This window comes from Emydura macquarii, unplaced genomic scaffold, assembly GCF_026122565.2.
Source record: "Emydura macquarii macquarii isolate MOO-44397 ecotype Brisbane River unplaced genomic scaffold, CSIRO-AGI_Emac_v2 contig_1146, whole genome shotgun sequence".
Lineage (NCBI taxonomy): Eukaryota > Metazoa > Chordata > Testudines > Chelidae > Emydura > Emydura macquarii.
The window spans coordinates 12,245,796-12,389,974 of NW_027131283.1; the positions used below are offsets into that span (position 1 = coordinate 12,245,796).

A 144,179-nucleotide genomic window follows, 5' to 3' on the forward strand; every position below is an offset into this window, starting at 1 on the left:
TGTTCATACTGCTGTTCAATTTTGTAGTATTTGCGTTAAACACTATTGCTAGCAGCAATCACAAGAGGAAAACAAAAGATAATAGTAATAATGTTAGCACAGAAATAACTTCTTTACTGTAGAACAGGTTTGGAAAATGATCTCTATTGGGTCTATGTGTAAAAGATGCACTATCCTTTTTCCTTCATGATCATTTCTCATTTGGGTTTTTGTCTTACAAAAAAGATTGAAGTGAGACTTTTAAAATGCAAATTGATATGCAGGGTAAAATGCCTCTTCTTAACATGAAACTACTGCAAAAGTTTAATTGAAATCTTAAATGAGAATTTTTTCTTTCTCTTGGCATTATGGTTTTATGTAATGTATAAATCTAAAATGCCTATAGTGACTTTAAGCAGAATGATAGTGCATCTTTAAATCCAGATTGGAGGCCTGTTATTGTGTATCTGAACAAACCAATACGTGAACAGTATGCAATATTATGGAATGTTTCAATTCAGAATACTATACAAAAACTAATAAAAGCTATTTTACAGAGGTGAGTGTATTGCATTCATTAGTATTCTAAAATTAGTTCTAAGTCTTAGAAAATAGCAAATACATTAGTATAGAGATTGTATTTATAAGAGCCGTATTCAGTAAAAATTATGACTTGACTTCCATACTATAGAATAGTGTGTCATGCCAGAAAAATCAGCTTTGGGGAAGGAATGGACAGGGGTTAAACAAAATATTGCATGAAATGAGTTTTAAAACTAGCCTTGAAAATATCTCTATCATAAACACGTACATGCCTCTGATTATCACCATCTTTCATTCTTTCTTCACTTGCAAAATGTCATGGGAATTCCCAAGAGTTTTCAGAGGAAAAGTCTAGAGAGACTAAAATACTGCCTGTGTTTTAATTTGCAAAAGAACTAAGTAAACTTTAGCAAGACAAGGTGGGTGATGTAATATCTTTTTTTGGACCAACTTCTATTGGTGAGAGAGACAAGCTTTTGAAGTTGGTCTAATAAAAGATATTACTTCTCCCACCCTGTCTCCCTAATATCTGTGACTGACACTGCTACAACAACTCTGCATAAGTAAACTGTCAGTTCAGCACAGTCGAGTAAATAAGATTCAACAGAAATACTGTAGAGATGCTACTAATTTTTCCTACTACATAGAACTACAGAAATAAATTACGTAAGTAGAATCAATAAAACTACAAAAAAAAAAAAGTTACATACTCACTGGCTTCCTTAGTATTTAAATGTTTTGTGACTTGCACAACTTTTTTTTACCCTCCCTGCTTTAATATGTAACATTTCTCAAATGGTGGTTCTTGTCAGTAACATAATCTTGTGTCTATAGATCAATGTCCAAAATCAAATATAACAGGAAGAGATTTCAGGACAGGGTAGGTAGCGTGTGCTGTCTTTGTGGACAGTTACATATTATCAAATGAGGCAAAAAACAAACAACAGATAGAAACTCTTGAAACTCAAATTATTAGAACTTTCTGAAGATTTGAAGACCTTGGTCATATGCTCCAAGTACTGAAAATATCTCTGTAATGTAGAAAAAGACACCATATTCCTTTCTTTCCCAACATTTTTTTTTTTTTTTTTTTTGGTGAGTACAACATTGTTGGGCTCTAATGTGTTGATGCGTTACCATAGCAGTCTGCTAACTAGTTATCCAGTAGTTCTCAACCAGGGGTATGCATACCCCTTGGGGCACGCTGTGGTCTTCCAAGGGGGTATATCAACTCATCTAGATATTTGCCTAGTTTTACAACAGGCTACATAAAAAGCACTAGTGAAGTCAATGCAAACTAAAATTTCATACAGACAATGATTGGCTTATACTGCTCCAAATACTATACACTGAAATGAAAGTACAATATTTATATTCCAATTGATTTCCCATATAATTATATGGTGAAAGTGAGCAATTTTTCAGTAATAGTGCGCTGTGACACTTTTTTGTATTTTTATATCTAATTTTTGTAAGCAAGTAGTTTTTAAGTGAGGTAAAACTCAGGTATGCAAGACAAATCAAACTCCTGAAAGGAGTACAGTAGTCTGGAAAGGTTGAGAGCCACTGAGTTAGACAGTTGCTAATTGTGTCAAGTAACTGGTGTGGGTGTGTGTGTGTGTGTGTGTGTGTTTGCGTTTGCTTGTTTGCTCCTACTAGCAGATTCACCATTTTCAATAGAAATATTATTTAGTCTTAGACTCTGCCAATATTGCAGCCTCTTCACGCCACTTGGCTTTCTTTGCTAGGTTCCAGCTTGTTAGGGACTCATGGTGTTCAGTCTGCAAAAATAAAACATCAAATTGAGAGTAGTGTCCTGTGAATAACTAAATCACACTTTAGAAAAACCTTGCACCACAGTACTAGCTACTGTTTATCTCTGATGCTTTATGAATACAGGTTTGTGGAGGGAGAAGGGTTTGTTACCTGAAATACATACATTTGATTTAAATTTGAGTCAGTAGCAACAAGTTATATACATATATAAATATTTTTATATCTTAAAAAAAAAACTTGTAAATCTTGATGGACCTATCTCCTTGTTTTTAAAAAAACATGGCACTATACCCACCCTTCTAGCTGATGCAATCACAGCGAAGCAGGCAATAATTGTGAGTCCAATCATTATGTAACAGGTTTTTACTCGAGCTTTGTTTCTTGCAAAGTCCAGCATTTCTGGCCTACAATTAAAATTGCATTGAACCAAATTAGCATGAAACATCAGGAAGTTAGTTCAGCACACAATAGATATAACTTTTTTTTTTTTTTTTTAACAGAAATGAAATTCTCTAGAAGAATAAGCTTCCAGCTACTACGTGACTAGGGTGGGCTTCGCATGTATTACTTGGCATTACAAAATACATATTAGGACCTTACTCCTCTCTAGTGAAAACAATGCAAAGTGGATTTGAGATTCTTGATCTTATAGCTATTTGCAATGCTTGAGATAGGCAGGGCATAAACCGCATCTAAAGTTACTGGTCAGTAGTGATGTGGTGAATGTCAAATACTTCCCTTCTAATAGTCCTTTCATATAGGTGGAACTGACACTGCTTGATGTGAGGAGTTCTTTTGACTATTCGAAATAGATGTATTTATTAGTTGTAATACCTAAACAGCACTTCAAAACTGCTTAAAGTTTTGACTGTATACAGTCTATTGTAGATCTGAGTTCACATTAGGTTATGTTAATAAAACTGATCAGTTTTACACAATTATGGATTTTAGTCTTTATCACCTGTTTTATTTTTAAAAGGGTAATTCTGGTATTAAATTAGCACAAGCAATATTTCCATGCTTTCACATGGAACTGAAACTCAAGTATTGCATGCCTAAATAAGAGCAGAAACTGTTGGCCGTGACAGAGGGAGTGTGATTTGTTGAATCCTTAGAGCACAGATAAGTCTTTTCTTGAAAGCTGTTTGCCACACTTATATTCAAATACAGCTCTTTACTGACAAAACACCCCAACCCTCTTTGATCCTTCTCCTGGCTTTCAACAATCCCACCTCTTGCTTCCAGATCTCCCCTGTCCCTTGCTGGTTCTCTCCCTATTTTCTATGCATGCATTCCTGATATTTAGTTTTCTCTGCTTTTTAGTTCCTGAAATAATTGGACACCACTAGTGGGCCATGCACTAAAAACATGCTGGGAAGCAGAAAAATAGAACCTCTCCAAACCACACACAAAGGGTCTCCCAAAGCTTGATTTTACCCCTTGGTCTGCTGGATATGAGGCCTGGAAACAGTGTTCTAAAGACTATCGCCTGCATCTGCAGGATTGGAAACCCAGGGTTAGAAGGGACCACAAAGGTAATCTAGTCCAGTGTTTCTCAACCTTTTAAGTAGCACGTACCCGCTAACTTCTGAAAATTTTAATAAGTACCCCAACACTCAATTCTCCACGGGATTTTATATATTGGAAGAAGGACTGAGTATATAAGGCCGTGACATGACAGCTGTCAGATCTAGGCCTGGTCTACACTGGCGACTTACGTCGACTTAACGTCACTTAAGTCGACCTACTTACACCCGTGTCTACACTGGCACCACTGTTCGAATTAAGGTGCCTGGAAAATTGACTTAATAAGACCACCTCTGCAAGTGGCGTAGTGTCTAAATCGAATTTGTTAAATCGATTTATTGTCAGCGTAGACACAACGTCACTTAAATTGGATTAATTGACCTCTGGAATGTATCCACAATGCCCCGTTTCGACCGCCCTGGACAGTCGCTCTCTGCTGCTCAGTGGTCACTACCAGGAAAAGTCCCCTCCCCATAAGATCTCCCGGGAAGATTTGAATTTTCATTTCCTGTGCTGCCAGCGTGGAGAGAGCTTTGTCACTGGTCTCCACATGGCTACTTCAAAGCTTAAACACACTTCAGCATGTAGTCGATCAGAGGTTTTAGACCTCATCGGGTTGTGGGGTGAGGAGTCCATTCTGGCTCAGCTCAGAGACAGCGAAAGGAATCTGGATATTTATGGAAAGATATCCCAGGGTATGCTGGAGAAGGGACACCAGAGGGATGCTCAGCACTGCCGTGTGAAGATCAAGGAGCTGTGTGAGTCTTATCAGAAAGCCAGGGAAGCTAACAGCCGTTCTGGCTCCTCGCCCAAAACATGCCGCTTCTATGATGAGGTGTATGCAATTCTTGGTGGCGATCCCACCACGGTGTCTCCCCGCAGCATCGATACCTCTGCCAGGTCACAGTCCATGATCAACAATGAGGACTCTGTGGACAAGGAGGAGGCTGAGGAGAGCAGGCTGCAGGAGAGCTAAGTGTCCATTCTCCCTGAAAGTCAGGACATATTCCTGACCCTCAAGCAGTCTGTACTGGGGGGTTACCCAAGGATCAGTTGATTTATGTGATGAGAAATGCTACGTTTATCATCAGTTGATATATCACAGAAACTTTAATGTATGTAATCCTTCGCAAAACTTTTCAGGGGAGGTCTGCCTTGTTCCTCCCTCCATGGTAGGATACTTCGCTGCAATCAAGGGAGCCTGCATCATGGCAGAACACTGCTGGTACCCTGCTGCGTCCAGCAAATCTGTGTTTTAAGTATAGACGTCACCCCCACACCCCAATGCTCTCCGCAGTTCCTCTCTGTAAGGGTTTAAAAGACCTACAGTTTCCCCACCACCACCACGCTGTCCTGATCCTCTCTGTAATGGCACAGCGTGCAGACCCTTCTGGATTGTCAGGAGTGGAACGAGGCTCTGTGTTTGCCCGGTGCACTGCATTGCCATTATTGTCTATATTGTAGCAGGGGATCATTAACTACATTGTAGCAGAGGATCATTAACTACATTGTTTAGAGTTGTATCATTTTCTTCACTATTCTAACAGTGGCTACCTTGTTATTTTTCTTTCATTCTGTAGACACCACGGCATTGGACTGACCCTTAAGAAATGCTGCAGAAAGACTAGCTTAGATTAGAAAGGGGGAGGGAGGAGGGAAGAAGAGATGACATGTTTGGCGAGCTCATGAACGCCTCAGCTGCCGCAGGGACAGAGCACAGAACGTGGAGGCTGACCTTGTCCCAGATATTGGACATGGACAGCAAGAGTTGTGGAGAAATGATGGCGCATGATCGCAGTACCACACAGGAAATGCTGTGAATCATGTGGGACCAAGCAGAGATGCTCCGGCAGCTTGTGGAGCTTCAGGAGGAGCAGAGGCAGGACAGACTCCCGCTGCAGCCCCTCCATAATGCTCCTCAACCGAGGGCTTTGCCGCCCTCCCCCTCCCCCGCCTCCAAGAGGTCTCAGAGGAGATTGTCCAGGCTGAAGTATGTGTCTCCTCCACCCCGGTGGAGGTGAGAAGAAAGCAGTGGCGGTGAGCAGAAAGCAGTGGTGGCTACACTGATAGGGTGGTAGCTTGCTGGCCAGCTATCCCTTGAGACAGTGAATGGACACTCCCCTCTTTCCCCCATGACTTGAATGTTCAGAAATAAAGTTTTGCATAATTTCAACATGTTTCTTTATTAAATCATATCTTGTTCAGGAGGGATTTGCTGGGCACAGATATTGATGGCAAACAAAGGCAAACAACATACAGGAACAGAAATCAGTCCTGCATCTCATTGCAGAACCTGGTTTTCAAAGCTTCCCTAATGCAAAGCGCTCCGTGGTTAGCTCTCCACATAGCGCAGGCATCTGGCTGCTCATAATTGGCAGCTAGTCTTTTTGCATCCACAGTCCAACCCTGGGGGAACCTTTCTCCCTTCACTTCACACACATTATGAAGAACACAGCAAGCAGATATCACAGAAGGGAGGTACTTCTCATCCATGTCCAGCCTAGTGAGGAGACTCCTCCATCTCCCTTTAAATGCCCAAAGGCACATTCTACAACCACTCTGCACCTGCTTAACCTCTTATTAAAACACTCCTTGTCACTGTCAAGGTGGCCGGTGTAGGGCTTCATTAACCAAGGGAGCAAGAGGTAAGCAGGATCCCCCAGGATCACTATGGGCATTTCCACACCCCCGATGTGAATTTTTTGGTCTGGGAAGAAAGTTCCTGCCTGAATCTTAGAGAACAGTCCCAAGTTACGAAATACACGAGCATCATGCACCTTCCCAGACCACCCCACATAGATGTCTGTGAAACAACCCCTGTGATCCACAACCCCCAGCAGGACCATGGAAAAGTACCCCTTGCGGTTTATGTACTCGGTCACTAAGTGGGCAGGCACTAAGATAGGGATGTGTGTCCCTTCAATGGCCCCCCTGCAGTTTGGGAAACCCAACGTGGCAAACCCCTCCATTATGTCCTCCACATTTCCCAAAGTCACTAGCCTTCATAGCAGAAGTCTATTTATGGTACTGCACACTTGATTCACGGCAGCGTCCACTGTAGATTTATCGACTCCGAATTGATTTCCAACCGAGCGTTAATAGTCGGGGGTTGCCAGCTTCCAGAGAGCGATGGCAACTCTCTTCTCCACTGTCATAGCTTGTCTCAAGTGAGTAGTCATGTGCTTTACGGATGGGACCACCTCCGAGAACAGTTCGAGGAAAGTTGCCTTCACATACGAAAGTTTTGCAGCCACTGGTCATTATCCCACAGCTGCATAACAATGCAGTCCCACCCGTCTGTGCTTGTTTCCCTGCACCAGAACCGGCGCTCCACAGACTGCAGGTGACTCGTTACAGCCTGCAGCAATCGGGAATTGGTCTGCCTGATGGCTTGTAGCAAGGCAGCCTCAGTGGCATTGGTGTTGTCTGTGCTTTGGCTTCTTGCTCTATTTCTAAAATAATCGATGATAAGCCACGATGTATTTGTCACGCTCACAATAATAGTGCAGAGTTGAGCTGGCTCCCTGTCTCTGCAGCAATGGTGATCGCGGGGAGTAAAAAAATGGCGCAAAAATACTTTTCCTGTTTGTTTGGGGGTGGAGGAAGAGAAGCAGGAGGGAAGCAGTGTTGCATCATGGGACCATGACACTCGTCCCAACAGCCACCGTGGCTAGTTGCACTGTGGGATAGCTACCCACATTGCACGGCTTTGCAATTCGAATTAAGGCTGGTCAGTGTAAATGCAGGAGACCTGCGCAAACAGTGTAGTGTAGACACGCTGCTGCAATTTCTAAAAATCAGCTGCTGAAAGTCAACTTAAAGTAAGTCGACTTCCCTCGGCAGTGTAGACATAGCCCTAGTGTGGGTAGGGTTACCATCTTTACACCAGGGGTGCGCAACTCAAGTATGTACCTGGGCTAGAGTTGACATTGGCCAAAGCTAGGAGGCTTTGAGTGGCATGCCAATGCTGGGGAATGTAAAGCGCTGCACCAGATTTTTTGCCATAGATTTGAGAGGAGGAAGGGGTGAGAGAGAGACAGGGAAGGAGGGCGAGAGAGAGAGAGACAGGAAAAGAGGATAACTAGTAAAATCTGCAGCTGGTCAGCTAGAGCAGTGAAATTGACAAGTTTTCTGGGCACTGGGCTTTGAGTCAGGGAGGGGGGCTGCTGCCTGGCTGCCAACCTAGGAAGTGGATGACTGCCACCCAATCCGAGCTGGGGCAGAGGAGGCTTTCACGCCGGCTGGGACCCAGGGATGTGGGCAGGCGGCTGCTGCCCATCTTCAAGCCAGAGTGCTGGAGGCTGTACCCCAGCTCGTGAGACGCAGGAGGCTGCCACTCGCTTCCCCCAGAAGCTGGGGGCTGGGACCTGGCAGGAAGCGGAGGGGCTGCCGCCCGCCTCCCCGTTGGGAGCTGTGACTTGGCTGGAAGTGGGTTGCTGCTGCCACCCGCCTGGTAACAAGCACTGTCTAAATGTACCTTCACATAGAACATTTTAAAAAGGGGAAAGATATGGTGAAACTGGGGGGCCTGCAGTGCTTCCCTTAACACCACACAAAATGGCAAATCTTACAAGCAACTGAGCTAACCCGTGGTTACAGTAATGAGCGTTGAGGGTATGGAGTGTCTTCGCGGGGGCTGGCAGGGCTTGCAGGTTTGATCACAGTGGGCAGATAGCTGTATTTTATACTGCTAAACACATTAGGTATGAGAGCAAAACCAGACTAGCACATAAAACTATTCATCTAGGATCCATTCAGAGCAGCAGAAGCCAAAATATAAAAGCATTATCTGTCTGCCTTAATCACATTTCACAGTGCACTAATTGAAGCTGTTCTGAAGCACAATCCCAATTCCTACCTGCTTTCTGCCACTGTTTCAAGGAAACAAACCTAATTATGGTTTTCTGTAGCCTTTCATTAAGGACTGCATCCCTCAATCCTTACCCAAGTCAAACTCCTCTTGAAATCAATGGAGATTTGCTTAAGCAAATCTTTTCTCAGGCAAAGTTCCCACTGACGTTACAGAAGGAAATTAGGGTCCTTTTAGCCTCTCCCACAGGGAAAAGTCCTGGGAGGAAAAACATCACAGAGTTTCCTCTGAAATCTTCAGGGGGAAAAGGACACTGGTGCAAGTTTTGTCTGCAGTAGCAGGTAGGGGTTTTGGTGCTCAGACCATATGGATCTTCGAAAAATCTACTAGATACACAGAACCATCAGCATGGAGGCCCTGTGCCTTCACACTGGCTTAGAGACTATTGTCCCTGACCTAGCTTCCCGGCTGCTTGGCTTCTGAGGGGATAGCACCTCATTGTTTTGAATGGCCCTTTGTAACCCCCATTTTCGAATGTAAAGCAATCTAAAATGAATCTTCCGAAATCACATATAAAATTGCTTTCATATTTCTCTCTAAAAGATAACTCTCCTAGACTGACGACTGAGTGTAAATTCTTGGCCCTGTTAAAGTCATGCAAGTTTTCCCATTGACCTCAAGAAGTCGGGGTTTCTCATTAAGAGTGGAAATAATTCTGACAAAGAGTGAGATGAGTAGGGAACAGCCAGGGGATTAATATTAGACAAAAGTTGGGGCTATTGTTTATTGCAGAGATGCTCTTGCTTATTTTCTCAGCTGTGTTAGGAATGAAACTATTGGGAACAAAGGAAACATCCTGGAGTTTTTCTTGTAAATTACTGCCTCTTGATAAAGTTCAGTAGGTTGTGTATGGCCAAGTAGGGATAAAGGCTGGTGATTAAAAGTTCTGTGGATGGGAAACATTATGTATCAATGAGGCTAAGGAATAAACATTAGTTAATGTTACATGAACCTCACATTTATATTTAATTACTGCGGGGGTGGGGGAGAGAGAAGAATTTTCAGTGACATAAACTGAGTTGGTGATGGTTAGTTGGAGAGCAACGTAGCACCAAGACTTATCCTCAGGGTATTCAGTATTGTCCTAGAAATACCTCTTTTCAAGTATTTTTTTTAACAGGCAGTAAGTACATGCTTCTATCTTTCCCCTCATTGTCTCCCCTCCCCCACCCTCTTCTTTCTCAAATACTTCCTTGCCCTGTAATAAATTGTATGAAGTGGATGATCACTAAATGATGTTGTTTGACAATGTCAGACAAGTTAGAAGATACATTTTTTATGTCGTCCATAACAGAAAATATGGTTTACTGATACAATCTTCCTCTGATTACATATTTGATAAACCAAGCATATAAATAAGTCACTCTGTAAATACAACCAAAGCTCAAACCACTATCACATTTAGGCCCAAATACTACCTACCTTACTCAGGCGTGTAGTTGTTTACCTTGATGACGATGATGAGCACTCGGTCTTGGATCTTAAATTGTAAACTCTAAAATAATCTAAAAATGCTTGAAATCCTCAAGGGAAACAGGAGGAGGAGGGAAAGCCCTGGAAAAATGTTAGCCTCTGACTTATATTTTAGCATTTTGAGTTTTCCCAATTCCAGAGATGATATGTTGTTGAAAGCTTAACACCCTTCCCTCATGCTCCGATTGATTACATCTAGCCTTATGTTTGGATGTATTCACTGTTTTGACAGTGTGTGCTCGGCCCATAGGATTATCTTCTTTTGGAAATTCGGTCATAAACTGCTAATAAGATCCTGGCCACAAATAAGGGGCCGCTCAGTGAAGGGACTATCTCTGCCTCAGGAATCTACCACAATAGGGTGTGAGATTTGATACCTCAGCAACCACCCGACCCCCCAGCAAGTGAGAGTATAAAGGCAACCTGGCGCAGATGGAGCTGGGACCCAATAGCGAGTCATTGAGTGGGAAGGAGGAGGCGAAATGTGAGCAGAGGAAGAGGGGGCACAGCATCTCACGGTCCCTTATGTCTGTCTCCTAAATGTTCATCGATGTTGGAAAAGGTTGGCTGGTTCAAACTTTCGGGGTGATTTAAAAAGGAGGAATGCCCCTTTCTCCCCCAGCCTCTTTCCAGCCCAGTAAGCCTCTGTAGGAAAAGAATGATGCACTTACGAGATCCTGGAGGGAATCTCTTCTTCGGTCTTGAAGCGTCCTGTCCACATGAGGATTTTTTTGTCAAACTTGGAAGGTCTGTATTTGCCAGGTATTTTGTATATCTTCTCAGCTTAAAGATAAAGCAGAGAAAAGCACCTAATCACTTTGTGCACTAGAGGGGTAGTGGGATTGGGGGGATCTCTAGCCATGCTCCATCTCTGTTACTGGGTTCAGTGGCTTTGATTTGCTGTGGTAAAGACCTTAACCTTTACTCTTGGATCCCCTTTCCTGCACCTCAAATCACCACTATTTTCTACCGTTGCAGCGGCGTTGTAGCTGAGTGGATCCCAGATATTAGAGAGACAAGGTGGGTGAGGTAATATCTCTTATTGGGCCAACTTCTGTTGCTGAAAGAGACCAGAAGAGGAACTCTGTGTAGCTCAAAAACTTATTTCTCTCACTATGATCACGTTTGCACCTCTGGGAAGAAGCTGGATCTACCAGGAATTTGCTGATTTGTATGCCTGCTCCTACTACTGCACGCCAAACATCTACACCCCGCTGCAACACGGCCGAGGAGTAAAACCCCATTTCCACACAGGGCTCCAGCCCATTTTCAACTCCACTCCCAGTGCTAAAGCCCCATAAGAGATCAAGTGTAGCTGCTCCGCCCCCCCCCCCAGTCCAACCCAAACATCCAGCTGTTCATTCAGCCTGGCCCAGGACAGCCGCAGGGCCCCAGATCGGGCAGGTGGCTCCAGCACGCGTAGCAGCGCCCCCAGTCCCGCGCCTCACTCGGGAACGTGGCCAGCTGCTTTCGCTGCAGCTTTCAAAACCCAGGCCCCGCCGCATCCCGCGCTCGCCGCGCCCCCAGAGCTCAGACCCGGCCGCTGCAGCTCGCCGAAGGGTGGCCCCGCGGCCCCAGAAAAGTGAGTCTCAAAATGAAGAGCCAATGCTGCTTCCACCGTCCCCCCAAATCCCGTGTCTCTACCCCATCTGCTGGGGGGCTAGCAGGGGGCTACACGCTAGATCCAGCCAGGGCTTGGACCCAAGCCCCCCATTGTGCCAGTAACAGGAGGGAGATCCAGCCTTGGGAAGAGCCGGGACACGTCCCCGTGGGGCGCCCCTGGTGCCGGCTCCTGGAGGGAAGGGGGTGTCTCTGGGCTCACCCGAGCTGCCGGCCCCGGGGCTCCGGTCCTGGGCGCTGCTGGAGGAGGCTGCAGGGGCCGGGATCCCCCGGGCTGCCGGCCGCAGCAGCGGGACTTGGAGCTGCCCGCCGGCCAGGAGCCGGGCCAGGCAGACGCGGCTCCCCGCTGCCGCCAGCATGTCGAGGAGGAGTCGCGCTGCGCGGGCCGGGCAGGCAAAGCCGAGCGGGGACCTCTGGGCACCGACTCCAGCCCCTCGCAGCCTCCCTGCGCCCGCCCCCTTCTCCGGGCCCGGGAGCGGAGCGGAGCTGCCTCCTCCCTCCAGCCCCGAGAACTTCACCAGCTCCTCTTGGCCGCCCCCCCGAACCTCCCTCAGCGGGAAGTGCTAGTCCCAGCTGCTGCAGCGCTGGTCCGGCAAGCCAGGGGCTGCTGGCTTCCCTCTCAGCCCTTGGCAAACGCTCCCCCTTCTCCTGGGCAGGCGGCAGCTGCTTCTCTTGGCGGGTTCTGATGGCCCCGTCTCCCTCTGCCTGCCCTCTGGCCTTCTTACCTGCCACCCCCTCAAACTGCTGCCCCCAGCCACCCTCTCATTGCTGCTCCAGTGAGCTGGGCCTCATGGGTGAGAGAAGCCAGGTGGATTCTGCTTCTGGCTTAAGGGGGACCAGATGGCAAGGGTGAAAAATCGGGACAGGGGATGTGGGGTAATAGGCAGGTGTATATAAGACAAAGGCCCAAATATCGGGATTGTCCCTATAAAAGCAGGACGTCTGATCACCCTATTCTCACTGGGCTGGGGTTGAGAGGACTGGTCCAGGCTAGCAAACTGTGAGGGAGAGAAAAACATCCAGCAGCATTTGCTACCCACAGGTAAAAGTGTGTAGCAAAAAATACTTCACGCATATGTAGGATAGACCCCTTGTAAATTAGCAAATGTCGGGGAGAAGAGGATTGTAAAGTCAGCCTCTGTCGCATCAGACTTCCCTCTTGCCAGTATCATGTACTTAGCTTGCCCCAGTGTGCACAGGGCCTAGCAAAATGGAAGCCTGATTCTTGAATGGCGCCTATAGATGCTACCACAATGCAATTAATCAGTAACAATAGATCCTGTGCCTGCATCGAATCTCACTGCTGCCATGCTAGGTAACTGCCAGCACCAGCACAAATAAATGTTTTGCCAGCCTGAGAACCAGTCATGTTCTGATACGCATGAAATGCCCAACAAGAAAGTGTAGATGTTCTGTTTAAAAGGGACACAAAAATCAACTCCAGCAACTAGTGCCAGTGCAGTGTAAATGCCCATTTTGGGGCTCACAAAGTCAACAGCTAAGAAAGCCCCTAATTTTCAGTTTAAAAATATCAAGACTAATATCATTGTTGCTAAATTATATTTCTAGTCCTTTGCCATGTAAAATGGCCTTGTGAATGAATATTAATGGACTGCAGGGACTGGAAGCCTGTCACTGATTTTTCCTAAAGGTCCTGGATTATTCATAGAACCCTTTCTTCCACTTAGGGCTGGCCTTTGGGAACCTATGAATCCCATGGCCACAGATCCCTCAGTCATTGGAAGGAACCCCACCAGTGTCTGAGGGAGGCAGTGCCAGCTACGCTGTAACCGATAGTAACAACACTGCTTCATGCAGCCTCCCAGCAGAATTTTCCTTTCTGAAAGAACATAAGAACGGCCATACTGGGTCAGACCAATGGTCTAGCTAGCCCAGTATCCTGTCTTCCGACAGTGGCCAATGCCAAGTGCTTCAGAGGGAATGAATAAAACAGGTAATCATCAAGTGATCCATCCTGTCGGCCATTCCCAGCTTCTGGCAAACAGCAATCCCTGCCTGTCCTGGCTAGCAGCCATTGAAAGGGGTCAAATATCTCAACAGGCTATCATAGTGCAGTTTAATTACCATCAAAGGTCTTAGGAGGTGATGGTGAGTTTCCATGTTTGCTTGCCTGCCTGCCATGGAAAAATATCAGAACTGTCAAAAGGAGTCACTGTTTGTCAAGTAGCAAACAGCCCATTAGAGCACAGGCTGTGGGATCAACCTAGCAAAAATTGTTCCCAAGTTTACTCTCCCAGAACAATATTACTCCAACAGCGTTAAAAGCCTGAGCCTGGATTCTCAGCCACACTGCTGCTCTTTTGTGCTCCTCTGGCTTTTCAAAAGGCTGTGAAGCCATCTTAACTGGTCAGCTGATGATTTCTCCTGCATGATCTAGTGCTCATGCAGTTTCTTGTGTAAGGGCATACCTGAGAGAAAGGGGGAAGCTCTCTATGTCCTGGTATTATCCTATTGCCAGGACAGTCCCTTTGTCCAACAGGCAGCTTGGCACAGCTTAAAGCAGCACTGAGGCAAAGTGGCCTCTTGCCAGCTCTAAGACTGGGGGAATACAAAGATGGCATAAAGCCACCTTCCCATTCACCCTTTGCCCCTCACTAAATGCAGCTCTCTGGATTAGAGAATCTGGCTCCTGGTAAATAAGGGGTTCATAATTCTGACTGCATTATGTTAGCAACCTTAGGAAACTCTTGAAAACTTCAGGGTGCAGTAATTAGCATTTTTCTTCACCTTGCTGCTTATAGGGTAGGGCTTCACATTTATTTCTTATGGTATCCACTTAATAAAGAGGCAGAAAATAATTTCCACATAGAAGCAGTATGTTTACTACTTCCTGCACAGAAAACCATCTGCTCTATATCATGGATGGGACGAGATTTTTGTTTTGTTCTCTGTGCATGTGCACAGTACATTATTTGTGTCCAATCTCATGTACATCCTAAAAGAGCGGTCCAGTATGCATCAGGAAATCAAGTGTCTTTTGCAAAAATTGGAGGTGGGCTGAAAATGCCTCTGAGGAACTAGCATGGATTTTGCATTATTTAGTTCCTTGCAGAATTTCCTTATGATTTTCTGCAGATATAAATCATTTCTTTCCATTTTATGGCAAACAAACCAACACTTTCTGCAAAAGTGCTGCAAATGGTAGCTATTATGGTGCATCTCTTCCATCAGGTATTTTGGCTGCAAAAGTTAAAATAAAAAAAAAAAACTGCCAGTGGAAGATGCCTATGGATCTTTTGTACGAGGAATTTCAGTGGATTGAATCAAATTAATAATATGTTCCATTGCTGTGTGACAGGTCTGTTGCATATTTTTCATTCATCTGGCTCCATTTGGGAAGTCTTCCGGCAGCCAGTGCGCAGTTGTAAAACAGCTTGTAATGTAAATGAAACCACTGTCCTGACTCCATCTGGCCTCTGGCTCTAGCAAATCTGCATGCTACATGATGTCTCTTTCCTCACCTTTTACTTCAGAATCCAGTGCTAGTAGCAAAGAGATATGTGGAACAAACCAGTTTCATTTTTCAGTACAAAGCTGAATCAGTATCATGTCACATGTGCTAATATCGCATACATCCATATTTTTAGCATATCACCACTTCTCTCAAGGCTCAAAACTGCAAATTCTAATGATATACTTTTATTCCAGATGAGAAGTACTTTTGACCTTTTCTGCTTTCACAATGCTTGACAGAGCAAAGAGGCGCAGTCTGATTGCAAGGGCCTCAGACAGTGGTGGCACCTTGCTTTCTCTTGTTCTCTGCCTGTGGCACACGCCAGTTTAATTCAAACTATTAGGCACATTCGAGGGGTATCTGGGTGAAATTTAATAGTCTGTGATATATAGGAAGTCAGACTACATGATCTATGGACCCTTCTGGCTTTCACCTCTATGAAACTATAGGAGATCTGTTGTACTTTAAAAAGTTAAAATTTACAAATTAATATCCTTATATCAGTTGAAACACATATATGTGGATTTAAGAAGAAATGGGAAAGAAATCATTGCAAACAGTAGCACCTGCAGGCACAACCCCAATGATAATTCAACAATTTTTGCATTAAAAATATTTCTAATGCATGAGTAAAAAGACAGATCACTTTTACGGGTATTAGGGCAGCACTAGAACTTCCTTGTCCAACACAAACACACAAAAAGGTGCAATATTAATGCACCACTAGATGGCAGCAGCACAAAAAAATACATAAAACGCTGTAGTTCAGCAAGTAGAATGGGTGTGAAATGCTCTGGAATGCTAATATGGCTTATTGCCTTTAAAACAAATATTGAAGTGCTACCAAACAGTTCACCTTAATTATTCTCCCCTGGTGGAGGGTGAGGTAGGTAACTCTCTGTGAGCCTTATAAATCTAAATGTATACATAATCGTAATTGTTTCTGAAATCAAATGTTTAAGAGCCACATACTGTGGCCCTGACAATTGCTGAAAAACATGATCACTAAAGAAAAGTAAAGTACTCATAGCCACTCCACATAGTATAACCATAATTAAATAGACTCTATAATGCAGATTGCAGTGCGTCACCTCCATCTCCAGGGGTATCTCCCTTCCCCCAAAAGCTCCCTCCAAAAATGCACTTTGTAGCATGCCCTGAGGTCAACAGTTTTGGACTGTTTCAAATTAAGATGAGGGAGGTTGACTCCCCCTGACTAAGAATGCTTTCTAGATGGTTTAAGAAGGCCCCAGGCTGTTGAGACACTCACCTGTTGGAAGGATGTTGCAGTGGTTAGGGTACTAACCTGGGAATAAGGAAACCCAATTCTGTTTTGCCACAGACTTCCTGGGTGATTTATGACAAGTCACTTAAATCCAGATCCCCAAAGGTATTAGGAGTCTAAATACCTTTGAGGATCTAAGCCTTTGTATCACAGGTGATTATCAAATGGGTATAATAGTACTTCCCTCTCTCACATTGTCAGGTATTGTCAGGATGAAAACATCAAAGATCATGAAGTCCTCAGATACTGCAGTAATGGAGGCCCTGGAAACAACAAAAATCCACGCTGAATGGAGCTTTCCATGTTAGTAACATTATTTGAACCGTGTGTCTGAAATTCTGACCGAAATATGTATTAGGATCTGCAGTAAAATGGACAGCTCTCAAGGTACAAAATTTTTTCTTTTATTGTCCTGTTGACATAAAAGTGCAGGGTTTTGAATGATCATGTCCTAGTTCTTGAATACTTGCCCTCCCCTATTCTACATGTCAACGTGGAAAGCTATTTTTGTATCAATCTATATTTAAAGGAAAGAGACATTAAATGCCTTAGTATATGAGTCAATTTTATTTCCCGAATCAGAGTTTAGTCAGATAGCATATACTTGGACCATATACATTATGTATATTTGAAGGGGTTTCTGTTTGCTCTTTTCCCCCAGAGATCTTGTGTACTGTGGCTATATATGGTTCTAAACTGCAATTATTTAGTGTTTTGTGCTTATTATAATAAGCTAAGAGAGTTTTTGCCATTTAATCACATGCATTTAATTAGCTATTTCATTCCCCTCACAGAACAACGTCCCACTAATTTCAAACAATGAAAATTCCATGCTGGAGCTTTCTGTGGTCATTATGATGTTTAAAGGATAGAGGTGGGGGTATATGTGTGTGTCACTTCTGCTGCTGTTACAAGTAAATGTCTTTAAAGCCTCCCAAAACATCACCTATCATTGTGACAATGAATGGCAGGGTCCTTCCACACTAAGAAAGTGGAGGTTGTTTTAAAGTAAACAGCACAATCTGTTTAGTACTACACAGTCTAAGACACAGGCAATGACTCCACAGTTAAGGTGGTGCTGAGATTTGGACTTGACTCAGGAATGAAATCCTTGTTTTTCACACTTTGATGACCGAAATCCACCTCCAGAACTGAGGGCAGGACTACACGGCTGGCAAAATTCGGGGGGCAGTTGATGGGAGTTACACAAGCTATGCAGAGTAGCTTGCGTAACTCCCGTTGACTTCGTAACTTCCCTTTAGTGCACCATCTCCACTGTGCTGTGTCAACAGGAAATGTGTTCCTATCGACACAGCGCTACGCTTTTTGGGGAGGTGGTTTTATGAGATCAACTTCTGGACCAATTGACTATGTCTTCACCACCGCTCAATCGAACTGGAAAAATCAATCTGATGGCTGTGAATTTGCCGCCGTCAGTGTGTACATAGCCAGGCACTCTCACTCTTCCTGGGACGACTGAATTTTCTATAGGTTTTTTGTTTGTTTGTTTCTGGGATCCAGATGGTGCCTCCCTTTCCCCCAGCCACGTGGCCTTGGCAGGGAACTGTGGAAAGGTGCCAGCCAGAAACTCCAGCCAGCAGGAACAGAAGCAGGGACCTTCAGACTATTCAGTCAAAACTTGGATTGTTCCCTTTTTCTGCCCTGTTTGCTCCAACCCTCCCTCTCTCCCCCCTCCAGTCTTCATCTCAGCTTCACTCCACACATGCCTTTCTTAATGTCTTCTCCCCTGTCCTGTCCACCTCACCCCCTTCTCTTTCTTTCTCTTTCCGTTTAGCTGATCTCCTCCTAACTCCCCAAAAAATTATGGAACTGACATGATGTTTGCCACCATCAGGTTGTTCACTCTGCTGGTGTGTTCTACCCCTTCACCACCCTGTGTCTGTCTTGCCTTTTTAGACAATATTGTCTCATTTGTTTCTTTGTACTCCTCCATCTGCCTGTATCCATCAATTGTCTTCTGTCTTGTACTTAGTTTGTAAGCTCCTTGGGGCAGAGACTGTTCTGAGTTTGTTCAGCTCCTAGCACAATGGGGTCTAAGTCCATGACTGGGGCTGCTAGGTGCTATGGTAATAAAATTATTAATTATAATTATTATACATTACCCTTGGCAGAGGAAACATTTAAAAATACTCCATTTTTGAAACTGGACCTTCAGCATCTCCCGTTTTTCCAGCTCTCCCTAGCTAAGGAAACACAGTCCCCATAAACTCTGCATGGTTCTCACATGTATGGTCTGATAACTGATGACAGGCCGCCTCAGGACACTTCTACATATCACATAACATAATTTGGCATATCCTTTACTAGTTCTGCTAAGAATAGTCAGCAGAATTGTCAAGCCCTATCAGATACATTGTTGGACTTACCAGTGCTGCCTTGCATAGAACTCTGGGGGGCCAGGGTGGCAGTCAATGGACTGGGTAGCAGAAGGCCATGAGGGGGATTCAGTGCCTGGGTGGAACAGAAATGTGTGTGGAGGGAGAAGGGTCCTGGAGTGAGGCAACAGTGGATAGGCTTGAGGCCTGAGGGTTCATCAGGCCACAACTCCTCTCCATTCCTCTTTGGCCGCCCATGCCCCACATCTCCCTCATGCTCTCCTCATAAAAATCTGCCACATCCCTACCCACCTCCATTCCTCCCAAAATGGATGCTTGCCCCGCTAGGCTAATCCTACAGCCCCATGCTCTAAACATATTACCACTGTTGCTCCCAAACTCTCCCATAGTCCCCAGGAGAAGGATCACAAGCTAAAACAGGGAGAGAACAGATTAAAGAATATTTAGATAAATGAGATGTGTTTCAGTGAGCAGGGCCTGATCAGATTCACCTTGGGGTACTTAAGGAACTAGCTGAAGCAGTCTTGGAACTGTTAGCAATTATATTTGAGAACTCATGGAGGATGGGTGAGTCCCAAAGGATTGGAGAAGGGCAAATATAGTTCCAATCTTTAAAAGAGTGAACGAAGAGGAGCTGGGAAATTATAGACCAGTCAGCCTAATTTTGATACATGCATAGATACTAGAACAAGCTATTAAACAAGCAATTTGTCATCCCCTAAAGGATAACAGGGTTATAAGGAATAATCAATATGGAGTGGTCAAGAACAAATCATGCCAAAACAACCTAATTTCCTTCTTTGACAGGCCTTGTGGATGGGAGGAAGCAGTAGACATGATATATTTTGATTTTAGTAAGGCTTTTGACACAGTCCCACATGACATTCTCATAAGCACATTAGGGACATGTGGTCTGGAGAAAATTACTTTAAGGTGCAGAACTGGTTGAAAGATCATACTCAAAGAATAGTTATGAATGGTTTGCTGTCTAACTGGGAGGGCATATTTAGTGGTGTCCCACAGGAGTCAGTCGTGGGTCTGTGAGGACATGGGCCATCCCTCCCTGTTTGTCTGGGAGGGAGATCACACCCCATCACTATGGCACTTCTGTGGGGACAAAAGCTCAAAGGGGGGATTATTAGTGTTCAAGGGTTTGGGCCCCTCAGGCAGGAGCAGAGCAAACAACCAGTCTATGGTCCCAGGCCCTCAGGCAGCGTAGGGCAATTACGCAGTCTATGCCCCCAGGCCCTCAGGCAGAGGGTGAGTACCAACAGTCTAGGGGTTCTCCAGTGGGGGAGAGTACCAACACAACCTAGGGGCTCACAAGCAGGGGCTGAGCACCATCAGGCCTTCTGGCCGATGATGAGATAGCTGCCACCCCAGGGGTGAGGTCGGCAGCAGGGGAACAACTGGGTCCCAGCCCAGGACCCTCACAGCAATGGAGTGTTCCACCACTGGGTCAGCGGAGCTCCAGCCGAAACACACCAATGTGGTATCAGGCAACAGCACAACCAGACTGTAGTCTGGTTCCCCTGGGCTACTTCCTACCTCCCCTTCCTGGAGTACCAGCACCTCAAGGTCATCGTCCATCTCCCTGGGGTAAACAGCAAGTGGTAACCCCAACAGCTCCTCCCAGGCGGCAGGCAGCTCCAGTGGGTCCCAGGCAGCAGGCAGCTTCGGCAGCTCCTCCAGCTCCTCAGCTCTACAGTGGTCAGGCTTGGGCACCAACACTGGGGGAGAGACGTCCTTCTGCTTCAGCAGCTCCAGTCCAACTGAGCTAGAGGACTCACCTTTTATGCTTCCTGTCCCACCTTTCTGCTTCTGGCAGAGCAGGTGTGGGTGTCCTGGCTCCATCCATCAGGGGGAGGATAGGGGTTCCTCCCTGTCCATCTCTGACGGAAGCCATACCCCCTCGCTACAGTTTGCTACTATTGAATATTTTCCATTAATGACTTGGATAATGGGGTGGAGAGTATGCTTATAAAATTTGCAGATGACACCAAGGTCGAGGGTTGCAAGCACTTTGGAAGACAGCATTAGAATTCAAAATGACCTTGACAAATTGGAGAATTGGTTTGAATTCAGCAGGATGAAACTCAATAATGGTAAGTGAAAAGTACTTCAGTTAGGAAGGAAAAATCAAATGCATAGCTAGACAATGGGGAATAACTGGCCAGGCGGTGCTGCTGAAAAGGATCTGGGGTTATAGTGGATCACAAATTGAATATAAGTCAACAATTTGATGCAGTTGTGAAAAAGGCTAATATCATTCTGGGGGGTATTAACAGAAGTGCTGTCTCTAAGGCCTGGCAGGTAATTGCCCTGCACTGCTCAGCAGTAGTGAGGCCTGAGTTGGAGTACTGTGTCCAATTCTGTGTGCCATACTCTAGGAATGAGGTGGACAAAATTGGAGAGAGCCCATCGGAGGGCAACCAAAATGATTAGGTGGCTGGAGCACAGGACTTATGAGGAGAGGCTGAGGGAACTGGGCTTGTTTAGTCTGCAAAAGAGAAGAATGAGGGGGGATTTGATAGCAGCCTTTAACTACCTGAAAGGGGGTTCCAGGGAGGATGGGGCTAGGCTATTCTCGGTGGTGGCAGATGACAGAACAAGGAGCAACGGTCTCAAGTTGCAGGGCAGGAGGTCTAGGTTGGACATTAGGAAAAAGTTTTTTACTAGGAGGGTGGTGAAGCACTGGAATGGGTTACCTAGGGAGGTGGTGGAATCTCCATCCTTAGAGGTTTTTAAGCTGAGGCTTGACAAAGCCCTGGTTGGGATGAAATAGCTGAGGTTAGTCCTGCTTTGAGCAGGGGTTTGGACTAGATGACCTCCTGAGGTCCCTTCCAACTCTAATATTCTATGATTCTATGATTCTAAATGAGAAAAGGCTTAAAAAACTTGACCTATAAGAAAAGGATATAAAAAGTGGGCATGTTTAGTCTTGAGAAAAGAAGACTGAGGGGGGACCTGATAGCAATCTTCAAATAAGTTAAGGACAGTTATAAAGAGGACTGTGATCAATTGTTCTCCATGTCCATTGAAGGTGAGACAAGAAGTGATGGACTTAATCTGCAGCAAGAGAGATTTAAATGATCTTTCTAACTCTAAGGTAGGTAAACTCTGGAATAGAATTCCAAGGGCAGTTGAAAAATCCTTGTTATTGGAGGTTTTTCAGAACAGGTTGGAAAAATGCCTGTCAGGTTTGATCTAGGTTTACTTGATCCTGCTTCAGTGCAGGAGACTGGACTTATGACCTCTCAAGGTCCCCTCCAGCCCTATGTTTCTATGGTTTAACATGCTTTTCCCCCATGGCCTGCCCTCTGCCCCCAAACCTTGCCCCCTGTCCTCAACCACATTCAGCTTTTAAACAATATGATATTGGTCTATCTTCATAAGTACACTGATATGTATGGGTGGAAAGCTCTAGGGCAGGGACCGTCTTCTTGTTTTGTGTTTGTACAGTGCCTAGCACAATAGGGTCCTGATCCATGACTAGGGCCACATGGTACTACGGAAATACAAATACTAACACCAATACTAATAATAAATTAATAACAAATCAGAGCTAAATATTATTTATATTTGAAGCTTGAGCAAAAGTTCCGAGGGAGGGAGAAAGAGATAAACAAACAGCATTTTAAATAATAAATGTTATTACTTTAATCATATCCCATGTCTTAAGCTTTCTGAAAGCAACATACGTGTATACAGTGGTCTTTCCAATTGCCTCCTTCTCCTGGCCAGCTGCTGAAAAATGACCATCATAGTATGAGCTTTGTTTCTGTCTTTTCCATGAGTTTTGCTGTTGCAGAAGGAGCTAAATTCCAGCAATTTCAGATTTACAATACAAAACGTTTTACATTCAGAACAGTACTCAACACATTGTGATGTATGAGCAGCAATCATATATACAGTTATATGTACTTATTCTCTTCTAATCAGGCTCAGTATTATTCACGCAATTGTTCATTCCTGTACGTAAGATGCACCCTTATAATTTACACTCATTCTAAATGAGTGTATATATACAGCTAAGTATTTACTGTCAAAATCACTGTGTTGTATATACTTATAGTTGAAAGTATGATCTATAATAAGACAAATAACATACTGCATTACCTATTTTAGCACAAATTTACTTGAAAAATCAAATGTTTGTTTTAACAGAGACTGTTAAAACATTACAAAAGTATAATATAAAAATATTCATTTCATGTTCAGTAGATTGCTAATACAGATGTAAGTAAAATAACACTGGAATTAGTGGGCTTGATTTTGATCTTCCTTGTCTTCAAGTTACTTCTGATTTATGAGAATAAGGCCCAATATCAAAAAATTATATTTAAGAAATCTATGTAATTCTGGACTACCATTGCATAGAAGTTAAAATATAAAGTGATATTTTCCAATTTTGCAGGTTAATTGCATGACTAAGTATTCTTTAGAATCCTAGTTAATATCAGTCAAACTTTGGGCAATTGCTAGGTGCTGGAAAGGGTTCATTGTCATTTTCCTTTCAAGATCGGACTTCCTTACTAGTATGATAAAAGCTAAAATTTTCATGACATTTTTTCATTGATCCCAGTCATCAAATGATTTATACAAACTAGATGAAGGATGTTGAAGTACATGAAGTACTAGATGTTGAAGTACATGCCATTATCATGTTTTAGCACAGAGTGTTTCCTTATTTGGACAAAGACGACACCTCTGGACAAGTAATCTGGGACAGATTCCCTTAACATATTCTTTCTTCTTCATGCACTGGAACAACAGCCTGTGTGGGAGGATTTGGGGGAAGAAAAAGGGATTGACAATAAATACAGTTACAGACCTGTGGAAAGTCTTTCATTTTTGATATAGGTCTGTTTCTTTGGTTATTTATCACCAAGGCATCTGAACACTTTCACTCTCCTCTTGCTGCCTGAGGATAGGATGGGGTGGTATTGGGGTTTTTATTTATTTATTTTGGCCTTCTCCTGAATTGGTCATCCCAATGTGAAGCTGTTTATGCATCCTGGAAGATCACATCCCATGTGGGCTGGACGTGGCCTTGGGGAGAGCAAGGGGCAGATCTAGAAAAGAGCTGGCTCACTGTAATTACTCATTTCCTATCTAGCTGCTCCACCACTACACAATCATATGCTAGACAATCTCTTCCTTGATATTGTCCCAGCTGTATTTTTAGGAGGAACATCCTCTCTTGTCAGGCTATGTCTGGAGACTTCAAAATGGCAATTGCCATTCTTCAAAGTTTTTTCAGATTTACAGCAAGAGTTTGTGATAGGATACTGGGGGGTTGTACATGTAGATGCCAAAGACATTTGGCTAACAGTAAGGCTGCCTGCGCTTTTGGAAGAATAGTTGTAAATTATTTTGAGAAAGGCAGATTTTGTGTTTGTTTCTTGCTTATAAAGTATGATATAGCACTTAGGAAGGAAGGTGCAGCATAGAATCCCATAATTTGATATTAAAATCACAGTGATCTCAACTGCTGGCCGGTATTTACCAAACGTAGTGGTGTAGACAGGGATGAATATAATCCAAGCTATGAAGTAAATGAGCATGCCAAAGGTTATGAATTTAGCTTCATTGTAATTCTCAGGTAATTTCCTGCCTTTAAAGGCAAATATGAAGCAAATAAAGGCCAGAGCAGCTATGTAGCCTAACATAATCCCAAAAGCCACAATAGAACCTTCATTACATTCCAGTATAATCACTCTGCGAATAAAGAAATTTTGCTCAACAAAAGGGCTTCTAAAGGTTACCCAAAAAGTGCAAATGACAACTTGAATTCCAGTGCAGGTGACCACAATAGGAATAGGTTTGTAGAGACACTTCAGAAAGTTCTGTAATTTGGGATCAAAGCTGAAGGCCAGTAAAATTTTCAGTGACTTCATTAAAATACATGAGATGCAGAGTGCAAAGCTGATGCCAAAAAAAACTTGCCGGGCTTTGCATTTGAATTCCCTTGGCTTGCCAATGAAAAAGCCAGTGCTAGCAAACATGAAGAAGTGGCAGAGTAGAATAACATGACAAACAGTTAAACCGCCTGATGCTTTTACGACAGGGGTATCCAGGTTTCTAGTAAATATTGTGCTAATTGCAAAAATCAACACAACTCCAAGGGCAGAGAGGATTAGTAACAAAATAGCAAACCAGTCATTCCAGCTGAGGTACTGGACTGTCTTTTCGTAGCATGTAGTACTGTTCACAGGTGACCAGTGAGTTTTGTTGTTGCACGGAAAGCAGTAGTCCATATCTAAAAGGAGAAAGTGGAGATTACTGAGAAAGATCAAAGTAGGCAGATTATCAGAGATACAGATTTGTTCTGAGTTCTAGAAGAGGAAAATGTAATGTTTTATCTGGGACTCAAAATAATACCCTTTAAATTAAACGTATTACCTCATGGATATTTGGAACTATAATTCCTTTAGAAAGTCTATTTCTACTATGGAGGAAAATTCTGAATACCTTACTGTTACTTTGCAGTACCTTACTGTTACTTTGCAGAGAAATTTTGCAAATGCTTCGGTTTCTATGAACAGTGTAAAAAGAGAGTGGAATATAATTTACTGCCGGTTGCTATCAGAATATTCAAAACATATTGTACCAAAAATTTCTTCAGCCCACTTTTTTCTTTTTCCTCTTCTATTCTTCACTACCCATTTTAAAATCTTTATGAAACTAGGTACTGGTACTGAAGGCAGGAATTGAACTCCTCATCCTTCGTGCATCTATGAGATGCTATTGTATACCCTAACCTGATGGTACTCCCATTATAGACAGAACAGGTGTTTGGTAACCAAAACTAATATCCACAGTACTTCTGTTGAAATGGATGCGCTGCAGAAAGACTTGGAGGATTCTTTTCTAGTTTTAAATGATCCAGACATGCAAATTTAGGCTCGGATCCTATCGATGGAGCCACAGGGTTAGGCCCCTGTGCCCAAATGGCATCTCAATGAAGTCAATAGACATCCATTTACCTGGACCCAATTCCAGGATCGGATCCTACATCTGGGGCTATTTGGATTGGAGGTTTGATTCAGTCCATTAGAGAGGTCAGGGTTAGACAAAGGATCTGAATTTTCTTAAAAGTTGAAGGATGTTTTGGATCCAGATTTTGGGTTCAAGCCATTTCTACCTTAAACAGAACCATCTATGACAACAGGACTGTCTCACAAACCCAGAACAATCCCAGTAAATTGAGGCATCTAATCACCTTAGCTTAGGAAGAACTGATTTAAAAAAAATAATTTTGTGTTGAATACTCTTCCTGCCCTGTGTATTTAGGCCACTGAACATAGACAAATATACTTATCTCATTACAAATTATTTCCAAGTTGGAAAGCATATATAGCACATGAATAAAACAAATGCTTTACTTGGATCACAGTTCTTTACCTGTCCGATTAGTGTAATGGTCTTCTGGGCAGTTCACACACTCATAGCAGCATGTGTGTGGACTTGCTGAAACCTTCTTCATTTGTCCTGGTCTACATTTCCTGGAGCATGTTGATTTAACTTTCTGCAGTGTTATGGAGAAAATGAACAAACAAAATACAAACTAGGCACAACTAGAATGTCTCCCATTTAAAATAAACATCCCTCGGGTCATTCTACAAATGACTCTGTAAAAATTGCACTGTAGGTCTCCATGTTTATTATGTCTCCATATTTTCCATATGTACTCATTTCACAAGTAAAAGGCTGATGGAGTTTCTAACTGATAACCTTGTAATCCCATAGGTCACTTTTGAAAATGGGACTTGGACTTCTAAGTCATTTTGATGCTTTTGAAGATATGACCCTGACTCTGACCTTTGGGACTTTCTTTTGCATTGTCACCAGTAATAAAGATTTTGCACACTACAGTAGATGTCTGATCACAGCTGGGCAATCAAATTTTGCCCTCACTGTCATCACTGCAAGTCCACTGAAGGTAATAATGTTGTACAGGTGTAACTGATTGAGATTGTTTCCTGCACAATCCCCAAAACAGCAATGGGATTGGAGAACGGGTCTATTGATAAGGCACAAGATGGAACACAATCTAGCTCACTGTCTTTTTAGCTGTGTTGACTGTGCAGGGCTAGTAGAAGCCAAGAGTAAGAAAGGCTTATTTCTGTCACTAGAATGATCATAAACAAAAGGAACAGATGTGTTGCATAAGAAGTTGACATTTCTACATAATTACTTTTTAAATTAGAATCATACTATCAATTTCTTAAATAACATTTTTAGTACAGATGTAAATTGTAAACTGTCCAATATGAGACTATGTATAGGAGGAGCTGGATCTCAGCAGTGTCTCATTTGGAATCATTGAGACCACTCGCAGATGAAGGTATTAGTCAGGGTAAACAAGGGTGGCAGAATCTGGCCCTAAAGTAATGGAACATTTGAACCCTGACATCTGGGAGGAGTCTAAGTACATGAGAGGTGAATATTAAATACATACCCCAAGTACTAGATCCTGCAGGAGAAGGGCAAGGCATGGAACAAACTTCACAAACCATATTTTGTTCACTAACACTTTTGGATTTTATAAAACAAACACAGTGTGTCCTCCAGATACCTTTAAATTCAGAAACTCCATTTCTTTCTCCTCATCCTTGAAGATGAAGTCATCTTTCTGCAGGTCATATTCTGCCACCTCAGTGATCACCATCTGGCCACTGATTTCCTTCCAGAGAAGTACATCATATCCAGTGTTAAGGTCTCCTTTGGCATCAAAATGAACTTCTTTTTCATTGTCATTGAACGTTACTTTTTTAAGTTCTTCAAGCAGCTGTAGCAGTAAAAATTAAAAGCAAAGACACATCAGTATCCTTTTAGTTTGGTAAAATGGATATAGTTTATCATTTATATGGTTACATAAAGATCAGAAATACTGCTTTTTAGGAACAAAGAAATCTTAAAATCAGAAGGAGCCATTACAATCACCTCATATGTCCTGCATAACTCATGCCATAGAACGAGACAATCACACAGGTCCTTGTTGGCCTCAAAATCTATCCGTCTATATACCTAAAAAGCAGTTTTCTTATCATTTCTTTATATAATCATATAAATCCTCATGTTATTTCTTGTCCAGTTCTGTGACAATTTTGTACAATGAGGAAAGGAGAAAATCTTGCTGACAAGAAATGGAAAAAGCCTTCAAGAATGATCCTCTTGTAGACTCCTTGCCCTGGCTGATGCCAGTCACTAATGTCCATCTGTGTCTGAAGCAGAGACAGACAGAGTTTAGATTTAGATATGGATCCAGACTCAAACTTCCCAACCTCTCTGGGGGTGTTCAAATCCATAGCCAACTCTTAACATTTTTCACCTGTGATTCTGATGAAGCTATCACTCAATGCCATGCTTACAGGATGGGGCTGAGAGGGAACTTTGAAGTTAACCATCTTTCACGTCATTACATTTTCTTAGACAAACACCTTTTATTTGAATAAAATCAAAGAACCATTATTTTGAATGCAAACATGTTAGGCCAGTTTACGCTCTTAATTACACTGGTATAATGGTAACTTCTTGATGCTATACTGGTGTAAGAGCAAAGTTTATCGTTAATGGAGTTATGCTAATTTTCACTGGTGTATGCGGGAGGAGCATCAGGCCCTAAATTACTAAGATGCTGAGGCCCAAGTGTCAAAAGTAGCCTTTAACTTTGGGTGCCTCATGTTTTCTTATTTCAGATACCTTGTGCCCAATTTTCAGAGGTGTTGATTGTCTAGACCTCCAGATGAAATCAGAACTCAATTCTTCTGAAAATCAGGCTCTTGATGTCTTAAGCTGGAGACCCAAAAACAGAAAGATCCCAAATTAGAGACCACTTTTGAATAATTGTCTCTTTCTGGTTTGTCCAGGGTCACATATCAATGGGAACCAGTTAGCTGTAAAGGCTGAATCTCCACTGACCTCATGGTTTCTCAGTACAGGCAGGTGTGTTAAAGATTTTGTTTCAGCCTAAACTTTGAATATGCCAGCTTGTGGGGCGTAAGTGTAAACCCCAAGGGATACATTTTCAAAGCAGTGCATATTCAGTCAACTTCACAACTCCCTCTATGTCTTGGATTCTAAATAGATCTGTTCATTTCTACAGGTTTTGGAATATAAATTAAGATGTGATGTGAGTGCAATTCCATCACAGTTAATAAAATTGTATCCACTTATACCAGGCCCTTTGTGTTCAAAAGTTTATGTGAAAAGTTGATTGTTGTTTTCTTCAATCCCTATCTTGGTTTGATCTGTCCTAACCTGGGATAACAGGTCACATCAGGTCAGAGTGCTTCAGAGTCTGTTTGCCTTTTAAATGATCTTTGTTTAACCATCTCAGTAAAAGTGTGTAGAAGTGAATAGTCCTGACCAGGTACTTGGGTAAAAGGTCAGGTCAGGTTTATTTGTCTGATTTCTCCTGCTTTTTTCCCACTAACCCCTTCCTCCCCTCCGAAAACAGATGGGTATTAGGCAGAATACTTCACACATCCCAAAGATACCAGGGCCTGATTTTCCTGTCATTCACTCCAATATGAAATCAGGATTAACACATATACACACAAAAGAATGGCTTGCTTCAGTTTAACTTTCAGGTAAAGGTTCATGTCAGCTGAAAGACAACTGAACCCAGGCAAGAGGGAGGTAATGCTGGGAGGAAGTGCAAAATGTTTTGAAGAAATCCTGTCTATTGAGAGCATCTACCTACATATGGTTAAATTGGTCTGCGGCATCAGGGTCTTTAATACCTGGGGTATGTTCAGATACTAAGGTAGTGGCTGTTTAACTTCTTAAAAAAAGAGATTGATTAGATAGTTCTTATTGTATTAAAGATGGCTGACCAATCTCTAGCATGCAAACTTTGGTTTAAATTGGCATAGCAATGGCGAAGAAAGGAGTAAACATGTACCTATGTATCTAAATTCAGGGAACAGGTTTCTGGTGGGAAAGAGTAGCTTACACAATAACAAGAGGACAGAAGTGCCCAGCTAGTGAATATGGGTAACAAAGAAGAACTAGGGAATGAAAGGTGTTCAGAGAGGAGGAAACGTATTATAAACATACTTCCCAGGGGGCAAAAGCAACGGGATTCTTGCAGTCTCTGTCTTTGCATCGCTCCCGTATGGCATGTGCAATTGCATGGACTGCGAGCATAGTGCTCTGGATAAATCCTGGCTCGGTGTTGGCCCACAGAAAATCATCTCTCCAGATCTGACTGCGTCTCCCAGCCTTGTATATCAGATTCTCCTGGGAATAATTTGAAATGCACTTGTTCAAATCCTGGTCCTTCACATTTGTGCAGGCTGACAAAAGCACACTATATTCAGTTAAGAACGTATTGTTTTCAATGGGCTGCGAATGCAGGTTTTTCAAGAAGTCATGAAACGTAGACATGTTTTCACTTTTGTATGCAAATCCCACCACTGTTCCAAGGTGTTTGATGTTGGGCATGCTACTAATCTTGACAGCAGCAGACCAGTTATCACTTGCAATCCAGATTTTATTTATGTTCCTCTCGATTGCTTTTCTAAATAGTATTGTCACATGGAATTGTCTCAGAAAGACAACAATCACATTTACCCTGGTTTCTTTGACGACCTTCTCGAGTGCTTGATTAACTTTGGCATTAATGGTGCCATCAGAAAGATAGGCAGGCAACATTTCTTTAAAAGAAATACAGACATTGTTCATCATAGCCTGTATCCCAAAGCTCTCCAGAGCAGAGCGCCCATAGTCATCATCGGTGGCTATTATTCCAATCCAGTTCCACCCAGACCTGTGGATCAAGCGGGCCATTGCTCGCGTCTGATAAAAATCACTAGGCACAGTGCGTAAGAAGGAAGGAAAGCGGATTTTGTCACTGAGGATTTCAGCACTTGATGCATGACTAACCTAGGAAGGGACAGAACATTTACATTACAGAAACTGTGAATTCTGAAAAAAAATGAGAGTCCTGTAGTACCTTAAAGACTAACAAATTTCAAAAGTCTTTAAGGTGCTACAGGACTCTTGTTGTTTTTGCTGTATACAGACTAACATGGCTACCCCGCTGGAACTGTGAATTCTGAGTAGATGCCAAGAGATGCAAAGCTGTAACAATTGCTCTTCCTTTGAACACGTGCTTTGTACTAAGGGTTTATTTCTTAGGTATGCCAAATTTGAACCTGATGCAGCTGTGGTTGGGAGAGACAAAGGTGGCGGCTCTAAGCCATCTTTCTGCCTCTCCCAGTCCTGGAGCTGGGTGAAGGCTCCAGAGACTTTCCCAGAAGCCCAGGATCACCTAGTACATCACACTCCACCTCCACCCTCTCATGACCCTGACATGCCTTCTCCCTATCCCTTGCTGTCCCTAGCACTCGCAGTATGCTAAAAAATTGGAATAGGTGATACAAAACCAGCTCAGGATTCCTCTATGTCAGGGGAAAGATCAACTGAGTATTTAGTTGAGGTGTGAGGACTCTGGGTCAGATTTATAAAGGTATTTAGGGAACTAAAGATGCAGATAGGTGCCTAGTGAGATTTTCAACAGCGCGTAGGCACCTATGTGCATCTTTAAGCATCTAAACCCCTTTATAGTACCAGTCCTTTGTCCTACTATGATGGCACAAAGGGATCTTAATGATGGCTGAGTATCTGGTTTTAAAAGTAGAAACAGTGACTATGCTGATACTGTCATTTTGTTTTACAGATAAACTTTGTTCAGATGACATCAACCTGCTATTAAAAAACACTATTCCAATTCTTGGAAGTATTCAAATAGTTACTGCTCAAACTGTTAGTATCCTTAGTCTTTGTAAGGCAATGCTATCACCAAGCCTGGTAGAACAGTGGGCACATGTATATATTCATTTATTAGAACTATAATTAATTTTTAAAAAATATACAAACTCGAAATCTGCTGGAGGAACAACCCTGAGAAAATAGTAGTAAATAGTAGGAAAGTTTAGTTCCAGAAAGAGTGAGACAAACTCTTTTATAAAAACTACTTGGTGCATTGATTCCACGGAATCTAATTCGGATATCAATGAGTAGAAAAGTTTAACTTAAACCAATGTAGCTTTTAATCCCTGTTTGACTTTGGTGTTGACAAACGTGTTTTGCACATATTCCCTGTCCTCCTTGGCATTTTAAGAACTGTCATAATAAACCCAAACTTGCCAACAAAGGAAGAATGACCAGACTGGGTGATACCAAATATCGCTATTATCAGATGCTTATAGAAATTAGCGGAGGGAAAACCATATTAGGTCATCTTTCCCCTCCCTGTGTGCCAACGTCTGATTTGTTCCTATAACCTGCCTTTTGATTAAGTTCAAGTTTAGTATCAGGCTAATATCTGTTACATCCCCTGTGGGGGAGCTGAAGAGCATGATCCCATCCTATCACCGTAGAAAAAGGGATGCAGCTATTTTATGTCTTTTTTCCATCTCTCTAATTACTGTCATCCTACTGTATAGTCAAAGTGATGTGTTCCGTACTGCTAGCATTATATTCAGGACTAGATCCTGGCCCACAAGTCCACCCCTTTTGCATCACTGGAGCATCCCAAAGGCAGGTACCCAAATGTAAACATGTGAGCAGTCTCATTGACTTCATTCCCGTCTCACTGATTCCATGTCAGGGATAGAGAAGGATATTTAGCTGAAGGGAGGATGTGGCTGGAGCACCATGTGCTCCACCAATCCTTGGATGCTCTAAGGAACAGGAGAGGAGAATTTCCAGATGTATCTCCGCGCTAGATCTTTGTCTTTTTGCAATAGGGGACAAGACATTAACATGGGTATCCTTGGACTAAATAAGACATTCATTGACTTCCGTGGGCTTTGGATCAGGCCCTCAGTTTCCCTTGCCCCTCTAGTTAGACAGCTTTGGCCAAAATCATCATGTGCCACTGTTCTGCGGTTTAGAGGGCAAATGAACAGCTCCCTTCAGAGCTCTTGCTTTATGCCCTCCCATTGAACTACTGAGAGTGACTGCAGTGCAGATCAGCTTTGTCATCAACAGGTGTCTTCCAGAAGGTTGGTGTCAGGTTGGCACCTTCCCACTTTGATTCTTGAAGACAACAGACTGTCTTTGGGCCAAATCCAACTCTTGCTTAAGCACGTGCAACTCTCATTAGTTTCAATTGGAGCAGTGCCTACTTATACCAGTGCTAAATTTGGTCCTATATTCAAAATGAAAATACTGCCCCAAACCTACCAATGGGATTAGTTGCAAATTCAATAGCCTTGAAACTGCCATTGCTATTTCAGAGTAGCTGGATCCTATGACAGCCTTAATTCTTGGTATGTAGTCTGAATAGTTACACTTGTATTCTACCGTGTCCTTTGAAGCATTGAATTTAGACAGGAACCTCAAAGCTGCTCCCATGGCCTTCGTAACTTCTGCACAAGTGTCGTAGATTTCATAGCCCAGTATAATTCCAGACAACAAGGTTGAATTGTTGATCATTTCAATGGCATGTATCATCGCAAGAGTCTGAAGAAACACTTGAACTTCGAAACTGTCATGAAACACAGAATTGTTACTTCAAGTAAAACTTTTCAGAATCAGTACTAGAACAAAAACTATTCCCAACCCTATTCTTTCGCCCATGACATTTACTAAAATGAAATGTCAGAATTGTTATTACGTATGATTTGTTTGCTTTTGGGGGAAAAAAGATGATTAAACTTAAATTGTTTTGTCTCACATCCAAATGGGAAATGTAGGAAGCCAACACAAAACCTTTAATACAATGTAAATAAGAATTTGCATTTCATGGAGAAGCAGAATACACATTGCTATTCAATTGTAAAACTAGATGCATTAAAAGGGCCAGATCCTCAGCTGATGTAAATCAGCAGAGCTCTGTCAAATTCAGAGCTCTCTGCTAATATACATCACATGAGGATTTGGTCAAATAACCATAATTTTCTATTTGAAGCATTTTCCTTCAACATATACCTGAAGAGGAAGTACTTTTTCATACAATGCACAAAAAACTTGTGGAACTCCTTGCTGCAAGATGTAGTAATGGCCAAAAGTATAACTGTTCAAAAAAGAGCTAGATAAATTCATGGAGGCTAGGTCCATCAATGGCTATTAGCCAAGATGGTCAGGGATGTAACCCCACGTTTTGGCGACCCTAAACCTGTGACAGTTAGAAGCCGGGAGGGGAAGATGGATGGCTCTCTCCAAAATTGACCTGTTTTGTCCCCTGAATCTCTGGTACTGGCCACTGTCAGAGACAGGATACTGGGCTAGATGGACCATTGATTTGACCTTCTGTGGCAGCTGTTATGTTCTTACGGTCTTAAACAGAGAAGAAAAAAGACTACCGGGAAATAAACCTTTCTGAGATTATGGTCAGAAAACCATATAGCATTTGGTTTTACTGCCTGATCAAAAGCCCATTGAAGTAAATGGAAAGACTCCCATTGGTCCTTTGGATCAGACTAGAGATGTACAAAATATTCACAATAAGACCATGTCATCTCTACACTTGGGCAAGGTTCTGTAAGGCAGTGGTCTTCAACGAGGTGTACACATACCCCTGGGGGGGTGCGCAGAGGTCTTCCAGCAGCCACATCAACTCATCTAGATATTTGCCTAGTTTTACAACAGGCTACATAGAACGCACTAGTGAAGTCAGTACAAACAAAAATTCCATACAGACAATGATTTGTTTATTCTGCTATATGTACTGTACACGGAAAGGTAAGTATAATATTTATATTCCAATTGATTTATTTTAAAATTATATGGTAAAAATGAGAAACTAAGCAATTTTTCAGTAATAGTGTGCTTTTGTATTTGTATGTCTAATTTTGTAAGCAAGAAGTTTTAAAGTAAGGCAAAACTCAGCGGTGTGCAAGACAAATCAGACTCCTGAAAGATGTACAGTCGTCTGGAAAGGTTGAGAGCCACTGCTGTAAGGCTCACAAGCCTTTGAGTGAAGCTGGAATAAATTTCAAGTGGACCTGGGACAATTTATGATTTCGCATCAAAACTGCTCAAAATTTGCAATTTTGTTTAATTCTGAAGCAAAACCAGTTCACATCTGAATATTCCAACTGACTTGCACATTAAGATATTGTGCTCATTTGAACCTAGAACTCAAAGTGAAAAGTGAGGGTTTGTACCAGGATTTAAACAAAAACTGGCAGTAAAACCACTGGGTCTGGCAAAGTTATAGTCAGGGCCCGCACATGGGGGAGGGGGGAAAGGGCCCAGAGGCCATGGGGGGCCTGGCCCAGGCTGCAACCCCCATGGGTATGTGTGTGGGAGCGGCCTGAAAAAATTATGCTTATGCCCTGGCTGTAGTCATAAATGGCCACTAGGATTATTCTGAATAGGACATTGACATACAGCAAAATAAATGCATAAATTAGTAGGTGTTTGACATGTGTAAAATTATAATCCATTTTCAGGTGAAAAATTTTATATTAGAAACACAAATAATATGTATTTGAAACATAAAATACCGTTTTGCTTTTACCATTTGTATATTTAAAATGAGGTCCTTGAAAAAGTATTTTACTGAATTTCATAAAAGATCTGGAGTGGAATTTTGAAGAGTACCTAATGAATTAGGAACAATGGATTTCAATGGGACAAGTGCTCCTAAATCATGTAGGTGCTTTTCAAAATTCTTCCCCAAATCTATAGCCAGATACTGAAGCTCTTCATTAATCAAAGTTCTCAGTGAGTGCTTTTGCTGAATAAGGATGCAGCAAGAACATTACGATTTGGGCTGCACAACATGAGTCATAGAAAATTAGGGTTGGAAGGGACCTCAGGAGGTCATCTAGTTCAACCCCCTGCTCTAAGCAGGACCAACCCCAACTAAATCATCCCAGCCAGGGCTTTGTCAAGCCAGGCCTTAAAGAACTCAACGGATGGAGAGTCCATCACATCCCTAGGTATCCCATTCCAGTGCTTCATCACTCTCCTAGAGAAAAAGTTTTTCCTAATATCCAGCCTAGACCTCCCCCACTGCAACTTGAGACCATTACTCCTGGTTTTGTCATCTTCCACCACTGAGAACAGCCTAGCTCCATCCTCTTTGGAACCCTCTTTCAGGCAGTTAAAGGCTGCTATCAAATCCCCCCTTACTCTTCTCTTCTGCAGACTAAATAAGACCAGTTCCTTCAGAGTCTCTTCTTAAATCACGTGCTACAGCCCCCTAATCATTTTCATTGCCCTATTCTGGACTCTTTCCAATTTGTCCACTTCCTTCCTGTAGTGGGAGGGGCCCAAAACTAGACACAATACTCCAGATGTGGTCTCACCAGTGCCAAATACAGGGGAATAATCACTTCCCTTGATCTGCTGGCAATGCTCCTACTAATGAAGCCCAATATGTTGTTAGCCTTCTTAGAAGCAAGGACACACCATTGACTTATATCCAGCTTCTTGTCCATTGTAACCCCCAGATACTTTTCTGCAGAACTGCTGCCTAGCCAGTCTGTCCTCAGTCTGTAGCTGTGCATGGGATTCTTCCATCCTAAGTGAAGGACTCTGCACTTGTCCTTGTTGAACTTTATCATATTTCTTTTAGCCCATCCTCCAATTTGTCTAGGTCACTCTGTATCCTATCTCTATCCTCCAGCATATCTACCACTCCCCCCAGTTTAGTGTCATCTATGAACTTGCTGAGGGTGCAATGCATCACATCATCCAGATAATTAATGAAGATGTTGAACAAAACTGGCCCCAGCACTGATCCCTGGGGCACTCCACTTGTTACCGGCTGCCAGCCTGATATCAAGCTGTTGATCACTACCCATTGAGCCCAATGTTCTATCCAGCTCTCTATCCACCTTATAGTCCATTCATCCAACTAACCCAGACTTCTTTAACTCGCTGGCAAGAATGCTGTGGGAGACTGTATCAAAACCTTTGCTAAAGTCAAGGTAAATCATGTACACCGCTTTCCCCACATCCACAGAGCCAGTCACCTCATCATAGAAGGCAATCAGTTGGTCAGGCATGACTTGCCCTGAGTGAAACCATGCTGAATGTTCCTGATCACCTTCCTCTTCTCTATGTGCTTCAAAATGGATTCTTTGAGGACATGCTCCATGATTTTTCCGGGGATTGAGGTGAGGCTCATTGGTCTGTCATTTCCTAGATCCTCCTTCTTTCCTTTTTTAAAAGATGGGCACTATATTTGCCTTTTTCCAATCATTCGGGACCTCCCCCAATTGCCACGAGTTTTCAAAGATAATGGCCAATGGCTCTGCAATCACATCAGCCAACTCCCTTAGCACCTTCAGATGCACTGCATCCAGCCCCATGAACTTGTGCATGTCCAGCCTTTCTAAATAGTCCTGAACCTGTTCTTTCAACACTAAGGGATGTTCACCTCCTCCCCATTCTGTGATGCCCGGTGCAGTAGTCTGGGAGCTGACCATGTCTGAAGACAGAGGTAAAAAAAGCATTGAGTACTTCAGCTTTTTCCACATCATCCATCACTAGGTTGCCTCCCCCATTCTGTAAGGGGCTCACACTTTCTTTGATCTTCTTGTTGCTAACATACCTGTAGAAACCCTTCATGTTACCCTTTACATACCTTGCTAACTGCAACTCCAATTGTGCTTTGGCCTTCCTGATTTCATTCCTGCATGCTCGAACAATACTTTTATACTCCTCCTTCATAGAAACTCCACCTCCTCATAGAATCATAGAAATATAGAACTGGAAGGGACCTCAATAGGTCATCTAGTCCAGTCCCCTGCACTGAGGCAGGATTAAATATTATCTAGACCATCTCTGACATGTATTTGTCTAACCTGTTCTTAAAAACCTCCAATGATGGTGATTCCACAAGGTTATTTGTTCCAGCGCTTAATTACTTTTGCAGTTGGGAAGTTTTTTCTAATGTTTAACCTAAATCTTCCTTCTGCAGTTTAAGCCCATTACTTCTTGTCCTGTCCTCAGTGAATGAGGAGAGCAATTTATCAGCCTCCTTTTTATAACAACCTTTTACATACTTGAAGACTGTTATCATGTCCCCCCCTCAGGTGTCTCTTCTCCAGCCTAAACAAACCCATTTTTTTCAATCTTTCCTCATAAGTAATGTTTTCTCAACATTTAATCGTTTTTGTTGCTCTCCTCTGGACTTTTCTCCAACTTGTTCACATCTTTCCCAAAACGGGGTGCCCAGAACTGGACACAGTACTCCAGTTGAGGTCTTATCAATGCTGAATAGAGTGGAAGAATTACTTCTTGTGTCTTTCTTACAACACTCCTGCTTAATACATCCCAGAATGATGTTTCCTTTTTTTGCAACACTGTTACATTGTTGATTCATATTTAGTTTGTGATCCACTATAATCCCCAAATACTTTTCTGCAGAACCCTTTCCTAAACAACTGTTTTCTATTTTGTGTTTGTGTAATTGATTATTCCTTCCTATGTGTAGTATTTTGCATTTGTTGTTATTGAATTTCATCCTATTTATTTCAGACCATTTCTCTAGTTTGTCAAGATCATTTTGAATTCTTAACCTGTCCTTGCAGCTCCTCCAAGCTTGGTTTCATCTGCAAACTTAATGTGTACTCTCTGTGCCATTATCCAAATCATTTATGAAGCTATTGTATCTAACTGGACTCAGGACACTCCCTACAGGACTTCCCTTGATATGCCCTTCCAGCTTGACTGTTAACCATTTATAACTACTCTCTGAGTATGGTTTTCTAACCAGTTGTGCACCCACCTGATAGTAAATTTGACTCAGCTATATTTCCCTAGTTTGCTTATGAACAGGTTAGGTGAGATAGTATCAAAAGCCTTACTAAAGTTGAGATATATCAGTGCTAGTGCTTTCCCCCACTCTCATCCACAAGGTTTGTTATCCTGTGAAAGAAGGTTATTAGGTTGGTGTGACATGATTTCTTCTTGATCAGTCCATGTTGACTGCTACTTATTACCTTATTTTTTTCTAGGTGCTTATAAATTGACCGTTTAATTATTTCTTCCATTATCTTTCCAGGTACCAAAATTAAGCTGAATGGTCTATAATTCCTGGGTAGTCCTTATTCCCCATTTTATAGATAGATACTATACTTGTTTTTTTCCAGTCCTCTGGGATCTGTCCCATCCTCTGTAAGTTTTCAAATATAATTGCTAATGGTTCAGAGATCTCTTCAGACAGTTCCTTAAGTAATGTAAGATGTTTTGTCAGGCCCTGCCAACTTGAAAATATCTAACTTGTCTAAGACAACGAGAGTTCTGTGGCTTTTTAAAGACTAACAAATTTAATATTTGTAGACATAAGCTTTCGAGAGACTTCAGATCCTACCCCATTTACATGGATATTCACTTCAGAGACATCCAATCACTGCTAACCTGTTAGGTGAAAACTAAAACAAAAAAGTCATTTAACACTTTGGCTATTGCTGTGTTTTCTACTATTGTCTTTTCCTCCTCGTTGCTTCATTACAGTCACCCTGTCCTTGGTCTTCCTCTTGCTTCTAATGTATTTGTAAAATGTATTCTTGTTATCCTTTACATCCCTAGCTACTTTAATTTCATTTTGTGCCTTGGCCTTTTGTCCCTACATAATTGTGTTGTTATTTTTATATTCATCTTTTGTAATTTGACTTATTTTTATGTAACTCTTTTTTTTTGAGTTTCAGGTCACTGAAGTTCTCCTGGTTAAGCCAGAGTGGTCTCTTACTGTACTTCCTATCTTGCCTATGCATTGGGATAGTTTGCTCTTCCGCCCTTAATAATGTCTCTAAAAAACTGCCATCTTGCCCAAACTCTTTTTTCCTTTAGACTTGCTTCCCATGGGAACTTACCTACCAATTCTTTGAGTTTGCTAAAGTTGTTCTTCTTGAAGTCCATTGCCTTTATTGTGCTGTTTTCCCTCGTATCATTCCTTAGAGTCATGAACTCTCATTTCATGATCACTTTCACCCAACCTGCTTTCCATCTTCAAATTCTCAATCAGTTCCTCCCTATTTATCAGAATCATATCTAGAATAGCCTCACCCTTAGTCACTTTCTCCACCTTCTGCAATAAAAGGAATATACTATAATATAGAATATGTACCACATTCAGTGCTGGCCAGTACAATATGTTCAATGATATATTATTATATGGCCAATAATTAAGATGTAAAGTACTACAATGGATTGTAAGCTCTTTTGAGCAAGAACTGTCTATTTGTTCTGTGTTCGCTTAGGGCCCCAACAGTGCGATCCTAGTCCAAGGCTAGGGTTCTTAGGCTCTACTGCATTACAAATAATAAATAATAATACTGTAAGATATTGTTCAGACAAATAAAACAAATCCGAGTTAAAATGATAATTGAAATGAAAAAGACTGCCCATCCTCAAGTTCCAATGCTATTTGCTTCCATGTGTAAATAGACCCAGGTAGTCAGAGGAAAAGTTACCCCCAAGTTCAGCTGGTCACAGTATCTTCTGGAAAGCACATTGTTGCACTACAATGTGCCATCCACCCCCCTTACCTGGCTGGTTCACAAGACTAACCTGTTTTTAAGAAACAATTATTGAGAAATGCAATTTATGAAGCATTATTTATGTCTGTTAATGACTGGTCAGTGATTTCTTGGTATTTCATTTGTATCATTTGCAGTGTTACTCACCCAGCACAATTCTGAATCACTGGTCTCATGGGGTGTTCTTCTGGATGTAGCATTCTGCCATGAACTGAAAACAAGCCTCCGATAACAATGTCCCCGGGAGAACTGGCACCCACAAAGTTGTCAGCATTCTGACAAGAATGGGCGACATCAAAACTGATCACAAAGCAGGGGATCAGCAAACCAACTAATGCCATGTTTCTGTTTCACTTGCTTACTGGCTGCCTTGAGACAATTACGCTAGCTACAGTGCCAACAATGCTGTTTCTATTTCACCTGTAAACAGCAACAAAAGAAAAGGGCTGCTCTGAAAGTTAGTCACACCTCACCAGATGCCTGTGTTTAGTTACAATGGATCATTCACTGATGCAACACAGGTAGGAGAGAGAGAGCGAGAGAGAGAGAGCCCTGAAATAGTTGTATTTAAATAGATGGAATGTTGGGCACAAAAATTCTGTGAACTTACAATAATATATTATTGGGCTGTATATGAAACACATGTCAAATATTTTGATGGAAATTTGGGGTACTCTTTCAAAAGCATATCCTTCTAACCCAAGGCACATGAATCTCAGACCTCGTAAAATACTAGGAGAAATACCACATCCAAAATTTTGCCACAAAAATCTTTAAGGGCCTGATCTAAAACCCATTGAAAATATTGGAAAGAGTCCCATTGACTTCAGTGGGCTTTTGGAGCAGACCCTGGAAGAAGAAGTTGTCTCCAGGTTGCATTTCCTCACAGCTGTTTTCAGAGAACTTTTTAACATCTTGGTATAAAATACCAGTTTGGATAGGCTTGATCCAAAACCTGGCTCCTATTGACTTCAATGGGCTTTGGATCAGGTGCTGAGTAAATATAGGGCCAGATCATGCCCTCTGCTTTTTGAGCCTGAAAGTCAATAAATCAGTGTAAAACACATTGATATGGGTCATGTTTTGTTAGAAGTAATGGGGGCATTATCTCTTCTCTCTTTGACTCTGCAGAAATAATCTCCATGAATGTGATGACTCTGTGATTCATGAGCAGCAGAGAACAGCCACTCTCAGCAACTATCACATAGAATCCCACTTCATGCCGATGGGAGCATGTCTCCTATCCAGCACAGAGACACCGTGTAAATGTTGTTATCATCAATGAGTGCCCATGACTGTGAAAAACATAAGAACATAAGAACTGCTACACTGGGTCAGACCAATGGTCCATGAAGCCCAGTATCCTATCTTCTGACAGTGGCCAATGCCAGGTGCTTCAGAGGGAATGCATAGAACAGGTAATCATAAAGTGATCCATCCTGTCAGCCATTCCCAGTCTCTGGCAAATGGCAATCCCTGCTTATCCTGGCTAACAGCCATTGATGGACCTATCCTCCACTAACTTATCTAGTTCTTTTTTTTAACCCCATTATAGTCTTTGTCTTTACAATATCATCTGGGAAGGAGTTCCACAAGTTGACTGTGCATTGTGTGAAGAAATACTTCCTTTTGTTCGTTTTAAACCTGATGCCTATTAATTTCATTTGGTGACCCCTAGTTCATGTGTTATGAGAAAGAATAAATAACCCTTCCTCATTTACTTTCTCCACACCAACTATGATTTTATAGACCTCTATCATATTCCCCTTTAGCTGTCTCCTTTCCAAGCTGAAAGGTCTCAGCCTTATTAATCTCTTCTCATATGGAAGCATTTCCATGCCCCTAATCATTTTAGTTGCTCTTTTCTGTACCTTTTCCAATTCCACCAATTCTAATATATCTTTTTTAAGATGGGATGACCAGATTTGCATGCAGTATTCAAAATGTGGGCATACTATGGATTTATAAAGAGGCAATATGATATTTTCTATATTATTAACTATCCCTTTCCTAATGATTCCCAACATTCTGTTAGCTTTTTTGACTGCCGCCACACATTGAGTGGATGTTTTCAGAGAACTATCCACAATGACTCCAAGATCTCTTTCTTGAGTGGTTTTACCTGACCAACTGGAATCTGATATTAGTGCATTCAGGAATTGACATGACACTGGTTCAATAATGATAGAAAGGCTTTAAATACTACACTTATAAAATGAGCCCCCAAACCAAAAATCCAGTATATATTAGCTGCAAAAGCAATTTTCCTCACCAATACAGGCAAGAGGTGATGGTTTAAATTCTTGACAGCTTCTTCGAGAGCTTGGATCTGTAGTCTCAGAAGAAAGCTGGGCAAGATGACAGTTCTGTGTCTGGAATGATTTCTCAGTCTTGAAGCGCTCTTGCTAGTGGGATTGCTTCCCTCTTTATACTCTTAAGTTTAGTGTTTTCACAGCATTTTTGGCAATTACATGAGAGAACAAAGGAAATCCAAGCAAGAACAACAGGGGAAAGACCTACATGTTTTTGCTCAGTTCAAACGGTGTTAGCTGCCTGGATTTTGTTTAGTCAACATTCTACAAAGTTCCACCCTTCCCTAACAAAAGGGGGCTGGGGTTTGCTGAGATGAAAATTGAATAATACCCATCAGAAGATAGAATCAAAAGGTATCCTTGAAAAATATGGAGCCACTGAGGTATAGATGAGTTGATTAGAGAAGATAATTTAATTAGGGAAGCTGGTCAGTCAAGAGGGGTCATTAATCATAGGAAAGGCAGTTACCTGATGCTTAAAGACATGCTTAAAGAAGAAAACAGCATATCTGTGATGCAACAAGAAGCAATCACTTCTTTTCAAAAAGGGTTCCAGCCACCACCAGACTTTTGCAATATACTTATTAGTAATATTTGGTAGCTTAATTTTATAAGTAAGCCCAGCCTATCTTGAATTTCATAGTCTACAGTGGTAACAGCTAATTTAGACCCCATCATTTTATATGTATAGTTGGAATTATGTTCTCCAATGTGCATTACTTTGCAATTATCAACACTGAATTTCATCTGTCATTTTGTTGCCCAGTCACCCAGTTTTGTAACTCTTCGCAGTGTGCTTTGGACTTAACTATCTCGATTAGTTTTGTCATCTGAAAATTTTACCATCTCACTGGTTAGCCATTTTTCTAGCTCATTTTTGAATATGTTGAACAGTGCTGGTCCCAGTACAGACCCGTGGGGGTCACCACTATTTACCTCTCTCCATTCTGAAAACTGATAATTTATTCCTACTCTTTGTTTCCTATCTTTTAACCAGTTAGAAATAACCTTCTAACACATATTGGAAGGTTTGTTTTGAAACTCTGTCCTGAATTTTCCGGGCCTTCCATGGAGCTTTTATGCAGAAGGCATTGTTCGACCAATATTTGGAGTGGCAGCCTGGATTTTGGTTTTCCCCGCCATAATTCTCAGAGTAGTTACACTGTCAATGGTTTCACAATGCTGTTGTGCCCTAATTTTTACTCTGTGGTAAAAGCCATGGAAAAATATATGCTATAAAGCGTAGCATTAATTTTGGGGAGTTTTTCTGTCAAAAATCCTCAGGTTGCTAAGGAGGCCATATACCATGGGATGAATTAATTAGATCTAGAGAGTTGTTTCTTTGCTCTACCCAGCTTCAGGTGTTCCTGTCCCTTCAAAAGCTTGTTAAGCCCCAAATGTAGGGTGCTCATATGAAGATGTGTCAGAAGGAGCAGGTTATGTGCACTCCATTTCTCCTTCTAGAATTTTGACCATTTGTCAAAATTAGTAGCCATTAGTAGCGATGGACAACAGAATTTTTAATAAAATAAATCATGAGAACTTTTGAAAACTTTGAAAACATTCTCATTTAAAAGTTGTGGAAACAAAACTGATTTTTTTTTCAATTTAGTTCACAAAATGTTTTTATTTACAATGTGTTTTTCAGTTTTCCCTCTTTCCCCACCCTTTTTCATCACCTTTTTCCATTTTGCCACTGAAAAGAGAGAAAACGGGCTAAAAGAGAAAAAAAAAACCACCAAATTTTGGATTGTCAGTTTTCATAAACCCCATAAAATTTAGAAAATAATTTTTGATTAAATTTTCTTTTTAAAAAAGGCTATTTTTGAATAAATATTAATGATTAGTATGCTTGCTCTCTGTGTTTTCCAGAATGGAGAAGAGCACATAGCCCTCTGTTAAATATCACAATTACTCATTGTCCTATTACTGTGGATCACTAATCCAAGTGATGCTACTGCACAGGCAGCACTGTAGCCTTTGGATATAGAGTAGATAAAACTCATCAAACTTAATTTTTCTTGACATTGGCAAAGTTATTTTTATATCTTCACAATAACTTCAGTAATTACACTGCATATTTTGGTATAGTGCCAAACCACTATGAAGAGAATGGGTTCAACTAGGTGTTGATCAGATGCAATTGCAATGTAAGAATGTTGGTTTTTTACATAGCAGACATATTCAGCTAAGTAAACACCTTTTCCTTGCTGATATGAAGACTTAAACAGGATACACTTAGTATACTCAGTTTGAACTCTTGGGCTTAGTTTCAGCTTTCTTGCTAGCCTCTTGATATTTATAATCTCTATTCACAATACTGATGATCGGTTTTAGCTTCCCCTGGCAAATATGCATGTTAATCTCCACTAAAGTCTGTATGCCACTCTTTGTTATATAATGTCACGCAATTTGCCTCTCTCTCATCAGCTGCCTTCCCTCTTTCCATCTTATATCCAGACTGCTTGTTCATGGCATATAACCACAGCTGACTACATTTTCTAAAGTGTGCTTATGACAAATGCTGATGGGCAAATTCTCACTTATACCTGTTTTACATTGTTGTAACCCTAGTTATTTCACTGGTATTGCTCTTGCTTTACACCATGAGTTCATTCAGTTTAAATTAAATGGAAGGATAATCAAAACCAGCTCATCAACTATGAGTTTTGATTTCAAAAGGACAGACTTTGGGAAATTAAGGGAATTAGTTAAAGAAGACAACTGGACTGAAGAGCTCAAGGACTTAAATGTGGAGGTGGCTTGAAATTCTTTTAATCAACTATATAAAAATGATCTGAAATTTGTGTCCCAAGCAAAGGGGAAAAATAGTAAGGAAAAGCTCCAGGTCTAGCTGGATGAATAACCACCTCAGAAATGTTGTTAGGAGTAAGAAGAGAGCCTATAGGGAATCAACAAACAGTTGATCAGCAAAGAAAGGTACATTGTGGAGAGTTAGAAAATGTAGGAATAAAGTGAGAATTGCTAAAAGTCAAGTTGAATTAGCTCTTGCCAAGGACATTAAAATAAATAACAAGAGGTTTTTTTGTTATAAATTAAAAGAGAATGAAGAAGGATGAGGCTGGGCCATTATGAAGTGTGGATGAGGAGGAGGTTAAAGATAATTTAAGTCAGACCCAAAAACTAAATTAATATTTTGCCTCCATTTTCAATATGGATGATAATATGGAACATGTGCATGAAAACCGTTTTGCTGATGGAAATGAGTATCTCAAAACGGAAATTGCAACATCTGAGATGGAAGAAAAACTTAAAGATCTTAATGTGCTCAAATAATTTCCATCCTAGAATACTGATAGAATTGGCACATGACATACTAGACTGGTAGCAAGGATTTTTAATAAATCTGTCTATTCGAGAGAATAGCTAACTGTGCCTATATTTAAGAAAGTGGAAAAAAGTGACCTGGGCAATTACAGATCTGTTAGTCTGAGCTCAGTAGTATGCATGTCTTTAGAACAAATTGTGAAGGAAAGAATAATTAAATCAATAGAAGCAAATGATAAAGGGGATGAATGGCAACATGGATTTACCAATGTAAATAATGCCATGCTAACCTGATTTTGTTTTTGAGGAAATTAGTTTTTTTAGAAGTGTAGTAGATCTAATATACTTGGACTTCAATGAAGCATTTGACATGGTACTACATGGGAAATCATCAGTTAAATAAGGGAAGATTGGGATCAGTACAAGAAATGCAAAGTGGACAAGGAACTGAATAAAGGGGTAGAGGCAATAGGTTGTGTTGAAAGATGGATTATCAGACTGGAGGAAGGTTACCAGTGGAGTTCCTCAAGAATTGGTCTTGGAACGAATTTTAGTCAATATTTTTATTAATGACCTTGACACAAAAAGAAGGAGTAGGCTAATGAAATTTGCTGATGATGCAAAGTTGGGAGGCATCATAAACATAGAAAAGGATCAGAATATTCTACAGGAAGGTCTTGCTGACCTTGAAGACCAGAGTGACAGAAATGGGATGAAATTATCATGCACTTAGGATCTAATAAGAAAGAATTTCTGCCATAAGATGGGGGCTCATCAATTGGAATCAACAGAGGAGGAGAGAGACCTACGTGTGGAGTCAATCATAGGATGACTATGAACCAACAATGTGATGCAGCTGTAAAAACAGCAAATACAATCCTAGGATGTATAAGGCAAGGCATTTCCAGAGAAACAGAGAAGTAATAATACCATTGTTCAAGACACTGGTAAAACCTAATCTGAAATACTGTGTAAAATTCTGATCATTCATGGTCAAGAAAGATTAATTTAAACTGGAACAGTTTAACTAATCATGAGGTTTCTAACCCTCAGAGGAGCAAGGTTCTGGAACAGTCTCCCATTAGGAGTTGTGGTGACAAACAACTTAATTAGTTTGAAGAGAGAGCTGGACAAATTTATGAGTACAATTCTATGACAGGTTTGCTTGTCATGGTAGGGGGCAGGGTCCAACAGCCTTGGGGCTCACTTCCTGCTTATGTCTTATGTTCCTAAAAGCTCAGGCTTCAAGGTTTCAGCTGCCCATCTGCAGGGACCAGGAAGGGATCCTTCCCCACCTCCTTCCTTTGAAGCATCAGAGATGGCCATGTCCGGAAATGGTACACTGGATGGGGAAGACCAGAGCTCTGAGTTGGCACTGAGAATTCTTTTTCTCAGGTGCTTGGCTGGCTGGTTCTTGCTCAACATGCTTGAGACTAACTGATCGCTTTATGTGAGGTCAGGAAGGAATTTCCCTTCAGGTCAGATTGGCAGTGACATTGTGGGTTCTTCGCCTTCCTCTGAAGCATGTGAGTGCAGGACACCTGCCAGGATTATCTGGTGTACCTCACTTAATCATTTCCCTGCCATTGCAGTGGCCTTGAGTTCCGGGACACCTTGGTCCCTACTAGTCTCTCCCCTGTGGCACACAATAATTTAGTCTCTTGAGGGCTGCAATACTTGGAATTAATTTCAGGTGTTGGGTTTAGTGTGTGGTTGCTGGGTGGTCCTGGTGGCCTGTGATATACAGGAGGTCAGACTATGTGATATGGTGGTCCCTTCTGGCCTTAAATGTTATGATTCTGTGACTCTAAGTGAGATCCACATCTAGCTCTGAATTAGAAGCTGTGTTGGCAGGATATTTTACATAGGTATTCTTGCAAATCTGTTGCAACCTTTAATTGTGTTTAATCATAAATGATGATATTATGATCCACCTCCATTTGCTTGATGTAATGCACTACCATTGCTCTGTTTATAAGGATTGTCATATAAACATCATGGGTGAAAGCATCTCTGTGACTGGTGCTTTCCAGCTTGCAATACAGCTACCACATCCCTGAAGAGGGGTGTGACAAATGGAAACACTCAACCTTGAATCTGTATTGACAAACCCCAACTTGATCACAAATCCCTGTTGCACGTTTCCTCATATGTTTTCTGACATTTAGTGAATCTTTCTTTGGCCTGTGGTCATTCTTTCCTCTTCAGTTAGCAAGTTCTATAGTCTATGTTCTACTGCTATGGAAAGTCTGTCTCCCAGGCCCATGAATCCCCCTGTATTACTCTCATGATTTTAGTGCTATGTAGCAGTCATGGGAGATCATGGTTGTGGAGCGACATGATTTAGGACTAATTTCATGGAGGGCTTTGAATATCAGGACAAAGACCTGCAACTAGACTCTGTATTGAAGAAGGAGCTACTGCAGAGAGAGAAGCACCAGAGACCCATGTTGCTAAACATACAAACTTCTGCATTTTGTACCAGGTAGATCTTTATGAGGGTGGGTAGTTTCATTATTAGATATGAGTTGTAGTAGTCACGCTTGGAGCTCACATATGCAAGGATCACTATGGCTGGGTCCAAGTGTACTAGGGTAGAATACTATCTTCTGGCCAATAGCTGGTAGAAGTGGTTAATTTTTATGACTGTGGTTTTTGGGACTCTGTGATGGGCAGACTCTTAGCCCAGTCAGGAAGGAGTTAAAGAACTTTTTTTTACAATCAGCCTCAACCCAGCATGCCTGGGAAGCTTCTTAAGCCAGGAGATGGACGTATGCTCAAGGGAGAATCCCAGCTCAGTACAGGGCTGCACTCTAAAGGAGCAGGACTGTAATCCAAGGCTCCCTGGCCCCTGAAAGAATGGGTTTCTGACCAGAGAAATGGCTTGAAAGTGTTGGCCAGCCAGGCTCTCTCAGAAAGCAGAAGGACCAGTGATTTTCTTTTTTCTTTTTTCTTTTTCTCCCTGGCTTTCCTAAAGCTGAGGATTCTGCATTTTGTGGGCTGTGGAAACATACCGACTTTTTCTTTGGACTACTTTAACTCCTCCCACAAAGAGGAGATGCCCTGAACTGCACAGCTGGGAGAGCTGTACACTAGCCTCCAAGACAGGAGTTGTGTCCACCCGCTCCCAAAGGAGGCGCTAGAGAGGTATGGCCTACTGCTGCATCCCATCACATTGAGGAATCCAAAAAGGCACCAAGGCTGTGAACTGACTTGAGAATCAGAGAACACATGTTCTCAGCAGTGGAGATGTTATGAAGGAGGCTGATTCTTTGAAGTTCTTCCCTCTTCCTTCCAGCATGACCTCAGTCTTACTGGGATTCAACTTGAACTGCTGCTCTTCATCCCATTGTTGATTTCAGCTAGGTGTTGAGAAAGAATTGAAGTTAGCCATTTCCTTGAGAGGCTAGTGAGAAAGATTCAGACAAGTGTTTCTAGTGTGACACGTTACACAAATTTAACTTTTAAGGACCTAACATTGACTATTGCATCAAGGGTACAATGAGATTACAATTTTGAACATTCAAGACTTGTCAATTGTTATAGCTGGTGGTTAGAAGCAGGTGAGAGCTGGAATTTCTGTCTTGCTCTGTCTGCCACAAGCTAGTCATTTTTACACAGGTGGATTAGATTTAGCAAACAAAATCCTTGGCTCCTCACTTTGGAAAATGGAAGTTGACAGAATAAACATCACACATAATTTGTGCATAATTTGATGGTATTTATAAAAACATCCTAAAATGATGTGAGCAATAGCCTAAACTGCTTGGAGTTCCTCCCTGGGAAAATGTAAAACAAAATGTAAAACATTTTTGTGGCTAGTTGGATTAAGCTTTTATTTCTGACATTGTATCCTACTGCTGGTTAAATGCTGCTGCTTGGATACCAAGGTACTAGGTGCTTAATTATACCCTAGTCTGATAAATATACCTAATCTAATAATGTAGAATCAGTTAGATAGTTGAAAAATCGCTTTTTCATTGATACAAGTGTAATTTTTAGATTAACTGAATGGGGAATTTACAAGGTGCAAATCAAATAATGAAGCCCCTCTGTATCATAGCATTAAAAGATTCCTTGTTTACAGAGGAACAGGAAAGATTTCTTTATAGACTCAGAGACTCATAGACTAAAAGGTCAGAAGGGACCAGTCTGATCATCTAGTCTGACCTCCTGCACAACGCAGGCCACAAAACTTCACCCACCCACTCCTGTAATAGACCCCTAACCTAAGACTGAGTTACTGAAGTCCTCAAACAATGATTTAAAGACTTCAAGGTACAAAGAATCCACCAGCAAGTGACCCAGGCCCCATGCTACAGAGGAAGGCGAAAAACCCCCAGGGCCTCTGCCAATCTGCCCTGCGGTAAAATTCCTTCCCGACCCCAAATATGGCAATCAGATAAACCCTGAACATGTGGGCAAGACTCACCAGCCAGCCACCCAGAAATAATTCTCTGTAGTAACTCAGAACCCACCCCATCTAACATCCCATCATAGGCCATTGGGCATATTTACCACTAGCAATCTAAGTCCAGTCAATTGCCAAATTAGGCTCTCATCATACCACCTGCTCCATAAACTTATCAAGCTCAGTCTTGAAACCAGCAGGTTTCTTGCCTCCACTGCTCCCCTTGGAAAGCTGTTCCAGAACTTCACTCCCCTGACGGTTAGAAACCTTCATCTAATTTCAAGTCTAAAGTTCCTGATGGCCAGTTTATATCCATTTGTTCTTGTGTCCACATTGACGCTGAACTTCAATAACTCTCCCTCCCTGGTATTTATCCCTCTGATGTATTTATACAGAGCAATCATATCTCCAACCAGCCTTCTTTTGCTTAGGCTAAACAAGCCAAGCTCTATGAGTCTCCTCTCATAAGACAGGTTTTCAATTCCTCGGATCATCCAAGTAGCCCTTCTTTGCACCTGTTCCATTTTGAATTCATCTTTCTTATACATGGAAGACCAGAACTTCACACACTATTCCAGATGAGGTCTGACCAACTCTTCGTATAGCGGTACTAACACCTCCCTATCTCTACTGGAAATACCGCACCTGATGCATCCTAGGACCACATTAGTTTTTTTTCATGGTCACATCTCATTAGTGGCTCATAGTCATCCTGTGATCTACCAATATGCTCAGGTCTGTCTCTTCCTCTGTCACTTTCAACTGATGCATCCCCAGTTTATAGCAAAAGTCCTTGTTATTAGTCCATAAATGCATGATCTTGTACTTTCCACTATTAAATTTTATCCTATTTCTATTACTCCAGTTTACAAGGTCATCCAGATCTTGTTGTATGATATCCCAATCTTTCTCTGTATTAACAATACATCCCAACTTTGTATCATCCACAAACGTTATTAGCACACTCCCACTTTTTGTGCCAAGGTCAGTAATAAAAAGGTTAAATAAGATTGGTCCCAAGACCAATCTCACAGGAACTTCACTAGTAACCTCCCTCCAGCCTGACAGTTCACATTTCAGTATGACTCATTGTAGTCTCCCCTTTAACCAGTTCTTTACCCACCTTCCAATTTTCATATTAATCCCCATCTTTTCCAATTTAACTAATAATTCCCCATGTGGAACCATATCAAATGCCTTACTGAAATCTAGGTAAATTAGATCCACTGCATTCCCTTTATCTAAAAAGTCTGTCATCTTCTCAGAAAAGGAGGTCAGGTTGGTCTGGCATGACCTACCTTTTGTAAAGCCATCTTGAATTTTGTCCCAATTACTGTTAAACCTCGATGTCCTTAACTACTTTCTCTTTCAAAATTTTTTCCAACACCTTGCATATTATTGAAGTCAAACTAACAGGTCTGTAATTACCCAGATCGCTTTTTTTCCCTTTCTTAAAAATAGGAACTATGTTAGCAATTCTCCAGTCATACGGTATAACCCCTGATTTTACAGATTCACTAAAAATCCTTGCTAATGTGCAATTTCATGTGCCAGTTCCTTTAATATCCTTGGATGGAAATAATCTGGGCCCCCTGATTTAGTCCCATTAAGCAGTAAGAAATATCAAGCCGATTTCTGGTGTAGAAAGGTGCAAGCCAGAGCAGGGGTTCTCAAACTTTTTTTGCTGGGATCCCCTTTGAAAATATTTCAGGCTGTGATGACCCCCCACAAAAGAGATGACCCCATCATGTCATGTCATCCTTACCAGCATGCACCAGGGCTGATAGCTTGAAACCTCCCGCATAATAATCGCACGACCCCCTGAGGGGTCACGACCCCCAGTTTGAGAACCCCTGACCTAAAGGATTTGTGAAGATGTTCTTATGGCATCTCCTAAACAAAAGTGATGCTTATTCAAAGAACTTTTTTTCTTTGTGAGATGTCTAAGGTAGCCAGTTGAACTGTGAACTGCAGACTCAACCGAGGTGCTTGGGGAAAAGATATGCCCTTTCTCATGGATTGGTGGAAGAAGTGTTAAGGGAAGGCTGGAATGACCTGACAAGCTCTAAGAAAATGTTGGTGACTTAAGATAAAACATCTGCTCCTTGAAGTTATTTGAAAGAAGAAACGGATGATCACAGGGGATTCTCTGAACAGACACCCAGATGTCTCCCTGGTGATCCCAAAATCTGTTGATAATTCTGACAGAAATAGCTTTTGATACAGACTAGTAATTAATAGAATACTTTTGAAATGCTTTTCTGGTATATGAAGGAATGGCTTTCCTTCCTTTTGATTATCTCTTATTCTTGCTTGTGTAGAATTAGAGGATTTTGGCATGTCCAGTAATGGTACAATCAGCGGGAGCAGTTGTGAGACACTCCATGTTCACACACACAAGTGGCCATACCATTTCATAAGTGTGGCCAATTGCACCACCTCTCAGCCAGTTTTAGATACTCCTCTACCCATATGGGTCCATTCTGAACCGGGTCAGTGTTTACGTGGATGGGAAATGCAGGTACTGCAGCTGAAATGATATACTCAATCCCTTCTCAGCCACTCCTGCGATGATCTAGCCTATTTCTCTGAAAGCTCAAAGAGTAGTCTGTGTCACCTCTCAACTGTCCCTGTACAGATTCCATGCTTGTATGCGGCTGTAATTGTATGTGGCTACAATTGGCGATGGACTTTTATGCCAGCCCCAAAAATCTGGCAGTGTTAAATGTTTCCACTTTATATGAGTGCAGTCTGGACACACTATCATAAACAAATCACTGGGGAGGTCAAAATGACAAGTAACATGCACACTGCTAGATTTTATCTGTCCAGTCTACATGATCTCCTGAAGTAGCTGTGACTGGAGAGGAACAACAGAAACCAAAATCTGAGCCAGCAAGTTCTTCCCTGCTCTGCTGTTGTATCTGGTTTGAGCTGACTCCACTGGCTAAGGCAGTCCTAAGAGTAAGTGATTCTTTGCTCTTTAAATAAAAATAAATGTATGTTGCAAAATATTCTTTGCTTATAATTCTCTGATACATTCCAGTAATATCATTGGGCTTTCTAAGTTATTTGCAGAGCATGGATTCCACAGTAATTGTTTTGTCTTAGGAAAAATATGTGGCAATATGATGCTTTTGTACTTAAAAAGCCATGGGGGAACCAAAGTTAGGCAGAAGATTCAGTGTTTTCACCACATAACTCTCAGTGGCAGGCAGGGTTTAATAGCCTGTGGAGGAGCAGAGGACATGACTTACCAACACTGAAGATGTGGTGAGAGCCACAAAGAAATGCTGTGAGGCTTGTAGCATCTGTGGAAGGCCAGCCTCTCTCTGATATCCCAAAGTTCTCCATCACCACAGCAATATGGTTCCTCACTTGCATCCCCACCTGTGTCTGAGCCTCAACTTCCTTTCCAAGGGGATATGAAGTGCAGAGGCACCTCCTGGCAGATAGTGCAGGCAAGATCAACATTAATTTCTGAAAATATTTTCTTGTAGGTTTACATGGTATCCATTTCATTGTCAGTGCCATTAAATGCCATAACCTCTCTTTGTCCAGATGTCAAAAATGGTGGTCCTGGCTATGTGGCGTTCACACTGAAGGGTATCTGTGTAGTCAGAAAGAGCTGGGTATGGTGCCAGTTAGGAGAAATCTCAGGTTACTCTGACAAATTTTTGAGCACACAAGTTGGTCTTCTGCTCCTTCCATCCTGTCCATGGCCACAGTTGGAGGGGTTGAGCTGGTTCTTCTACAGAATGTAATTTTGTCTAACAAGAACTTTGGGGTGCCTTAGATGAGCAAAGAGAGGGAGATTATCTTGCGGGGGATCAAACAACAACAAGTTTGCGGTGTCTGTCTGCCTTTCCAATTGCTTTTATTAGTGGAGAATTCTACAGTGCATGCTGGATTCCGACGCCAGTTCGTTTTCTGTAATGCCCACCCTATGAGATACTGTAGGGCTTGTGAGAAGACATGTTTTAATACCATTTTCTTTCAGACATAATCACTGTTCAGTTTCATTCTTTACAAAACAATGTGCAATAAAGGTCCCGATCCCTCAGCTAAGCCAAACTTATGCTCAGTGTAGGTGGGAGAGAAGGAAAGGGGCCAGACCCTTAGTCATTTTCATTTCTCACTGTCCAAAAGAGCTGGTTAGACATCTCTCAGTCAGGGCTGTGCCTACCAGGCCCAAGTGAGCCCTTAACATATTTTGAGTACACAGCACCCACTGAAAAATAAAATCTTGTCATATATTTGTACTTCAATGTTCTTCTGAGTTGAGAGGGACCAAAACTATTGACTTCTCTCCTGCATCTGTTCCTACATGAAAATGACCACCGCAGAGAATGCAAGTATGGTCTTGTGATTAAGGCAGTGGAGTGGGACTCAGGAGATCTGGGTTCAGTGTCCAGTTTTGCCATAGACTTCTTGTGTGACCTTGGGCAAGTCACTTAGGCCCGGATTCTCAATAAGAGTTAGGTGCCTAAATATCTTTGTGGAGCTAGTCTCTCGGTGCCTGAGTCCTCAGCGGCAAAATGGTAAATGATGCTTCCCTTCATCCATCTTGTCCATTTTGATTGTAAGCTTTTCAGGGCAGCAATTGTCCCTTCCTTTGTGACAGCATAATGAAGCCCCAATTCAACTGGGGCCGCTAGCTGCTATTTTAATCAGATAATATGTAACCCTTCTGCCAGACCGCGTCAGCAGCAGCAAGGGCCGGGTTCTATATCTAGGAGTCCCTCTCAATGATACAACACCAAACTGGCTTGAGCCCCCACCCAGTCACCTGGGAAATTACACACTATTCCCTGGGCACCCCCAAAAGGCAATATTTCCCCTCTCGCAAGCACAGAGTCTGAGTGTAGAAAGAAACCTTTTAATAGCAAAAGAGAGGTAACACAGCACTGGTTTGGGGAACAGTGCAAACAGAGTTCATGAACTCAATGAACCAAACCCCTCCCAGAATACAGGACGTGTCCTTCGCCTCTCCCTTCCTTCTTCCCCCTGTACTGACCGGCGTGGTTGCAATGTCCACCTCTTGGGGGTGGCTCCACCCCCTATGCCGCTCCTGTCCGACACGGGCTTGACCAGGCCCCCTCTGCTGCTGTCTTCTACCGCCTTCGGGCCTCGCTGAGTCCCCGACCGCTGGCAGCAACCACGCCTGTTTCCCACCGACCGCTGGCTCTGACTGCACCTGGCTCCTGCTGACTGCACCGGGCTGGCACCAACTGTGCCAACCCCTCTGCCAATCGCTGACCCAGCTGGCACCGACTGTGCCGGCCTCTCCACTGACCCTGACCGCCCCAGGCTGGCACCGACTGTGCCAGCCTCTCCACCGACCGCACCGGCACCAACTGTGCCGGCCTCTCCGCCAACCGCATCAGGCTGGCACTGACTGTGCCAGCCTCTCACCAGAGTTGCCTGGTGCTCACTCAGCTCTGTTAGTTGTCAGGCAAGGTTTCCCAGATCCAATACTGGTTCAGCTCTTAGTGATTTCAGCTCTTAGTGATTTCAGCTCATGGGTAAACCTTCTGTTGACATACAGGCAATGTCCCTGCTTTCAAAAAACAAAAGACTCCAAGATGAGTCATTAGTTCTATCTTTTAACAATGGGGAGAGAGAATCACTCCATGCCTGGGGGCAGCCCTTTACCAGGGCCAGTGTGATCCCAATAGGAGACTGCTCCCCTACCCCCCCCCCCCCCCCCGTTTCTAGGCTGAAACGTCTGTCTGCCACCCTTGTGGAGCTCTGTTTAGTGTAGGGTGCAGATTCTATCATAACAGACTAAGCACAGTTTTGTTGACATCTGTTCATACAATTGAAGGACAACATTTCATTACCCCAGCAGTTAACACAAAAGTGGTTTGTAGCCCAAAACCAGCCCTGCTAACCATTTCCCATTTTGCTCAGCACCTAGGTAAGTTATGCTAAATACTTAATTGTACTCATGCAGATACAGAGCCCATGCAAATAAAGTGCCCCCCTTTCAGCTGCTGAGCAGGGAGAGTGTCACTGAGACACTCAGACCTGGCTTACAATAAATAACAGTAATAATAACAAAAGCAATGTGGTAAGGGAAACTGTACACATTGACCCATGGCCTGATGTAAATCAGTGCTGCAAAGGGAAGGGGGGGTGAGATGAAATGGTTCTTTTATACATGTTTGTGCTTGAGCAAGGTTAAAGACAGGCTACTATCCCACTACTGCACGTTTTGCCTTTCAAAGGGTCCATTTAAAAAAGTGCCTCTTCTATCACTCCATTGATCTTGAGAATACTGTAAATATTGTGGTTTCATAATCCCTAGTCCTTTAAAGATTCATTCAGTACAAATGCCAGCTTGTGAGTGCTGTCGGCTGGAGGCACGCTGATCTCCCTCCTAGCGCTCTGGTCAGCAAACCATGGGTATGTCTTCCTTCAAGGGACCTTCTGAAATCACTAAAGAGTGAACAGCTTGCCTGAAAGACTCCCAGTCAGTGAAGGTTAAAGGACCTGCTCTTGAAGGTCTCTCTCTGGAATCACTAAGAGCTGAAGGTACTCGGGGTCTCCCAGAAGGTGTTCAGTACCTCACAGATTCAGTTCCAAAGGTCGTAGCCTTGAGTCTAGTGAAGAGAAGATAGTGGAGGAAGGGTCAGGGTGGAATATGAATGTTAATGTATCTAAAAAAGTTATGTCTACACTATGAGCTAGGAGTGTGAGTCCCAGCTCACAGACACATACTCACGCTAGCTTGATGAGTGCTAGCATGAGTACAAATAGTAGTGTTGCCGTGGTAACACGGCAGTGGTGGTAGAACTTAGCCATGCTGGGTACAAGCCCACCTGAAGCCTGGGGGTATGTATTCAGCATGACTGAGTTATGCAGCCGCTGCTCAGGCTACCACAGCTACAGGCCTATTTATACTCATGCTCGCCGAGTGTAAGTATGTGTATGTACCTAGCAAGAACACCTCTAGTGTGTAGAGCAGATGTAGTCTCAAAGTAAATTTTGATAACGGACATCTGCAAGAGACAAATTATCCAACAACCAAAAGCCAGCTAAAGCAAAGAAACCACAAATGGGGGTTAAACCACACTGCAAAATCAACCCCAAAATGTCCATAAAACTGGAGTGAAAATTAGTTTCAGACAGTGAAACTATCATTGACCCATTGATACTGTCATTCCTAAAAGCTGGACACCAGATATTTCTTCTCTGTGATTTAAGACAATATATATATGGGGCTACGTGCAATGGATCGGTGTAGACACTAAAGTGGATATCTCATGACAATGGCACTATATTTAAATAGGATCTAGAGGGGAAATAATAATGTCAATCTTTAAAATGCCACAGTAGCCAAGAAGTGAAGGCTCCTAGAGAGGATAAGGGCCTGAACTATTTCTGAATCTTGGGTTGTCTACATTTTATTCACAGAGATTTAAATCAAATTTAAATGTGAAAAAAAGGAAATGCTTTTTTCACATAACACACACTTATCTTGTGGAACTCATTGCCACAAGATATCACTGTGACCAAGAGCCCAGCAGGATTCAAACAAGACTGGACGTAAATATGAAGAATAATAATAGCAGGAGTTAGGATTTTTTTAATAAAAAACTTTGGGAGAGACATGCACCTTCATGCTTCAAGGCATAACCTAACCTCAAACGAAAGGAGTTTAAAGCAAGTAACTTTTCTTGGGGCCAGGTTATCCCATAACTGCATTTTGCAGCTATTGTTTGTAAACGTGCCTCTGCAGCATTTGGTGCTGGCTACTGTTGGAGACAGGCTACTGGGCTGGATGGACCATGGGCCTGGTCCAGTATAGCCATTCTTATGGTCCTAACCCTAATCTAAACCCTAGCCACAGCCCTGATCCTAACCGTATCCTAAACCAAGAACAATTCCAATGCTATTCTTACATCTGACTCTAACCCTATCTTTAACTCTAACCCTATGCCAAACAAAGAATCATCTTGTATATTTCCATTCATAAATAGCTAAAAATTCAACCCAGAAGTGTGAAGGTAGGCAAAAAATGCCTATTTTCTAGACCAGTGATTTTTCAACCTGTGGTCCACAGGCCCCTGGGGGTCTGCAGACTATGTCTAAGATTTCCACCTCTATTGGAAATTTTTTAGGAGTCCACATATGAAAAAAAGTTGAAAAGCCATTGCTTTAGACAAACATCACTGTTGAATTTAGCCCAATGCTTTTTGACTCAATCTGTTCAAACAGACAAGCAAGCAGAAGAAAAAGAAGAAAACTAGAAAGAAGAAGTAATACATTATTTTAATGATATTCAAATGCACACTTGCACATACTGATAACAGTGTATGCTCATTTTTAAAAAGTGAACATTAAAATATGTAGCAGAGACTAGTTTATTATTTTGATTTTTAGACTGTGCCAACAGAATAAGCCTAGGGTCATGACAGTCATAAAAAGTAAAAAATCATCAACAGTTAGCTGGAGCTTGGCTGGAAACCAAAGACATTAATTCCTAGAGAAACAAACTCAGTTTTCAAGGTAATTAGTTTTGTCCTCTAGGCCCCTGTCACATGAGTTACATAGTGAGAAAATGTGTATCTTTTGTCCTTGACAACTTAATTCTGAAATCTCTATTCTAACACGATGCTGTCGATGAGCTGGATTCACCCATGATCTGTGATGCGTCTGCTACACTAGACTCTGGTGGAAGGCTAGGGTGGTGGAAAGTCTGCTCAAGGGTTCTAATTCTGGTAGGAGCTTTCAACCTCCTTTTTTTGGGTGGCCTGGGCCTTTAGTCATCTGTGCAGCCCCAAAAGTGGTCTGCTCTGGCTGGGGAGGGACGCACTCAGGACATTCACTGATGCAATGCATCATCAGTGTAGCCTTCACTGATTAAGCTTCTATGAAGCTGTGAGAGATTAAAGCGCTCCCCTTGCAGAACCACTGGGAGAAAGACAGTGATAAAAATAACCCCCGCCTCTACCAATTGCGGTGTCCGTCACTGGAGGCACAATTTGAACTTTCACTAGTGGGAATGATTCTGGCCCTTTAAAAGGGAAGGGTTACACTACGGCTATGACATATAGCCCACGACTGCTTATGCCTGCAGAAATTAAATTTGTTAGTCTTTAAAGTGCTCTCTCGTTGTTTTTGCTGTATACAGACTAACACGGCTACCCCCCTGGAACTTTAATTAAGTTTGCATGCCAACCAGCTGTGTGGGGTTTGTAATTTTTCTTCTCTATGTATTACATACGAAAAGCAAGTTAAAATAATGTTATTTGCATGGCAAAGTCAAGCACTCAATAACTAGGATACTCCAAAACTAAGGTGGCTTTTATACTACGCAAAATATATATGTGTTGTGAGACAGTCTTTAAATCACACGTCACATTCTATTTTTTTCTGCAGGACTCCTGACACATTCAGAGAATACAATGCACTTGCAGACAATTATGGGTGGAGAAATTGAGGCCAGTTTTTACAAATATGTCCATAAAATCCAGGCGTGGCAGGTGTGACGGAAACACAAGATATTTGACTCTGATTTTCTTTTCTGAATCAATCACCCAATTATATTACTTTACCTTATCTTCTCTCATCTCAGAACAAAAACAAGTTATTACAAGTTGTGCTTGTTCCATGAAAATCTGCAGAGGGCCCCAATCCTCCAAATTACTCCATATTGATCTTCAGTGAGACTTAGGGTCCTAAGGCCCAGAGCCTCAAAGTTATTTAGATGCCTAACTCCCATTGAAATCAGTGCAAGGTAGGTGCCTAAATATCTTCAAAAATCTGGGCTTAAGTGCTTAAGTTACTTTTAAGAATGGGATTTAGGCCCCTAAATCACGTAGACACTTCTGAACATTTGACCCAAGTTCTTCATTATTATTACCTGTATGCTATATATATTTTAAAGAACTGAAAAGGCACAGGTCAGGTAATAAGATTTAACATGCTTGTGTTATAAGGATAAACACACTTCTGCAAACAGTACACAGCCAGAGCAGGTGACCCCAGTAAAAATTCCTTTGAGATAAGGTAGGTAGAAATTTCCTGGAAAAAACAAACAAAGAATCTGCAGGAAACAATTCTGCTAAGAGACTACAAAGACATGGAGGCATGGAGAAAAATCATTAGCTACTCTTTTGTTCAAATGCTCTGTCTTAAAATAGGTTATTGTAAGACATTAATTAACACATTAACTTTCTACATCTGTTTGGAGAGCAGCTACCAGAGATCTTTAATTACTCACAGATAGGAAATATTTCAGTATTACCATGCTGGCTAGCCCTAATGTAAGTAACAGGTTGTTGCGTTAGTTCATTTTTACTAAATAGCAACCAATATGAGATTTCACCATTTGAGTTCACGTGTCTTCATACCCCTGACATTTGGACATATTCACTATTTTGACAAAATGGCTATTTTTGCCCGGAAAACAAGAAGTCGAATGTTTATAATGCAAAAGTCATTTTCCTAGAAAAACAGGCCATTTTCTCAACCCTTGATTTTGCTCAGAAGATTCACTTAGCTTAACAATATCTTCTGCAAGATGGGGCCATTTTCCAATTTGTAGCTACGTGCAAAAAGTTGTTCTGCAATTTGCTACAAAGATTTTGCACATTTTTGCAGCAAATGGAGTTCACAGGCAGCTTCATAAGCCAGAGAAGCACTAAGAAAAAGAATATCTGGAGGTTATAGGCCTGGGCATAAGTAACTTGACCCAACAGAAGTGATTGCTGGAGTCTGGTGCTTGGCCATCTGATCTCCTAAGCTCCTCATGGTTTCCATCTTTTCACACTCATGGATGTTTACACTGATTTCTAACACTCACTCGGGAACCTCATGTTTTTTGTTTTGTTCCCAGTGGTGGGAGAAAATATCTTCATACGGCAGCATGTAGAATCTATAAATATATTCTAACTTAAAGCAAAACCCTTTGATTTAAATGGAACTGCAGCTATGATTTCACAACCAATGGCAGCCAGTCTGCCCTGGACATTAATCATGAATGGCTTGACTGGTTCTACGTGTTTCATCTACCTCAAATATATTGTAATGAAATTATTTTGATTCCTAAATATTATGGGCCAAAACTGGTTCTCATTTACATGAGTGCAAATATCTTTTACCTGAATAAGGCCCGCCGACGGGGGCCGGGGGAGGGGGGTGGTAAAAGGGGCAATTGCTCAGGGGCCCAACAATTTAAAAGGGCCTGGGTGGATGGAAGGATAGACACGTATCTGCCTCTCCTCCACATCCGCCCTTCCCCTGAGGCCCCCGCCACTCATGCTCTCTACCCCATCCCTGAGTCGAGCTTATTTACTATGCACCATGCAAGTTCCTGAGCAGCTGAGGAGGTGGTATCTACTACTTAGCTGCTGGAGTTCATTAGTAATCTCCTTGGGGAGTCCAAGGAACCCGGGAAGCTGAGTAGCAAATACCTCCTCCTCAGTCGCCCAGGAACCTGCATGGCACATAATAAATCAGCAAAAACTTCCAGCGGAAGCCCTCTTGGATCTCAGCCATCCTTTTCTAGGGGGACCATGAACTGTTCTGCCCTGGGGCCTGAAATTGCTGTTGGTGGGCCTGATCTGAATTCATATAAATTGGTGGTAGAAATGAGTTGCTTGCATCTGGGCACACGACAAGTTGAAAAGATTTATGGTTTGACTGAGATAACATTTTTAGTTTTAAAAAATGTTAACTTTAGTATTGCCAATACAAATCATGAATCAGAACTTCAAAATCATGAGATTAATAATAATAATACACTGAGGTTCTTTTATTTGCTTTTTTGTGTTTGAACCTTCAGAGTTCATGTTTACAAGCTTTTCTCTGCAATCATGAGGGCTAGAAACTTACTTTTTTAAAAAATGAAAGCTGAAATTCTCACATAACGGCATGAATCCAGGAGCTGGGTCTTAAGAAAAGCCAGCATGTATGCTTTAGCAAGTCTGCTACTGCCCATACTTTCATTAATTAGTAAGATGTTAGGAAACAGCAAGCCAAATGTTGTTCTTAGTCATAGCAGAGGGACTGAGGGTTTGATCCTGCAAGGTATTGTACACCCTCAATGCTCATTGACATCACTGGGGATTGTGAGTGATTGACACCTTGCAGCACTGGACCTGAGAGATTTACATTGGCATCACTGAGTAAAATAGTTCAGTGAATTTAGGAATAGACCAAACATTCCTTCACCAGGCTTCAAAACACAATATGATCTCATTTAAAATTGACTTTGAAGATAGTTTTGTATTATATGGCAACATAACACTGATATTATTTCAAGATATAAATACTACTGACAGGATAAAAAATAAGAGTGCAACACTGATTTTATTTTTTAAAGTGGCTAGTTCAACAGCAGCAATGAAAACAATTACAAAATTATTTTGTCATGCTCATTGTGTCATGGATTCTATAAGCCTATAACATGGCTCAGTATATGTACAACAAGCAGTTTCTCTATACCCTCTGTCCCCCATCCCCAAATACACACACATACAGTAACCACAGACTACTATCAAAGGGTCATTGGCAGATTGATTTAGATCTAGAATGTAGTTTTTGTAAAAAGCAAGCTTTTACAAAACTTAATAACAATAGAAACATTGCTGTGACATTTTAGATTTTCTATTTGGATTTAAACATTCCAAAACAGTGTTTGCAAACCAAACGGCATGGCACTGTTGTGGTAGTATTTGAGCAGAAAGTGAAACTGAGTAGGAACAAAAGTGAAACTCATTATCCAGTATATCTTTGTCTCTCTGTCTTATGTCCACTGCTTTCCCTAATCAGGTTGGTCAGGCATGACTTGCCCTTGGTGAATCCATGATGCTCACCCCTTCCCCTTTCTGTGTTGCCCAGTATGGTAGTCTGGGAGCTGACCTTGTCTGTGAAGACAGAGGCAAAAAAAGCATTGAGTACTTCAGCTTTTTCCACATCCTCTGTCACAACTCCCTACTCCCTATGAACTCACCATATTTGGGGCTTGCGTTGTCCTGTGTGCTGGCCAAGGGACAGTGAGAAATAGGGGTGTGTAACTTTTGTGATTCATGGCTGTGAACACACTCACAGTATTGTCTCTGGTCATTGTTTTACTTGGCCTTCTGCAGATGTGCCCTTGAAGACTTACTCGTCCACACCGGTGGAATGTCTCCGCCAGATAAGGTGCAGACCCAGGAAGAATAAGGAGGATATGTTTTGCAAAGTGCTGCAGTCAACAGATAGCGCAGCAAGGGCGTGGAGGGAGACAATCAACGAGCCTCAGACCGGATAGCCAGGAAAGGACACAGGGGCAGGGGTGGATAATAAAGCTCCTGGAGGGCTACACAGAGATGTTGAAGTCCCTCATTAACCTTCAATCTGTGCACCTCGGTTCTAGACTGCCCCTCCAGCCACTACAGAACTTTGGCCCATGCTCTCCACAAAATCCCCCACATGTTCCTGGTCCCTCACAGTACCCCTTGCACTCCAAGCCTATGGACTGGTTTCCCAATGAAAGCTGGAGTTACATCCGCTGTGAGAGCCCTAACCATGAGCTTGTTCTTCTTTGTCATGTTCCCTGGTTGATCAAAAGTTTGTGTTTGATCCTGTTATTAAACTTGAGTCTTTGAAATTAAATGAGCCTTATTTGTGAAATGCATACATACATACATACATCGCTGAGTGCTAACATTGAAACACAGTGGCTATAGATAGGAAGATTTGCTCCTTGCAATTAATGCTCAGGAAACAAGCACTACAGGGGAAATTCAAAGCAGCAAGTAAACATTGCCTGGCCGAATGCATCACATAAAGACACATTACTGGGAATCATTGTCAAAATGTTCCTTCAAAGCCTCCCTGTTTTGAATAGCCTCCCTCTGCGCCCCTCTAATTATCCTTGTATCTGGCTGCTCAAAATCTGCAGCCAGCCAATCAGCATTAGCGGTATAACCCTGGGAAAACTTTTCCCCCTTCGATTCACAAATATTATGGAGAGTGCAGCAGGCCGCAGTGACCATGGGAATATTTTCCTTATTGAGATCTAAACAGCCAAAAGATGGTGATAGTGCCCTTTTAATCTCCCAAAGTCACATTCAAAGATTATTCGGCACTTGCTGAGCCTGTTGTTGAAGTGCTCGTTGCTGGTGCCAGGTTCCTGGCGTAAGGCTCCATAAGCCACGGGAGCAAGGGGTGGGCTGGGTCTCCCAGGATCACTACGGGCATGTCCACATCCCCCATTGGAATCTTCTGATCTGGAAAGAAAGAAAGTTGTAGCCTGCACTATACAGTCCAGTGTTCCAAAAGATGTGTGCATCATGCCCCTTCCCTGACCACCCGGCACTGATGTCAGTAAAACAGCCTTGGTGATCCACCAGCACCTGCAAGACCATGAAGAAATAGCCCTTTCGGTTGATGTACTCTGTCGCAAGATGGTCAGGGGCCAAAATTGGAATATGCATTCCGTCTATCACCCCACCAGCATTAGGGAATCCCATTGCTTCAAAGCCATCAATTATTTCCTGCACATCAATGAGAGTCACAGTCCTTCATAGCAGGATGCGATTAATGGCCCTGCACTCTTGCATCAAGGAATTGCCAACTCCAAATTGATTCATGACTGATGGGTAGCAGTCTGGAGTTGCCGGTTTCCACACAGTGATTGCCAGTCACTTTTCCACAGTGACGGCAACTCTCATTCTGATGTTCTTGCACTGCAGGGCTGGGACAAGCTCCATACACAGTTCCAGGAAGGTGGCTTTGCGCATCCGAAAGTTCTGCAGCCACTGCTCGTCATCCCATACATGCATTGTGATGTGATCCCACCACTCAGTGCTTGCATCCCATGCCCAGTACCAACAGTTCACCGTGGCAAGCCGTTGCATGAATGCCAGCAGCAATCTTGCATTATTTGTATCTATGGCAGACAGCAGGGCAGGCATCACTGATTCACTCCCTGTCTCACAGCTCCTGAAATACTGCAGGACCAGCCACATTGTGTTCATAGTGCTCATCGCTACAAAGGTCAGAAGTTCAGGATCCATGCTATCAGGCAGACGTGGTGGGTGCATGGTTTACAGGGGCTGTTCAAATACAGTGCAAAACAAAGTTGGAAGCCCATGGAATGATGGATTGGAAAGAACTGCATTATGGGATGGCGAGCACATCCACATGATGCACCATGACCATTCCCATAATTCACAGTGGCAGAAGGTGACAGAGGGTGGTGAGTTGCACAGTGGGATAGCTACCCAGGATGTAATGCTCCCTCTGTCGATGCAAGAGCAACGATTGTGGATGCACTCGGTCGACAAAAGGAGTGATGTGTGGATGTGCTCAACCAATGTTATTAAAGCGACTTATGATTGATGACATAACTTAAGTCGATTTAACTCTGTAGTATAGACATGGTGCAAAAGCCAATTAATTTTGCAATAAGCATGTAGCACTTCCAACTTCAAGAACTCTTAGGATTGGCATTACCCTTCCTAATTCTCTGGCATAGGAACCATGGGCAGCTCAGCAACTAAAAGCCAGAGATGAAACTAAAACAAAATCAAAGAGGCTCTGCATAAAAATAGTTTTAAATTAATATCCACTGTTTTAAAACAATATTCTAACTATATCTGGTGGGATGGGAAAATAAAAGCAACTCAGATTAGACTCCTGTGAATGGACAACTGGGATGATAGGGTTCAACACAGATGTTTTGACCTCAACTGTCTCTTTTTTTCTGTCTGTGTCTCTGGTATCTGCACACGCACACACACACATAGCTGGTTATTAGAGCTGGCACCATTGGGGAGCCTTACCATGGATCCTGGAGAATTGACAGGTCTGTCACTCATAGAGGCATCTCTCAGGACAGAGTTAAAGAGAGTTAGGTGGGGAATTATGGAGAGACTATTATTTCAGCATCTATTACTGTGCCTGTTGTGTGGTAAATAGCACATCATGCAAAGTTCCTTTAAAAAATGCACATGCGTGTCTTCAGTGGGAGCTTCATATACATATTTAGGGCTGAATATGGCTCCCTTATGTTTAATCTGATCAACCCAGCATTTTAATAAGCATTCAGTGCATATCAAAGTCTAAAAATAAAGGAACTAAGAGTGCTAGGTTCCCCACACCTGAATCTCTACAAAGTGCAATTAGATACTTTCTAAATGAGAATCAGTGCGATCTGAGGATGGGACTGGGACTCAACAGCTCCAGGATGCTAACCCCAACATTACTACTGATTTGCTGTTTGACTTTAGGAAAATCACAATGGAATTGCAAAGATGTAACCTGGGCTACGTCTGCACTACAAGTTAGGGGTGTAGTTCCCCTGCTGGTTTACACATACTCATGCTAGCTGTGCTGGAGTTAATCAGAGTAGAAATAGCAATGTAGCTATGGTAACATGGGTAGCACTGTGCTGAGTACATACCCACTGGTTTCAGGCAGGTTTGTACTTCACACAGCTCAGCTGTGGCTCTGCTGCTAGTAGGGTGTTACTGCAATTACACTGCTATTTATACTTGCACTAGCTTGATGAGCGTTAGCACGAGTATGTGTAAACGAGCAGGGGAATCACATCTCTCGTTTGTAGTGTCAATACAGCCCAAGAAGGAATTTAGCCACTGTGTGTTGGCTTCTGTATCTGTAAAAAGGGACAGTGGTACTAGGTGGTGAGGATTAACCTTCTAGAGCATCTTCATTGCTTTGAAGCCATAAAGCGCTGGTATTATAATGTATGATCCAATACATAAAACAATCAATTTTGTACTTTGCTAGTGATTTCCCAGTGCCCTTTTGCCAAGTTTTAAATCCTCACACAGTTTTCCTGGGACCCTCTTTTTACTCATATTTCAAAATAAAGATTCACCATCCGGCAAACATACAGCATGAAGCCGATAGTGTGGAGTTCCTGTGTCTTGACGTTTTCTGCTAGTCCTTGAGGCTGAACTTGTCCTCTAAGTTTCCCACCATGAGCTTCATTCCCAGGACAGCTTTCATGTTCACCGGGCCTCGTACTTGCCCAGTCGGTTTTGTTTACATTCTTTTAAACTGATAAACAGTGACTTTGGAAATGCCTCCTTTTTAATGAAGTGTGGCAGTGACATTGGACAGGAACTAGATAAATCAGGAGCTAAATCAATGTCTGTTCTCAGCAAGTTTACATGTAAGAAAAAATAGAGAGAAAATGTAAGACAATAAAGATATCAAACCCTTTCTTTTGAATAATTGCCTCTTTAAAAAAGGATCCGTGATTTAGGTTTTGCTGATGGCTGATTTCAGTTACTATGTCTTATCCCCAGAAGGAAAGTGAAGAACGTTCTTATGTGATCAACAAAGTAGATTGTGGGGGTGCTGTTCCTGATTTCAGTTAGGTCAACCTAAATCATTCATGTCAGATTATAGTGGGTGAGACTGTGCAGATCTTATTCCCATTGGTGAGTGCTCATTGTCACACCAGAAGAGTAATAAGATAAATTTCCAACCTCTGTGTGCTGTCTTCTGCAGATTCCTTGAGCTCTGGGGCCACCTGCATAAGGACGGACTCTTCCAAGATGATCTCCGGGGACTTTTCATGTACCCTGTTTTGTCATGATGAGTATTGCTACTGACACTCCTGTTCTCCCCATACTGCTGCCAATTAGTTTTACACCCATTGGCATGTAAGACACCCCTGCCCTTGATGCATCCAGCCACTTTATCAATTAACCTTTGCTTGTAAAGAACAAGGTCTTTCTCGGGCAAAAAGATTGTCATAGTCCGTTTTCACAGATATCTAGATAAATTATAATTAGTTATTATTTGTATTGCATCAGTACTTCGAGCCCTCAGCCAGGATAAGCTAGGCATGGTACGTAAGGGTATGTCTACGGGGCAATAAAAGACCTACAGCTGGCCTGGATCAGCTGACTCAGGCTCACAGGGCTTGGACTATGGGGCTATAAAGTTGCAGTGTAGATGTTCGGGCCTGGCTGAAGCCTGGAATCTGAGACCCCACAATAGGGGAGGATCCCAGAGCCTGGTCTCCAGCCCAAGCCTGAATGTCTATACTGCAATTTTACAGCCCTGCAGCCTGAGCCCTGCGAGATCTAGTCAGCTAAGCCAGGCCAGCTGCGGCTGTGTATCTTTCATTTTAGTGTAGATGTACCCCAAGAGACAGTTCCTGCCCCCCAAAAGCCTTATGAGCTAGACAGACAAAAGGGAGTATTAATCTCCACTTTACAAATGGGGACTAGAGGGATAAAGGGCTTGTCCAAAAGAAAGCAGGATGTGCATGGTGGAGGCAGGAACTGAACGCAGTTTTCTTAAGCCCCAGTGCAGCACCTTAACTGCAAGATCATCCTTGGTCACCATGCAACAAAAATGTCCAAAAGCTTTGACAGTTTGACCAGTTTACAGACAGCTACAAATTATGCTGAATTACTGGCCAGACTCAAGCCAACTGTGATTTATTGTGAATTGCTGGCCAGACTCAAGCACTTCTGAGGTTTGAGTCAAACGTTTTGTAGAGCTCTTGTGATTATCCCTGGGCTGAGACGAAACAAATCCCCAGTACTTGTATTGTTTTGTTCTGAGGCAACAGTTCAGAGGACGGAAGCACAAAAATACAGCATGATTCAAATAGGTCTTTAACTACAAAGTACATCAGGTTCGGACTGCAATGGGCTGTACTGTTAAATTTGTTATCCAGCACAAATCTGCCATTCATTTATTCTGTTGATGAGACACAGTGAAGGCCTCTCTGATGTTTTCACAACACTTCCAGACTGAACAGGTGGTGCTTAAGGAGTTCCAATTAAAGGAATAAACTAGTTGAAGCTGGCTGTGACTAAAGGGATATTGTACCCTGTGGTTTGGTGTCATAAACAGAAATAAGAAAGATTCAGGCTTGTTGCCCCATTGTCTGTAATTACATTACTTCACAAGCAGCTGTGAACCTACACATTGCTGAGTATTTCTGAGGACTAAAGCAGTGGGTCTCAATCTTTTTCCCACTCCCTTTTTTTTTTTTTTTTTTTTTGCTCTGGCCATCTCAAATCCCACAATCCTTTGCAGAGTGTGGGATCAGAGTCGTAGGAAGAAATCAACTGTCACTCTGTCTCTGTTTCACTTATCCTCATCTGACCTCTGGGCTTGCATCTCAATTTGCCTGCCTTACTCTACCCCTTCTGCTCAGGAACTTTGAAAGCTAAGCAACTTGTATTTATTTGAAAAGAATAAAAGAAGATATTTGTGACCAGGATTTGTTTTTACAGCTCTGGTCCCATTGTCATATGGATATCAGACCCAATGATCCTGAGGGAAAGCATCTGTGTTTTCATTCAGGATGCTGTGCTTTTATGATCATAATATAGTTGCAGCAAAATTTCTGGTTATCAAAAAAAAATTAGCAGGCATAACATAATATTTATATGTTTATATTAGTCCAGCAAATTTTTCTTAAACAAATAGGTCTTCTCTGGCTTTTCCAAATTACTGCAATTAATAAAGGTCCATTATTACTTTTCTGTGCTTTTCCATGCCTTTTCCGCAACTCAGATGCAATTATTTGACAATCACCCTTCAATTCAAGTAGGCCTAAGCTATGACTAACAGTGGTAGTAACCTGTAAAAGACTCAGAGGGGTAGCCGTGTCTGAATAGGCCTCATCTACTCTAACTGAATTGACTTTGTTGGCACTTGCCCTCCCCATTTTTGTTTCTTACCTTTGGATGTATATATATATATACCTCCTATCTGTGATTTCCATTTCATGCATCCGATGAAGTGGGTTGCAGTCCACGAAAGCTTATGCCCACAGGAATTTGTTAGTCTTTAAGGTGCTACAGAGCTTTCGTTGTCTTTGCTGTAAAAGACTGACTGTCAAATCCTGGGACGTAAAATTGCTTGCTTGCTCCTGTACAATAGCATAACTATCTCAAGCCATTTGTTCAAGGAAAGGCATGTAAATCTAAGTACCTTTTCCAGTCATGCAGTATCAGTTATGAGAATTAATGATGGAAGCATCGGTGCTACCTGTCTCACACAAAAGAAGAGTAGTTTCATGGCCTTGGTGACTCGCCTCTCTTAACACCAGCTTAGCAGACATTTGCAGATACTGCAGAAAGCTGCTAGTAGCACTGTGTGAAATATCTGCATAAACTTTTCATGCCATTCAGTCAGGGTTGAATGGGTTCCCCAACCTCAGCCCCTGATCTTGGAAAATTCATAGAAATGCTGAAGTTATTTGAATAGCTGTGCATAGAAAAACTCAGCCGGCCTCCCTACCTTCTTTCTACAGACACCCTCCACCAAGGCACGACGTAAACCTATAACCAGCAAAACTATTTGCAGCCAGCAAGGTCTTAGGAGCATGCTCTTGTGTTAAGTACAAAAACACTCTCACAAACCATCGCAAAGAAAGGGTATGTCTTCACTGAAAAAAAAAGTAAAATCCAAGTGGAGACCAAGCACAGGTAGTTTTTACTTAGGTCTGGTCTACACTAGAGAGTTTTGTCAACAAAAGTCACCTTTTGTCGACAAAACAATCCTGGTGTACACACTGCAATGACCCTTTTGTCGACAAAACTGCCCTGTTTTGTCGATAAAATAAAACCACCTCAACGAAAGGCTTAGAGCTTTTTGTGACAAACTTTTAGTAACAAACACTGCTGTATGTTTTTGTTGTGGTAATCGGCCTCCGGAAATGTCCCACCATGACAATCCTGACCATTCTCGACATCCGTTTGCACTCCGCTGGTCTGCAGCCACCCGCCCCTCCCCCTTTGCAGTCACGGAAAGTTTGAAATTTTGATTCCACTTCCTGCTTGGTCGGGGTGGAGAGCTTGTATCTCATCTTCCCAGCTGACCATACCAGCTCCATGCAGCAAACGCTCTCCCGCTTGGAGCACACAGGAGCTGCTGGACCTGATCAGCATTTGGGGGGAGTTTGCTGTGCAGTCCCAGCTCACTCTAGCCAAAGGAACTTTGATACCTATGGCCAGATTTCTCGTGCTGTGGCGGAGAAGGGTTACGAGCAGGACATGCTGCAGTGTCGAGCTAAAATCAAGGAGCTGCCACAAGGCCAGGGAGGTAAACCGTCACTCCGGTGCAAAGCCAATGAGCTGCTGCTTCTACAAAAAGCTGGAATCCATCCTCAGCAGCGACCCCACATCCACCCCCGAGATGCCTGTAGATACCTCCGCGGCCCTGGGGCCACTGGATACTGGACTAAGAGGTTATCGATGAGGAAGTGGAGCTGGAGGATGACCTGGAGCAGGGGAACAGTTCGGTTGCTGAGGTTGGGAGTCAGGAGCTGTTCTCGACCTCAGAAGGCTACAGCCAGCCTCAGCCCTTCAGTTCAGACACTCAGGATGCAGGAGAGGAGAGCTCTGGTAAGTGTTTGGAAGCTGATACTGCTTGTGTACTGGAGGCATGGGGGTCATTAGCTTGGCTAAAACATACAGGTAGTTGAAGTGATAGAAATGCACAGGAGTAGCTGTGTTTGCATGTGCTTTCCTGTTCCCTTGCGCATCTAGGCAGTACGGCTGAGAAGCACGTTAATGCACACTGAAATTTCACTGGTATCCTCTGATGTGACCTCAAGGAAACGTTCTTGGAGGTACTCCCCAATCCTCTGCCTCAGATTCCTGGGCAGAGCAGCTGTGTTTCTTGCCCCATTGTAGGTCACTTTCCCATGCCAATTGGCAATCACTTGAGCAGGGACCAAAGCAGCACACAGTCATGCAGCATAGAGACCTGGTTTGAAGCTGCTCACATGGAGGAGCTGCATCCTAGCATTTTTGCTGACTCTAAGGAGCAAGATATCTGCTTCTATGGTCCCTGCTTGTGGAGAATAGTGGCACAATTTGAAATTTGATTTCCCTATGTACCTGCATTTATGCTCCAAGTGAGCACCCACCCAGAACTTAGACCTACTTGTAAGGTCTTGCCCCCCAGCTCAAAATTCTCAGGCTGAGCAAGGAGCTGTACTCTGCCCAGGGGAACAGACAGAATGAGGTGTGTTTCACAGTGATTCATGTGTACTGTTAGGGCACTCACAATAATGGTTTTATTCATTGTTTCTTGTTCTTACACAGCTATGACCTTCGCAGCCAAGGCCCCTATGCCGGCAAACCGCCTACAACTGATAAGGGAATGACCCTGGAGAAGCAAGGACGAGATGTTCCAGGAACTCCTCCTGTCCTCTGAGGTGTCCAAAAGAGAGAAAAGGGCACGGAGACAATCAATGTCAGAATCTCAGAAGATGGACAGACAGGAACAGAAGGAAAACCAGGAGAGAATTTTAGCTGGCCTTGAGTGAATGATCAAGGCCATGGAGGATCAGACAGAGCTTCTAAAGTCAATAATGTCACTGCAGACACAGTTCATGTAAGCTCTTCCCCCCCCTCCCCCACTTCAGCTGCAACAGAACTTCTTCCCCTGCACTCCACCAACTCCCTCCTACACATTCTTACCAAAGTCACGGATCATCTCGCTACTCCCTCCATTCCACCCCCTCAGACAGCTATGAGAATGACAGCTGGACTTACACGCAGCTGTCATAGCTGGCACTACCCTCCCACTACTTTCCTCCTCTTGGATTTGTTTGTGTTGTGTACTATTTTGTGTTTAATAATAAAAGTAAGCTCTCAAAACAAAAAGCACTCTTTATTTATGTGTTGAACATGATATGTGCACCTACCACCGACACACATGTACAGCTGTATAGCGGTCATAGAATGTCACAGTGCAGTTTCAAAAAACACCTGATAGGTTCTCATTGTCAAAATGGGCCCTCAATGCCTCCATTATGCATATGGCCCCCCGCTGTGCCCCTCTAATACCCCTGGAATCTGGATGCTCATATTCAGATGCAAGACAATCCACTGCTGCAGTCCACTCAGGGGAAAACGTCTCTCCCTTAGTTTCACATAAATTATGGAGCACACAGCAGTCATCTATAACCACAGGAATATTGTCCTCATTTAAGTCCAGCCTGCCATAAAGGCATCTCCAGCGTGCCTTTAACCTGCCAAACTCACATTCAACAATCATTCGGCACCTGCTCAACCTGTAATTGAAGAGTTTCTTGCTGCTGTCCAGGTTGCCTTTGTAAGGTTTCATGAGCCATGGCATTAGTGGGTAGGCTGGGTCTCCCAGGATCACTATGGGCATCTCAACATCCCCCTATTGGAATCTTTACATCTGGAAAAAAGTCCCTGCTTGTAGCTTCTGGTACAGGCCAGCATTCCTGAAGATACGCACATCATGCACCTTTCCTGACCAACCCATGCTGATGTCAGTAAAACACCCACAGTGATCCACAAGCACCTGCAGTACCATAGAGAAGTATCCCTTCCTATTGATGTACTCCGTTGAAAGATGGACTGGGGCCAAAATTAGGATATGCCTGCTATCTATTGTCCTGCCACAGTTAGGGAATGTCATTGCTGTGCAGCCATCCATTATTTCACACACATTGCCCAAAGTCACAGAATTGTCCTTTGCAGCAGAATGTGATTAATGGTCCTGCACACTTGTGATAACACAACTCCAACGGTGGACTTGCCAACTCCAAACTGATTAGCAACTGACTGGTAACAGTCTGGAATTGCCAACTTCCACACAGTGATTGTCATGTGCTTCTCCACTGAGAGGGCAGCTCTCATTCTGGTGTCCTTGTGTTGCGGGACAGGGGCCAGCTCCGCACAGAGTTCCAGGAAGGTGGCTTTGCGCATTCAAAAGTTCTGTAGCCACTGCTCATCATCCCAGACCTGCATAACGATGCGATCCCACCACTCAGTGCTTGTCTCACATGCCCAGAAGCAGTGGTTCATCATTTGCAGATGTTCCGTGAATGACAGCAGTAATGTGGTGCTGTTTTCTGCATGTCACTCAGCAGGTCAGGCTCCTCGGATTCCTGTTCCGATTCAGAGCTTATGATGTACTGTGCGACCAGCTGCGATGTGTTCAGAACACTGACAGCAAGAGTGGAGAGTAGGGAGGGATCCACCTTTTTAGATAGAGATGGCGGGTGCGCAGTAAACGGCGGGGAGCCATTGAAAAAATGGCGCGAGTTGCTGCCAGCAACGCAATGAATGACGGCACGGAAACACAATGCACCATGGGACATTGAGCCAGCACCTATGCTGCTCTGCGCACCTCCCCCATCCCACAATTCCTAGTGGCAGAAGCTGCCGAGTTGCACGGTGGGATAGCTGCCCACGATGCACTGCTCTCACTGTTGATATTACAGGACTAAGTGTGGACACATTTTTGCGACAAAATGAGTGGTGTGTGGACAGGCACAAGTGCTGTAATTATAGCGCTTTTTTAATCACCGAAAATACTAAGGTCAACAAAACTTTCTAGTGTAGAGAAGGCCTTAGTGTAGCTCATTGAGGTTAACCCTATACAGCTACTGGGGTTTACCTCATTTAACTACATCAGGGTAAAAATGACAAAGCCTCTTTCCACTAGGATTTTAGCTGAGTTAGCTGTCTTGAATTAGCTCTCTCAGAATGAAAGCAGACCTATTTTTGTGGTGAAGATAAACAGGGGTGCCATTTCTGATTTTGGGGTGTGTGTGTGGGGGGGGGATGGGATGGGGACAGACAACTTTAACCATGCTTTCAGGGGCTAATTAGGCACACGAAAATTCTAGGTGTTTTTGCTGATAATAATGTAGAAATTAGCTGACAGGAACACTGTATCTAATTCCTATATAAAGTAAGAAAATTAAATAATATTAGCCCCATTCAGCTCTAATACTAACATTTTCTGACATCTTGTTGCCAAGTTACTTAATAGACACTGGTTAGGTTTAAAATTTTAATGTATAATCTTATTCTTGAAAACAATTATTGAAACATTTGTAGAAAAATGTAGATTACTTCCTATCATTTAGGCTACTTACTTTTTGCAGTTCACCAACCTTTTAATAGATCATTTAACTTTTGGAAACATCCTACTATGGGCAAGGCCCTCTGAGTTTATACTGCACCTACCTAGGTCTCTAGGGGTGTTACCATAATACAAATAATAGACTAGACACTGACTTTAAACAGGAATGAAACTGACACTTTCAAGTCACTTTCACAGTATTGCCAGCCCCCAAATGTTTAAAAATCCTGAGTCAGGCTCACCAAAAATCATGAGATTGTCTTAAGAATCATGAGACTACTTAACAATAATAGATTTGGTGTTCTTTTTATTTCTCTTCTGCTTTTTGAGCCTATAGGTGCACTGAGGTCACATTTTGAAGCTTTCTCCACAGCCATGAGGTTGGAAACTTACTTTTTCTTTAGGAATGAAGGCTGAAATCATCACATATCCACAGACTCCAGGACCTGGGGCTTTAATTATCATGAGACCCTGGAGAATTGGCAACACTGCAGTTTCACTTCTATTTCAAGGCTAGTTAACTTTCCAGAAGGCTCTAAAACACAGCAGTTCTCACAGGAGAATTTTAAAAACCAAACACCAAGAAAATACCACATTTTAAAGTTAAGAAAAAAATGGAGTCTTCTGAGGTCTATGGGAGCCACTGCAAGCAGGAAAGGAAAATAAACAGGCACAGGAGCTCTGGGCAGCTCTTCCTCTTGAAAAAAAGTTGGAGGGTCAAATCTTCCAGTCCTTCATCAGGTAAAATTTCTATTGCCGTCAGCCCTTCTACTCATAGAGATTAACCTGTACTCAATAACTATACACTTCTTACTTAAATATCTGAGCCATCTTCTCCAGGGCTACACATTTTATATGCATTGGCTCAGGAACTACATTTTCTGGCTTATTCTGAACAGCGCTCAGCACACTGATGGTGCCCAATGAACAGTACAAATCGTGATAATAATCATCGAGTTTATGGACTCTGTGGATAGAACTTATGTTATTTGTTCTGGAATTGGGCTAAATACAGTTGAAAGCCTAAGAATTTGAGGCATAAACACATCTGATACTCATATAACACTTTCTCATTCCTTCCTGGTCTCAAACTCAGAACAAAAAATGACAAAACAAAATGGTTTTCAGTTAAAATTGCATAGCAACTATTGCTTTATAGTCCAACCTGGGACAGAACCAGCCACCCCTTGGGGGGGAAAGGAAGGGCTCTCTCTGCTTCTTTGACTCACAGTTGCTCTTTTTCATCATCCTGCATGAGCTTTGTACTGCTTTCATGATGTCCTGCCCAACCACCTGGGACTGTTTACTGGCGTCTCAGAGAACTGGCCTCCTTAGTTTTGCTCCCATCTATCAGATTCCTCCTTTTTTTTTGCAGGCTGCAGCAGAGAGACTGGCTGGCCGAGTGGCTAGGGAGTGAGTCCCTGAGAGAGCTGGGGTCTACTCCCTGTGTGAGCTCAGACTGATGCCTTAGGGACAGGGTTTCAAAGGATTTTAGGCACCCAAATATGGAACTAGGCATTGAGTGGAGTTTATAAAGCATCTAACCTTCTAAGCATGTTTGAAAATCTCACTAGATGCCTAAATACCTTTGAAAATCTGTCCCTTAATCTCAGTGCCCCATCAGTACAATGGGGATACCAGCACTGCTCTACCTTACAGAGAGGCTGAGAGGAGAAATAGGTTAGACATTGTGAGGCATTTGCCTTCCCTTGGTTTTGGCCCCGTCTTTTCACCTATCCCCTTCACATCTCTCTCTTTTCCGAATGTAAAACCTTGGCTGTATTTCTTCTGAGTCCCCTGTGTTCTGTCTTGTTCAACCCCTCCCCGCCGAGGGATTCCGGTTTTACATGCTCATCTAACAACTTCCAGATGTTTCAGATCTTTAATTTAATTACCAACCCTTTCTTATCTTAGTCACCCTGCCTCTGTTTGTAAACAAAATACTGACTCCCTGCCGCAGGGGCACAAGCTGGGAGCAGCCGCTCTTCTCCACAGAACTCACACTCTACACTCAGGTGTAGTTGAGCTTCACCTAGTGCTAGGACATGTGCCGAAATTCAGGACAGGGAGGGCTTCTGCCCCCCCAATGGTACCCCTGATCAAAGACTGGAGGGACACAGTGAGCTAGATTCTGTTCTCAGTTTTACCAGTGTAAATCCAGAGTAGCTTTACTGACTTCAATAATGGACCAGTTCCCCAACACTTCTGACCCACCTGAATGACGTTCTGCCGTATTTAAAGTATAAAACCATTCCAGTGATGCTTAGTGCGGAGAGAGAAGCTCTGTATTTCCCTTTTCACTTCTTTGGTACCTACAATGGCTTCGGTGAAGGTACTCAGATTTTACACCAGTGTAACAGAGAACAAAATGTGACCCTCTTTTTACTGGTAGCTTGGGAGACAGGTATGTGTGGCTCTGAGGGTTTCTCCATCACTCTAATTTCTATAGAAATCTATCTTATTTATCTGGCCTTCATCACCATAGTATCTAATCCCCTTCCTCTAAAGAGTGAGAAAAGAGAGAGATTCTGTTTCTGGCTCCATTACAGACTCCTTCCAACCTTGAGCAAATCACTTAATCTAAGATTCCCCATCTGTAACAAGGGGGGAGTCATAATATCACAATACTTATCTAACTCATGGAGGGGGTGCTAAGAGGCTAAATTAATTAATTTTTGTTAATTAATGTTCAGATCCCCATATGGAAGGCACCATAAAAGAAAAAATACAACACATTTCTCAAAGCATCATCCACATGCTTTTATATATATATATTTTTTTAGATTATTAGTTCCTGAGGTAGAGACTGTGTCTTCCTCTTTGTTTGTCCAAGGCCCAGCATAATGAAGACCCATTGCTGACTGGGACCTCTGGGTGAAGGAGAGACTAATGCAATACAAATAAATAATAATAATTCACATTTTGCAGAATGTCACTTGAAGAAGGGAAAAGAGATGTGCGTGTTCCTGGACACACAAGGCTCTTTCTCCACTTAAAAGAAAATCAGTGCAGAAAACAAGAGAATAGATCTAGCGCAAGAAGGAATTAAATGATTAAACATCACCATCTACTGGTGATCAGTGTTTGTTCCTCAGGAAGCAATCATTACATTTCTGTAGTGAATTAATTTGCCATCTAAGTCTCTGTTTTTGTATGGATGATAGTCTTCATGAAATGGTTATCAGCTCATGTACTGTGTTTGTGGATCTTCTCCTGAAAATACCATTTTCAGCATTGAGGGGAAAACCTTGCCCAATCAGTTATTACCAAGACAAACATGAGAATGTAACAAGTTCCTTGTGACACCATATAAAGCACTAGCAGCTATCAACCTGGCCAATTTTTTCAGCTTTTTAAAAAGAGGGGCTCAATAGCATTTTTTGCTAACAAATTTGCTGTAACCCATAGTGTATATATACAGCATGGAATTATACTATTAACCCTCCAGGGGGCATGTGTTAACTGTTATTCCATAGCTGGCCAAGGAATAAAAAAGACCGATTTGTTTGAATTGTGTGTTATAATCTACAGTGGTAAATTGGAATGTTTAAAGATTTTCTTTCTGCACACACCCACACACACATACAGTCTACTTTAAAGTGAACTTAGACAACACTTGGATTCAAGACTATTATCTTCTTAGCCTCTTGCCTGCACACAGTCTATTTCTCTAATTCTGTCCTATTCAAAGTCACTTTCATGATTTCTGCCCCTGTGCAATCATGGACATGAAGCCACCAATTTTAGATATAGTTTTAATATATAGTTCTGGCAAATCCCCCCAATGGGTTTGACTAGGTATAATGGAACGTGGACAAATTGGAAGGGATTCAGAAAAGAGCTACAACAATGATTTGAGGTCTGGAAAACTTCTTTACAGTGATAGACTAAAAAAAGATCACTCCGTTTTGTTTATCTAAGAGAAGATTGAGAGAGGATTTGATCACAGTCGTAAGTACCTACATGGGGAGAAGGTTTCTGATAGTAGATGGTTTTTTAACTTAGCAGACAAAGGCATAATATGTTTCACTGGCTGGAAGTTGAAGCGAGGCAAATTAAGACTAGCAATAAGATTAAATATTAAACAGTGAGGATAAATAACCCTTGGAACAATTTACCTGGGGGTGTGAATTATCTGTCACTTGAAGTCTTCAAATCAAAGATGACTGTCTCTCTAAAACATATGTCATATCTCAACCAGAAGTTAAGGATCTGATGTAGAAGTCACTTGACAAAACTCTACAGCCTGTGTTGTTGTTGTTGTTGTTGTGGATGGGCATAACAGTCCCTTCTGACCTTCAAATCTAGGAACCAATGTTTTCTGTGACACACTGGAACTAAATTCTGCAGCCAGGACCCATCACACCAGGGTTGAGAAAACCGCCCCTTAATTGAGCAAGATATTTGGAGCTCACTTTTATAATACACTAAATATTGTGGAAATATTGCCAGTTTGATATGCCCAAGAAATGTCCTTTCTGATTGATCTCACCCTAACCCTCAGTGACCACAGAAATAGGATTCAAAGTGCAATGTTGGAGACCCCTCTACCGCTCACTTTGAGTGGTGTAGGTGTTCTTTCAAATCTGCTAATTTTCAAGCAAAAACAAACAAAACAAACAAAACAAACAAACAAACCTAAAATTAGGTGTGAATGTGTAAAAAACACAATCTTTACTCCAGGCCCTGATGGTCATTGATCAGCTGCAATGAGTGAGAGGGCCAGAACTAGTGTAAACTGGCATAGCTCCTCTGAAATCAATGATCAACACCAATTTAGGCACCTGGCCATTTATTTTAAACATGATAATAGTGTGAAGTTGACTGCGCTGTATGTTTAAAGATGTATAAATATATTTGGAAAGGAATAAGTGTTTGATCATGCCAAAAAAAATAGAAGTTAATAATTCAGAGGTCAACAACATATCAAAATCTCTATTGTAGTGCATTTGTCAAGGGAGGATATGCAGGACCCAGTTTCTATACACTTATGTCAACTTAAAAAGTTACACAGGAACAAATCAATGACAAATTTTATTTCTATTACACATTTATCTTCCACATAGTTTTCAGTTCAACACACAGATTCTCCCATCTAGCTAAGTCACACTGATGTAAATACAGATCAAAACATTTAACTACCATGTGCTGTGCTGGCAGCATTAGGAAGAAAAGTTGCACACATATGCCATGTTCCAACATCTGAAAGTTGTCATAAAAACATATCACATACAAATTGTGCACTGTAGTTCTAATGTACCACAGAACACCCATGGACTGCTATACCCTACCCAAACACAGGCATCTGAGGGATGTTTTCAGGACAGTATCCCAAATGTGTTGAATTTTGGCGGTTTCACGTCCATGAGTTTCACTGGCAGTGCCACAAGTGTAGGCACAGAAACCAGGACAATGACTTTGGATAGGAAAAGAATAAATAAAGAGGTTCTGTGCATACCGGCTGCTAAGAAGATAGCTCTTCACTCCCTGTGTCATCTAGACTTCATCCAATGGAGTGTTGACTGAAACTGGCATCCTGACCCAATGGTCTGGTGAACCCAATTTTCACCTGTGCGAAGCGTGCAAGCCTCAAGATGAAGCCAGTGGAAGCTGTGCATGCCCACCTACTCTAAAAATGTACTGCTCTCTCTCTGGGAACAGATGTTTGAAATGTAGTGAAGGCAATCTGAGTTAGCATCTCGGGAAAGAAGTGAAATCAGACTGTCTTATTGCACTACTTCAAAACCTTATTATGTAAAACATGAAATATTTTGTTCTAGAAATATTACTAAATTAGTCTCATAAACTTCTAAAAACACCTGTCTAACATCTGGCACATGGGAATGCACCATAATACAACATGATATTCCATCCATGCCTACTGTATTACTTAACTGAGTACTAGTGTGCGCAGAACTGTGTAATATGCAGAGGAAGACATAGTCTTTGCTCCAAGGAACTTAGACAGACATAGAGTCTGCAATTTTTGCCAGATAAAGGCCACAGACTAATGATGACAGGCAAGAAGGCTTGTTACATGTAAGGTGCAGTACCTGTACCTGGAAAATGGAATCATAACATCTTGCCTATTGTTGACAACAGCACCATCCCTCCTGTCACTGAAGCCTGTAACCTGGATATCATCTGACTCAGACATCTCACTAGGTTCTCACATCCAGGTTATACCTAAATCTTGTTGATTCTTTCTGCATAACATCTATAAGATATGGCCTTTCCTATCCATCCACACAATTAAAACTCTCATCCAAGCTCTGGTCTTCTCACATCTCAATTACTGCAACATCCTTCTCTCTGGCCTTGACAAGTGCAATGTTACCCTGCTCATATCCATTCAAAAAGCTGCTGCTAAAATCATTTTCCTAGCCCATCACTTTGACCATGTCACCCCTCTTTTTGCAAACCTCCACTGTCTCCCCCTTCTCTATCATATCAAACATAAGCTGCTTGCATTCATTCTCAAGGCTCCTTATGGTCAAGCCCCATCATACCAATCATCTCTCATTCACCACTGAGTTCAAGTTCATTTCTGATCAAGCCTCTATTGCCAACTTGGTAAATTTGCAAACAAGCACCTTTGGCCACACTGCCCCTCACAATTGGGAGGTTCTCCCTGTAAATATCCACAAAGCTACTCAGTTATCCACCTTCAAATCCCTCCTCAGAACTCTCCTTTACTGTGATGCCCACAAAAATCTTGCCAAAGATCAGGCTGTTGGCTGTTGGCCTGTCATACTGACCAACAGCGTCTCACTGGTTTCTTGTACTCCTCCATCTGTCTGTTCCCATATATTGTGTCTTGTCTTATATGTAGATTGTAAATTGCTTGGGGACAGGGACCATCATTTAGTTCGGTGTTTGTACAGCCCCAGCACAATGTGGTCTTGGTCCATGACTAGAACCACTAGGCACTCCAATAGCACTAGTAATAATAATAATACCTTGGAATGAGGGAACTGTTGGAATTACAACATAAGGAAGTCAAAGAAGAAGTGAGGAAAGATTATTATAAATGAATGAGAATTGCTTTAAGGATAAAACTCAGCTTGAAGAATTTCATATGTGAGTGATACCAATAGTACAGTACGCTGCTGGAGTGATCAAGTGAAATCAAGAGGAGAAGAAAAAAATTGACATCCAAACCAGGCAGCTCCTGGCAATGCATAGAGTAATGAATATCAGTCAAGATATGGACAGGATGTACATCTGACATTGTGATGGAGGAAGCAATCTGTGGAGGAAGCAATTGACAACGAAGAATGTAACATCAAAATATATAACGAGTCAGCCAGAGTAAAAGATCATCTGATCGCGATAACAAGCAATGGCTGACTAGGTATCCCAACCCAAGAAAGCATAAAAGAAAGTAGAAAACAAATTGTCAAAGCCAGACTTGAAAGATTGACACAGAAATCAATGCACGGACAGTGGTGGAGAGATATCAAACACTTTAGTGATTAACCAAGATTAACAAACTCATGGTTTCTAGAGGGATACGTCAAAAGAGAGACAAGGTGGGTGAAGTGATATCTTTTATTGGACCAGCTGCGACTGGTGAAAGAGACAAGCTTTTGGGCCTACACAGAGCTCTTCTTCAGGCCCAGTCAAATAAAAGTCACCTACCTTGTCTCTCTAATATCCTGGCCAACATGGCTACAAAAACACTGCAAACTTCAAAAGAGAGACAGGGAGCTTTATTATGAGTGCACATGAGCAGTACTTAAGTACATTCAAAATAAAACCGACCAACAGAAGTGCGTCCCGAACTGCAGAATGTGTTCTGAAAAGGAAGGGTTGATGGCGCACCTGTGCTGAGTGCCTGCAGGAGCCAGAGTAGGAGAGAACACATGAACAGATACAATGAGGTTAGCAAGCATCTTCTTTGGAGCATCTGTGGCAAGTACGTATTTAAATGAGCCATGCAATATTACAACCACCAAATTGAAAGCACACTAGAGAATGAAGAGGCTAAGATTTTGTGGGATCTGTTAATTGTCATAGATCAAACAGGCCAGAGATGGTGGTTGTAGAATAAGACAAACAAGCCCATGTTAATTGATACTGACGTACCAGCAGACAGAAACATAAAACAAGAGACAAGAAGAGGATACAGTGAAGTATGAAGGCCACAAAGTGGAACAATTGTAGAAAACTAAAAGAATGATGATCTTTTTGATTACTGGAGCACCTGGAGCTATCCCTAATGATATGATGAGCAGTTCAAGGACACGTTAGGAGTGCAAAACATCACAATCAGTGCACTCCAGAAGACAGTGCTGTTAGACACAGTGAGAATTGTAAGAAAAGTCAAAAGCAAACAAGTACTTGAGCACCTAAAAAGCAAGAATTCTGCAGAGGGTTTAATAAAACCCCTAACTACCCAAACCTATGGAGTTGGTTCGAGGTGAGGAGCTATTGGTGACTCATGGGGATAAATTTCAGACAGTAGGTTTTCCCTTTCTATTTTGTAAGTTGTGAAAGCTATTTGTTTAAAAAGAAATCCCCAAGATTCAATATTGAGGGATAATAATAATAATATGGGAGCGACATAGTTTAAGCAATAAGAAAGTACCATCAGTTTTGCTTCTGCGCCCTGGCTAGACTGCAAGGAAACAGATTGGTTCGAGATCAGGCAGTTCAGGCTGGAGTAGTCAAAGTGAAAGATGGAGACCAAAGTAAGGGCAAGGATTTTAGCCCCAGGAATAGGGAGAGAGGACTGTCTTTTGATGAAGTTATAAAAATGCCAGCGGCACGTTTTGCTTTTTCTGCTTTCAAGCAAGCTATTTCTACATACGGTAACGCAATACCCTAGGATACATTTTCCTTCCCTAGATTAGTTTAGTATATCACCAACATATAGTTTTCAACTAAAACCTGTTGGAACTATTTTAATCTTATTAAAGCGCACTGTTTACCCAGCATCAGCAGAGACTAACTTACAGTTAACTATTACCTGTATTTATAAAAACTCCTACTTATTTTATTTCTATTCATTATAGAATAGACATGTTTGCTAACGTAATGTGGTACTGAATGAGATAGTAGTTCTCATACACACCGGGTGTGTTTACATAGGTGCACTAGCCTATCCTATTTTCTTTCTTTACTGTTGCAAACATATGCTTAGTTTTAAATTAAGCTGGAAACACCACAGGACTGGCTTTGAAAGGACAAGTTTATATGAGCTAGACAAAGGTTACTAAATCCATTGAGCATTTAGATTTGCTTAAATAGCTCTTAAAAGTCATTGCAGACTTTAGGTAAAATTAATTATAGCAGTGGCTCGTTTCAGCACTCTCTCTCTCTCTTTCTGTCTCAATAGGCCAAATCATGACTGAAACCAAGCATGTGTATTAAAGGAAGAGGGCACTGTGCAGGAGGTAGTCAGAATTGGCTGACTGCACTAAGGATGGAGCCAGCTGGCCTTTCAGCCGCTGTTTCAATCCATTTTTACACTAAGGTAATCCTGCTGATTTCAGTGGAGTTACTCTGAAGTAACATGGGGAGAATCAGGTACCTGCACAAGAAACAGTATCTTTGATTCTGCAGAGGCCACGCATGAGGGGGAAGGCACCTGTCGTCCCTGTCCCTCCCCATTTCACTGCTTGTGCTTGGCTCACACGGACTGAGCATGCTCAGTAAACATCTGCTGAAGCTGCTGCCCTCACTCTGCCCTTACTTGTGCCCCCATTACCGGCAGGTATGGGTCCTCTCTGCAATTCTGGACACCTCCTTACCAGGAAGACACAACACACTGGAGTGTGTATAGTTTGAATGCAGCCTGATAAGTGCTGAGTAAGGCCTGAAGGGAAGGGGACAAATTTTTGAACTAGGGAGGGAGAGAAATTTTAGAGGGTCACAGAAAGAGTTAACAAGATGAAAGTAACTAAGGGAGAACTTAGGCTGAATATGATTTCCTGACATTGAGATTTATTAGTCAGTGGAATAATATTTAAAGGGAAATGAGGAAAACCCCGTCACTTGAGACACTTAAAACTAGAATGGATTAATCACTAAGAAATGTACCAGTGGGAACAACTCTACCCTGGCTGGGATGACCTCACAGGTCTTTTCCATTTCTAAATGCGGTCATTCATAGTCACACTGTAGCTTAGATCCTATCAGCATATATGGGCTTTCTTGGCAACACAACCTGTGTTGGACAGATGCTGGGGCCATGAGGACAGGCTGCCCACCAACTGCATTGCGGCATCTGGTGTCATCTGACACCGGAGCAGAGGGGCTAGAAACCACTGAGGTTAGAATGGTAGCGTTCTGCCACTTGGCACAGGTGGAAAATGATGCCATAAGGTGCAAGGTCATGGAGACTGGGAGACTGAGCATGGAACAGCTGCTTCATGAATCTCATGTCCAGGGATGGCCCAACAATGCAAGTGGTGGCAGTGCCGGGCTGGGGCCATGGCCCTGCCCTCACACTACCCCTTCCTTGCCCTTTTGGGGTGTCTGTTACCACTGTCCGTGCTAGAGTCACAGAATCATACAATATTATGAGCAAAGTTTTGTCTGGCGCAGGAAGAGGTGTGGGCAAAGCAAAGCTCTTTGTCCCCCTTCCCTTTCTGGCACATCAACTCCAGACCTAGGAGAAACTCGCTAGTGCTCAGCTCATGTTCAGTTTGCATGCCTGTAAGAGAGCTGCTCTCCAGAGCTGGGCGGGAAGTGGCTTTTCCATGTCACGGGAAATCCCATGATTTCAGCATTTGTCCGATTCTGAAATGGAAGGAACACACACACATTAGCCATTTCATCAGAAAACGAAATTCTCCTCAATAAATAAAGACAATAATGTTGGGTTGATTTAAATGTTTCCTTTCAATAAAATCCAAACATTTCATTCCGATTTTGACCATTTGTCTTTTTTTTTTTTTTTTTTTTTAACAATTGAAAAGAAAAGAAACCTGAAAAGAAAAAGTCATTTTGAAATGAAAAATCGAAACACTGGGCTCCAAAAACGGCCAAAGGGAACGTGTTGACTGGATCAAAATGCCCCCCCCCCCTCCGCCCCGAAATGTCATTTTGTAGAAATCAGCACCTTGCTCCACAACCTTTCCCCTTGCAGCGGGTTGGCATTTTCCGACGGGAAAAAACAAAGGTCCCGACCGAAAACACCCCCCCACCGCCATCGCTCGCCTTTAGAGAGCAATGCAAATGCAGGTGATTTTAAAGCCCCCCCCCCCCCCCCCCAGTGAGTGCGGCGACACAAGGCAGGGTGGGATCAGACAGAGACGGACCTTTAGGAACTGGGGGGCGTGTAATCACTGGGTCCTTTCCCTGATCCCTGGCCCTGGCCGCTTTACACGCAGAGGCACCGGGTCAGCTTCCCCACCCGCCCGCCCGCCCCCGGGGGGAAGGATCGGACCCGAGGCAGGCTGGCCTGACCTGGCAGCGCGCGGCGCCCCTTCTGTGCCAGCCTGGCTTGGAAGTTTCTCCGCCGCCAGCCGGGTGAAGGTGGGCGCTGCCGGCTGGTCCTTCTCCGGCGAGCCGCCCCGGGATGCCGCGGGCACCACAGGCTCCCCCCGGCCCCGCTGCAGATCGGAAAGAAACAGCCCCTTTGACTGACCCCGCCAGCAATAATTGTTCCGCTGGGTTAACCATTAACCCGGACCGCGATCTGCTCCACGCTGGGTCCCCCCCACCACCACCCGGGGGCCCTTTCCATCCGCAGTGACGTCGGATCGCGTGTAGTTCACACGGCGGGCGGCTCCCACGGAAGGGGGGGGCTCTTCCCTGAGGCCGGCCCCTCCGCAGGGCGGGATGGGGGAAGAGCAACGGGGCCAGGGGCTGAGAGCGACGCCGAGGCCAACATAAAGGGCGGGCAGGGCACGGGGCGCGCCTGAGGCGCTGCGAAGCGGGGCCGATCTCACCCGGGGTGTGGTGGGGCCGTGCGTGCGTCTTAGCCCCGCGGAGCGGCCATGCAGCCTCCCGGGAATATCGCTTAGCCGCCGCCGCCCCGCCGGCCCTCCCCCGTGCAGCCCTCCAGCTCTGCGGCTTGATCCTTGGCACCGAGAACAACGGGGGGAAAGCAGGGCTGGCCCGGGGGCTGATGTCCTTGCCGGTGCTCCCTGGCCCCCCAGCCCTGCTGCAGGCGTGAGACGTCTGTCTGCCCCCCCAGGAAGGGCGGGTGTCTGCGGCTCGCATGGACCCGGCTGGGGAGGAACTATGCCGATGAGGAGCATGGCTAAGGCACCAGAGAGCGAAGACGACTCCTTCCTGCAGCCCTCGCAGAAGGTGTCCCCCGGGCTCCAGGAGGATTGCTATGGGGACCTGCTGGGGAAGGGCTTGCTCTCCTACCCCGACCAGGGGCTGTGCGCCGCCGCGCTGCAGCAGCCGCCTTCGCTGGACAGCCGAGAGCCAGGCGGCCAGGAGGCCGGGCTGCCCGCTGGGATCAAGTCAGGTAAGGGCGCTGCCACTTCTGCAGCGGGTGCTCCGTGTGCTGGCCTCTGAAGAGCATCAGGTCGGGCCTCTGACCGCTCTCCACTCCCGCCAGCAGGCACCGGGTCTATTTCCGAAACAGGCTGGAGTGTGTGTGTGTCTGGGTCCGCAGAGCGCGGTGCAGACGGCGGGTTCCCTGCACCCCAGGTCCCTCATGTAGAAGTAGTCCTTGATCTGAGCTTTTCTATCTGATCATCTCACCGCAAGGACCGTCGTCCTATACCATTCCTGCTGTGCAGGCGCACACCCGGCCAGGTGTATCGCACAGATCTCCGTCCTTCCTGGAGAGTGTACAGAGAAATTCGATAAACTCGATAGATCGATAGATCCACCTAATCTAATTCGCCTCAAAGCAGAGATTATATCTATGGAATATACCCGTGTGCCTATGCCTAGAATAGACAGTTTGTCAACGTCCCGCTAGAGATATAAAATCAAAGGGAGGGAAATCAGTATTGAATCAGTGACATGGACATTGAAAATACTCTGTACATTGGAATTGTGATAAACAAATGTAATGATGCGCTTGGGTTTATTTTCTTTTTCCCCTGACACTCAGAAATACATTTTAATAGTGAAGCTCTTTCCTCGGAAGAGGAGGATACAGATATTCATGACAGTAAAATAAAATCCTTGGACAAAAACCTGTCTCCGAAGAAAACCGTCACACAGATTATGAAGGATAAAAAGAAACAGACCCAGCTCACCCTACAGTGGTAAGGCTCTTACCCATCTTGCAGTGCAATTACAGAACACACCTGGACTCCTTCAAGGAGTTTCTTTCTTTCTTTCTTTCTGTGGAGGAAAGCTAATAATTATTTACAAAGTCTGAGTGCATTTGGGCGGTAAAATCTGTGTAAGGAAAGCTTGCTCAAAGAAAAGTTATTTTACTACTTGCAGAAAATGCTTCTATTGCTGTATATTGGCACAAAGTGAATCAACAATTAATATACGCAAGATTTCAAGCCAAAAAGGGAATTTAAGTATTTGTTTATCCAATAAAAGAAATTGTTCCCTGTAGCCCATTTTCACAATATTTGCCATTTGATCTGGTGCCGTTTTGAAAAACTTTATCTAAAAATATAACCCGCAAGATATCTGACTTAGATTTCTAGGGATTATATACAGTGGCTTTTATCAGCTTTAATGTAGACTGTACTAAAACGTGAAGGGACTCATATTAGGTGGCTATCTATGAAAGAGTAAACCTGTTCACAAATATTTTCACAGCTACTGATTTATTGCAGCTGAACATACAGTATGATCCAAACCTCTGAAATCAATCGAAAGTATAAAGATCCTAACAGAAATGTTCTCTTCTGTTTACCAAATAATGCAATATTAATGAGCCTCTGATTTATAGTTGCTGAGCACCAGTTTATTTCAGTAGAGTATGCTTATCCATTCCCTGTAAAAATAAATAGCTGATAGCCTTGAAAAACATGTAGATGAGTGATTAATTAAGACATGCATTTGTAAAAGGAGGGATTAATTGTCAACTAAAGTTATGACATTGGTAGTTTTACTGAATTGTAATGTAGCTGGTTATTGTTCCCTGACTGGAAACCCTAATTTTACTGTACTTTATCTGGACAAAGATTACACCAAATAACAGTCCTTAGTTGGTTAATATTCCCTTTGGACCATTGCTGAAGTCAGGGAAACTTCCCACTGATGTTAAGGGGATCTTTATTACAAACTTCAGATTTAGCCCTAGATTACTTCTGCTATCTGTGAAAATCATATAAAGTAAACTCAGGACTGTATTGCTGTCAGAGATTTCTCAGTCTAGTTTAACCTAAGGAGTGGGATGTAAATCTATTGAATAGTCAGTGTTTTCTTCAGAAGGTACTTTTATGTATTTATGCAATTTGAAAGAAGGGGGCTGATATGCATGAACTGTATTGATAATAGTGAAGAGTAGAATGGGCCAGGTGTTAAATAGCTACCAGACTGAGAGCTCACAGGTATCCCCAAATGCCATATTCACCTAGACAAAATGAAAGGACCTAGAAAGGGCCACCAAGTTTTGTTTCATTCCTTGAAGTACCACCTTTATGTCCATCACTGCTAGCCTCTGTATCACATTTAAATTAAGTGGCAGGATATTAAGAGATGCAGGCACACATCCGTTCAAACATGAGCCTGGTAAATTAAAATAACCCAATGATTAGGTTGTGCCTGAATTCCTGTTCAGCCCCTCTCTAAAATGAACATTTTCAATTTCTCTTACCACTGGATTTTTAGACGGAGATTGCATATTGAACTAGCCCAGGCGTGGAATCAGAATCTAGATTTAGGCTCTGAATCAGTCAAAAGTATTGGGTTAAAATTATCCCTGGGGTAAATCTATTGCATTTCAGTGAGTAATACCAAGGCAGAATTCTTCCCATTATTTTGCAGGGGTGATTCTCTCTCCTCCCCCCCTTGCTGGAGAAGAAAGCTACTCACTCTCCTTACCTTTTACCAGTAGATTCATAAAGCACAGCAGATCAGAATTAGCCTTTTGACTCCTCCATCTTGCTGAAGGTTACACTGACTAGTAAGTTACTGACTGGTACGCTGTAGTCAGAGCTCTCAGTAATTTTGCAGAAGGGGCAGTATAAAAGGATGGAGGAAAAATAAAATAGGGAAACATAATGGGTGGCCTTTCGTTCTAGTTATTGTTTTTACTCTGCAGGCTGGAAGAAAACTACATCGTGTGTGAAGGAGTTTGTTTACCAAGATGTATCCTATATGCACATTATTTAGACTTCTGCAGGAAAGAGAAGCTAGAACCTGCCTGTGCAGCAACATTTGGGAAGGTAAAAAGCAAATGCCTCTCTCTCCATTGTTTGTTAGACTAATTCTTCTACAAAATCATTTTTAACTCCTCCCATGTTATCATGACTCAGAAATGAACAATTCCTTATGCTTTCTAGAGCCCATGCATTTTTTAATTAAATTGGGTCCAACTAAACCCACATTGCTCCCTCTGAAGAGAGTCCAAGACAACAATCTTAAAGGAATGAAATTAAGATTCCTCTTGATTTGCACTGTGAAATCCTGAAGAGACAGTCTCTCTCAGGGCCTTTGCTTTACAATGAGATGGATGTGATTCTTCATATGAAAATGCAGACTGAGGGATCTGGTACAGAAAATACAGCTTTATGCTTGGCAGCCTTTAGTGTAACTAAAGAAAGAAATTCAATGAGTTTCTAAGTGGGAAACTGTTGAATCCTCCTCTTGTCAACCTCTCCCACCCAATTAATCCTGAAATCATTTAATCAGAGTGAGATATGAACTTTCCAAATTAAATCCAATACAGTTTGTGAAATAGGAAACCAAGAATGGATCATAGATCAGTTTTGTAAAACACGACTGATCCATTCAGTTTGCTTACAGAACTAAAATGCATTAGTCTAATGAAATAACCGTAATGGAAATAAACTCCACTTCATAAAATGTTCACTTGTCACATTTTGTCACCTGCATTGGCTATATTTGGAGAGTTCCCATCTTACTTTAATTAAATGACTTCAGTATTACTGGGGAAAACAACTTTCCACTTAAACAGTATTTTTATTGTGAATTTTATTTCCTCTGCTTATGGGATCAAAGGACTTTTCATTTTGTACATCAACTGCCTTAAGTGTCATTGAAACAATTATTGGTGAGGAAAGATGATTAGGGCACTAGCGTAGGACATGGGTTCAAGTCCCTACTCTGCTCCAGACTTCCTGTGTGACCTTGAGCAAGCCACTTAGTCTCTCTGTGCCTCAATTCCTGATCTGTATAATGGGGACAATAGCACTTCCCTCCTTTACAGGGGTGTTGTGAGGATAATTACATTAAACATTGTAAGGTGCTCAGATACTGTGGCAATGGAGGTCATATAAGTGCCAGAGAGGGCCATTCATATGTCTTAGCCTTCAGATCACACATTTAAAATGAAAAATCAATCTATTGCAAAACAAAATATCCAAGGGCCAAATTCTGCCATCCTTACTTAGGCAAAAGCATAAGTGGCAGGGTTTTTTTGTGTAAGGATGCATGGGCCATTTTTTTACCACTGTCTTGTCAGGTTTCCATTAGTACAGTGTAGTATGCATAAAGATGAATCCAGAGTGACTGTTTCTTGAGTCATCAGTGCAAGGGAATTGGAGCCAGCACACCTGAATCTTATTTCTATCTTTGTCTCTGACTCTCTGTTCAAGCTTAGAAAAATTACTTACCCTTCTGTGCCTCAGATTTGTAATAACTCTACTTCCCACCGAGTGAAAAACCAAATCCATCGGTGCTCACAAAGTGCTTTGAGATCCTAGGTTCTACCTACATTCAAATATTCCCCTGCAGACAGCTGGCTTAGCACACCTTGTGGATCTGGTACCCTGTCAGAGGGATGGAAAGCATTCAGTCATTGTATGCTACTGCCACTGGAAATCCTGCTTTCACTGTATTTCATTCAGGCACAGATTACAACAAATAAGAAGGTCCAATTCTTCAGGGAGCAACCCACTCCCAGAGTCTGGCCACAATCCCAATGGGAAGCATAGACCCTGCTCTTTGTCAGCCCTATCTTCCTGAAAGGGAGTAGGAGAGGGTGAGGACATATCTCTTTTCCCCTCTCCACTCCCATATATAAGCTAGCCAGCCACTGCATCCTCTTCTCACGCAGCAGAGCTATCATGCTGGCATGTACTTTCAGAAGCAAGCAGGACACATTTCGGCTGAATTCCTCCTGGGGCCTCTTCTGCCTCTCCTCCAGCCAGTCTTGACCTGCAAAAGTCTCTGTCTAAATCTGGTACCGAGGCCCCAGCTGGTGCAGTAGGGCTAGGGGCGTGATCACTGTGTGACATCGTTTCTCAGGCGGATGTTATTGGATCACCCCAGCGGTTTCCGCCCGTCCTGACCTGCTCCAGTGGGACAGAGATGAGTTTAGAGAACTGGACTGCTGCTGGACTGAGGTGGGGGTGCTCTCTCGAAGCTGGCTTTCTCCATCATTTGCAGCATGGCAGCTTGGGGTGAGAGGGAAGGAGCCATCACGGGGAGCCATTTGCCCTTTCCCTATTCCACATGGTCCTCACTTCTGTCATCGGCTCTGTTCAGTCCTGGCTCACTCCCCAGTGCTGCAGCTTCCCTCTCTCCTACCCAGTCCAAAAGCACACTCAAGTACTTTCAGTCCCCTGGTACACTCCCTGGCCTGGCCTCTCCTCTTTCCATTTCCAGTGCAGACACCTGGTACCCACCTTTCTTCCCCAGGCCCTAAACACCTTCCAGCCCACATATGCCTGGTGCCTTCCTTTCTCCCCTAGAGCCCACACACACCATACCGCACCTGCAGGTCCCTGCTGCCAGTCTTTTCCTTCCACCTGACCACCTCTATAGATGCTTGGGGCAAAAGATCCAGTGCAGCTTAGAGGCAACCCATTGAGTGGGTTTCTCCTGAAGACAACTAGTCTTTGTGGTGACAAGTAAGAGCAAGAATGGGAAGGAGATCTTGGGGGTGGGGGAAAGAGGGGCAAGTGTGTATGTGTGTGTGTGCGCACGCACTTATGGGGACATCTGGAGTTACCAAGTGGGGCGAGCTAGGATATTTAACCCCCTAAACTTTCAAGTCACCTCTACTCTGGGCTCTAGAAAGCATAAGCAGTTTGTTTGATTGTTTGTGGATCTTGATAGCATTGAAATAATCCTTCTTATTCATGAATCACAAATGTAACAGTTTTTGGTCTCTGCAGTCTTCTCTTATACCACATGACTACTCTTTATTTTTAATTTGTTCAGGAATAAATATTTATCCACTGTCCAACATTTGCTTTTTCAAGACAAATGTTTCAGAGCTGCTGACAAAGGAAACATGCCCTTGCTAGAAACTAATATGCCTGACTTTCTCATTAGACCATTCGCCAGAAATTCCCCCTTCTTACCACACGGCGGCTTGGGACAAGAGGCCATTCAAAGTAAGGCATAATTATTATCCATGCTTCCACATAGAATATAGGCTGTACAAAATGCAAGTACTTCTGTGTCTGGTGTGTGTGTGTGTAGAGAGAGAGAGAGATGAAACCGAAAAACAGTCTGAATTTTGGAAAAATTATTGCATACATGATTTTCACATTTAATTGGTTTTTCCCAGATTTGCTATTATCTTTATAATGTCATGGATCGTCTGTGGTATTTCCAGTCTTTTGTCAGATATTTGTTATAAATACTCATTTTCCTGGGAAAATTGCGTCTCTGAATTATGATACTTATTATTCCATTTTGCAAACCTGGCAGCTTTTCACTCCCATTTCCAAATTACAGTAAAGCTTAATATGAAGCTATTAGAGATAGACATTTAGTGCTAAGCCTAAAAGAAAATATACAAATGACCTTTGTTAAGGATAGTTTTATGAGGACTTTGAGAAGTTCACAAGGGTAGCTCCAGATTTCTTTAATCTAATCAACCAGTTTATTTGTATAACTGGTCTGTGGAGGGTTGGGCTTCAGGAACATATCATGTGTGTCAATGATAAGTAAGTATGATGCCTCATGTGTAAATGAGGTCACTGCTGATCCTGGACTTATATTTTTAGCCTTAGACAGAGCAGGTGTAGTATTATGGTGAATCTCATGGTATGACAACACCTTTTCCTTTTGAGTACCCCAAGAGCTTTCAGGAAGTGCTGATTGAGTTTGCTCAAAGTGATTTTAATTGGGGAATTAAATGTAAAAAGTGTTTCTTTCCACGGATTATGTATACTCTTAAGGGAATAGGGAGCAAGGTAGTGTATTGATGCACCAAGACATCAGGTATGGTGAAAATGCACATTGGACAGATGCCCAGTGGTCCAAATGATTCCATGATGCACAATCAGTGAATAACCAGGAATCAGGTATTTCAATAAACTCTCTTCTTAATGTGGGAAGTTACTGATGCAACAACATTCTGTGTTGTTTGAAGCTAAGACTGTCTATGAGGCTCTGCTATCAGGGACTTATGATTGTTAGAGTGACCTTAAAAGCTAATTTCCATACTTACCAATATTTGGGGTTTGTAAGTTTATACTTAAATTAGAATTTCTGAGATTTCAAAAGTGACGGGGGTGCTTTTCTAGGGAGAGGAGGTTTGCTTAACTTTATTGTTCTTATAAGGCATTATGCAAAAAAAAGTTAGCAATCCTCAACCCTGAGTCCGAGTTCGTCAACTTCTTATCTGTGAATTTCTATTGGCTTCAGCATAGGTTTTTCCTAAGAATGTCAGTGTTGCTATGAGGAGCATTATAGGATAGAAATGGTATCCATGTCTCTGTGAATATATCTAGCTGCACTAGTAAATAGTTAATAAAGCCCTTATTCGAGAAAGTACATAGGTATGTGTGTAACTTCAAATACACACACAGTTCCAAGATTACTTCCATGCTTAAAGTTATGCATGTGTTTCAGTGTCTTCCTGAATCAGGGTTTCAGTGTCTTCCTGAATATTGACTCAAGGAAGAGATCACAATAGATTGATGGTTTATTGAGGCAAGACTGAAAAACAGGGACAAGTAACAAGGAAAAATTTAACAAAGATGGAAAACAATAACATAATAGTAATAAGAAAAGTAATAAGAAAACCCTATATTTACTTGGGAAAAGATTCTGTTTGAAAAATTCTTACCTTCCTATTTAGTAACCTGTAAAACAAAGCACAGGAAATAAAGGTGATTTGCAAAGGGAAAACATAAGGTTGTGTCCTTCCTGAGTTATTTATACCATATAAATATGGCCTGAAGGATGTTTTGGTTGTTTGTTTTTTATGGGTTTTTTTCCCCAACAAAGCTTATTTTTTTACTTTAGACTTTCCCTTTGAAATATCAGGAATGGCAAGTCTGTTCCCTGGTTTTTCTGGAGAGCTCATTGGAGATGTCATATATGGAATTTAGCTTTAGGTTTTAATCAAAGGTGGAGATGAATTTCAATTTCAGATTTTTTAAAAAGACATATTTTTTTCTCTTAAGTGTTTCTTAGGCATTGAAGTTAAATAAGTATTAACAAAACAAAATGAATCCAAGTATTTTAAATAGTCTGAATAAATATCACTTCCCATCTCTACTAATGAGATGCCATTTGCATCATTTCTCTCATGTCATAATTCTGCTAGTTTTCCAATGCTCCATAGAGTTTTCCAGGAGAAACAGGGTAGACAAGACCTAAATTTCTATTGTAAAATGACAAGAAGGGGATGGGAGAAGTGGAAAAAGAAAAATTAAAAAATGGAACACAACTTCATTTTTCCCTTTGCCGGTCACCTTTAAATGCTGAAGGGAAGTTTTTGGAGTAAAGTTGTTATTGGAAAGAAGCTTGTGTTGGTTAAATGTCCTATGTGGGGTGGGGGAAGGGTGATCATGTATTGTCTGCTTTAATGAAATCTCTTACTGTAGCTCAATATTGGCTAGAGGCATCCTAATGTAAGTGTGGACTGATGTATTGTCCCAGACTTTTGGTTTGTAACTGATCTCATACAGACTTCTAAACTTTATGCATAAATGACTTGTATGCATAAATGACTAACTAGTTCACACATTCCCCGGACTAGCCAAGTTCTTCTAAAGGCCCACATCACCCAATGAACCTGGAGTTTATGTTCAGCCATGTTATAATAAACCAGAAAATACTAGAAAAAACTCCCCAAAATGCAGCTCATTTTTTTGGACCTGTCATATCTAATAAACAGGTTACCAGATTTTGCCCCAAACCTTCAGAAAGGCAATTCTACCTTAAGTAAATATCGCACATCTGTGAAATGTCAGGTGGTTTGAGTTCTCTGAAGTTGATGAGGGGATGTTTAAAATATGTATTTTTATAAAGGTGACCTAGCTTCAGCATTAATTGTGTAGAGACTAGCATCACTGCCCAAACCTCTTTTCTAAGACATTTTACAGTATTAGCACAGAAATACAGTTTATCCGGCATTTACTAAGCAGATCCCACACACTCACTGACCTTGGCAGTGTTAATGAGTCATGTTTTCATATAGATTATCTGCTCTTGAACAGTTTCTTCGAATGGGTAAGGAACCAAGGGGTTTTGCTTAAACATCTGGCATCAGGATCTTATTTTTGAATCCGTTTTTGTTCTGAAAACATCATGGGCCTGCTTTACATTTACGCTGAGACCTGGTCTACACTTAAAAATTAAATCAACCTACTTACATTGCTCGTGGCTGTGAAAAAATTCACTCCCTGAGCACCGTAGTTCAGTCAACCGAACTCCCATTGTAGATGTTGTTAGGTCAATGGAAGAATTCCTCCACTGACCTAGCTACACTTTTCCATTGATAGAGGAAGTATCTACACTATAGCACAATAGCGGCGTAGTTGCAATGCAACAGCTGTGCTGCTGTAGTGCTTGTAGTGTAGACACAGCCTAACAGCTCACTAATGAAAGTAAGCAAGTCACAATCTGGCCTTGAGTGAGGTTACGTACTATTGGGCACCAGATTAGAATACACACAGGTCTGTGGAGAGCAAAGCGGGGTTATTTTGATTGGACACAGTTATTTGCTAGCACTCCGGAACTTTCTTTTAAAGAATTTAACATAGTGGAGTTATTTCAGTTCTAATATTTAGTTTCTTGTTTATTATTTGTATTTGTATTGCTGTAGGACCTAGAAACTCCAGTCATGGATCAGGATGCCATTGAGCTAGGTGCCATACAAATACAGAACAAAGCGACAGTCCCCGAGAGCTCACAATCTAATATGTCAAAGAAAACCCCACTTTCCAGGCATAAATGATCTCACTTGGCTCTCACTTTGTACTCACTTTGTACTTCTCACCTCATGTATGTCAGGACAGTGATAGAGCATAGCCATACCCAGAGCTGAGCAGAGAACAACAATTCCGTTTCCCAGCCACTTTCGAGGTCTCAAAATTTGTTTTAGTTTTGCACTGTGTGTGTGTCAGGGTAGGTAGGGCACTGGCCTGGATGTGGTGGGACACCCAGATCCAAGTCCCTGCTCTGACTGATTGAAAGCAGAGCTTTTTCATCCCAGATCCCTCTGATTAAGGCAAAAAAGAGACTTTCACCTATTCCACTCACATCAGTGCCCCACCTGCCATACAGAGCGTAAGAATCTTTCTTTCTCTTCCTGGATCCAAAATCCCATTCTGACAAAGTCTTTGTTGAAACCAAAACTTTTTGGCTTAGATGAAACAGCATATATCATAGCAGAGCAGTTTTCCAATCATGACTATCCTGTATGTACCATACGGTGAATGGGCAGGAGTCCTGGCAAGATCCCAACTAGATGGGCAGAAACCCTCTATAGAAAAGGCTGTAAACCACTGTCTCACATTAACATACAGTAGGCTGCAAACTCTTTGGGGCAGAGACTGTGTCCTCTTGTGTGTTTGGACAATATGCCGAGCATATTGTGGCTGCTCCCAGAATAGAAATAATAAACAATAATCCTCATGATCTATGAATTACCTGTGACAGCTACTCAGGAAAGTGTACATGCCGTGTAGAGTAGACACACAGGAGATTGTGTTTGAGCTCAAGTTACATTTTAATTTCTTTGTAGACTTTGATCGATGTTAAATCTTAGCTTTTATCCATCGTGTCTGAAAACTATTATCTTATTTATTAGGAGTGATTTAGTGGGTTAATAAAACTGATATGGCAGCTGGCCTTGTGATAACAAGTTATTGCAAGTCCCTGAACAGCTTAATCCTATCATTTCCTTATCAGCCATCATTTGTGTCAGTGTAAGCTAAAATCAGGGCTACTAGTTGCACAGGAACATATGTTACAGCAGACCTATGAAATAAAAAAGGAAAGCAGTTTAGTCTGTTTCTTTTTTAAGGCTCTATTGAGAAAATAAAGAAACGAGGCTTTCACCATCATGGATCTTATTTTATTCCTCATAGATCATATACAATACAATAAATATATAGCTTTGCAATTTTATATAATGAATGAGAATTCCACATTTGTGGGGAAAGAAGGAATATTTTTGTAGGAAGGTAGTTTTAAAATAAAAATGGCAAGTGTTTGAAGCTGCTGAGAGATTTGGGATGTTAGAATAAGATCTGAGAAGTTGCTTTAGTGACAGTGCAAATGAGCAAGTCAGTGGTGCATATATTATAATGCACATAACATTTTTTTAAAATAGTGGTGGTATCTCTGCATCATATTGTCTCTAGTCCAATGTACAACTATTGTTATTTAATTGCTAAATGAAACTTTAAAAGTTTAATTTTTAGCAAATATTCTCACATATTTCATAACGAAGACTTCCAACTCTCAAATCTCATCTAAAATAATTTCAATAGGAGAAAAATATCCATGATCCCACAATGAAAAGTTTGCATTTGAACTTTGCCAAAAGTCAGGTATGTTCAGATCCAGAGGTTTGGTTCAGGCCCATCTCTTTAATATAGTATATATGGAATACAGCAGCTGAAAGAAATTTCATTACTTCTATCCATAAGAGAGATCATATACAGAAGTTTATGCTATAGAGGTAAGATCCCTAGCTTTACAACATTTAATGACTGGTGTTATTTAGGGCCTAAACTACCTGTTGATACGACTTTATATACCAACTACTGGGCAAAAATAATGGAATGATTCAAGCAGGTGATTCAAGCAGGACATAGTTATGAGCTATGTTAATGCCCCTTTAAAATTGGCCGGTTCACATATACTTTGTCACGTCACTGTTCCTCAAACTAATATACTCACAGCAAAGAACCAAGGGACATGGTAATAATGTAGGTGACAGAATCTTGCCCTTCTCAAGGGTCATTAGGTACCACCGTGTTTTGGTGGAGTTATCTTTACTCGTAAATTTCAGGCAAACAATGAAAGCGGTAATGTGTTTAGCAATGACCACTTAGCCTCACATTTTCTTAGCTATAAAACCCTGACTGCTGACAGCAAAGCTGGCCATAAGCAAAAGTAGTACTTCAGCTGGGATTTGCAAAGCCAACCAGATAATTTACACACATCATTCTAATAAAAATTGCCGTTAGTGGGAGATGTATCTAAGTCTCCATGTCAGGTTTGAAAATATGAAAACCTTCATCTTTTACTGCTCCTAGTCTTCTTGTCCCAAACAGTAAGAATACTACTTTATGCTAAAAGGAGCAATGGTACTGAAGTAGGAGTGCTTATCAACTTGTTCAGAGGCATCATCAAAGAAGTACCATTTTGTGGAGATAGCTTCTGTACAAAGCACTTCAGTATGTACTTAGTCTCACTGAAGTCAGCAAGACTACTCGTGTGCTTAAAATAAGCATGTGCTTAATTGTCTTACTAGCTCTGAGCCCAAATTATGTTGCAGATCACAGCAGTTTGGTATAGATATACTGTTCATTGGTAGATTAGGATCATCTATAGTATTATAGGGAGCAAGTATTTCATTAGTAACTGTATCTATTGCAATACATTGGTGGCCACACGTTCAACAATGGTTTTCATCATGATATTGTTCATTGAGTTCTTTTGTTGCACTGAGAAACGATGACCTGGCTGTGATGCACAGACTGAAAGGTCAACCCTTTTCTTGAAAAGATTTTATTTAAAAACCTCTGTGATTCCATAAAATTAGGATCTCTTTTCACCTTCCAGGACTAATAATGCAATGCTGGATCACTTCCAAAGCACAAGGGTCTCTTCTTCTTCTCCTTCATATTATACTTTGTGGTGCTTTTTCTTCTTACTTGAAAAGTGACTTTAGTACTTTGAAAGTATATAAGTAGGGATCCTGTTACTAAGGTGGGAGTATCCAGTAAATGAAATTCTGTAATATTGGTATGGAAATCACTATGCTATTACCTCTCTTAAGCTTCTGAGCATATGTAAAATGGAAGTTTCCAGGAGCCTAAATGGTCTCAGACTGAGCTAAGCTACAAAAAGACTGGCAAGATAATGTATAGGCAAAAGTGGGATATGGCTTCCAGCCCCAAGCCTTTCTCAGCACTGCTTATCCAGTGACTCTCCAGATTCTATCAAAGCATAGGCATATTGGAGAATCAGAAGACACAGCTCCATTTTATATCCCCACCCAGAATCTGGGCCATTGAATCTAGACATTTGTTAGATCATCTAGCCTCCCTGCCGGTGCAGGATTGTTCCATCTTAAACATTTACCAGAGTTTTGTCCAGTCTAGTTATTAATGTGCCAGATGATGGGACTAATCACACTGAAATGGTTATTATTCCTTCCTCCAGCCCACCTTTTCTGCCCCTCAGTGATCTTGCAATTGCCCACCAACTCTAGCCCTTGGGAATTTCTCCACCTAATTTTCCCTCCCTCCAGGTATTTCCTTCCCTATTGAACATTTAAAAAAAATCAGGGATGAAGGGGTTAATATGGAGAATTTGTAAACAGCTTATAACTTTGGGATCCTTCTGGATGAAAGGTGCTATATAAATGTAAGCTATTAGCTTTTATAGATGAGGAAATGATGTCGATGTAAGCGATACTAATGTGACACTAATGAATCATTTAAAAACACATTACTACTTTTATTGTTTATACCTGAAATATACAAGTAGACACATTCTAAATTTTCCTCTCAGTTAAACTGAAGCAACTGGACGGGTTATGCCTATGCAATTTAGGCCCAGTCTACACACAAAGCTGGACCAGTTTAACTAAAGGTGTGATTCTAAACCAATTTACTTAAACCAGTGCAACTTTGTGTTGTGTCCACATGAGGGGTGTTGTATTGATTTAACTATTGAATCAGTGCATGGCCTACCAGGTGAATCCAGCCAATGTGAAGATTCAGGGATAGCACTTCTAGATGTGGGCAGGAGGCTGAAAACTGACTTGCAGGGAAGGCAAGCACTGTAGTTGTTTCAAGCACCTCAGCTGATTGAAGATGCTGCAGCACCATGCCAGGAAAGAAGTGGTCTGAATGGTTAGCTGGTTATAAACCACTTAACAGTTTCCAGGGACTCAGATACTACAGTGATGAGCATGATATAAAAATCTAGATAGACAGATCAAACCTGACACCTTAACCTTCACCAGGAAGCAAACTGAAAGACACTGAGACTATGGAGCAGAGGTGAGATATGACCTGGCAGGAAATAACACTTAATAAGTGGGCGGTTGTATTCTGCACCAGTTGAATGTCGAAGTAGTTTTCAAGCATACCCTTGTAAGTGAAGGAAGTAGTAAGGTCTTTGGGCCAAATCATGAATACCATGGTAATATTCCCACTGACTTCAGTGGGACCAGGATCTGTCCCAGTGACATGAAAAATAACTTTAATTAAAATAGATTCTAAAGAAAAGTTGAATTAAGCACCAATTTAGTTCCCTGTAGACTTTATGGGTGTCATCCACAAACATAAGTAGCCCTTTTCTTTTTCACAGGTATCATTACTATGGAATCGGCATTAAAGAAAGCAGCGCATATTACCACTCTGTGTATTCTGGAAAGGGGTTGACAAGGTACAGTAACATGATTTCTAAGACTCTGCCACTGTATTTTGGAATCATGTTCAGCGATGCTCTAATCTTAACCGCATCTATCTATCATGTAAGGTATTCACAGGGCACCAATCGCTTAGTATAGCGGCACCAGTAATACTCAGCTCCCCTGTTTTTAATGCTTCTGGTTTGGGGCAGTAACTTACTCCCAAAAATCCAGGGCTAAATTTCGGACACAGTGGGCCAGATCTCAGACGGTGTAATTCAGCACATTTCCACTGAAGTCCAGGGAGCTATACCAATTTACACCATCCTAGGATCTAGCCAACTACATTGAAAGTAGTGAAGCACAATTTTCAGGGCATTTTGCTTTCTCATATTTGTGTGGTCGTCTTCTCCATTTTCCACCCAATGCAGCTCACCATTGTGAAACTGCCAGGGAATGGTGTGAAGTTGGCACCTGTGGGCAGCAGGGCGGGTTTCAGTGTAGATTAATATTTACTGGTTCTTTTACTGGCAAATATCAGCTGAAACCTAAACCAGAAGCTCTAATTATATTTATTTAAGGGGCAGCTAGCAAGATCAATAAATTATGATAGCTGCATGTTGGTTTACCAAACAAAGATTAATAGTTCATAAAACAAATGTCTCCGTTCACATATGGCTTGAATGATGGCTTTCATTGTCAATGAAAATCTAGACATGAGTGGGACTGTGTTAAAGGAAAAGGATAAATGAGTTCATGGGCATATATGGAAAATTCAGCCGCTGGCAGCTTCAGGTTATCACCGAGGGACCTTGGCATAAGAAATAGGACACAGCACAAAACAGGAGGCTAATGTTGGCATTGGTTGTCTAAAGAAAGAAGGATCTTGCCGTTGCTGGGAATAATAAATCTGAACCGGTCATTTCCTTATTCAGTATTTATCAAGGGCTGCGGAGGTGTTCTTGGCACATTTGTAGATGAGGCTATTTTATAATGCAGAATTATCTTGAACAAATTGCTCATTTAATTGACTGAGAGGCACCAAGGGGACCATATCACTCATGGCCCTTGGCAGTATCTCAGCCAGTGTCATGCACCATTAGATTCAGGCCTCTGGCCTTGCAAGCTCCAGTGCGTGAAAAGGAAGTGGAGTTAATGCAAAAATACCCAGGGTCAGATTTTCAAAGGTGTTTAGGTGCCTAACAGTGCAGATAGGTGCCTAGGGGATTTCCCAGTGCTCCCAGGTGCCTAATAACCATTGATTTCACTACGAGAATTAAGTGCCTCAACACTTTTGAAACCCCCCACTAAGCACCTTTTTCCATATTTAGGTGCTTAAATGTCTTTAAAAATCCACACCTCTCCCGCCCCCATCCTCCAAAGAAGGAAGCGTAGCACACTCCTGCCAAGAGCACAAACAGCACTGTGGGAAGAGCAGCTCTCGCTTCTGACTGGGGCTTTGGAGGAACACACCCAGCAAAAGCTGCCCAAGTTATGTGCTGAATTGGTTTCCCCTTGCTGCTCTGTCCACAATACACACCCAGCTGTGAGGCCACTTACCTCCACCACTGTAGGCAATGGCGCTGGGCCCACCCTCCCTCTCAGCTTGCCTTCTGGTATCTGGCATCAGACACAAGAGTTGGAACACAGAAACCTCTTTCCAAGACACTCACTGCCACTCCCTTGAGCCATTTTCCCTGTGTTTGATTTGTACAGACAGAAAGCCTTGGGCCACCTCTGGTCATTTCAGCTCCACTCCCTGTCCCCGGCACATCTCAATGGCTTGATTCCACAATATTGCCCCATGTTACTATAAAACTTCATGTTGGTATCGTAATCTTATCACTTTGCAGTTAAAATAAGGGGGAATTCTATTAATTAAATAAACCATAGCTGATGTGTTTTCATCATGGTGCAGATCCTTGTAAAACCTTGCCACCCGGGATTCGCTAACATAGTAGATCTAATTCAACTTGAGTTTTCTAGTGACTGCATCTAGAGTTTGCTTCAACACCCAGTGAAGCCTACAGGAATCTTTCCATTGACTTCTATGGCCATTGGACCAGGCCCACAGTACACAGAATGGTGTCTATACTGCTACATATTCCTGACAGTTGTTGTTGATTTTTTTTTTCCATCAGAGATACATCCCTCTTGGATTGAAACCATCCTGAGTTCGAAGAGAGTAGCTAGTTCCTGGCAAACTCTATTTTATGCTATTTTCATTCTTCTCAAAGGGGAAAGTCTAAATTCTTTTTTTTTAATTTATTTTTTATTAGTCTTATTCTAAATCTACTGGGGCAGTTCTAAAATTCTAGATTTAGGGCCAAATGCTTCACTGACTTACACTGATTTTTGTGAGAATTTGTGAGGTTCTGGCGCAGGTTTGAAGTCTGAACAGAACTTGGGCCTTGGACTTTTCTGTCTGGTCACTGTCCTAAATTCTTTACTTTTAAAAGACTGTCTCCCATGGCTTTAATGATGTTCTAAGGAGCTTGGAGACCAGTCGAAGTTAAGGAATAGAGCTTTTTGTCTAGGTATGTTTATTTTTCAATCTCCCCATGATCATTTTTCCATCTAGTGCACTGGGTGTGTGTGTGGGGGGGGGAGGGGTTGTTGTTTAATTAAAGTAACCATTATGCTCAATTTTGAAGTAATGATAAAATCTATTTGTTTTCAAAGGTTTTCTGGAAGCAAGTTGAAGAATGAGGTAAGCACTGTGCCCTGTTTTCTCTCACTTGTAGCCCAATTATCCACGGTACTACTGTTGAATAGGGGGTGATTCCCCCCCCACTAGTTTGTCTGAAAATTGCAACCGTACTTTATGGGCTAGATTGTGCGGCCTTTATCATGCTGCAGCGCATGTGCTCCCAAGAGTAATCCAAGGAAGTCAATGGGGTTTCACTTGTGAGTAAGGGTTTTCAACATAAGGGTTGTATAGACTAGCCCTGTCTGCAGGTTTCAAAACAAAACTAAACTGAATCTGACCAGAGGATTTAGTGAAAATTTGGCAACACTCATTCCATTAAACTATATAGCTGCTCACTGCCTTGAAAATATCATCGAATCGTAGAAATGTAGGACTGGAAGGGACCTCAATAGATCATTTTCTCCAGTCCCCTGCATTGAGTACTAAGTATTATCTAGACCATCCCTTGCAGGTGTTTGTCTAGCATGTTCTTAAAAACCTCCAGTGCTGGAGATTCCACAACCTCCCTAAGCAATTTGTCCAATTCGATTTTGCAGACAGGATTTACAATGAGGTATCTCTTTCACCAGCAACACAGAAACATTGAAAAGGTTTTAAAAATTGTATATGTACAGATTAAATGAAACTAGGAAAAACATTGAGTGCCAGGCATATTGTTTACCTCTGGTATGTTTTATCACATTTTTTAGTATTTTTTCTGTAGGAGGAGATATCAGCAAACTCTTTTATCTAAACCAGTTAGTGTGCCATTAGAGTCTGCATGGTTAATTAGGCAGAGAATATTGCTGTCATTATCTTAATGTTAAATAGCCATTAGAAACAGATGGTATTACAATGAAAAGGGCAGGTGGCAATGGGTTAAAATATCAAACTTAGAAGTTGGACACAGTCATATAAGTCCATTAGCACGATGACATGGTGCAAATGTTTTTCTTTTAAAAAAATCTTTTATGCACTAATTTCTTTTAATCAAAGCTTTTAATACATTTAATGGGTAATTGTGTAATAAAGGCACCCAGATTGCTCCTGTTATCAATAAAAAAATCTCTTGATGCTGATAGGCAATGGTAGAACTGCAGAAATATTGACTCAAAACAGTGTTTTAACTGTCTGATGTTTAAGTCAATACAGAATTTAAACTTCCATCATTTCTTTCATTTAGCTCTTTATCTGTGTTTGAATAGGTTGATGGGACAGGCAAGGTGCTGTTCAAATAACATATGTCTGTCATTCCTTGCTTTCTGTTTTGGTTTTTTAATGATAAAAGCCTTGTCTACACTAGTACTTATGCTGACAAAACTTTTGTCACTCAGGGGTGTGGAAAAAACTCATCCCTGCGTGACATAAGTTTTGCCAGCATAAGTGCACGTGTGGACAGTGCTATGGTGGACAGAGGTGGACAGTTGCTCTCCCCCCAACATAGTTACTGCTGCTTATTTAGGTGGTTTTATTATGTCGGTGGGAAAGGTCTCCCCATTGACATAATGCAGCTGCACAAGCGTTCTTATAGTGACACAGCTGTACCGATGCAGCTGTGCCACTGTAAATTTTAAGTGTAGAGTAGCCCAAAGGAAAGACCGTTTGGAAGTCTGAAGTGTTCATTAAAATCTGATTTTAATGTATCCCAAATGCAAATGGACAGCCTCAAATGAAACAGCTCAGTATAAGAAATGTAAGTCACAAGATTAAAAAAACAGGGGAAATAAATGGCGCAGGACACTTAACTTCATTTCTGGTTTTCTGAATTCATTTAGTTTGAGATTGGTCAGATTGTTGAAATCTTTACATCTGCCTCAGTGGACAAAGAATTACACACCTTTCTGTATTTCTTTTCACTATGTTTATGTACATACATGAAAATTGCTAATTCACACGAGGTTGAAACTCACCCATATGCAAATGGCTAGAACAAGGCTAATTTAAGTACCACTTACATTCTCAAATCAGCATTTAAATGTGCTGGGAATCCCACCCAGTAATGACTGGGGAAACCCATTCAGAATTAGGGGATTTGAAAAGGTGACAATTCCTTTCATTGCAGAAGGCCTGCACAAGGCTCTATGCATTGCAAAGCCCTTCACCTGAGGATGAAGATGGAACACAGGGATTTGTGCAGGCAGGCTGTCCCAGGGTAAATGTAATCCTATGCGAGCAAACACAATTCAATAAGCCAGGAGAGCATCACAGAATGTACTCTGTCCATTTATCCTGACAACTATCATTTCATTTGCCTCACGGTGTTTCATAATGCAGCACTAAGGTACTGCGATATATGTTGTAAAGCTTAGGAGGTCTGAGGCCTGGTCTACACTGCCGGTGGCAGTCAATGGGAGATACGCAAGTTAAAACGTTTTATTAGGAAATGTTTAAGCACAAAACAATAAAGCAATATTCAAGGTTCAAAAAGCACAGCAATACAGCATCCGGGGATGACACGCAGTGGGGGGAATGGGGGCTGATCGAGGATGAGCTGTGGCCCGTGGGAGGGGCTGGGGGTGTGCGGCTTGAGGGTTGCAGGAGGGTGTATACTACTTACTAACTTTGACTTACCGTGACATCACCACTGCACTGTGCTGATGGGAGACGCCCTCCGGTTGACGCAGCCCTTACGCTTTTCGTGTGGGTGGATTTATGGCATTGAGTGGAGAGCACTTCCGGGATCAACTAAGCGGGTCTCCACAGCCCGCTCAATCGATCCTGTGACATCGATCCGGCAACACCAACAGAGCTGCTGGCAGTATAGACATATCCTTAGTATTCTCATGCCTCACGTTACATAGGTTGCTCAGGTTCAATCTTCCAGAGAAGTGGGCCAAGGCAGCCAGGTTTTTGTGGGAATTATAAAGTCAGCAAACCAGTGAAGTGTGGATTTGTCGTGTTTTATCGTGCAGTCAGTATCTAAATATGCAGGGTTGTCATTGTTTCATCATCTGCACCTGCCGTCGCTCTGAATGGGAAAGACTAGCATCAGCGTTTGGGGTCACAAGTCTAGCTCTTAAAGATTTTCTCTCTAGGGATAGCCAGCACCGGTGCTACCTTTGGCCGTGATCCTTGCAATATTAAGTTAGGTTACTGCTTGAATGGGAGCCCTGCAGGGAACATCTAGGAACTGCAGAAAGTGGTCCTGGTGACTCAGAAGGGAGGCGTTTTCACCTCTGAGTCAGCGCTGAACTACTGTTTCCACAGGGCAATTGGAGGCATAAAGCTGCTGGGAATGCTATCATCCCAGGAGATGTAATCCTGGTGTCATGACCCTTGGGGTTGTTAACAATCCCACAGCACTTCCTCTTTTGATAAGAGAGAGTTGGCCTTAGTGTCCTGGCCAAATTGCAGCTTGGTTAAGTATGTTTTGCCTCTCTGTACTAACCCTGGAGTTTAAGTTGCATGAGTTATTCTTCACTTCCTGCCCTCAGGCTCAGTCTGGGAGATCTCAGTCAGACAAAATGCCCAGTGACTAAGGACTTCAGTACTGGGCGCTTGAATTGTTGCGAAGTATTGCTGTACATTTGTAATGAACTGTGGTTACATACACCTACAGACACCACTATCTTCAGCAGGGATTGAATCAAAAACATAGGCCACTGCCATTTGAATGAAGAACTCCTTTAGATGTGAGAAAACAGCGAGGCACAGAGCTTAGTTCAGCCCCTGAGGGTGAATGAATGAGAATCACAAGTATGTAGGTTAGATTGTTCTGGGAACCTTTATAAATTAATGGGAGCCTAACTCCAAAATGAGGAACCTGCAGAGCTGCTCTTTCACTTATACAGCCAATGTGAACAGAAGAAAAGGTCTTAGTGTCTACAGTCTCAAAAGTGTTTCAGAAGGCAATCTTAGTCTCACTGTGAAAACTCCCATTCATTTAAATGGAATAGGATTGGGCCCATATTCTCTAAAAGATCCACTCCAGAAAAAATGTGCCTAATTCATCTCTGATATAATTCTGTTGAAGTCAGTGGAGTTGCACCAAAGATGATTTTGGCCCAATATCATAGCCTGGTCTTACAAAGCTTTGTGTATGTTTGTATGTATGGCTGTTTACATACAAGCGGTTATAGTCTGCTCTCACTTGTAAAATCCTGAGTCAGTTCTTTGAAGGCAGTAGAATTCCATGAAGTCAGTGGAAAGATTCCAGGTTTATATAACTGTGAAAGCAAAATGTTGTGCTGCTTAAAGTTAGGCACATGCTTAAGTATCTTACTGAACTGTGACCCAAGTTTTGATAACCTCAGCTAAGCATCCATGTTTTGGCAGGGATTATCTAAATTAACCAAAGTTTTCAAAACTTTGGGAGTCACCTGAGATATAACATCAGTGAAATACTAACTAGTGATGGTGTTGGTAGTATTACATATTTCTAATTTGCTGTATTTTTACACATTTCAGGGCGGCTTCACTAGGAAATATTCTCTTAGTTCCAAAACTGGAACTCTCCTTCCAGAGTTCCCCAGTGCTCAACACCTTGTACTTCAAGGGTGCATTTCTAAAGAAAAGGTAAAATGGGAGATGGTTTTTCTTGACTTGCAGACCAAAAACTCAGAGAACTTTTCTCCATATCTCACTCAGCCTTTGAGGATCATAGTACTGACATGAAAGAGCCAGAAATGTCCACAATCAAACAGATTTGAGTGATTTATAGAAAGGGCAAACTTTTACTAATGTCGATTAACTGGCTCACCATTGGAAAGGTGGTTGAATTATTTACCTATTAACAGACCTAGTATTTTACAAACTGATGGTATGTAACAAGGGGAGGGGAAAACAAATAGTCGGGAGCTGTATTCATTCCAAACGCCTTTGGATTTTAAAGTAAATTTTTTACTGATTAGATTGGAGCAAATAATTCACAACAAATAATTAAGTGAAATTTACCTTTCCCCACCTCCCATCTTCATCAGCTATCTATGAGCATATCACAAAATGCTTTGTTTACTGATTATTTGAAATTATTTATGAATTTTGTAGTGAATCATTCTTGGTCAAGAATAGTGTTTGAATTGCATATATGATTGTAGTACTGGAAGTCTGTGCTGTGTTGAACAGTTACCCAAATCCTACAGTATTGTTGCTATTTCCTGAATGTATGATGAATGTAACTGAACAACACAGTATGCATTAAAAACTGTGAATTCTACAAGTCAGTACATAATATTACCCCATTCTCACTTGCAATTTAACCATCCAATAAACCGATCTGCCAATAAATACTTCTGCTTACGTAACCCACTGGTTAGTAGATGTGTTATGTGTCTGACCCCTCTAGGGGCTGGTTTACACTTACCGCGCAATTCGGCGGCAGTCGACAGGAGTTACGCAAACTACTCTGCGTAGTTTGCATAACTGACGTTGACTGCTCTGCTTCCCATCTGCGCGCTGCTTACACTGCGCTGAGCCGACGGGAACAGTGTTCCCGTCAACGCAGCGCTACACTACTTGAGGGGGTGGACTTACTCAGTCGACTTCCTGATCGATTGAGCGGATCTTACTGTCCGCTCAATCGATCCTGAAAGATTGATCTGGTGGCGGAGATTTTGCCACCGTCAGTATAAACGTAGCCTCAGATACGAATCTGTTATCGGGGCCCCCAGCTGCAGAGCTTAGATCTTTAGCTCAAGCTGTAAACTGAAAGTTGCTGGTTCAGTCCCCCAGTGTTGACCAAGTTGATGGCTGCTGTACTGGTATTAGGAGTCTCTGAAGGCTTTCTGAGTCTTTAATGGCCACTGACCTGCTGTTTCAGTGCCCATCCCACTTCAGAGCTGTCTCCTCGGGGGAGGTAGCTGGTAGGCTCAGGCCTACTTGTTCTGGAAGAATGAAAGAAGAGGAGGCCATGGAAGGCCTTGTGCCTCTGTTATGAAGAGCTACATGTAAGAAGCCATTTGCAGTGCACGACAAGAGCAAGTTTTATTGATCCTGTACAAAATCCAAGACCTATGCTGTATATTGCTGACCACCACCTACTAGCATATAAGCCATCAGCTAACTATTTACATATGCATAGACGTCTCTTATTTATAGAGCACGCTGGTAACAGCCGTGTCTGAGGGCAGCAGGGGAAACCTGGCGTACTAAGCTGGCCTGCTCCCTCTGATCTGCTGTTGCTGCTGCATTTTGACTCCTTTCTGGGCAACAACAAAGTTGAAGCTCCCATGCTGTTTTTTTGGCTAAAGAAAAATATGTTCGCTGCAGTTGGGAAGTTGTATTGAGAGTTTAAATCAATGTAAGGTAAACCAGTGAAAACTTCCTATGTAGGCAGGCTCTCAGTTGTGGTTGAAATGAGCTGTAATACAGCATAGTTCAGCCACTGTAGATGGAGATAACCAGGTAATAACCACATCCAGACCTGTGCTGTACCTAGGGGCACTGTTCAGGCTGTACTGACAGAATCTTACTGACAGTTGTATGGCAGTCTGACTCTTGGAGACAGGAAGGAAACAAATATTGAATCCAAGGCAGCTGGAGTTAACATCTGAAGAGGATAGAATAGGATCACCCTTTCTAGGTTTTTAAATGAAAGGAAATGCCCCAAAGATCCCCAGAGAGCATGGCAATAGGAACTGCTATAAGAATCTACACAGATAGAGAGTTAAAATGCTAAGAAACTTAAGTGAGTGGAGATTCTGAAGATGTAGAAGCTGGCATTAGGTGTGACAACCAAAGTGAGTTGAGATTTCCCAAAGTTTGATATTTTGATGAAAAATTGTTAAAATTATAAATTTCTACAAAAAATTTAATGAATATATTCTTGACTCTCTCTCCCACCCCCCATTTTTCATGCACTTGTAGTTCCAGCTGTAGCTATGTGAAAGTCAGCAGGTTCATTTCATACAGTGATCTGTACACATCTTTTATTTTTATTTGACTTGGCACATTCCCCTCTTTTCCATACATCAAAAATAGGCCAAAACCATGCAAACCTGAGTTTAATCTGGTTCACTTAAACCCGGGCCTTGGTGTGTTGGAAAGTTTCACAACCCTTAGCAAACTTTCTCTGAAGCTGGATGATCAGCCAAATTTTATCTAATGTCAAGCTTCTTTGCTAATATTTTGCACAACTCTAGTTAAAAATATTACCATTTTTCAGACACATGGATAAATTACATTGTCAGTCACACCTCTGCAAAACCACTATCAAGGAACAATACACTAGAGATGAATCAGCTGCATGAGATGAAAGAAAAGTTCTGCTCTTTAAAGCTTTGCTCTTGAAAGGTGACGATTATACTTTGACCCAATGACTGACAGCTTTTTCCCATTTGTCCACCCAATGATGTTTCAAAACACTCATAGACGCCTATAGTAGCCTAATGATTAACTTGCACTACTCTTGTGAATTAATCCTACTTTCAAATATGTGGGAATGCTTCATCACCTAACTTGGGTAAACTGGCCGCTGCCTATGTAAACTTTCAAAATATATTCAGTGATGCACATCTAATACAGGATTGAGCCTTCAAAGTGTTCATGCAGAATTAGAGATGAATGCCTGTTTTATTGTTATCACCTCTACAGCTATAGCCACAGCTTTTTGAAGGCCATACTCCTTCATTCCTTATATGCTAGAAGATTTATATACTGTACTTAAATGCTAGCAAAAGACAGCAGAAACCTACTTCACCATAGCACTAAGGGCGAGTAGTAAGAAATCCTATTTAATCTTTCTTTCTTCCAAAATAGGTAGATACCCTTATCATGATGTACAAAACACACTGTCAGTGTGTCCTTGACAATGCAATTAATGGGAACTTTGAAGAGGTAAGGCTGTTTGAACACACATTCTTTGTTATATATGCATAGGTAGCAGAGAAGATGTTATTTGTCTCTGTGTTTTGTTTCCCGTCCTTAGATTCAGCATTTCTTACTACATTTTTGGCAAGGAATGCCTGATCACCTTCTTCCCCTGCTCGAAAATCCTGTTATCATTGACATCTTCTGTGTTTGCGACTCAATACTCTACAAGGTGAGCTAAGCATTCAGTTTTGTGGATAGTCTCTGTCGATTTACAGCTTTTTAACAGGATATGTTTGAGTAAAAATACAGTGCAGAAGCTAGAAAATAAGATTCCTGAGGCCTGACTCCTCTCCTTCACATCTCTGTAAATCAGCAACAACTACACTATAATCATTAGCATAAAACTGGTGTCAGAGCAGAATTTAAACTGATTTTATTCCCTCTTCTGCCACCTACTTGCTGTGTGACCTTGAATAGATCAGTTAGGACCAAATCCTGAGGTTCTTACTCAGCTTTTACTTAAGGAAATATCCAGTAACTTCACTGGCTGAGAAAGGCCTGGATAAAAACCTTCAGACCAGTATTTTGATATCGATGTTGGGAATTGTATTGTTTTAACTATTTTGGTAAAAACTTCACTCTCCTAATCAAAATAATTAAATCAATCTAAAACCTTTGTGTATAGGGGGCCTGAGGAAGGCCCTTAGTATTTAATCTCTCTCTGCTTCAATTTAGCACCTGTAAAATGGAAACAATAGTCTCTTTCAAACACCTGTGTGGGAGCTGTTGGGTGCTGAGCTCTTTTGAAAATCTGGTCCTTAATTAATTAATGGCTGTAAAGCACTTTGAGATCCTCAGATAAGAGACATTGCATAAATACAAAGGATTATCATTATCTTTCTGGGAGGTTTCACAGTTGCAGGTGGATTAAATGAAGTGGCTACTGGTAAGTTAGAAAACATCAAGCAGTGTTTATGGCAAATGGAGAGGTTTGAGCCTGGTTAGCACCGAGTATTTTATTGTAATTTATTTTCATTTCTTGACTGAATTAAAAATCTGAAAAATATTTACAAAGTAGGAGGGAACACATTTCATAGAAGCATATCAAGCAGCAAACAGAGTCACATAAGTATTTGTTATAAAGTAAGCTAACATCAAGCTAAAAGGGAAAAAGTATTACAAAGCACAGAATTAAAAATCTGGGAAAGTGGAATTCCCCAAAAGTTCATCACATTAAATAATTTACTATTCCTTTTTGTCATTTTTCTTACTTCTCACTTTCAAGCATTAAAGGTATTCTTGGCCTGACAGCTGTCAAACATAAACAGGCATTTTATTGTATTATTAAACAAATAAAAATATTAGTAGAAACAAATGTAGTTTTATTATATGACATATAAGAAACCCCATGTTGAACCAGATAAATAAAACACATCAGAGAGCATGATATTTAACGCTGTTTCACCCCAATTGTTCCATCAAAGAACTAGAGTTTCCCCACCCCCAGATCCCACTTGCGGTTGAGCCATGGGACCTGCATCAGAACATAAAAATCCTCTGGGCTCCCTCTGTGCAAGAGAAAGCATGGGTGGATGCTTTGGGGCATTAGGCTAGGACTTGGGAGACCTCAGTTCAAGACCTTTCTCCAGCACAGACTTCCTGTGTGACAGTAAACAAGTCATTAAGGTTTTTTTTCTACAGCAAGTGTCTGAGCCAACCCCCCTTCCTAGGTTTTAGAACCTGAATGCCAGCCTGAGTTGCAGTGTCTACAGAGCTCTCTTTAGTGCCGTAGGATGAGCCCAAGTCTGTGGACCCAGGCTCAGAGACTCACTGCCACGGGCTGTGTAAATGCACCCCTAGTTTCTCTTTGTCTCAGTTCCCCATCTGTAACATGGGGATACCTTACTAGTGTTATGAGGATAAATATATTAAAAATTGTAAGATTCTCAGATACTGTGATAATGGGGTCATATTAAGTACATAAGATATTTATAAGCTAGGATCATGGCTCTGTAGTCTACAGACAAATTGTGAGAAAGAATCCCTGCCCCAAAGAATGTACAATCTAAATAGCCATGAGAGACAAAGGGTGGGGAAAGGAAACATAAGTGTATAGAGGCACAATGACTTGTCAGAGAGAGTCTGTGACAGAAATTGAACCCAGCTCACCTGAGTCCCAGTCTAATGCCATAACCTCCAAATCACTCTTCCTGGCCATAGTGTTATGATTGCTGAATTTAACACTACCAACTGATTCCATAATAATCATCTTGGGTATGACCAAAAAAAAAAAAAAAAAAAAAATCCACTAAGGAGACAGTGAGGGAATTTTGGAGACATTTCTGAGGTAGACCTCTATGAAAAGCATTACTGTAACTCATTTGATATGACTCCCTTGATCAGAATAGAGGCAGCAAATAAGAAAATATGAAAATCCTTTGAGCTTCAACTGTTAGATTAAAATATGAAGAACTAACTATAAAAAATGTGGAAAGAGACCCCTATTTTAATGTTTGTTTCTTTTCGTTATCTGGATTTTTTATCTTAAGAGACATGAGGAAAGATTCAAAGGGGTGTAACTGGAAGAGTCCCCCAAGAACTTACAATGGGAATGAAATTTCCCAGAAGTTACATTTCTTTTTATGAATGTGTTGACAATAGAGGTGTAAAACAATTTTCTATTACCTTGTTCAAGGTCCTCACAGATGTACTCATCCCAGCAACAATGCAAGAAATGCCAGAAAGGTAGGTACTTGACAGTTACTAATAATGCTATATTCTGGATAATTGTTAGGCAGTCAAATGCTCCAAGAGATATGGGGTAATGGAGTAAACAGCCAATGTTAAAATAGAAATCTAAGCTTAGAAGATTTTTACTCACAACATTAATGTTAAGTACCTTTCTAAAATCGTGCAGTACATTGCAAAATACAATCCGATGGAATTTATAGAAATATTTTTTCCAAAATATTTTAAAATCTGGCTCTACTGGTATGTTGCCCTCTGTTTCTGCTGCTGTTTTTTACATTACAGCTGTAATCAAACTAGACGATGATGACATTTTAAAATTTCCAATTATGGGGCCCAGCTCTGCAAACCCTTATTTGTGTGAGTAGCCCTATGAAATCAGTGGGAATACTTACATGACTGAGGGTTTCAGGACTAGGCCCATAATCACTATTGACACCATGGAAGAGATCTGCTCCTGCACCAAGATCCTAGGAGAATGATGAGGAGAGAGCCGTCAAGGAGTCAGTTACAATCCTTATTCTACGTGCCAATCTCTACCAGCTCCAGTGCCATACTTAGTCATGGCATCTTAGGGCCTGCTCTAATTTACACCAGATGAGTATGATCCCTCTGGGTATGCTTACACTGCATCTCGGAGATGTGATTCCCAGCATGGGTGGACAGACTCCTGCTAGCTCTGCTCTAGCTAATGCGCGAAAAGTAGCAGTGTGAACGTTTTTGCTGTTCTACTGCCATGGCCTATATCCCAAGAGTTAGCTGGACCATCTGGCTGAACAGGGAGATCTCAGTGGGCTAGCTAAAGCCAGATTCCAGCTCCTTTGCACTACCTGAGTGGCACAAAATAGCTTGTTTGGCGAAGAGAATCGGAAGGGGAAGTGAAGGAGATGAAAGTACACGGGGCAGCAGCTGGAGAGGCAGATAGGTTAAGTCAAGGTTCTTTGAAGACAAAGGAGACTAGAACATGCTTGTTTCATGAGATGAAAGCTTAATTTCCAGAACACTATTAAGGTTCTTGCATTACACCCATCTCCATGATATCTAACTACCTTCCAACAATGCCTTAAGAATGTGACTAGTATCTGTCTTATGTAGATCCTCTCCATTCCTTTCCCCAGGAGAAAAAAGTGTTTTTAGACTTTTTTGTCTGTCTAGGTTTTTGTGCTGCTAATATCTCTGATGGCCATAGTTTTTCATTCTGTACCCCTTAAAATGATGGAATGCAATATTTTATCATGAAGTTGGCCTTTGTTTAATATATTGTTTTTACTGTAGTTTATTGGCAGATATAAGAAATTTTGCTAAAAACTGGGAACAGTGGGTGGTTTCCTCTCTAGAAAATCTACCAGAAGCTCTGACAGATAAGAAACTGCCTATTGTACGAAGATTTGTTTCCTCTCTGAAACGACAGACCTCATTCTTACACTTAGCTCAGGTAAGCTATGGAGATCAGAATGAGAATTTGCATCGCTACAAAACACTGTAGAGTGAAAGGTTCATGAAAAACCTTCCCATTTTTTGACATGCTGTAGCTACTGGACCCATGAGTCTGCCACCATTTCAGGTGACAACACTGTAATCCCCATATGATTTTTCTTTTCAAATCCTTCCATGCTTTGGCAATTAAATTATGAAGTGGGATAAAAGGGTATTTGTTTATTCCCAAAGTAGAAAATATCAAATGAGCTTTCTCCCAGGGTTGACTTCCTCAATGCAATGGTTAGTGAGTTCATCACCTTTTGGATTAACCTGTAATTTACCCATGTAAGTGACACAAGTCTGACGCTGCAAGCTCTGCACCATAACATGCAATCATTCACAGTTATGAAACACCATCATCTTATTATCTGGTTTACTATATCAACAGAAACAGTGTCTTTTGGTTAAGACACAGGAGTCTATTCCTATCTCTGCCACAGACTTCCTGTATAACCTTGGACATGTCATATGATTTCTCTGTGACACAGTTTTCCCATATGTAAAATGAAGACTATAAGAACATCACAGTGGGGTTGTCAAAATTAATACAAGAGCCTATGATGGAAGCTCTTTAGTAGAACTAAGTTTTATAACTGCATAACTAAGTTAGTCAATATGGCATTTGAATCAATTCTCACTCCGTCATGGCAGTTCTAGTTGGTCAGTATTGAAATAATTGTATTAGAGTGGTGGTATCTGATCAGTGAAACAGCCACATCATTCCTTAGCCTTGAAAAAAGAAAGGAAAGAATGCATGATCCTTCCTCTTCCACAGATTATTCAGTTCTTTCCACTGATTCAGATTTTAGCATTTTACCCTGTTGTCTCTTACAGATTGCCCGACCAGCCCTCTTTGATCAGCATGTGGTGAATTCCATGGTGTCAGATATTGAGAAGGTAGATTTGAATAGCATTGGTTCTCAAGCTCTTCTCACAGTCTCAGGCAGCATGGAATCTGATGGGGAGGTCTACACTGAATGTAAGTCTGTGGTAAGATATTTTGTAAAATATGAAAGTAATTCTTGTGTTTTATGCTTAATTAGTTCGTGTGAAGATGGACTGAGGAAAATGTATTTGCACTTATAGGTTTTGAGTTTCCTATGATAGTTCAGGAATCATCTCCAGAATTTAATAAAGTCTATAAATGATCCCAAAGTGTCCAAGAAAAGGAGACGCTTTTACCAAATACTGCATGTAAATATCAATCTTGGAAATGGTTTAACACGGTTGTGTCGGTTAGTGGCATCCCAGCCAGACATTTTTAAAATGGTTGTTGAGAAAATTATATCTATGGTATCTGATAACTGTCATGAGAACTCTTTTTAAAAATTAGCCACCATCCACATAGGCCAATGCAACTGATTATTTTTTGAAAAATGTTTCTTACCAGCTCAGTTGCTAGTGAAGACGGGGCTTTGGTGTTCTAAAGACATACATTTAAAACATATTTAATACTTAATTGTAGCTTTATTTAATAGCTACTAGAACTGGTTGACGTTGTTTGCATAAAACTCTTTTTATTGTTGAAATGGCTGTTTTTTCTACAATGAAAAATTTCAGTAAAAATATCCTAGACAATGGCACAAAATATAGATAATGGAAACAACTACAAAATTTTGAAATTTTTTACACAATCATTTTTCTATGTTTTTTTTTAACTTGTTTTTATATCTACTGGCTCAGAATAAAGGGATTTAGTCATCTTTCAGTGTCTAACTATACTATGTGGTGACAAAAGATACTTTTTAATCACTTAAGGAACATGTTGGTCACAATCTGGCAGAACTGAAAGCAACATCAGCTATGTCCCTCTAAATTTGTTACTTTGATGATGAAAGGTTGAACAAAGTACATACGTATTCTTCTCTTAAGTAATGCCTCACTATCTAGTCACATTTTCATTTTAGTTGCTCTTTTGTTCTCATTTTCCTTTTTTTTTTTTTTTTACTATTTCCTTTCTGTTCTTGCTCTACTAGCACTGGTGTAAAAAAAAAAAGATTAGTTTGGAATTCATTGGACAGGTAATGAGACATTTTTTGGAAAAGGAGCATCTGGAAGGGTTAGTAGCTTGGTTTTGCTATGTAGTGAGAACCTAAGAAATCAGAGAAACCTAAGACATGATGAGAGTCATCCACTGTATCGCTCATCCATATTACAGTTCCTTGTCCTATTAAATTTAGAGTTAGACATGGTTCCAAGAATGGATCCAGAAACTAATGAAAAATGTCAGTATCTCAGTGTGTAATTTTATTTTATTAGAAAACTCTCCGTTTTCTTAAAGCCCCCCATAAATTGCAATGTTTAAGAGCTTTTTAAAACAAACAAACAAACAAAAAACCAACTAACCAACCAACCAAACAAATCAGAATGCTTGCTTCCTTGGTGAATTTCCCATTCTTTCAATGCTCTAATTCTTTCCTTTCCTTTCCATGCTACAAAATTGTCAATGACTGGTGAGTGGCTTTCTCTCATATTCAGAGAAGCATGCAACCATGTGTTTTCCTTTTTACATGGTAGATGACTCTATTACAGTGTTCCAAGAACTGAAAGACCTGCTAAAGAAGAATGCCACGGTGGAATCATTTATTGAATGGTTGGATACTGTGGTTGAGCAAAGGGTTATCAAGGTACTTTTCAACTGTTCTGTCTGATTCAAGGTCAAATCCTACTCACCTTATTTATGAAAGTAGTCTGACTGACTACAAGGATGGGATTTTCAAAAGCTACCCATTAGATTAAGACCTGTCTATGCTTACCTCCGAGATTCAGCAGCAGTCAACAGGAGTTACGCAAGCTACGCAAAAAACTTGTGTAACTCCCGTCGACTTCTCTGCTTCTCTTCTGTGCACCCACTACGCCACTTGTGAAGGTGGTGTTAGTATGTCGATTTCTGGATCGACTGAGCAGGTCTTCACTGACTGCTCAGTCGATCCAGAGAAATTGATCTGACGGAGGCAACTTTGCCGCCATCAGTGTAGCCATAGCCTAACTCTGGTCTCATCAAAGACAATGACTTTTCGTTGAGTCAGATCCTCAGCTGTTGTAAATTGTCATAGCTCCATGGAAGTCAATGGAGCTATGACAATTTACTCTAGCTGAGGATCTGCTCCAATAACTTCAAAGTTAAGCCAATGCTCAATGCTTGTGAAAATCCCACCTCGGGTGTTTTATATATGAAAAACTCAGTTGCATATTACGATGACATTGGAATCAGCACCACCATAATGATATAAAAATAAATAAAAGACACACCTTAACTTTGTATGTATGACATCAGTGGGACTGCTCAAATGAGTATGAGCAAGATCTGTTCCTCACTGATGCAGATCTTGGTTTCTTTCTAAATGATATTTGAGTGACATTAAGTGTGGTGTAACATAAAGTGATAGTTGGAATCAGAAGTAGCTAATCTCAAGAAGGATTTCTTGCATGAAAAGAACGACCGTATGGAAAGTGTCTGACTGTGATTTTAGGTTGTGTGCCCGAGTATTACTCAAAATTTTAGCGGAAATTATTTTTATGGTGAATTAAAAATCTTTTGCAGTGCAAATTTAAAATCATAAAAGTGAAAGTTTGTGTGCAATTAAATTAAGATTGTTATACTTGTCTGTTACCAAACACATGTATATTTTCAAAACAAAATAGTTTAAATGTGGGTCTTCCTTATCTGTCAAGACCTGCATTCAGAATTCCAGGTTAAATCTGGAATAATAAATGACATTCTATCTTATGACTGTTAAGTATCTAAAAGAAGAGAGAGATGAGGAAAATTCAGTGCTTCAATAGATAGTGAGGTCAGTAATCTCAAGTCAAACACTGAATCCTGAATCAGGCCTTTTCAGTAAGAGGGGAACTTCTTTTTCCAATTATTTTTGTTTGAAAATGTAATGGTTTGTAGTGCTAAAACCTTCTGTTATCTTATTGAGCTCCTTAATGTAAGTGGGTACATTAAAGGAAGGCAGTGTAATGTAATCTAGTAGCTAGATCACTGGACTTGGACTAAGGAGACCTGGGGTCCATTCCTGGCACTGCCACTGACCTGTGGGTTGACCTTGGGCAAGTCATGTCCCTGCTCTATGCCTCAGTTTCCCCATCTGTAAAATGGGGATAATAATACTAACATTTGTAAAGCACTTTGAGCTCTACTGATAAAAAGCATTATATAGGAACTAGACATTGTTATTAAGTACAATGCTGAACTGAGGCCTTAGAGATTAATTCAGCCCTCAGATAACATAAGCAAGGCCATAGTGGGTCAGACCAATAGTCCATCTAGCCCAGTATCCTGTCTTCTGATATTGGCCAATGTCAGGTGCTTCAGAGGGAATGAACAGAACAGGGCAATTACTGAGTGATCCATCCTCTGTCGTCCTAGCTTCTGACTCCCATCAGAGGCTTAGGGACACCCAGAGCATGGTTTTGCATCCCTGACCATCTTGGCTAATAGCCATTGATGGACCTATCCTCCATGAATTTATCTAATTCTTTTTTTAACTGAGTTGTAGTTTTTGCTTTCACAATATCCCCTGGCAATGAACTCCACAGGATGACTATGCATTCTGTGAAGATGTACTTACTTTTATTTATTTTAAGCCTGCTGCTTATTAATTTCACTGGGTGACCGCAGGTTCTTATGTTATGTAAAGGGGTATATAACACTTCCTTATGGACATTCTCCACACCATTCATGATTTTATAGGCCTCTATCAGATATCCCTGAATCGTCTCTTTTCCAGGCTGAATAGTCCCAGTCTTTTTAATCTTGCATCATATGGAAGCTGTTCCAAGCTCTTAATCATGTTTGTTGCCGTTCTCTGTACGTTTTCCATTTCAAATATATCTGTTTTGAGATGGGGTGATCAGAACTGCACACAGTTTTCAAGATAAGGGCATACCATAGATTTATATAATGGCATTATGATATTTCATGGAATCATAGAATCATAGAAGATTAGAATTGGAAGGGACCTCAGGAGGTCATCTAGTCCAACCCCTGCTCCAAGCATGACCAGCCCCAACTGGGGCCTGGTCTACACTTACCTTAAAATTTGGTGGCAGTCGACGGGAGTTACGCAAACTTGCATAACTCCCGTCGATTTCTTAACTTCCGCTGTGCAGGGCATCTTCACTGCGCTGCGCCGCTTGAGGGGGTGGTTTTAACAAGTTGACTTCCAGATCAATGCAGCAGGTCTTCGCTCAGTGAAGACATACCCTAAATCATCCCAGCCAGGGCTTTGTCAAGCCAGGCTTTAAAAACCTCTAAGGATGGAGATCCACCACTCCCTAGGTAACCCATTCCAGTGCTTCACCACCTCCTAGTGAAAAAGTTTTTCCTAATATCCAACCTAGACCTACCTCCCCCACTGCAACTTGAGACCATTGCTCCTAGTTCTGTCATCTGCCATCACTGAGAACAGCCTAGCTCCATCCTCCATGGAACCGTCCTTCAGGTAGTTGAAGGCTGCTATCAAATCTCCCTCACTCTTCTCTTCTGCAGACTAAATAAGCCCAGTTCCCTCAGTCTCCTCATAAATCATGCGCCCCAACCCCCTAAACATTTTCATTACCTTTCACTAGACTCTTTCCAACCTTCCTATAGTGGGAGGCCCAAAATTGGACACAATACTCCAGATGTGGCCTCACCAGTGCCGCATAGATGGGAATAATCACTTCCCTCAATCTGTTGGCAATGCTCCTACTAATGTAGCCCAATATGCCGTTAGCCTTGGCAACAAGGTCACACTGTTGACTCATATCCAGCTTTTTGTCCACTGTAACCCACAGACCCTTTTCTGCAATTAGCCAGTCAGTCCCCAGTCTGTAGCAGTGCATGGGATTCTTCCATCCTAACTGCAGGACTCTGCATTGGTCCATGTTGAACCTCATCAGATTTCTTTTGGCCCAATCCTCCCATTTGTCTAGGTCACTCTTAATCCTATCCCTACCCTCCAGTGTATCTACCACTCCCTGCAGCTTAGTTCCATCCACGACCTTGCTGAGGGTGCAATGCATCACATCATCCAGATCATTAATAAAATTGTTGAACAAAACCAGCCCCAGGACTGACCCCTATCTGACATACAGAAATGAAGAATTCCAACTGATCTATTTAGATGAGGTTTGAGCCCTCTTATCTTGGTGCAGAATTTGACTGTTACAATCTAAAATGTGATGTCGGATTTTCTTTTAACAATCAGTGACAAACAAGGCAGGCAGAAAAGATAGGAAATCATCCCCCCTTCAGCATCTATTATGTAATATAATATGAAGGCAAACAGGTACGGCTTCCAGAGTTGTTTTCCCAGGGTTAGGAAAAAACAAAGCCAACCAACAGTGCCCGGTCTGTGTAGAGATTAGTTGAGGCAAAGCTAATCATTTACAGAACATGTAATCCTTCCGTTGCCCTCTACCTTCTGCTCGTGTTAAAGTGCGGTTACTGTCAGATTCACAATACTGCTTCTTTCGGTTGGTGAAAGTGACAGGTTATAATGTTACCACATGGAACAAAGCTCTGTCAGGGTTAAGTGACCACAATGAGCCACTAGAATTAAAAGTCCCACTGTTAGGATACCAAATATACCATTTTGTTGTTTGGCAAGAGAGATGGCCCACTGAATATTATGCATATTAAGTTAAAGCACAAGGACCAATTCCTGCACAGTGCAAAGAGTTTTTTCCCTTCTACCTATACATGTGTAGAGTAGCATTACTATCCTGAGTGCTAGGACTGGAGTCCAGCTGAAACACCGTTCAGCATAGCACAGCCCCAGGGGAATGCAGACTGCCTTACTGGAGGCAGGCCTGGTCCCCAGCCCACTTGCACTAGAGAGAGTACACACTGCTCCTTTCTGAAGTACTAATGATGTCTCATGCAGCCAAACTGAGCCATCCTGTCCTGTCAGACTGCCCTAGGGATTCTGTGAACTGCCAAGCACACACCACTCTCTTGTCTTCCCTGCTGTGGTGTGTGGCCACGTGCACAGGCTGGATAAGATTCCCTGTGAGTGGGAGTCAACATAGTTTACTTATAGATTCCTCTTTCTTCCTTTCTCTTTTAGGCAAGCAAACAAAATGGGAGGTCATTGAAGAAGAGAGCTCAAGATTTCCTTCTCAAATGGAGTTTTTTTGGTGCCCGAGTGATGCATAATCTCACCTTAAACAACGCATCAAGTTTTGGTACCCTGGGCTTTATAAAACTGCTCCTTTATGCACACCTGCTTGGCACTCTATCCAGACTTCCCACCACTTTCTAAGCATGTGGAATTGTCTTCTGGCTAATAGAGCTCCAACCAGAGCCCAAACTAATACTATATACATTGCCTATGGCAGATTTAAAGAAAATACCAGCAATAATTAGTTGGTAACCTAAGATGAATGTCAAGTTTTAAAGTTTTTTTCTTTCAAACTGTTTGATATTTCTTTGTCATTTTTGAGCTAGTGTTAGGAGCTAATTTCCCCATAGGTAAAATGGGGATAATGATACTGACCTCCTTTGTAAAGTGCTGAGATCTAAATAACAATAATAATACCACTAATAATAATGATTAAATGTGTTATGTAAGAGCAGGTAATATTATTCTGATTTAATTTGGCAATAAACCCCACAACTCCCAAGATATGAGGTCCAGATAAGTGATTTTAAATAATAATAATACATCTGAATCAGTTTGGCAAAAATAATTGTTTTTTATGTCAAGCATCAAGACCATTTTACAAGGAATTTAGAAAAATATCTTTATGGGTTAGCTCTGGGATAATAGACATCAAACACAACATCCTGCTCAGATTTGTTTTAAGATCTGAAGTCCACACTTCATATACTTTGAAGCTTTTAACATTTTAGTGTCCTTCAAAATGGATATTTTTAAATTAGAAATGTTAAGTGGAAGATCCCATTACAGTCAGCATATCATTTCTCAACTTATCTCAGGATCTGAAGTTAAACTTTTATCTTTAATTCAAAGGATATATGAAAAGGCGATAGTGGGAGATCTGTTTCAAATGCGTTGATTCCTTGAAATCAGCTCCAAGACTCTGTCGACCATTGTCTGGTTATTTAGTACAAGACAAACAGAAATAGAGCAGAGTCAGGCTCATTCTAGCCGAGTGCAGCCTTATCTACCTCCAGTGTGTGCCCTCTTCATGTATAAAGCATGTCTCACTTTCATCAGTATTTTTCTTTGATGTAATTAGTGGCCAAATAGCCTACAGGACAGTAAACATATTGAGCTAGGTGGGCCAGCACAAACAGAGATTAGAGCTAGAAGTTAGGCACTATTCCTTGTTGGTCTTGGCAGGTCATTTAAAGTCCAACAATTATTTGTTTGTTTCACTTGCTTCTTGTAAAGTGTTGAGAGATGGTCACAAAGATAATTTTGCTACACTCTCTCTTCTCCCTCTATCCCCACCAAGGTTCTTTTCATTTGATCCGTATGCTGCTAGATGAATACATCCTGCTAGCCATGGAGACCCAGTTCAACAATGACAAAGAACAAGAACTCCAGAATCTACTGGACAAGTATATGAAGAATTTGGGTAATTCGTTTGTTAAATAAATAAAAACAAAAAGAGTCAAACTTATTTAGGCCCTGACCATGCAAAGAAATGTGCAAAGTCTTGTTAACTCCGTTTGCACTACCCATGTACTTAAAGTTAACTATATGCATAAATCTTTGCAGGATTGGAGCCTTATTTTGCCTTTTGGGGTACATGTACACAGCAGTTAAACACCTGCAGCTGGCCCAGGTCGACTTACTCAACTTGCGGGTCTGTAAAATTGCTGTGTAGACATTTCCAGAGGGGCAGCCATGTTAGTCTGTATACAGCAAAAACAACAAGAGTTCTGTGGCACTTTAAAGACTAAATTAAATTTGTTAGTCTTTAAAGTGTGTAGACATTCAGGTTCAGGCTGAGGCCTGAGCTCTTGGACCCCACATGATGGGAGGGTCCCAGAACCCAGGCTCCACCTGACCCCAAAATGTCTACTCAGCAATTTTTAGCCCCACAGCCCAAGCCCTGCAAACCAACATCAGCTGACGGAGGCCAGCAGTGCCCGTATTGCAGGTCTTTTATTCTAGTGTAAATGTTCCCTTGGTGATGAATTAATTTGAGCAAAGGCACAAAAGGAATTTTAAAAAAGCATTTTAAACATTCCCAGCTATCAATCTACTTCAACACTGACATTTTTATCATACTCCAGGCACTTTGCCGTGAGGTGAATAAAGCTCAAGAAATTGCATTTGGACCAAATTCAGGTCTCATTGACACCATAAAAATCGAGAGTTCAATGGCGTTGCTTTGGATTTACAGCAGTTTAAATAAAATCAGTCTTCATCTTTTGTTTCTTAATGGTCAAATTCTGCTCTTTGATACAAGCAGCTCCCATTGATTTAATCTGCAGGCAGAAATTGGCCTTTTTAATTATTATTCGGCTTTACAGAGCTTTGTGCTATGCACAGTTTGCATTCAGCGTGAGGACTCAGGTACTAGTATTTGAGGACATGAAGTGAAATCCTGGCTTCATTGAAGACCATGGCAAAACTACTATTGACCTCACTGGAGCCAATCTTTCACCCAGGGTGTGCAATGAACTTGAGAAGTTCTGAAAAGAACAAACACTTTTTGCCAGGCAACACTATGAAAACGTATGAGTGAGTTTTACAGGCTTTTGAACTTCCCTCCTCCACCCTTCACATGATTAAGGATTAAATGTTATGAGTCTAATTCATTCCTGGTGTAACTCAGTTGACTTCGTGGCTTGAATGTTTCCATTTACTTTAGTAACATTTCCAGAGGGATGAATTTGACCCAAATATTTACCGTTATTACTTCATTAAAAAGCAGTTCTTCTGTTATGATGTAGGTCTATGGGCACAGAACACAATGGAAGGAGTTTGAGCAGGGAAGGAGAAGACTAGGGTGACACTAATAAAGTTGCATATACTAACTATGTTTAAAAATTTGGAGGCTTCATAGGATTTTTGTTTTTTAAAAAAGTGACCAAACAATGTTAATGAATCACTAACAGGTCCCTTGTATTCTCATCAGCCAGTTCACATGCTGTATATACACGGACAGTGAGTTTACATGCTATATATGCATACAACCACAAGCAAACATTTTCTTATAATTTTCCAGATGCCAGTAAAGCTGCCTTTACCGCATCACCAAGTTCTTGCTTCCTAGCAAACCGCAACAAAGCTGCTATCCTTCCTAGTGACACTTCAGTCAAAAACGAGTGCCTTGCAGAGCAAACCTATGTGTCATTGTCAGCTAACCAGCACAGCAGTTTACCTTCTGGTTTGAACCCCTTCTCCACTGGGGACAGTGAAAATATGCAGCTAACAGGTATTAATCAATTTTTAAGCATCTAGAAGATAATAAGGTCATAAGGAATAGCCAACATGGATTTGTCAAGAACAAATCATGCCAAACCAACCTAATTTCCTTCTTTGACAGGGTTATTGGCCTAGCGGATAAGAGGAAAGCTGTAGACATGATATATCTTGATTTTACTAACGCTTTTGACACAGCCCCACATGACATTCTCATAGGCACATGTGGTCTAGATGAAATTACTATGAGGTGGGTGCACAACCGCTTGAAGGACCATACTAAAAGAGTAGTTATCAATGGTTTGCTGTCAAACTAGGAAGTTGTAGCTAGTGGGATCCTGCAAGGATCTGGATACTGGTATTATTCAACATTTTCATTAATGACTTGGGTAATGGAATGGCAAATATGCTTATAAAATTTGGAATGACACCAAGCCGGCATGAGTTTTAAGCACTTTGGAGGATAAGATTAGAATTCAAAACGACCTTGACAAATTGGAGAATTGGTCTGAATTCTACAAGATGAAATTCAATGAAGACAAGTGCAAAGTAGGAAGAAAAAAATCAAATGCACAACTACAAAATGGGGAATAACTGACTTGGTTGTAGTACTGTTCAGAATGATCTGGGGATTATAATGGATCACAAATGGAATACGAATCATCAATGTGATGCTGTTGCATCATATTTAAGACACAGGAGGTAATTGTCCCACTCTACTGAGCATTGGTGAGGCCTCAGCTGGAGAACTGTGTCCAGTTCTGAGCACCACACTTCAGAAAAGATGTGGACAAATTGGTGAAAATCCAGAGAGCTACAAAATGATCAAAGGTTTAGAAAACCTAACTTTTGAGGAAAGGTTCAAAAACAACGGATATGTTTAGTCTTGAAAAAATTAGACTGAGGAGTGACCTGAGAACAATCTTTGAATATGTTAAGGGCCATTTTAAAGAGGACAGTGTTCAGTTGTTACCCATGTCCACTGAAAGTAGGACAAGTAGTAATGGGCTTAATCTGCAGCAAGGGAGATTTAGGTTAGATATTAGAAAAAACTTTCTAACTATAAGGATAGTTAAGCACTGGAATAGGCTTCCAAGGCAGGCTGTAGAAGCCCCATCATTGGAGTTTTTTTAAGAACAGGTTGGACAAACACCTGTGAGGGATCATCTTGTACACTAGGTCCTGCCTCAGCACTGGGTGCTGGGTTAGATGACTTCTCAAGGTCCCTTCCAGTCCTACATTTCTGTGATTCTATGCATCAGTCTCTTCTCTTTGCTGATATCATTGCTCTTTCAGTCCATAGTTATGCAAAGTTACTAAAAGGGGGAAGAATATTGTGTAAACTTTATGTAATCAACTAGTGTGCGTGTTATGGGTGCCCCTCTAAGCCAAGCCACAGAGGATATGAGTTGTTATAATGCCTAGCTGCAGAGCATTTGCTCTTTAGGTGGTGTTGTAGCAGCTCTTGCTTTTAACTCTGGAGTTCCCCAGTTCAGTCTTGTGTTAACCAGTAGGGTGGCTGTCATATAAAGTGGAGGCTCATCTGAGATTCAAACCACTGTGGACCTCAGATGCTTGGGATGAACTTCCTTTGAGCAGAAGATAGAAGCATCATTGTCTCAAGCATTTGAGGCCCACAGCACTTTGAATACCAGACATGTCCCCCTAATTTAATGTGATGGCTGCCGTGTTAGCGATCACACCAGGGATTGAACTGATGGCCCACCAGATCCTCTGCAGATCAGCATAGAGGGGGACTCATAACACACACTCACCAGTATGTTACATTTACAGTTTTAGAAAAATCCACTGTAGTCAGCATCTGAGAAGATCACAGCATGAACATTACCTAATACTAATGTTTGTTTCTTTCAGGTCAGATGGAGCTCTCGCAAAGCACTGGTCATCTGATGACTCCACCGATTTCCCCAGCCATGGCCAGTCGAGGAAGTGTTATCAACCAGGGCCCAATGGCTGGGAGACCGCCAAGTGTAGGCCCAGTGTTATCCACACATTCACACTGCTCTTCTTATTCAGAGCCCCTTTACCAGACTTTGTCACAAACCAATCAGAGCTATTATGGAAGCAATTCCAATTACCAGGCCATATTCAGGCCCCAGACTCCTACCCCTTCAGGAGTTTATCACCACAGGGCAGAGCACAGTCGATTCACAACCTTGAGTGAGCAGCAGTTCTCCAGAGACTACTTTAGTAGCAGTTGTGCTGTGTCTCCATACAACCCCAGGTCTCCCTCCAGCTATGGTCCCTCCTCGACTACACAGGACACGCACAATATGCAGTTTTTGAACACTGGGAACTTCAATTTCCTGAGCAATTCAGTGTCTGCTGCCTGTCCAGGAGCAACATATCCCCCTAATGCTTCCAATGGTATTAATCTTTATAAGCATCTTCATTTCTCTCTGACTGGCTATTCATATCCAGAAGCAACACTTGCTCTTTGTCTCCTCTCTCTCACACAGTTCCTGTTCACAACTTCTATCCGCCTGTGCTGCTTGCCGTGAATTTGGTGACACATAGCCGCTGTAAAGCCAGCTTAACTAGCTTCTTGAAGATTGATTCCCCACTGCCCAGGGGGACCCCCAGGTGGCATAGAGAGTCTTAGCAGCTTCTGTGCTATCCTTTCTCTGGCAGAATTGGCATGTTGAGCATAAAGGAGGTGTGGCTCACGTGTGCCTGTGCTCCAGCAATCTCTACTGCTGGAAGAGCCTCTTAGGAAGCGGGTACAAAACAGAGCAACCCACAAGTTGCTCTGCTTTATACCAGGTCAAGTCCAGTGGCCAACCAGCTTCAAGGCTAGGGTAGCAAAACAAAAGTGGCTTAAAGCACAGCTTGGCTACAGTTCAGGATTTTGGTCCTAGTATGTGTTGCTGTGAACTATAAAACAGCGGCCATGTCCCACCCCAGAAATGTAGTGAGTGAAATTATTCCTGTCGGGACTGTGACTTGTAGATCAGTATATAAAGTGCTTTGGAGTCCTTCAGGATGAAAGGCGCAGCACATCTGCAATACCATTATACAGCGAATGGTCTTTCCTTGTATTTTTTTCTTGGTTGTCCATTTCAAAATCTACTTACTATTATGGGTCAAATTTTCAAAGGGGTAGAATTGAATTAAGGATACGAAACTGAGTAACTGCTCCTCTGACTACTTGATTGTGGGTTTGATGTTTACTTTAGAATGAAAGATTCACTCTGTGCCGAAACCTTGGACAAGATTTTAGATTCTTTTCTCTCCTCATTGCACATAAATAGCGCCATAAAGTTTAAGAAGCTGTGTGTCAAGAAATTCACCTGTAGTTAGTTAGGGCAAACAAAAGAAGTGGATTTTACATAATGGATTTACTGTAGCATAATGGCTATCACCAGTTACTTGTAGATAATTTATATGAGTCTTATAAATAATCCTTGTTTAGTTTTTCATACACATATTCAAGAGAACAAAAGAAGGATAAATAGAATTGGTATTTGGAACTAGATCCAGATATTCGAGCTAGGGTTTGAAGTTTGAATTCAAGGCCATATAAAAGTTAATGTTTTGGTTCTCATTCCATGGTACCAAATTCTTGTAAGAGTGGCTGTTCTAGTTAGCTTTTCTCTACATCCTGACTGGAATAAGAAAATTGGCCCCTTCTGGTTTTGGATCTGATCTGCAACAGTGCATTTCAAGCTAGAGATTCTAATCCTAGAACCCCTAAAATTCAATGGGTTCAGTTGCAAGAGTTTGGTTTTGACCTATCTCTGACAATAATAATTTTTGCACTTCTAGAGCATGATCTGTCAGAGGTTCTCAAAACGCTGCACTAGCATGAATTAATTTAAATCTCACAACACCTCTGTGATGTAGGAAAGTACTATTACTCCCATTTGACAGAGGGGGAAACGGAGGCACACAAGTGTAATGACTTGCCCATGGTCACGTAGCTAGGCACTAACAGAGATGGCAGTAGAACCCAGATCTTCTGCCTCCCAATCATGCAGTTAAGCCAGTAGAGCAACTTTTCTGTTTTATGCAGTTATTTTATTTTACTTTTTCGTGTTTTTTAAATTTCCTGTCAATAGGATACTATGGAAACAACATAAACTACCCAGAATCCCACAGACTTGGATCAATGGTGGATCAGCATGTTTCTGTAATCAGTAGTGTAAGCAGCATTCGCCCATTGCCACCGTACAATGACATTCATGACCCACTGAACATCTTAGATGACAATGGAAGAAAACAGGCAGGCTCATATTATACAGATTCTTCATCTTCAATAGGCTGTCGGACCCCCATAAGTAAGTACCTCTGCTGATCAAGCAAGGACTATGAACCTGGTAACACCTTAATACAATGTAGATCTAAACACCTTGGATAAATCCTGTAGTCCTCACTTAAGGCAAAACTCCCACTGACATCAGTGAGTTTTGCCAGAGTGAGAACTGCATGTTCCCAAGGTGTTTGGAGAGATAAGTATTAGGAATAAAGGACTAGTTCATCCCCCTTTAATTCCATGGAAGTCTGCTGCATTTTCGCTGACAATTTTTATAGCAAGATTGGATGTTTTTCTAAAAAATATTCACTAGGAATTATTTTGGAAGTTCTATGACCTGTGTTATACAGAAGATCAGATTAAATGATCACAGTGGTCCCTTCTGGCCTTGGAATCTATGAATTTATGAATTCACATGGCAACACCTTAAAAATTTGGGGAAAAAAAGTTTCTAACTTGCCAAAGTATTCAGTTTTGACGTTTGAGACAAAAAGCTTCAGGTTTCTGAGTCGAAATATCTTTTCATTTAAAAATGTTAGTGAATTTAGACTGAAAAAAGAGTTGGGGGAGAGGTGGGGGAGGACTGACATTCGAACAAAATATTTTGACGTTATCGAAATGAAATGTTTTCATTGACTTAAAGTGACAAATATTTCTGACAGTTCTTGAACATTTTTGAGATTTTGCTTTTTTGTCCCAATTCAGGATGGGAGTATTTCAGAATCTCAAAAATGCTCACAGGACAGGAAACTTGTTTTCTGGCCAGCCCCAATCACATGTCATTTGCACTGTCTACTAGATAATGCCTTTTGTTGCAGTTCCCAAACCGCTTCAGCCTGAGTTTTGATAACTTCTTATTTGTGATGTTCCCTTTTTTAATGGTTAGCAATATTCACAACTTAGCAATATTGAAATGCTCTGGGCTGTACACCACACATGGCTGAATATGTCTATGACTGCTCCATTTCTCTTCCTGGCTCCTCTTCGCCCACTTTCTCTGGGAGATCTGCATCTGTCTCCTAGGTAGACTAGTTTTGACTAAAAAGGCCAGGATTCTGAAATATGCAAAAATGTTTGTGGAACTGTGCACTGGCTCTGTGTCTGCGCATTGCCAGTCAGACATCCCTCTCTGCAAATCTGAAAACCCTTAATTTGCTATTGGCACATACAGTCTCCTGATTGTGTGAACAATCATGATAATAAGTGTGAGCAACAATTTAACCAAGACAGTCAGACTAAAAATGATTACCCAAATCTAGGAATGGGCAGCTGCCTACTCTTCTTGACACTTAACTGTGTCCTTGTTCTTTTCCTTACAATCACTTATTTAAAAGCTGTATTCACCCGTGTCAGTCACAAGGAAATCCCAAAAGAGAGTCTAACTGTGGTTCTTCTGAAGACCTCCAAGTAGCCGCTGCTGGCTGGTTGGCTTCTTTAAGAGAAACTTCAGCAGGGAAAAACCACTCCAGGGATTGTCCTTGTCAAGTGCCTTTTGTGTCCTGTGATGATATTTGCCAGGTGGAAGTTTTGATTTTTTATATCTAGAGGCAGTGATACAATCTGAGATTTGGGCCACGCTACCAATTTAAGTCAGTATAACTACTCGCTCACTCAGGAGGGTGGATTTTCCACGATGCAGTTGTGTTGACCAAATTCCTGGTGTAGACAGTGCTATGTTAACAGGAGGGCTTCTCCTGTCGACATAGCTACCACCTCTCGGGGAGGTGGAGTACCTGTGCTGATGGGAGAAGCTTTCCCATTGGTGTAGGTAGCATCTTCACTAACTGCTACAGCAGCGCAGCTGCACTGGTGTAGCGCTGTCAGTGTAGACAAGCCCTAAGAGTCAGTACTGGAATGAATGATGCTAGATGGGGGAGGAGGAGGAATAGCAAACACGCTTCATTTTGTATGCCATGTATAAGGCCATGTCTACCCTTACAAGCTCACAGCGGCACAGCGGTACTGATACAGCTGGGTCGTTGTAAGAATGCTTGTATAGCGCTTGTGTAACCATGTTATACCAAAGGGAGAGAGCTCTCTCCTTGACATAATAAAACCAGCTTAATGAGCGGTGGCAGCTCGGTCAGGGGGAGAGCAGCTTCCACTGACAGCACTGTGCACACAAGCGCATATACCAGCAACATTTATGTTGCTCAGGGGGGTGTTTTTTTCACAAACGTTTTGCCAGCGTAAGTACTAGTGTAGACTTGGCCTTAGAGATGGGCTTATGTTATGAAGTTCAGCCCCACAGCTGGATTTCTAACACCCTAAAAATGCAGGAATGTTCTTCAGATCTGGGATTTCAGGTTATCCTATTATAAAGAGAGGAGCCATTTGGGAAAGATAGATCTGAATCCAGAGTAGGTTCAGATTTCAGCTCTCCACTACCTGTGTTTAGGGAGATGGCATGTCGAATATATGAGCCTGTATCTAATTAAAGTAAACTGTATTTTAAGATAGAGAGAATCAAATAGAAACCTTGCAATGACAATTACCTTTCTTTTTGTAGCTTCAAATATGCAAACTGCAATATCTGCATCCTCCTCCCAGTGCATGTATGGAACATCTAACCAGTATCCTTCTCAGGAAACGCTGGACTCCCATGGACAGCCCAGTAGAGAGATGGTGTCATCTTTGCCACCAATCAACACTGTCTTCATGGGAGCTGCAGCTGGAGGCACCTGAATTAGGAGAGGAATTTTATTTTTTTTAAATTTATTTTCCAGTTCTAACCTCTGATGGTTTTGTTAGTTGATGAATCCCATCAATGACTGGGATAAAAAAGTATTAAAAATTGGTCTTAAGGAAACCGTCCTGAAGACATTAACACGCAAACAGAAAACAAGCTGTATTCAGATTGTGCCCTGCACATGAATTGCTCAGAAATTGTCCTCATCAATGCGGTTCTGAAGTCATAACTTCAGGGTAAGCAGAAAGAACCCATGATTCTTGCAAACATGTCTCAGTTGTGAAGAAATGATTATTTCTGTTTCTAATTTATTGAATACACTGTTTTAGTCTTTCACACGTACTTTTTTTTGTATAAAAATTGTTTATTTAATGCCTGTAATGCTTGTATTTATTAGGATTGCAGATTGCAGAGTCACTGTTTACTTTCTCCTGTTTGACAGATAGTCAAATGTATGTGTTCTACCTCCTATGGAAATGTTTACAAGGTCAATTTTTTACTGCTTCAAATCAATCTAAATCAAAGTTCTTAAGTTTCTACTGTTGTGCATTAAAATGTCAATTTCAAACACTTAGTGCCTTATGCTCCTACTTATGTTTAAGTTAGAGTCCACAAGAATTAACCACATTATAGGACAGTTTGTTTCTTTTAAAAAAATAATAAAAAAAACTTTAAACACCTTTCTTATTTAAAACATGCTGTTAGAGACTGCAAACATTATCCTCTAAATATTTAATACCACTGCCTGACATTGTCACCAGATAACTGAAATTAAATGGAAACTGTGCCACAAAATCTCATGGAATTCTGAAAATATTTGAGCTGTCTGGGTCCAATCCAGTGCTGATTGATGTCAATGGAAAGATTGTCATTGTCTTCAATGGGCCTTTGGATAGGGCTCTGGGTACCCAACACGAATGTAGTGGAGATGATCAAAACATAAGCAGATCAGTTATGCTGTAATAACTCTCTCTCCCTTTGAAAGGGTCATGGTTCTGTATGTGTGTTTGTGGAGGGGGCAGGCAGTGAATATTCACTATCTGAGATTTAAAAAAAAGGGAAAGTGGAATAAACACATAACACTCACTTCTCATCACGTACATTTAAGAGGAGATGGTATTAGGTTTGTCAATTTTGGCTGAACGTATTCCTGGAGGTTTCATCAAATGACATAATATTTAATTAAAGACTAATCTTTAATTCCTGAAGAATTTCTATATCCTACAGAAATGATCTCAAGCCACTGAATTTAGATTTGGATTTAAATCCAAATTTCCCAGAATTAAGGGGCTGTTTAATTTCATTGTCCAGCTCAGCCCATTACACACAACTCAGATGCGGATGGGAACTTCGCCATGTGCTGAAATCATTGGGTTCTTTTGGTAGGGGGAAATGGGGGTTATGATGCAGCGTTCAGTTTAGGCCCATCTCCTGCATAACTATTTCCTTCTTTTTACCATATGATCTGTCATGAAAACCTGATTGCAGCAGGAAGGTAATAATACAGGCGGCATGAGGGCACATTTATCTGCTATGGTTTCACAGCATAGAAAATAAACCTTGTAAAAATCTCCATTTAACTATCATGGAGCAAAATGACAACAACCTACCATTTTAAATACTGTAATAAAGAAGTGCATAAAATATAAGCCTCTAGAACAAGCCATAGTACAACTTAGTGCACCCCCTCTCGCCCCATATTCCATAACGGCAACTGATCTGGACAAGCTCAGAAAGGATTATACGTGTATTGGCTACAGTAGAGTAAACAAAAACAAACAAACTGTGATATGGATTTTTTTAAGTCATCTGGGCAATGGTAGCAATGACGGTCTTATTAACAAACGTTGTAAGACAAATGAGAGACTTAAAATGAGGTCACACCATACTGAAAAATTTAAATCAAGTTTGGAGGTTTTTCTAACAGATATACTCTTGCTCGACCAGAAGCTATGGGCTCAATGCAGGAATTACTGGGTGAAATTCTCTGACCTGTGTTAGACAGCAGAGCGGATTAGATGGCTATAATGGTCCTTTCTGGCAATAAAATCTATGAAAATGTAACAAAAAAAAGTACAGTTGCAATCTCATCTACATTATTCACCCATCATTGTGCTGATCTACTATAGTTTATAAATTGGTATTTTATATTTGGTTGCTTTCCTTTTATACAGGAGACAGTGAGAAGTTAAGGGGAAGTACTTAAATACACATTTAGGATTCCATATACAGTGCAACAAAGGTAAAAAATCTCATGCGGCTGTAGCACAATGGGGATTGGCCAAATAGGAGAGACAGTGGTTCTATCCACCTTCTGCTATATGTAGGGGCTAGATATAACCAAAGGGGGAATTGTTAGCCAGAAAAAGAATATGGGTAGTCCACAATCTAATGAGCACATGTGTTGCTATCAGCAGCTGGTTGGTGAAACTAGCCAGAAATGATAAACAGTACGTCAGGAAAGTGGTAAACAATGTCTTATCATACGTTATGACAGCATAGCTTGGAACATCATCTCTTGAAAAGGCAAGATGTCTCTTTGATGGATATGGGTCTTACATATGTTGCCTGTGTATGCCCGTAATGGTAGGAATTGGCCCTTTTTAAGCAGGCAGTGGTACCCAGTGTCTCATTTGAGTGCGTTGTGATTTACATGCATAACTTCTAGTCACATTCATTTTCTCATACAAACCTTCTAACAGCCAGATGCTAACTAAAGGTTTTGTAATAAAGTGCTTCATCTAAACCATTCATCTTCTTTGGATAAGACAAGACCCAATATCCCAACAGCAAATATTAGCAGATTAACATTATAATGGACACTGGATGCAGGCCAGTTAAAATATTAATCTACTGTAAGGTATAATTCATTACTGACAGCAAAGGAGCAGTAAAAAACCCAGACTCTAATATTTAAATAACCATCTAAATGGCTCAGCCAATCAAGAGGACCTTTATGTGGTCAGAAGACTTAGACTTTGTTATTTAATTAAAAACAAGGAAAATTGCATGGGATTTGATATCCTAGCAATTCAAATGAGCAATTGGTGCTTTTATGTCCTTATAGTCCAGTCAAAAATGTGGTTTGGTATATTTAAATGCTACACTACTTAATGTGAATTCCCTTCTAATATCAAACTAAAGTTTTCTTATTTGAATTTGGATCATTCAGAACTTAAGATTCTTATTTCTGGTACTGTAGCTTCATTAAAGAAGTAAATAATAGACTCGGTGGAGAGTGATCATTTGGAAATACTGTATAATTCAGTTTATTTGAGCATATGTTGTATATACATTCATGTGTCATTTTTAGTATGTCATATATTCCAGAAGTCAATTCAAAGTGATAAAAATTTGCAGGTATAGATTACATGTGAAACAATTATTCACTGGCAAAGGAAGAATATTCCAAAAACCAAAACTTGGGAGCCACTCCACAAAAGAGGGAGAGGAGATATGACAGTGAACTTAGACTATGCAGTATATGAGTGGGCGGATGAATGAATTAATCAGTTCTGCTCTCTGTTCAACAATAAAACACATACTAATACAGATGAAGAGACCCAGCAGCAATATACATACCAGAGAAGTAGCTGATTGTTCAGAGATATGGGCCTTGATTCTGTCCTTAATTGTGTGGGCCTGGAAAGAATGTATCTTCAGAACTGATGGGGAGATATACTACTTATAATCTGAAAATAGGTTGACTGTGGGAATTTGCTCCATTCTCAGTACCAGTGAACAGAGCCTGCCATTGACCATATATTCACTGTGGAAAGAAAAGGGAAACTACAAAAGAAAGTGGAACTACAAGGAAATGGGCCTGTATCCACGGCTTTGTGGAGCATGCGCTTGTAGATAAACTGATCCATCTCCAAAGCAATAATAATTTTAAATACACAAACCAAGAACACTGTCAGAGTTCCTTATGAACAGGTGGAGGTACAGCCCAGCCAACATCTCTCCGTGTAGCAGCTATTTGGTACCACTGATAACAATCTGTTAGGAAAAGAATTAAAGATGGGGCAGAGAAATGCAAGAACCTGGGTGAAAAAAGGAAATCATCAACTCCAGTCACCATTGCCATAGCCCTGGGACACAGAATGACAGACATTACCACCAGATTGGGAACCTCACAATGGGCGTGAAAACTGCCACCACCAACCAGTTGCCAACACAAATGCTCCCAGTTCACACAAAAATACAGTGAGCCAGAAACAGTTATGGCTGGGGGCAGGTCAAAGAAAGCCAAGCCAGAAAGCCCCGTCACTCCACAAATGTAAGCAGACAGCAGAAATGAGCATGGAGAGGGAGATAGTACAGCGGACACAGGCAGAAAGCATAAATATTCACCTCACAGATACCAAGCCTCATGAGCTTCCATTGTAACAAAACAGGGATGATAAAGACTGCAAACATACAAAAAATTGATGAATGGATGGGAAAGAAAGGAATGCATGGGATACAGTTAATAAAATGACAGTCTAGGGGTAGAGGAACTGGGAGCTGATAGGACTGGGCAGGCCAAAAACAGGAGACACAGACACTAGACCCTGGAAATGTTAAGCAACTTCCCTGTTACCTCTGTGGTACTAACACACCTGGGAATGATAAGCAATATTACTTATTGCTTCACCATTCACATGAAGAAATACTCTGCATACCTACCAGCAGCAGAACATTAGCACTAGAAAAAGCACATCTACCAGTCACTCCCTGGTTGATCCCTTTTCCATTGAACTACCCTGCCCCACAGAAGAGTCCTTCCTGATTGTGCACCATCCTGATTATACATCAAGGCAGTACAGGCAGATGCAGACCTTATGGCTTATGCTGAATTAACCTGAGAAAAATAGAGCCCCATTGCTGATCATTGCCCCCCTCCCCCTCAAGCATCACCATCACAAAAAGGAAATTATTATAGAGATGTGACCAAACCCTGAGTTCAAATATTCCCGAACTACGGGGACAGAAGAATATGGAATCTAGACCTGGATAAGGCTTAAAATATTATTATTTCCACCCCAGAGAAAGCCAGAAATATAAATTTTAGAGCTAGCCAGAAAATGGGGCACCAACCTTCTCCCCTCCAAAATTGTCCTTTTCTTTGTAAAATCCCCAAACCTACAATTTTCCATTTTCGGCAGTTTTCTCAAACAGATCTTGAGCCTAAATTTTTAGCCTACTCTTGGAGGACAGAGACTTTCTAGGAAGACTGCTGCTTAAAAAATGTCATAATCTGCAAGATGGACATCAGTCATGGACATAAAGAAAATCAAAGTTCAAATTAATGTGGTTCTGAGGGGGCCGCTCACACTCTGATACTTCTGATGCACTATACAAAAGCCTCCATGTTCATGTGAGCTATGTAAGCTGTCTCTGTCATACTGCAAAGATCAGTGCTTTTGGAATCCCCGATAAATGAAATGCCTTTGCATGCTTTCACAATAGCACAGTGCATGATCAGCAGATGCAACTGGAGAATGGAGAGAAAGTTCAGTGCTCAAAGCAGCCGTACGTAAGATACCCTTGTGCTGGTTATTGATTTTACATTGGGGAAGGGGGCAATTGGTCACTGTCTGAATGGTCAGTTAGTACCACATAGGGCTGGACAGGCTAGATCTCAATGGGAAATAGAGGCATTGCCCACAGTTCAGGATCAGCATGATGTTCCAGGTGAGTAAGCATCTGCAAGCTCGGGTGGATCACTTCTAACAGCTCAGCATACAACAGGAGAAACGGGTCAAAGCTCAACGTTATTGAAATGGTGATGGTAATGGAAACGATGAATGCAGCTTCCCGGAGGCAGAGAAGCTGAATATCCAGTTGGGAGATCCTGCCCAAAAATTCCCAGTGCCGCGCTCCATGCTAACAGAGCATCTGAACCCCTTCTCCAAAGGGATTGAACCATCTAGAGTGGGGCCCACCATTCACTTCTGGGTGAGAAGCAGGTTTGGGGATGAGGGTGGTAGGGAGCAGAAAAATCAGGCCCATATTGTGCATTTCCGAGAGCAGAATAAGCAATACTATTGAATGTGCTCAGTAATATTTCTTATGTTTAACAGCTTTCATTTCTGTAAAATTCAGATTCTTTGTTACCTGTAGGTTTTTCCCACTTACTATGGGAGCACAGATAGATACCCATTTGGAAAGGCATAAAAAGATTATATTAAGCGGTTGAAATAGGAAAAATCTACTTCCCTTTCTCTTGGCTTAGTTGATTATTATCCTTGATCAAATAAAGGGCCACATGTTCACATTGCCCTTATGCCCTGGTTGCTACAGTAAAAAGAAACATACAGTGAAATTCTGCATTTAAAAAGAGATTGATATTCTATGGTTTTTATTTCTTTCCTGCTCTGTACATTTGCAATGGTAAATTAATAGGGTATTTCCCCTATTGTATCATTCACCTCTGTAAAGAAAGTTTATTCTACAAAACAGTCACCTCCTTGAATCAAGAGGCAGAGAAAAACAATTAAATCTCATGTATAAAGTTTCTTTTAGACAGCCTACACTGCAGTTAAAAACCTGTTGTAACTAAAACAGAGAGGTGGATAAAGTACAGCATTTGCCACGAATGCAGCACTTCTTCTCTAATCTGGAATGTAATTCTCTCTAATATACTCTCCACCTGCTCTCATTTTTAGTACAGGAGGAGCAGGCCTCAGAGTCTAGCTGAGACTTTCAGAATCCTTTAGTGGCATCTTCATATTAAATCTCCTCTTTTTTTTATACAAAATAGGTGTATAACCCACTGGCTAGTGTGTGGACCATGCCAGCTCCTCATGCCCTACCTACAGAGGATATGAGTTTCTTATAGCCCCCAGCCACAGGACCTAAATCTTTAGTTCATATTCACCCTTTCAGCTTTAGAAGTTAGCCCAGGGGTTCCCAAACTTTCTGCTGGCATGACCCCATTTTAATGAAGTCTTTCCTACCGGGACCCCAGACAGCCTGAAGAATGCCATTTTGAAGAGCAATATGTCATCCTCCACACACTGTGACTTTGCACACACCCTCCCTGTGAGGTCACAGTGCATGGAGGATGCCATTTTGCTCTATAAAATGGTGTCCTCTGTACAGTGTGACCTCATACATATGGTGTGAGCGAGTTCATGCTGTGCTGAGAATGCCAGTTAGTAGGGCAAAATGATGTCCTCTACGCATCGTGACCTCGCATGCATTGCACATTCGAGGTCATGCTCTGCAAGCAAAATTATGTCCTCCGCCATGATACCATTTGCTGAGAGTGTGACCCCAGCGGGGATTGTGACCCACACTTTGGGAATCACCGAGTTAGCTGGTCAATCCTCCACCATGGTCACTACAGGTATAGACTTCGTGCTCCTGAAAAGTTGCTCAGATGGTGTTCCTTTGGGTGCCATTGCCATCACAGTTCTATTTCATATATATTTTTGAAGTCGCCAATATGTTTATTTTTATATTCAGAGTCCTGTTAAAGCACAAGTGAATTGTTTTCCATTTCCATTAGAAGACTGTACGTGTTTGTTTTTTATCATTATTAGAGATAACTATTCATATTTGACATAATGAACAAAGCCAAATAATGTTTCCATGATTTTTCCACAACAGAAGTAACACATTCACCCCTATGCAGAATATCAGCATTAACGCCCTCTAAAGTCCTGATCTGAAAGGTGAATTTCTCCCTAAACACAAAGTATAATGTGGATTGGCCAAAATGTTCAAAATAACAACTATTAACATCAAAAAGAATTTACAGAATTTGGCCAAAATGTTCAAACTTTGATGACTAAACTTAATCATTTACTGTAAATCCGTATTTAGGTTAGGCATTTAAGTACCTTCACATGGAGAAAACATCAAGTACTAAAGAATTTTTCAGTCTAGCAGAGAAAGGTGTAACAAAAACCAGCGGCTACAAACTGAAGCCAGAAACATTGAGTCTGGAAATGAGGCACAATTTTTTAACAGTGAGGATGATTAATCATTGGAACAAACTATCCAGGAAGTGGTGGATTCTCTGTCTCTTGAAGTCTTCAGGTCAACACTGGCTGCCTTTCCGGAAGATATGCTTTACTGAAATACAAGTTATTGGGCACAGTACAGGAGTAACTGGGTGAAGTTCTATGGCCTGTGTTCTACAGGAGGTCAGACTAAATGATCTAATGGACCCCCTTCTGGTCTTATAATCTGTGAATCTATTAGATAAGTAGTTTGACTTTCAGAGGTGCTGGGCACCCTCAACTTCCATGAAGTCAGTGGAGATGCAGGCATTCAGCATCACTGAAAATCATGTATTCATATGTGCAAATAGGGATTTAGGTACCTAATTCTAGGCCCCATGGCCTAGATTTTTAAAGGTATTGAGGCACTGCTCTGCTCAGTGTGGTAAAGCTTAAGTGATTTAGACAGCTAAATTCAGTTTTCAAGAGTGACTCAGGCACTAAGACTCATGGACTTTGGCTCCTAAGTGCCTATGTTTCTTTTGAAAATAGGATTTAGCCAGCTAAGTAATTTAGGACTGACAACTGAACAGAGCAACATCTAAATATCTTTAACTATCTGGGTTCAAAACTTGAAAATGGTTTCCTTAATTCTTTCAGTTAATTGGCAATTGCCAAGATTTTAAAAAATAGGACAGTAAAGTAGGTGCCTACGTCTATATTTAACTTCCTACATAAGTGACCTGATTTTCTAAAGTGCTGAGCACCCAGCATTTCTCGCTGACTGCCATTACTCGAATGACGATCACGTAGTAAATGCTGAAGGGCTACACAGACTATAAAGAAAACAAACAGCAGTTGATTTTTCTTATCATTTTCATGATACGTTCATTTGCAAACAAATTACTTACCTTTTTCTCATAATAATCATAGTTAAACACTTTAGTTTTATTTTCATCATGACATTAATAATACCCCCACAACCACACTGGGTTCAATCCTTCTCCCAATGAAAATCAATCACTCAATAGAAAAACTGCCATTGATTTAAAAAGCAGTAAGGATCATTAAAGCCCAGTATCAGCATTTTAATCCTAGTATAATTAAACAGGTCACACAAATAGTATATTAAATGTGAGCAAAAGAAAAATGGCTCATAAGAAACTACTTATATGGGGTTTGGGGCTTTTTTAAAATCAATGTAGATGGAATTTCTCACATATTTGCATTCAGGTCACACTGTTCAAGTTTTCATCTGCCTCCAAAAACTGTGGAGACATGTCCACTTTTGGTAAGAATATTTTGTGAAGTGAAACTATGGCCAGGCAACTTAAGATAGACCAGTGACTGAGCAGCTCTGTGTCTCCACATGCACAAATACAAACTTACAACTTCTAGCATGGTTGCATTGTTTAACAGTAAAAAACCTGTCTCTGTTAAGCACCACTTTATCTGCTGTCCTCAAGAAAAGCCCCTGAGACAAAAATGCCAAACAAACATGGGCTGAGATCAAAGTGTAGGCCTGTGTATCATGTCTGATCAGCACGTCATATAGAAGGACAATTGGATACCTGATATTCAGGTACATACACTATTTGACATATCTGATATCACCACTTTTATCTGTGCTGATAGCTACTGCTTCTGTATTGGACAATGTAGAATGACAGCACAAAGTGAGCACTGCTAAAGTACAACTTTAAAGATACTCTGCCACTTTAATAAATCACAGGTCATATGCATCTGATAGATTCCAAGCCCAGAAGAGTCCTTTGTGATCATCTAGTCTGTCCTCCTGTATAACACAAGCCATGGAACCCCAAGCTCTTCCTTTTGAACTTTGCAGTTATTTATAAAATACATTTTTGCTTTACTAATGATTGAAATATGACAGCATGTCCAGCATATTGGCTGAAGGAGCTCCCTCCAGCTTCCTGGAAGTGGAAAGATGGTTGGTAAAACACAAGACCTTGGGTTTGAAATGAGGGAGAGTAAAATAGGGCTAAAGAGAATTTCTACCTGAGGGCTCCAAAAGTTGTTTGAATAAATAAACAATAAGACAAATATTTGTAAGCAAGAATGTAAAATATTTATGTTACATTTAACTTTGTGGTCTGGCAGTAGTGATTAGTGGTCACAGTAGGGGACTGAGATCAGGACTCCAGCCTTCCATTGATATCTGCTCATTTGTAAAATACAGGAGG

At 41.6% G+C, this 144,179-nt stretch overlaps 3 protein-coding genes across 5 annotated transcripts; 1 reads left to right on the plus strand and 2 right to left on the minus strand.

Moving 5' to 3' along the window:
* Positions 1-652: 652 nt before the first annotated feature.
* Positions 653-12,400, minus strand: FAM162B (family with sequence similarity 162 member B). Its single transcript, XM_067546641.1, has 4 exons — positions 11,991-12,400; positions 10,840-10,951; positions 2,594-2,702; positions 653-2,303 (listed from the first exon to the last, which is right to left on the minus strand). Exons 1-4 carry the CDS (start codon positions 12,145-12,147, stop codon positions 2,208-2,210), a joined length of 474 nt encoding a protein of 157 aa, XP_067402742.1. The 5' UTR covers positions 12,148-12,400; the 3' UTR covers positions 653-2,207.
* Positions 12,401-23,221: 10,821 nt separating this feature from the next.
* GPRC6A (G protein-coupled receptor class C group 6 member A) lies at positions 23,222-40,704 on the minus strand. Of its 3 annotated transcripts, none has more exons than XM_067546637.1 (6): positions 40,511-40,704; positions 33,108-33,411; positions 30,489-30,800; positions 27,487-27,699; positions 26,313-26,436; positions 23,222-25,167 (listed from the first exon to the last, which is right to left on the minus strand). In XM_067546637.1, the coding sequence occupies exons 1-6, from the start codon at positions 40,702-40,704 to the stop codon at positions 24,044-24,046; spliced, it is 2,271 nt and encodes a 756-aa protein (XP_067402738.1). In that variant the 3' UTR covers positions 23,222-24,043. The 3 variants fall into 3 exon arrangements, with proteins under 3 accessions (XP_067402738.1, XP_067402736.1, XP_067402737.1); XM_067546635.1 differs by having other exon boundaries at positions 29,973-30,800; XM_067546636.1 differs by lacking the exon at positions 27,487-27,699 and having other exon boundaries at positions 29,973-30,800.
* Positions 40,705-87,439: 46,735 nt separating this feature from the next.
* On the plus strand, positions 87,440-134,051 carry RFX6 (regulatory factor X6). Its single transcript, XM_067546784.1, has 20 exons — positions 87,440-87,659; positions 88,257-88,413; positions 90,378-90,501; positions 93,578-93,639; positions 102,041-102,118; positions 104,766-104,793; positions 109,180-109,287; positions 112,468-112,545; positions 112,637-112,750; positions 115,217-115,266; positions 116,545-116,704; positions 117,583-117,727; positions 119,266-119,375; positions 123,807-123,924; positions 125,161-125,283; positions 126,886-127,095; positions 128,958-129,470; positions 131,162-131,380; positions 133,717-133,719; positions 133,865-134,051. Exons 1-20 carry the CDS (start codon positions 87,440-87,442, stop codon positions 134,038-134,040), a joined length of 2,796 nt encoding a protein of 931 aa, XP_067402885.1. The 3' UTR covers positions 134,041-134,051.
* Positions 134,052-144,179: the final 10,128 nt, after the last annotated feature.

Bases quoted from the DNA above. Each gene is read 5' to 3' on its own strand.
- FAM162B (XM_067546641.1), bottom strand. From the start codon at position 12,147: ATGCTGGCGGCAGCGGGGAGCCGCGTCTGCCTGGCCCGGCTCCTGGCC. The intron at 10,952-11,990 runs GTGAGCCCAGAG...TTTATCTTTAAG, and splicing joins CCCCGGGGCCGGCAGCTCGG to CTGAGAAGATATACAAAATA. The intron at 2,304-2,593 runs GTGGGTATAGTG...TTATTTTTGCAG, and splicing joins TGATTGCATCAGCTAGAAGG to ACTGAACACCATGAGTCCCT.
- GPRC6A (XM_067546635.1), bottom strand. From the start codon at position 40,704: ATGGCATTAGTTGGTTTGCTGATCCCCTGCTTTGTGATCAGTTTTGAT. The intron at 30,801-33,107 runs GTAGGTTTGGGG...GTCCCTTCCTAG, and splicing joins ATTTGCAACTAATCCCATTG to GTTAGTCATGCATCAAGTGC. The intron at 25,168-26,312 runs GTAAAGAACTGT...TTCTCCTTTTAG, and splicing joins CCATTACACTAATCGGACAG to ATATGGACTACTGCTTTCCG.
- RFX6 (XM_067546784.1), top strand. From the start codon at position 87,440: ATGGCTAAGGCACCAGAGAGCGAAGACGACTCCTTCCTGCAGCCCTCG. The intron at 112,546-112,636 runs GTAAGGCTGTTT...TCCCGTCCTTAG, and splicing joins TTAATGGGAACTTTGAAGAG to ATTCAGCATTTCTTACTACA. The intron at 117,728-119,265 runs GTAAGTCTGTGG...TTTACATGGTAG, and splicing joins TGGGGAGGTCTACACTGAAT to ATGACTCTATTACAGTGTTC.